Source organism: Polyodon spathula, chromosome 24 (assembly GCF_017654505.1).
Source record: "Polyodon spathula isolate WHYD16114869_AA chromosome 24, ASM1765450v1, whole genome shotgun sequence".
Taxonomy (NCBI): Eukaryota; Metazoa; Chordata; class Actinopteri; order Acipenseriformes; family Polyodontidae; genus Polyodon; species Polyodon spathula.
This window is the reverse complement of record NC_054557.1, coordinates 17,736,953-17,877,451: the sequence shown is the minus strand read 5'-3', so window position 1 is coordinate 17,877,451 and position 140,499 is coordinate 17,736,953. Positions and strand designations below refer to the sequence as shown.

At 43.5% G+C, this 140,499-nt stretch overlaps 10 protein-coding genes across 17 annotated transcripts in view; 5 read left to right on the top strand and 5 right to left on the bottom strand.

The window, feature by feature from the left end:
- Positions 1 to 5,531, bottom strand: part of LOC121298554 (kin of IRRE-like protein 1) — a 16,128-nt gene extending 10,597 nt beyond the window's left edge. Inside the window, exon 1 of the mRNA XM_041225680.1 lies at positions 4,922 to 5,531. Within this exon, the coding sequence (XP_041081614.1) occupies positions 4,922 to 4,967 (46 nt within the window). The 5' untranslated portion in view covers positions 4,968 to 5,531. The remainder of the gene's footprint in view (positions 1 to 4,921) is intronic.
- A 17,095-nt stretch (positions 5,532 to 22,626) lies between these two features.
- nphs1 (NPHS1 adhesion molecule, nephrin) lies at positions 22,627 to 40,503 on the top strand. 2 transcript variants are annotated; one of them, XM_041226887.1, is made up of 31 exons: positions 22,627 to 22,736; positions 24,154 to 24,348; positions 24,623 to 24,745; positions 25,741 to 25,872; positions 26,176 to 26,257; positions 26,912 to 27,015; positions 27,501 to 27,622; positions 28,039 to 28,210; positions 28,678 to 28,835; positions 28,973 to 29,114; positions 29,440 to 29,564; positions 29,703 to 29,874; positions 30,099 to 30,228; positions 30,498 to 30,670; positions 30,922 to 31,062; positions 31,340 to 31,480; positions 31,791 to 31,912; positions 32,329 to 32,494; positions 32,883 to 33,039; positions 33,254 to 33,405; positions 33,985 to 34,096; positions 34,323 to 34,504; positions 35,059 to 35,121; positions 35,549 to 35,674; positions 35,795 to 35,831; positions 36,175 to 36,298; positions 36,497 to 36,611; positions 36,929 to 37,101; positions 37,779 to 39,164; positions 40,040 to 40,091; positions 40,463 to 40,503. In XM_041226887.1, the coding sequence occupies exons 1-29, from the start codon at positions 22,673 to 22,675 to the stop codon at positions 37,911 to 37,913; spliced, it is 3,840 nt and encodes a 1,279-aa protein (XP_041082821.1). In that variant the 5' UTR covers positions 22,627 to 22,672; the 3' UTR covers positions 37,914 to 39,164; positions 40,040 to 40,091; positions 40,463 to 40,503. The 2 variants fall into 2 exon arrangements, with proteins under 2 accessions (XP_041082821.1, XP_041082820.1); XM_041226886.1 differs by having other exon boundaries at positions 35,792 to 35,831.
- On the top strand, positions 39,156 to 43,277 carry fxyd5 (FXYD domain containing ion transport regulator 5). The gene is made up of 9 exons (XM_041225679.1): positions 39,156 to 39,164; positions 40,040 to 40,091; positions 40,463 to 40,588; positions 41,092 to 41,148; positions 41,243 to 41,302; positions 41,822 to 41,878; positions 42,290 to 42,325; positions 42,885 to 42,959; positions 43,228 to 43,277. Exons 1-9 carry the CDS (start codon positions 39,156 to 39,158, stop codon positions 43,275 to 43,277), a joined length of 522 nt encoding a protein of 173 aa, XP_041081613.1.
- Positions 43,278 to 44,347: 1,070 nt separating this feature from the next.
- si:dkey-262k9.2 lies at positions 44,348 to 58,461 on the bottom strand. 4 transcript variants are annotated; one of them, XM_041226647.1, is made up of 9 exons: positions 58,245 to 58,461; positions 52,157 to 52,257; positions 49,311 to 49,362; positions 49,033 to 49,071; positions 48,794 to 48,826; positions 48,300 to 48,332; positions 46,151 to 46,231; positions 45,794 to 45,833; positions 44,348 to 45,528 (listed from the first exon to the last, which is right to left on the bottom strand). In XM_041226647.1, the coding sequence occupies exons 2-9, from the start codon at positions 52,157 to 52,159 to the stop codon at positions 45,483 to 45,485; spliced, it is 327 nt and encodes a 108-aa protein (XP_041082581.1). In that variant the 5' UTR covers positions 52,160 to 52,257; positions 58,245 to 58,461; the 3' UTR covers positions 44,348 to 45,482. The 4 variants fall into 4 exon arrangements, with proteins under 4 accessions (XP_041082581.1, XP_041082580.1, XP_041082578.1 ...); XM_041226646.1 differs by having other exon boundaries at positions 45,794 to 45,836; positions 58,245 to 58,450; XM_041226644.1 differs by lacking the exon at positions 45,794 to 45,833 and having other exon boundaries at positions 58,245 to 58,453.
- A 2,784-nt stretch (positions 58,462 to 61,245) lies between these two features.
- LOC121298863 (IgGFc-binding protein-like) lies at positions 61,246 to 73,633 on the top strand. The gene is made up of 17 exons (XM_041226121.1): positions 61,246 to 61,973; positions 62,429 to 63,036; positions 63,145 to 63,712; positions 64,100 to 64,701; positions 64,897 to 65,461; positions 65,761 to 65,960; positions 66,448 to 66,586; positions 66,838 to 67,148; positions 67,266 to 67,839; positions 68,069 to 68,664; positions 68,799 to 69,366; positions 69,849 to 70,429; positions 70,739 to 71,303; positions 71,469 to 71,668; positions 72,134 to 72,511; positions 72,660 to 72,928; positions 73,528 to 73,633. The coding sequence occupies exons 1-17, from the start codon at positions 61,304 to 61,306 to the stop codon at positions 73,535 to 73,537; spliced, it is 7,404 nt and encodes a 2,467-aa protein (XP_041082055.1). The 5' UTR covers positions 61,246 to 61,303; the 3' UTR covers positions 73,538 to 73,633.
- Positions 73,634 to 78,686: 5,053 nt separating this feature from the next.
- Positions 78,687 to 97,163, top strand: LOC121299020 (IgGFc-binding protein). The gene is made up of 21 exons (XM_041226460.1): positions 78,687 to 78,721; positions 79,493 to 79,543; positions 82,092 to 83,327; positions 83,822 to 84,156; positions 84,407 to 84,986; positions 85,222 to 85,820; positions 86,166 to 86,733; positions 87,068 to 87,669; positions 87,917 to 88,490; positions 88,874 to 89,073; positions 89,585 to 89,726; positions 90,168 to 90,496; positions 90,642 to 91,215; positions 91,575 to 92,173; positions 92,376 to 92,943; positions 93,064 to 93,659; positions 93,947 to 94,517; positions 94,771 to 94,970; positions 95,395 to 95,775; positions 96,276 to 96,562; positions 97,009 to 97,163. The coding sequence occupies exons 2-21, from the start codon at positions 79,495 to 79,497 to the stop codon at positions 97,016 to 97,018; spliced, it is 9,000 nt and encodes a 2,999-aa protein (XP_041082394.1). The 5' UTR covers positions 78,687 to 78,721; positions 79,493 to 79,494; the 3' UTR covers positions 97,019 to 97,163.
- A 2,407-nt stretch (positions 97,164 to 99,570) lies between these two features.
- LOC121298856 (transmembrane immune signaling adaptor TYROBP) lies at positions 99,571 to 104,638 on the bottom strand. The gene is made up of 6 exons (XM_041226108.1): positions 104,552 to 104,638; positions 103,897 to 104,061; positions 102,969 to 102,989; positions 102,328 to 102,468; positions 101,017 to 101,075; positions 99,571 to 100,440 (listed from the first exon to the last, which is right to left on the bottom strand). Exons 2-6 carry the CDS (start codon positions 103,949 to 103,951, stop codon positions 100,387 to 100,389), a joined length of 330 nt encoding a protein of 109 aa, XP_041082042.1. The 5' UTR covers positions 103,952 to 104,061; positions 104,552 to 104,638; the 3' UTR covers positions 99,571 to 100,386.
- Positions 104,639 to 106,518: 1,880 nt separating this feature from the next.
- hcst (hematopoietic cell signal transducer) lies at positions 106,519 to 110,263 on the bottom strand. Of its 2 annotated transcripts, none has more exons than XM_041226122.1 (5): positions 109,652 to 110,263; positions 108,057 to 108,131; positions 107,382 to 107,408; positions 107,081 to 107,212; positions 106,519 to 106,956 (listed from the first exon to the last, which is right to left on the bottom strand). In XM_041226122.1, the coding sequence occupies exons 2-5, from the start codon at positions 108,106 to 108,108 to the stop codon at positions 106,898 to 106,900; spliced, it is 270 nt and encodes an 89-aa protein (XP_041082056.1). In that variant the 5' UTR covers positions 108,109 to 108,131; positions 109,652 to 110,263; the 3' UTR covers positions 106,519 to 106,897. The 2 variants fall into 2 exon arrangements, with proteins under 2 accessions (XP_041082056.1, XP_041082057.1); XM_041226123.1 differs by lacking the exon at positions 109,652 to 110,263 and adding an exon at positions 108,261 to 109,395.
- Positions 110,264 to 113,283: 3,020 nt separating this feature from the next.
- On the top strand, positions 113,284 to 125,277 carry LOC121298886 (NF-kappa-B inhibitor delta-like). Of its 2 annotated transcripts, XM_041226172.1 has the most exons (12): positions 113,284 to 113,505; positions 117,064 to 117,176; positions 117,507 to 117,537; positions 117,718 to 117,932; positions 118,131 to 118,351; positions 118,689 to 118,794; positions 119,178 to 119,324; positions 119,402 to 119,459; positions 119,757 to 119,902; positions 120,319 to 120,435; positions 120,946 to 121,110; positions 122,203 to 125,277. In XM_041226172.1, exons 1-12 carry the CDS (start codon positions 113,490 to 113,492, stop codon positions 122,266 to 122,268), a joined length of 1,401 nt encoding a protein of 466 aa, XP_041082106.1. In that variant the 5' UTR covers positions 113,284 to 113,489; the 3' UTR covers positions 122,269 to 125,277. The 2 variants fall into 2 exon arrangements, with proteins under 2 accessions (XP_041082106.1, XP_041082107.1); XM_041226173.1 differs by lacking the exons at positions 113,284 to 113,505; positions 117,064 to 117,176 and adding an exon at positions 117,190 to 117,410.
- A 14,313-nt stretch (positions 125,278 to 139,590) lies between these two features.
- LOC121299207 (phospholemman-like) overlaps positions 139,591 to 140,499 on the bottom strand; it is a 4,283-nt gene continuing 3,374 nt past the window's right edge. The window contains exons 8-9 of one of the 2 annotated variants that reach the window (XM_041226842.1): positions 140,104 to 140,144; positions 139,591 to 139,831 (exon numbers count right to left, since the gene is read on the bottom strand). In XM_041226842.1, coding sequence (XP_041082776.1) covers positions 140,122 to 140,144 — 23 coding nt within the window. In that variant the 3' untranslated portion in view covers positions 139,591 to 139,831; positions 140,104 to 140,121. Of the gene's footprint in view, positions 139,835 to 140,103; positions 140,145 to 140,499 lie in introns of both variants that reach the window. The other variant, XM_041226840.1, reaches the window with a different exon arrangement.

Genomic DNA, 140,499 nt, shown 5'->3' with positions numbered 1-140,499 from the left:
GATTAAACCATGTGAGGGGAGGGGAGGGGGATCTTAAAGGAAATCAAGATCCGCTGCTTCTGATCGAGACTCGCTGACCCTTGAGTTTTAAACCAGAGAGGATTAACTAGAAAGCAAACTCCAGGCTGCCTGTGTAAACTCTGGGACAAAGGGCAGGAAAGCCTGCCTTATTGGATTTGAATTAAGCACAGGGGTGAGAAGATAGCACCAAGGACACTGAAAGAGACACCGGTCTACATTATCAAAGATTATTATTTTCTTTTATTTAACAAACTGAAATACATCAATCGAAGTTATAAGTTTTCTATTTTTTTTCTGGAAAATCAGTCCTGTTTTTCGACTACTTTTTTTTTTTTTTTTACAGCAATCATTTTGATGTTTAAGCTTGTGATGTACAGTTTGTAGCGGCTCTACTCTGGAAACGCACAAAACGAGATCCTGTGAGACAAAGCTTACGATTCAAAGGCAACTGTTTGAATTTCTCTGCTGGCGTCTGAATCCACCCTTTTAAAAGGCTTCAATTCTCTATCCCTTTAACCTAAAACTGTGATAATAACATGTTAGGGACTGGAGTTAGGCATTGTGGAGCTGTGCAGAGATAGTGACCCCCAACTCTCCTCCCCTCCCCTCCCCTCCCCTCCACATCTCAAATTTACACAGATGTAAAAACAGCCGTGGATAAAGATGACAGGATCGATGATATAGTTCAGCTGCTCGGATTCTGCAAACACAACTCAGGTTCAGATTAATTTTCACTTTCTTCGCCCGGCCTCTTCTTTCATGTCTTATTATTTTTCTGAACTTCTCTTTTGTATCACCCCTGTCCCCTGGCATTCCCTGACCTTCTCAATGTTTAACTGGCTGACAGTTTCCATGTGTGCGTCTGTCTGGCCTAAACGCAGACACAGTAAAACAAATGTTTAACATTTCACAGGGCACTGTTTATCTGGCTGGGTTCTTTTTTTCAACAAACATCTGTCTCGAATGTGTCCTTTTACTTTTCAACGAGAAAGAGGAAGTGTCTAATTGTATTACTGTGTGTATTTATTAATGAATACGGTGCATTTCATTACTGAGCGTGTTATTAGGTACAGATAGAGCCGCGTGAAGTCGCACCATTTCAACATGTTCTTCTTCTTTGGGCGATGTTTTACGGTGAGGTTTCCACACCCCGCTGCCCTGCAGTGAGAGCCTCTTATTTCCTGTAATCTGGGTTTCAGTCTCTTTCTCTCAACCCTTGTAATCTGTTTGCCTCTCTCCTGCTCGGATTGCCCACAGTATCACTGACTCTGCTTGACATGCAGCAGCAGCTTTCAGTCTCTGGATTCCAACTCTGAGTCTCTCTCCCCACCCTCACACAAGGGGTGGACCTGGAAGGGTTAACATAACAGCAAAGTGCATTGAAGCACAGTGAAAGCATGGTAGAGCACAGGTAAGCACTGCAAAGCATATTAAAAAACAAACCATGCTAAACTAACACACACACAAGTGTCCCTAATGTAAAAAGACAGCAAAGTGTAATAAAGCACAGTGAAAGCATGGTAGAGAACTCTAAAGCATTCCACAGCTGCATCTCATAGAACTTTGGGGCAAAATCAAAATCAAAGTCTGTGTGCTTGGAGACAGACTCGTCAGACTGAAATGTTTGCTCTGATGACTGAGCCCAGAGAAGAATGCCCAGGGGTCCCTAACAGGAGATCGCAAACATGCTTAAACACACACAGCTTTACTCTTACCCTCCACCTTTCAGGAACAGCTCTGATAAGGTCTGGGGTCTGTGCCATTGTTTCAACCCTCCAGCACCAGACAGCACACACTGCAAAGGGAGGTCTGGAGATAGGAAGCACAAAGGATCCTTTTTTCATTGTTCCCTGTTTGCTAACTAGACAATGCAGAGGCCGGCCGGCCCTCTTACTCTACAAAGCCTGTCTTTGTCTTGCTGGGTTCATTTTAAACTCGTTCAAGGATAAACAAGAGGAAGCAAGTGAGCCAGGAAGCTGTGCTCCGGAGAAGCAGAGAAGCGACCAGGTTATCGCAATGCATCCGCTGCTTGCTTCGGCTCAGCAAGCCTGCTTACAGCAACACAAAGCGCAATACTGAGAGGCCAGCTCTGTCTGAAGAGCTGCCCGGTTCACACAGGACCGGTTTCTCAAAGGCTTTGCTTAACTAAAATCAAGTTAGAGATTTCAAATTAGTGATAACCGGGGTTGGGATGCCCTGGTCTATTGAGATACCGGTGGTGCCATTCTACCCTACAGCAGCCCCTAAAGCAATACATTGCGGTCCTGCTGTGTGCCACTGACTGGGTGAGGGTCACGCCACCAACAACTGACCAAGATCTCAGTCTAGACAGAGAGAGGGGGCTGATTCAGTTCAGATCAGAGTTGTTTCAGACAGAGAGAGGGGGCTGATTCAGTTCAGATCAGAGTTGTTTCAGACAGAGAGAGGGGGCTGATTCAGTTCAGATCAGAGTTGTTTCAGACAGAGAGAGGGGGCTGATTCAGTCCAGACCAGAGTTGTTTCAGACAGAGAGAGGGGGCTGATTCAGTTCAGATCAGAGTTGTTTCAGACAGAGAGAGGGGGCTGATTCAGTCCAGACCAGAGTTGTTTCAGACAGTCGCTTTGTTTGGATTTAGTCAAAACTCAGACAGAACGCTTGGCTTTCTAATCAGAATAGCTTTATTCGTGCCTGACTGGAAAACCAGTACGAGTCTCCTTGTTGTTTTAAGGTATCTTTGGTAACCATCCCTAATCTCAAAAGTTAAACAAACAAACTGTTTCCACGATCCAGAACTGAAACAAGAACGGAAGCTAAAAAGAAAATAAATGTGCCGTGGATTCTTCAATAGCTTCAATACCACAAACCTAATTGGCTGACCGGTTTGTTTATATGATAGCAACCTGTAAAACAGGGGTGTCAATTATAAAACAGTATGAACGGGTATGTGGGGAGATGGGCTCTGTCTCAATAGGCCTATGCTTGGAAAATTAGATAGCTTGCACAAAATAATTACTGGGTATCACTTTAGTGATATTCCCCAAACCATAATAACGTTTAAATGGTTTGGGAATATCTGTCTTGCCAGGATTACATCAATCAGAACACTGGCTACCATCTGGAAAGTGATCTAGAACCCTCCCATACAGCTGTTGCTGTCAATCAATGAAAGTGGGGCTATTTGAAACGGGCTCCAGGCAGGAGGATGGGCCCCCGCTACGCTGAAACAGGCTCTTGTGACGTCACGCAGGGCGGAAAGCACTTAAACAGGGGCTTAAAGGTGTGGGCTCCCGAGTTAACCCGTTAGGTACCAGATTCTTTTTTTCTTTGAAAAAATTCACAACACAAGCTCTATTTGTGTATTTTGACTAAGCTTGTGCGGTAACACAATTAAAGTAAGTTATCATAACAATATAAAGGAGAATTAAAATAGCAGGGGCCAGTGAACAATGCCCCCAAAATATACAAAGTAGCCTGTCACGTTTAAAAGACACTTACAGCCTGATTTTCAAAAGGGGCAAAATAAGAACTGGGTTGCAAAGCGATTTTTAAAGCCAGATTTCTGTAACAAAACCACTCTATATTTATTAAAGGTTGAACAAGCAGATAAAGAACTCATTTTTATACAAATTCACTGAAAGCCATATAGACACAGACGCAAATCCGGTTTTAAAAATCACATTGCGACCCAGTTCTTCTTGTGCCCGTTTTGAAAATCAGGCTGTTCCTGTGCGCTGACAGACCTGGGCAGTTCATTCCAGAACTAACTGCGATGTTATTGGGTTGCAAAATTTAACAGGAAAAAATAAATTTTGAGGAGAAGGGTAGCAACATTAAAAACAAAATAAATAAAAAATAAATAAAAAAAAAACTCCGGATATTTACTTTCCGCTGAAATCGGAAATGTTTCTAAAGAGGGTGTTGTTTCTGTTTCAAGTGTCTGGTTTATTTCGAGCTCGCACTTCTCCGCCTTTCCGGCTTGGTGTGTAGGGAAGCGTGTGTATGATAAATTAACATTTTAATTTACTCTAATTAATGGTTCACTGGCTATCAAAGGGATGTTTTCACTGTCAGAAAAAGAAAATACCTGCTCAACTCTCAAGCTCTCCCTACTCAAGCACTTTCTCTTATAAATTTTACTAATCACTAATTACTAATCGGATTAGCGGAAACCATATCGACTTCCCATACAGACTCCTCCATGGGATTCTATTGAAGAAAAACTAGCAGTCCTACAATGATCATATTTCATGCAAAATGTCCTATTGTAATAATAATAATAATACACTTTTACTGCGGAAGACCCAAAATGCGTATCGGTATATACACACTGACCGGACCGGACCGGACCGGACCCTGATCCTAATCTTAACCTACCTGCTGTATTAAAATAAAAAAAATAAATAAACCATAGGACTATTCTCGACATTGTGGGTTAGTTTGTGGTACCCCGGCCATTGAAACATTCATGGGAATCCTATCACTGTACTGGTAGATCTCAGACTGACATACACAATGAGGGAAATGGTAACACAGATGTTACCACCGGTAAGGTTTGAAAAACATTTCTTAATATGTCTATAACTACCCGTTTCCTTTCTCTAAACTTACCAGCTAATACAATAGAAACATGTTCTTCACGCCTGATGCACTGTAGAATGGGTACTTGTACTGACGGGACGTGTACTGGTAACAAGAACCCTGCGGGCAGATTTCTAGTCCTAGTGACGTCACTCTGATAAAAACGCGCACCGCTCCACTGGGAAGCCTATATCGTTCTACATTGTGATGAAGTACGTTGCATGACATGCTATTAATTTGTACCGGACCCCCCCCGAATACGCAGTGGTGGTACTGAAATGGAGAGAGATCGCCGTGGATCAAAAAGGAGGGTTAAAGATAGGCAATGACCCTAACCCTTACCTCCTTCCAACAGGCACAGGGAGAGGACGATCCAGGACGCACGCATGATCCTCGGTGTGTCGAACCCGGTTTCCCTGGAGAAGCTGCCGAGCTGATTCTAGCTGATTCACCCGCTCTTCCCGGGCAAGAAAAAAAAAAAAAAACAAATCCGCCTAGCAGTTTGTGTTGGCGAATGAAAAGAAAAACAGTTTTTCTCCTGAAACTTCCCCCCGTTTCTTATCACTGCTTCTTATTAATGATATTTTACTCATTCAGAAGCGAACGCAAGTATTTTTTGTACTTTTTGTTTACGAATCGGGTGGATTAATCTAATTCTGAAAATGGATTAAAATCGTAGTAGCGAACTTTAATCCTATATTGCCCAGTACAGTGAAGTATAGAGGGATGCGTTTCCTACTGTCTCTCCCTTCCCATCTGATCGGTTTCAGGGATAATCCACACTGAATTCTGTCTGCTTTGGGATTTGGGATTTAGCTCTGTCAAACTCGGATGGGAGGAGAGTGTTCGGTATAAATTCACTGACCCCTCCCCTTTGTCATATTTCCTATTCTGAAGCGAACGAGGTCCGGCCCCTGGCTCCTCCCTCTGCTCACCCATTGGCTGCTCGGCGTTCCACACGGAATTCCAAAAAGATAAGTAACTCAGTCAAACGCATGGAGAAGTTTGCGAAACTTTTGTCTGCACGAAACAGAACAGACACGCTGAGCCCAGAAACAGCTGCGTCGGGGGGTCTGTTTCATCCCGACCTTTTATTGGGGTGAAATAAAACCAAAAACCTGTTTAGGTAAACAGCACACAACACCCCCTGTGCGAAATTGGGCCAGCTAGTAATTAACCGGGACCCGCTCGGACAGACAAGCCTCGCTTTGTACAATTTAGGGTTTAGATCAATAATAGGAATTATGATAGGCAGGAGTACACACCGACACTGCGTCAGCGTCGTGTCAGAAACTTCTTGTGACGCATTTTGCAAAGTGGAGCACGGCTTTGTAAATTTGCATTGGCTGTCGAGAACATTCTCCCTTCAGTGATTGATTGACAGGGGACGGGCAGCTGTGTGGAGGTCGACGGCCCCGGGCGGGCGGCTGGTTCTTTTTTTTTTTTTTTTTTTTTTTTTTTTTTGCTAAATGTTGTTGGTATGAAAGGAAAAAAAACAATCCCCACCGGCGCTAACCACAATAAACAACACCCTTCCCGTGTGAAAATCAGCGGTAAACAACACCTTCCGTGCCAAAGTATATCATCTGCTCATTTAGCTTGGAGTTCAGGGGAGCCGAATCAACAAAACAAACAGCCAAGGAAAGGTGGCTTATTGAACTGTGCAGCCTGGCAATTAACGCGTCCTTCATTCAGTATCTCTGCAATACGCAACGCACGATCAAAGCCAATCGCGCACGTTAGCTCTGAAGATTTACAAAACATTTTGATTGAGTTTTTGTTTGTTTGTTGTTGAAAGTTTCCTGCTGCGCATTTCCGTGGCTCTTGTCGTTTTGTATTTTAATTGAGCGATCCCTTAATTCAGTGCGCTAAATGAAGCCAAACAGCTAACGCTTCAAATTAAAAAGAGGTCAGAAAAGCTCAGAGACACATTAATAATAATAATAATAATAATAATAAATAATAATAAATAATAATAATAATAATAATAAATAATAATAATAATAAATAGCGCTCATATTTCAGTAATAGTCCTATTGTTTAAAACGCATTGTGTTTCCATGGAATGCTCAAATCGACGCCAAAAAGTTTTTGGAGAGTCTCGCTCAGTGGATTAGATTGACACGTCTGATTGATTTGAATAGCTCTTCACTAAAAATCAAAACGTCAGCAAACTGTGTTAGACGCGGTCTGCTTCTTGAGCACGCCCCTAGTGATTTAACCCATTCAGTGCCATTGTCCTCATTGGAGTATTTTTTTACAGGCATCTTATCCCTGCTCTTATAATTTTCTCTTCAACTGCGTTGCTGTAACCGCAAGGGTAAAGTCTAATCGAAGTACAGGAATACAGCTTGTGCAGTGGGTTTTCTTTTCAAAGAGAAACGGATGCGGTGTAATGGGTCAGGCTTGCCGGACAGTGACAGCGGACTGTCACCTGCTGAAGGCGGTGTCCACAGGGGGGGATGTTTGTATAGGACCCTGCTGGTGAGAAACAAAACAAACTCCGGCCACGTTAACCCAGTAAAACAACACCCTCTGTGTGAAAGTCTATCATCTGGTCATTTACTTTGTGTTAAATGGACTGAGATCAACAAACACAACACAGCGACAAAAGGTAACCAATAACTAAACTTTGATGTTGATTTTCTCATGCAAAAAATAAATAGACTGCTTCAATAAGGAAAGGTAAACTTTAAACACAATGCTATCTATCTATCTATCTATCTATCTATCTATCTATCTATCTATCTATCTATCTATCTATCTATCTATCTAGTCAATCATTAAAAAGAAGTCATTTATAAAATCAAAACTCGCAATTTCGAAGATTCGCTCGAATGGAACGTCAGTCAGCCCGGCTATTTCCACGCTATCTGAATTAGGCGGAAGCCGACGCCTTGTCTCTAATTTATATTTATTGTAACATGTTATAAACCAACTGCAGTTTCTTTATGTCTGATGTTTATTCTGGGAAGTGTTTTTGCTCGTCTAAAAGCAGAGTTTTTAACAATTAAAACACTACAATCGGTTTCTACTCTGTGCCACAAGGTTTGTATTTTAATTCCTAAAAAAAAAAAAAAAATTACATCTTACAAACAATACACTTCAACGGGAAAGACGCTTCCCGGTGTCCCTCGATATAGACCCATTGGGATCTCTCAGGAAGGTGTTTGAGGTCCGTTCATTAATCGGAAGTGTTCACTGTAGCCCCTTTTTGAAACCCCTCGTTTCAGTTGTAGTCTCAGTTAGTTCTTCATTGTTAATCTCTTGCGGTTGACTTGCTGCGCGCTATTGTATTGCGCACCGGAGAAGGGTTGTGCTTTGATCCTTGTGTTTGGTTTGTTTTTGACAATGCATTGTAAACGAAGACGCTTCTATCACTGTTTCAAAAGCACTTCGCTTTGTAACCCCCTCAATCAGCACACAGTCCAAATTCCCTGGACTATTTTAAGTGATGCTTTTCAAGTTTTAACTGGTAAAAGGTGATTCTAAGTTTGCTTTCTACTGCAAACCTCATGGTAAAACTGCAGAACCGTAAACCGACAATGGAAACATCTTTTGACCGATCAATAAAGCAATGTGTTTATCACCCCTCTCCATTAAACCCAGGCAAAGCGATTGAAGCTCTAAGTGCTGTTCCTGACATTAATTACCCCTTGCGAAGTCCTGGCTATGATGCTGGATTTGTACAGCAGAAGATTTCGTTTGATATTTTCGTGACTAATAACGAGGGGCAGAACTCCACTGTGATGCTGTATCTCCCGACAGTCAGAGGCTGATCCCTGTGTGGATTCTGTGCAGCCACTGACAGCACGGGACACTTCGGCCCCGTCTCGCGAAACCACAGGGACAGCATACCGATGACTTTAAGCTGTGAGAAAGCACACTGGGTATATAACAAGAAACCACACCGACCCTGTAGAAACACAGCAGGGTGACACAGTCCCCACACAACACTGTGCATTCCCGACACGGCTCCCGCAGAGGTGATTCTTACTGCTGAGGAGACTGGATCATCAGCCACACACTGTGACTGAAGAGACTAGCGGATCCTGTATTAATAAAACACTAGACTGATTTCTCTCGCTTCCATGTCAGCCGTCCCCCCGTGGGTTATATACAGTTGATGATACACCGCTCAAAAACTACAGCTATAAATGTTCTGCTTTGTCTAGTTTCAGGCCACTGCGCGGCACACCGGGGGTGGCTTGGGGTTTGATACAGCGACCTCAAACTTTGTCTTCCGGGGGTCTCCTGGAACTGGCTTTCAAGCCGCAGTTCCTCAAAAAGGGGCTTCGTGTTCCCTCGGCTTTAATCTCGTTTTGGTTTAAGGGCATTTCAACATCGAGTTGAACGCTTGTCGTTGTGCTTGTTGAGGGTGTTTTAAATGAGAACTGAACGTTTTGTTTACCCTCAGGATGCATACAAAGGGGATTCGTGTGCTGTTTACAGCCAATAGAGGCCTAAAGCAAACAAGCAAGGACAACAACTGTGTGTTATTTATTTTTTTAAAATTGACTTTCACTGACAGCTGTGGAGATCATTGATGCGCGGTCCTTCAACAGCCTGGTGATTCGGGCAGTCAGCTGGACCCAGGAGCTCCCTTTGAGATACTGTAGACAACACAGATATTGTCAAGGACAGAGCCACAGAAGTTCACGAGAAACTCGGATTGTAAGAAGATCTCAGCAGACCCTCTGTTGGGTTACAGCTGCTGTGTCTTATATAAACAAAAACAACCACCAAAAAATGTCAACGCCAAACCCGCAATATAGATTTTAAAATAACCTGGATTTAAATATTATAGGATCCTACTTGAAATAATTTGGACTGAATAAAAAATAAATAAACATGGCATTTTTGCACTGTATTTACCAACCTTACCCTGAGTTGCCTTGTTTTATAATTTGCTTTACCATACCTCGTTATTCCTTAGAATGCTTATCTGTGCTTTACCAAAATTCCACTGTGCTTTATTGCACTTTGCTGTGCTTTTACTATGGAAACGTTTATAAGAGCCGTATAAATCCACGCTTCAGCTACTTTAAATAAAGGCATTGGCCGAGGACACTTGATTATACAGCTGCGCCTGTCTCTAATGCTTGATCATTTTAAATACGCCAGTATTAAGTTGTAGTAAATGCATTATGACTTGGACACGGCGCCCCGGCGCACCACAGCTGGCTGTATTTAACGTCAGTAGATAAATACCTTTTGTATCCCACGGGCCAAACTGCAATCTGTCCTTATTCTGTGAGAGGTCTAATCCTGCACAGCCTCTTCCACCCACTGTTAGAAACCCGGCTCTGATTATATCTGCTTATTGACCAGAGCTGCAGACACTTCTGCTGGTGGGAGAGGAGGAGAGATTTGAAACGGGTTGCAACGCATCTCCCAGTTCTGTGTGTTTAAAAAGGGCGGCCAGGAGCACAGTTCTCTCTGTCGATATGCCGCATAGCAACCAGGGTCGGGGTCAATTCTAATTCCTTCCAAGGAATCGGCGGTTTTAGAGACAGGATCGCTGTGATTGATCAACTGCTTTCATTTGAAGCCACTTCAGCTAACTGACAAACATTTTAACAGAATTTTAACAGAATGCTGCTGATTGCATTCCTGATCCACGATGTGTTGGAATCGATTAAACGGGAGTGGGGATTTGCCCCCAGTCCTAATAGCAAGGCAGGCAGACAGCTGAATACACACCTTTGAACATCTCCCCGATTGCTTAGACACGTTTGAGAAGGTCAGCACTCTGAAGTTTCAAGTTGATTGCACAGAAGTCAGAGCGACACTGTATTCCAGTAAACTGACACAAAGAAGTGTGTTTTAAGGTGAAACTGAACACGACCGACATTGAAAAATATCCAGGCACCCTAGTTCCATTGTGCAACAGTAAACCGGGATTAGGGGGTATTAATATCTGGTAACTGACAGTGAGAGCCCCAGGCAAGGGCACGGCCATACAGATAGGGTCCACCGTGGTAATCACACGATAACCAGGGTCTTACTCAGATTGGAAAGTGAGAAACAGTGGCTTAATTTCTCTAGTTTCCAGGTTGTATCTCACCTCATTGATTCGAATGCAGTGGCATGGTCTGGACGTGAATCCCAAACCATCCGCTTCAAAGAGGAACGTCTCTCCTGTCAGATGAAGAACTGGATCTGCAGGGAGAGGCAAGCTCGGGGCTTGTGACGATGTCAGCGTTATTAGGGTCCTTCACCTTTTCTGTTTTGCTTGCGATAGTAATTTTTTTTAGGTCTGTTTTTAACATTTATAAACATGGCGCTATTGACTGCGTAAACGGTATGGATGCGATTCCATATTGGCGGATGAAACTTTTTATGTTTCTAATGCTCGCTGATTTTTTAGAAAAAACAAACAAAAAACCCTAAATGCAGCAAATATCGCTTAATACAACGTATCTGAGTTTGATTCGGGACAGTGTGCTCTTTCACAGATGCTGCAGGAACAGCTTCAATCTGTTGCTGAAGAGATATATTTCCACAGGTTTAAATCCACATTAGTGCGACTTAGCAGGGAATACAAACGGATTTGAGAGACCAGCAGCCCTTCTGAACAGCTGGGAAATATATATATATATATATATAAGATAGATAGATAGATAGATAGAAATTAATTAGTGGAAAGGACCATACGAACACGTTATATCTCCTCTCTTTTTTTTTTAATTCCAGTGGTATTACATTGTTTGTTTCAGACTATTTTATTTGTTCTGTTTTTGCAAAGTCTTGCCCGGTGACACTGGCATGCTTTGTGATCTACAGTCTGTGTCGGGTGAGGGACAGACAGCCCTGCAGACTGAAGGGAATGACCCACAGTAATTCTCCAAAGCCATGTTATCCCTCCTGTCCCCTAGGCTGTGATTGCCGGGCTGTGTACAGAGCTGTAATCCTATTTATTTGGTGTAGCTATTCCAAAACAACATGCAGGGAATTAGCGGGTAGAATAATACCTCTTGAACTATATGGGGTAAAATTCAAAAAAGCATTTCTTAAGAGACACTAAGTGAAGTTCCTGTAAATCTGGCCGCCAGGTCACAGCCAGGCTGGGATCTCTGTCGCACTTTTTAATGTTGTGTGACATGAATAGAAATTGGATTTTTACACAAGTTCAGTTCCATGTTAATAAATAGTTGGTAGGAAATAGGGAAATTAAACCTTTTAAAACAATGAGCTGTCAGATGAGAACACATCTGGAATCTGCAGTTATCTGTCCTGTACTGCTAGAGCGCTCTGCAGTTTTGAGCTAAATGATCTTTCCTAGACCTGTGTGTAGATATGCAGGATTTAAAGAGTCTGCAAATCAAATGAAAACCACAGAACCAATGGGGTGTTCTAATACATTAGCACACTACTGCACTCTAGCTGGTACAATAGTTGGAAGTGGTATGACGTCACAGGTGAAGGTAAAAAGCTTCTCGCTTGACAGGTTGACATGTCTGTTAAAGTGATATAAAATGGTACATGCTGGGGAGACCTCACAGGAGCTTGTCAATAACCCTGCAGTTTTCACTCACACCTGTGCGACATTTCATTTCCAGAATCTTATGAAAGTGTTTCGCAATCCCTTCCGAAGCTAAATCACCTCATCCTGATTGCTAAGTCTGCCCAGTGTTCGTGTAAGTCAGGGGATAAAGGGGCAAAGTACAAGTCTGTTCAGATTACACTGCGAGCCCAGGGATGAGAGGAAATGTGTTTAAGAATGATGTTACTCTGATCTCCCGAGCAGGATTTCCATAGTCAGCAGGAGCGACTCCAGTAAGTAATTTCAGATTAGGACGCAATACAAAACAAGCTGGTTTCGTAAGTCGCTCTGCTTGCCGTTGTAACCCCCACCCCTCTGAAGTATATAGAGGGATCGATTCCTGTTCAATTCCAATTCCAATTCCAATTCTAATTGCAATTCCAATTATTTCAAAGGGAAAAAGTGGAAGACAGTTGATGACAGTTGTGGAAGTGTGGCATTCACCAGGCTGTAGTGTGTGTGTGTGTGTGTGTGTGTCTCTGTCTGTCTGTCTATCTGTCTGTCTGTCTGTCTGTCTGTCTGTGTACTCGTGTGTGTGTGTGACTGCATTGCGGTTCTGTACAAATCACTAAAAACAAAACGCCTGCATCAATTCAGAGGCTGGAAGTTGTTCTGGAATGGGATAATGCCTCTAATTAACATGACAGCCGTCCCAAGGACGTTTTGAAAAAATGTGGGAGCCTGTCCTCCTTCCCAACAGGTGTGTTCCTGAACAGGGCGAGAGGGAGAGGAGGAGGTCTCGTTTATCCACCCCCATCTTCCCCTTCACCAGCTCTGGAGGTGTCAGGAAAACCTGCTCTATTCCCAGGCCCCCAGTGGGAGCGCCAGGCCTCGTCTCCATGGTTGCGGCAGGCTCAGGGAAGCAGGCTGTGGAGCCCCATTGAAGCAACAGCGGGGCGAGAGAGAGGCTAACAATCAGGGCCTGCCAGAGAAGAGTCCTTTTCATCCCTGCATTACACGCTGGGGTCTGCTGGCTGCTTTACAACTGGACACATATGGGCTGAATTTCACAGCTCCCAGAGGCACCGCGGGAGAAGAGAGACTGCAAATGAAGATGTGAGGGGACTGGACTGGCAAAAGGGAGACAGGCAGGGAGGGAGAGGGAGAGAGGCCATTTAATAGTGACATTCTGGGACCAGATTGCGACACACACACACACACACACACACACACACACACACACACACATATCACAACCAAAGCTAATCCATTAACAGCTGTAAAAACCTCCCTCTGCCTGGAAGCTGTGTTTGTATCAATAATGAGAATCCCTTGTGGTATATCTGGATGTTCAGTCTTTCTGAAAGACTATATCATTTACCATGGTTTGCCATGTCTTTAATATGCTTTACTGACACCTCTCAGGTCTTTACAATGCTTACCAAAGCTTTACCATTCCTCCACTCTGCTTTATTACACTTTGCTTTTACTATGAGGAAACATTTCTGAAGGTTAATTTACTCTGGTCTGTTTTGTAATATGCTTTACCAGACCTCTCTATGTTTACAGTGCTTCCCTATGCTTTACTAGACCTCTCTGTGCTTTACAATGCCTCCCTATGCTTTACCACACCTATCTGTGCTTTACAATGCTTCCCTATGCTTTACCAGACCTCTCTGTGCTTTACAATGCTTCCCTGTGCTTTACCAGACCTCTCTGTGCTTTACAATGCTTCCCTGTGCTTTACCAGACCTCTCTGTGCTTTACAATGCTTCCCTATGCTTTACCACACCTCTCTGTGCTTTACAATGCTTCCCAGTTTTTATTACACTTTTCTTTGCTTTTACTATGGGGGAACTTTATAGGGTGCAGTGCAGGGTCATTTGGCAAGTCTTGTAGAACTACCTGGGGTCTTCGATGAATGACTAGCCCTAATCGCTATGGTAACTATAGCGGCCTAGTGCTGGGTGTGCAGCCCCATGCTGGAGCACTGTGACAGGAAATGATGTAGAGGGACCGTGGTCCCAGCAGGTCAGGAAAGGAGGAACCATCTGTTTTTAGGCATGGGACCATATTAAAAGCTAGCAGTGCCACATAGGGGAGCCGCCAACAAGTATGACTGCAGCAGCTTCAGTGCACTGGTTATAAAATAATAACAACAAACAAACAAAGGAACCGGAGAGAGGCTGTCAAGTTAAACATGAGCGGGTCAGCTTTCAAAAAAATGGGTCAAATGTATTAACCAACGGAGCAGAAACTGACACACAGAGAGAACCCTGGTCTTCAGAAGCATGCAAGGGGAGGGAGGGAGGGGTCACAATATGCTTGCTGTGAAGAGCATTGAGAGAATGCATTTCTGCCGTTTCTTAGCCATGGATTTGGTTTTTTTTTTGTTTTTCCCTCCATGTGTAGCCATTCAGCGTCTTTAAAAAGCTTGGCAGTTTCGATCTGTTCCCTCTCCGGAAGAATCCGTTTGATCCTGAGGCAACTTTTGTGATGCGACCAGCAGGAGGCTGGAGTGGAAGCCTGGGCCCCGTTGTCTGGGTAACCCAGTGAGGCCTAGCACTGCAGCTAGGAGCCTGTGTTGATTTCAGAGGCAGTGACAGGGAATGATGAAAGAGGGTAAGATAAGCAGGTCAGGTTGGAAGTTACCATCTGGTTTTGAGGTTGGGTTTCTTTGGAACTAAAGGATCTCACCCCATGGATTTTGACAGATTGATAAAGGAACCCTCTTGAGGAATAATTGGTCCAATTTTTCTCAGCCAAATAGTGCATATCGTCCCCAAAGGGTCCTTCCTTCCTCCTCTCTTACAGACCCCCTTCAGTCAATGTTTAAGTACACCGTGTTAAGTTTCCTATCTATGTATCTATTTTTATAATGCATGTATGTTTAGGCTGGACAAATTTGGAATTTATTTTTATCCTCTAAACATTGGCCAGAGTAAAAGCATAGCAAATAAAGCCTGCTGAAAGCGTGGACAAGCACAGGCAAAGAAATGTGTATCCCAGAGGTATGGGACAGCATATTAAAAAGCACAGTATAACCACAGGAAAAAGCACTGGGGAGAAAGTGCAAAATTACCTTTTTTAATGTAGTGTGGTAAACATCTGTAAGGGTCATAATACATGAAGCATCCAAAGAGGATGAGAGTCTGTAAGGGATTTTCTCATGAGGGTGGAAGAAACGAAGGCGGGCCTGTGCCAGGCAGGAGGCTATTCATCCCAGACAGGACATGATGAAGGAGCGGGGAGGGGGAACGGACGGCAGCGACACGGGAAACCATCTGCTTTAGCGGCTGAGGGACTCCAACCCTGCACGACCCTAACAGAGCTCAAAGACGCCCCGAAGCGCCTTCTTATTTCAACAGGAAGACACAGGCCTTGGCTTTCTCTGCCTCCTTTCTCCAGATCTCCGCCTGGTTCCCAAGCCTTGCATTTTTCATTTGTGATGCCAGTTCTAAATTGTTTCTTTCTTTTTTTTAATCGAACGAGGAATTTCCTTTTCCCACTCGGGTCAATAGAAAGCTGCAAAGACTCTCTTTCTCCCCAAGGCACTAAAAGATCTTCGGTGAGTTTCCCTCGCCAGACTTAAACTACAGCGTTTGAAATGCTTCCACCAACAACAGTGGTTCATGAATCTCAGACAGACCGATAGACTGCGGGCTTCGCTCACATTTCACAGGTGCTAAATCTTCACTGCCTATTCCTTCAGGACTGCCAGTCACCCTTCATTCAATAGGGCTTTCTCATCACTTCCAACGTCCTACTGATAGATACAGACATTGAAGAGTAAGTAGCGGGGTTCCGAAAAATCTAGCCTGCCACCTCCCCAAGAGCTTTGAAACAGACTTTAAAGTTACAAGTGTAAAACGTTGTCAGGATGTTAATAATGAGAAGAAAAATGACAGCTCCATTATTTAAACAGTTGTAGCAGCACATGGGGACGGGTAAAGCTATATTATTCAGAACCCCGTTACTCGTAGGTGTAATTTACATGGGGGGGGGCACAGGGGACATGTTCCCCTCACTTTTTCATTATTTCAGATAGAATAGTCTTTATGCATCAGCTACAGAAATCCCCCCCCCCAGCTTTTCAGAGATCTGCCACTGCCGTTAATTAGTTCACAGGGATTCCACATATACTGCGTTGTACTTTCTCTTGTTGTTTTCCAAGCTATTTACGGTGTGCTTCTGTCACATCCTGACAAAGAATACATAAAATAAAAACTGAGTAACCCTAACCCAAGTTTTTCATGTTAGTAAGTGAACACTGGCTTTGTTCAAACTTCCACGAGATGACTTCTCTTATAACAATAAGGCACAACACATTTCACTTCAGTGCCAAATTGGTTCAGACTTGACCTCCTTGTAATTGTTCTGATTTATCCCCAGTACTGGGGCTGCCAGAGGTGGGGCAGCTGTGTTTAAACACACCCCTCCCCTTTACTTCTCCCCAGTGTACATGAATGCACCCTCTCTCAAAATGCTGTCTTCATAATGGGGAGGAGAGATGGTCCATTCACTAATCAAACCTTAATATCCAACCATCTGGTGCACATTTACACTGAATCAATTAGCTCTTCCATCATGAAGGAATGCTGATGAGTGGAAAGCACACAGTCTTCCTTTCTAAGAGCCCGCCTGTCAGATCTGTGCACACTGAGCTCAGCTTCAGATTACCAGTAAAGACAGCTGCAAAAACATATAGATTACTCAATAGGTGCTTATAAATGCATGCACGTGTATATGAGGGATGAGATGTTATGAGTGTTTATTAGGGTTAAAGACAGAGAGTGCTTGTTGAATAGAAGCTGCTGTTATAACAACATACGTTCGTGGTCAGACGGTTTCTTCAAAATCTCAACCCCTCATTGTAGCGTGTTTTGCTTATTTTGCTGGCCAATTGCGTGCAATTAAGGTATGGTGTGGTTTATTTGTTAAATGTTGCTGAAGCCTAAAGTGTGGAAACTTTTATTTTTTTAAATAAAAATTGCAGGAGACTCAAAGAGAATTTGGCTACTGTTATCCCTCTCCGAAATGTGCCTTTGCACTAGTTCTATAAAATTGCGGGCTGTAAAAAAAAAAAAAAGAAAAAAAAAATATATATATATATATATATATATATATATATATATATATATATATATATATATATATATATATATACACACACACTTTATTTAAATAATCAAATCAGACTCTAAGCAACTTTTTAGGAACTCCTTTTTTTATTTCAAACTGTAAAAGAAGACGTTTCTCTCCATATTGTTGATGGCAGTTCTGCTGCCTGAGCTCCCTCCAGATCACTCAATTAACACAACTTTAATTAACGAAGCAGCCGGCTGGCTGCTTAAACCACGCTGGGTGAAAACAAGCAGGCAATTGCTTACGTAAGCTGTTTGTGAGAAAACAACACGCCCTTTACTGTGAATATCTCCTCCTCGTCTCTCTTTGTTTGCTGTCCTGTTGTTTTAGCTGCCTGCTTAGCCCAGGCCCTCCCCTGCCATTGTAACCCAGAGCCGGGCAGACACCGGGGATAACTGCCCACCCTGGTCGCTATGGAGAGGGGCTGGGGGTCGCCGGGTCAAGAGGGAGATGTTATGCTTTGGAGTACGGTTCATTAAATCTTTGGTCGGGTTCATTAAAAGCGTGGCCCAGACATTCCAGGGGACTCCATTAATATGGCAGGCCCATTACCAGCTAACAGAAAACCGCCTTTACATCTCCTGGGTCCCCACTCCCCACACTCTTCTCTCAGGCAGCCCTCAGTGTTCCCCCACAATGGGTCCATCTGTTTGAGGCCTTGCTTTCTCCTGCTGCCTGCTGAGAGGGCAGGAAAGAGACAAGCAGTGGAGGTAAGTTCCCCTCTCCCCCCCCCCCCCCCCACCCGTTGAGCCTTGCTAAATACTGGCCATACTGTGATTCTAATGTGTCAGAACCATCAACAGGCCAAGCACTGAACTCAACAGAGAGCAAGTTTAACAGAGCCCAGCCATGCTCAGGTTACCGTGGTAAGCTTTTCTAGAGGGGAAGTACAGTAGCAGACTATTGGAAGCCCACAATATCACGTGATTTCTCTCGGGAATACACCACAGGACTGCAACTTTTGTTGGTTTACTAAACAAGTAATACTAATTGTCTATCAATCAATGTGCTGCACAGCCTCTTTGCTGGGGAGTCTGCCTTGGTGTTAGTTTTTAATTTAAATTCCTTACGTCTCTCGAGGAATGTTGCTGTCTTTTGATGGATTAGATCAGACACAATCAGAAGCAATTGCTAGAACCAAGAATCAAACTGCAAAAAAAACAGCTTTTGCCCAAATAAAATGAGATAGCAGTGGGGACCAACCAAGACGTAGCTGTTTTGTAATATATGAGCCTGCAGCGCGTTTCCTCAGCCAGGTAATGCAGATTTCCTATTGGCCCGCTGTTGAGAGCTGAAGAACTGCTCTGTCCCCCACAAGCATAGACAAGCATTGTAAAACCTACAGAGGTATGGGAAACTAAAAGTTTCCCATAGCAAATTGTAATAATGCATAGTGGAAACAGTGTAAAAACCTGAGAGAGATGATAAAGAGTGTTAAAAAAAACAAGGCAAACCAGGGCAGGCTGCGGTAAGTGCATAGTAAAGCCATGGAGGGGAGGGGGGAGGGGGTGCCCACACGAGGTCCCTGAACAGCCTGCAGTGGAATCCAGCTGGCACAGGGTGCCAATCTGACCTGGTAAAGGGGGCGGAGCAGCAGCAGCTGTGGCTCTTCACTGGGGAGGTGTAATCTCTGCCAGCTAGACTCCATTTAATTCTCATTCTGATAGAGCACATTATCTCTCCTCTGCACCATCGCACTCTCTCTCTCTATCGTTCTATCTTGGACCCCTTCTGCTGCTCTGCACTCGGCCAGTGGCAGGGTTTTTTTTTGCTGCCATTTTCATTAGGCATTTGACCTGCTCCATATATATATATATATCTGAGAGAGAGAGAGAGAGAGAGAGAGAGAGAGAATTCAAGAACAGCAAGCAGCTCTCTATCCAAGGAGAATCAGGATCCAACAAGATCCTCATCAATCACTACAAATACTTAATGAAAAAGAAAAGTAATTGACTAACTGATAATTTAACAATTCACCTTCTTTAGAGATCACAGTAGAAACAGTCAGCTGTGTCCCGACACCCACCCGACACTGCTGGCCGATGGGTGATTGATATCCATCCTCTGTTTGACGGCACAGTGAAACCCTCACACACCCTGTCTGCTCCCTTTCAGGTCTGTTCAAACAGACGCACTGTTTGTTCTCCGCAGTGCTGCTGGCATGAATTCCACAGCAGTTGAAGGGTATGACCTCACAGACCCGCATGCTGTTTCCTCATTTCCACAGCCCAGCTGGAACATCCAGACCTCGGTCACGTTGCACTGTGTGAGGATACTGCACCCTAGTGGTGAAGCACAAAATGAAAACTGCATTTAACTCCTGACTTATTTAAAGAGAGAATTTTTTAAATGTTGTTTTGGGTAACACTGTACATTAAGTGTCTCTAATATACTGTGTATTTACATAGTAGTTACTTATTAAATGCTTGTGGGCTTAAACATCATTACAGTGGTTACTTAAAGTGTCAATATTTTTTGCATCATATATGTAAGAACACAAATGTGTCAAGAAAGGGTTTCAGAAAAGGATTATATTGTACAAAATTGTTTATGGAAAACTACAATTCAATATGTAATTCAATATGTTAACGTAACATTATTCAGCAGGTTTCATTTGACTTTATGAAGCACAATTAGTTAATTCTATAGCCTGATGCTAAACTTTTGGCTACAGCTGTAGCTTGGGTGTTAGTTTGTGGTAAAACAGCAACAGATGTCCTTCGTAAAGTTAATGCACTGAGTGTGAGGTGACCCTCCAGAGAGGGGAGTCAGCAAGTCTCTCTCCGGGGGAGTTGTCTTCATACCAGCGCTGAGAGCTCCCAGTCTTTCACAAGACCCTGAGAACTTCATACCAGCGCTGAGAGCTCCCAGTCTTTCACAAGACCCTGAGATCTTCATACCAGCGCTGAGAGCTCCCAGTCCTTCACAAGACCCTTAGATCTTTACACCAGCGCTGAGAGCTCTCAGTCTTTCACAAGACCCTGAGATCTTCATACCAGCGCTGAGAGCTCCCAGTCCTTCACAAGACCCTGAGATCTTCATACCAGCGCTGAGAGCTCCCAGTCCTTCACAAGACCCTGAGATCTTCATACCAGCGCTGAAAGCTCCCAGTCCTCCAAAAGACCCTGAGATCTTCATACCAGAACTGAGAGCTCCCAGTCCTTCACAAGACCGTTGGGAACTGTGAGCAGAGGACAGCCAGGACTGCAGCTGCCATCCTCACCCAGACAGCTCAACTGCAGGTAAGCTTTTTGTCATTGAGACCTCATGACATCATTAACTATGGAAACTCACGCTAGTCCTGCTGTTGCACCCAGTCCTGGGGTTCAGAGCTCCGATCAATGAAGTCTAGTATTATTATTATTGAAATGATCAGGAGCCAAGAGTTTGAGCAGGGTTAGAAACTCACACTAGCCCTGCTGCTGCTGCACCCAGTCCTGGGGTTCAGAGCTCCCCTCAATGAAGTCTAGTATTATTATTATTGAAATGATCAGGAACCAAGAGTTTGAGCAGGGTTAGAAACTCACATTAGCCCTGCTGCTGCACCCAGTCCTGGGGTTCAGAGCTCCCCTCAGTGAAGTCTAGTATTATTATTATTGAAATGATCAGGAGCCAAGAGTTTGAGCAGGGTTAGAAACTCACATTAGTCCTGCTGCTGTACCCAGCCCTGGGTTTCATGACTTGTTCAGATATAGTGTTGAAATGACCAGTACTGGCAGCAGCCTGGAGTCTGAACAACTAGGTCCCTGGTAAATCTGAAGTGCTCATCACAGAATTTGAGTAGTCATTCTTTTTGTGGCTGGGAAAATGTGTTTGAAGTCGGGTCATTTCTTTTGTGTTCTGATAATCCATAGAGTACAGAGTACTGCAGGAGAGTGGAGTTTACTTTATACTGTGTGTGTATACCCCATTGCATATATATATACATATACTGCCCATTGCTTCTGCATTTGGATTTGTTGTGCACATGAAATCAAACATGGAAAATGGTTAAAACAGGCCAGTTAGTTATTGTCTAATTTAATTGATGAGTTTAATAGGCCACAAATACAATTTGTTTTAAAATGCCAAATTAAAGCATAAAGTGGTGTAACACTTTCACACGAGTGCCTATTGTTTCTATAACTCCTGTTTACTGATAGAAAAGGGAAATTCACACCCTGAGGTTTTTATGCAGGCAGGATATAAATGTCAGATCTTGAGGTGTTCTAATATATGTGCACAACAGTGTAAATATGATTTTATTTATTCACCATAAATGTGTTTTAATATGAGATTTTAAAACATCAGATATTGAGGCTGTTTACAAGTTTCAAAACTGTTTTTGAACACTGACTGTTTTATAATGAAGCAGAAGTGACATAGACCACACTCAGTGCAAAATCAGAGTTCATTCCCAGAAGCTGTTTTTCTGTTGAATGTGTGCGATCTACGAGGGAGTGTGTGAGCGTGGGAGTGCGTAAGAATGCAGGGTTCAAATTTCACATACGCTGCAAGGAAAAGTAATTAGCTGGGGGCTGCTCGGCGATGTTTTGTTAGTTTTGGAAACTGTTTGGCTTTCATTTCGGATGGGCAGGCAGTTTGCAGGCTGGTCAAAGTTGAATCCTGCTTCAGAATTTAAAGCTGAGTCAAACTCACAGGCAGGGTGGCGCAATGCTTACTGAAGGCATTTCTATAGGAATTCCACTGCTGACTTTGCAATGACTCCCGTTTAAGTGTCGATGTTACTTTTCTGAGCTCCTCGTAGTCATGGATTCAATCTACCATAAAGATTGTGGTTAAACTAGATACTTCTGCTTTAAAAATGTATCTTTGTTCCAATCAAACAAGTCACACAGCACCAGATATATGTGCACTGGCATACCGATTATATTGAGTTAGTGCACTGAGAGCAGCAGATCATGATTCAGTACATAGATCAATTATTAACAAATCGAAAGTTAGATATTTGCATGGGGACCAAGGTTGGGGTCAATTTTTCAATTCCATTTCTAATTCCTTTTTAAAACCAATTTCCAATTCCAGTTCCAATTCCAATTCCAATTCCAGTTCCAGTTCCAGTTCCAGTTCCAGTTCCAATTCCAATTCCAATTCCAGTTCCAATTCCAGTTCCAGTTCCAGTTCCAGTTCCAGTTCCAGTTCCTTCAAAGATATTTTAGAGACATGATAATTGTTGTGATTGTTCAACTGCTTTTTATTTGAAGCCGATTTATTTAAGTAGCAATCAATGACTTTGTTTGTTGCCTCCACTGTGAAAGCTCATTTTAACAGAACACTGAACTGATTGCAGTTTTGATGTGACGGAATTGATAAAAAGGGAATTGGATCTTGGAATTGATTTTTAAAAGGAATTGGACATGGCATTGGAGGCCAGGAATTGCCCTCCACCCTGTCTCTGTGCTTCTGCATGTTCTTGATTCTGTACAGAAGCTGCCCATTCTGTAAAAAGAGAGGACCGCGGGATGAAGATGACATCAGCTCTGCACAGACTCACCAGAGCTCTGCTGCTGCTGTGCTGCATTCAAGGTAACACACCGACACAAATCTGACCGCTCCAAACTGACTGAGAGAGGGGCACAGGCTGAGAGAGTGATTGGCATGGGAGTGGGGTAAGACAGTCGGTGTGATCGGGACAAGGGAGAAGGGTGGGGTGCTGTCTGATTGGGATGGGTGCAGGACAAGGGAGAAGGGTGGGGTGCTGTCTGATTGGGATGGGTGCAGGACAAGGGAGAAGGGTGGGGTGCTGTCTGATTGGGATGGGTGCAGGACAAGGGAGAAGGGTGGGGTGCTGTCTGACTGGGATGGGTGCAGGATAAGGGAGAAGGGTGGGGTGCTGTCTGATTGGGATGGGTGCAGGACAAGGCAGGGGGGCGGGGTGCTGTCTGATTGGGATGGGTGCAGGACAAGGCAGGGGGGCGAGGTGCTGTCTGATTGGGATGGGTGCAGGACAAGGGAGGGGGGTGGGGTGCTGTCTGATTGGGATGGGTGCAGGACAAGGCAGGGGGGCGAGGTGCTGTCTGGTTGGGATGGGTGCAGGACAAGGGAGAAGGGTGGGGTGCTGTCTGATTGGGATGGGTGCAGGACAAGGCAGGGGGGCGAGGTGCTGTCTGGTTGGGATGGGTGCAGGACAAGGGAGAAGGGTGGGGTGCTGTCTGATTGGGATGGGTGCAGGACAAGGCAGGGGGGCGGGGTGCTGTCTGATTGGGATGGGTGCAGGACAAGGCAGGGGGGCGGGGTGCTGTCTCATTGGGATGGGAGCAGGACAAGGCAGGGGGGCGGGGTGCTGTCTGGTTGGGATGGGTGCAGGACAAGGCAGGGGGGCGGGGTGCTGTCTGATTGGGATGGGTGCAGGACAAGGCAGGGGGGCGGGGTGCTGTCTGATTGGGATGGGTGCAGGACAAGGCAGGGGGGCGGGGTGCTGTCTCATTGGGATGGGAGCAGGACAAGGCAGGGGGGCGGGGTGCTGTCTGGTTGGGATGGGTGCAGGACAAGGGAGAAGGGTGGGGTGCTGTCTGATTGGGATGGGTGCAGGACAAGGCAGGGGGGCGGGGTGCTGTCTCATTGGGATGGGAGCAGGACAAGGCAGGGGGGCGGGGTGCTGTCTCATTGGGATGGGAGCTGTGGGAGTAGGGCAGTGTGATATAAATGCTCTAGCTAATGATAATAATTCCACATGTTACCTTCCATCCACTATATAGGTCTCACGTGTATATATCTGTATCTTTTAAAAAAGATACTGAAGGGCTGAAAGGCTGGGGTCAAATTCACTCTTCATGTGGATAACCAAGAGCGTGCAAGACTTAAGAAACAAGGCTAGCGCACAGATCACTCACAATAGTAACCGATGTTATAGACAAACACTCAGAGACTGGAATTAGTTTGTTTAGGGAAACGGCATTGCTATGCTAGAAATCCACACCTCGACTTGTGTTTAACCTTTCAGCCTCCAGGGGGCAGCAGGCATTCCGGATGCAGCCTGACAACGTGACTGTCGTGGAAGGGGGGACGGGGGTGCTGCAGTGCCAGGTGGAGGGGGTCACGGGGGTGGTCCAGTGGGTTAAAGATGGACTTCTTCTAGGTCCCAATCGAAGCATGCCAGGGTTCCCTCGCTACAGCATGGCTGGAGACGAGGATAAAGGTAAAGTATTTTTATAATTATGCATTCAAACTTGTTTAAAGACACTGAGAACCACTTCTAGTCGAAACATTTGTTGCCTCAGTTCAGGAGTTGCTCTTCAGTTTTTGATGCCCAATACTGTAATATGAAAACTACACCAGGTCAGCCAAAGAGTCTTTATAGTGAAGAGCCAGCATCATGGAATGAGCTGCCACTTTGAAAACAAGTTTTCTTTCAAGTTAGAGCCAATGCCAGTCGCTGGGTCCCTGACCTCTAACTTTTCTCACTGTGCCAGGGGAATTCAACCTGCAAATAGAGCGGGTGACCCTGGAGGATGACTCTCCCTACGAATGCCAAGTGGGACAGTCCGAGAGCAGCATTGGAATCATCTCCCATACTGTGTGGGTCAATGTGCTGAGTGAGTGTACCCAACACTGCTGGTGGGGCGGGGGGTCCTGATGAGCATTTAAACAAGAATTTGTTTTACGAAGCCTCTGGAAAATAATAATTTTAAGGCTGCAGGCTGTTTTCGTTTTTATGGGAAAAGTGTTTTCATTAAAAGTTTATTTTGCATCCAAATGCTAAATATTGTTTGTGCCAGGTTCACCAGAGAAGTAATTATTTGTATTTTATTTACAATTCAACTTGAAGTCTGAATTCATCTCTTTCAGTCAACTGTTATAGATGCATTTCACACCGCGTTACTGAACGACGGACTTTGTCTTCAGAGCAGGCTTTGTGTGTGTGTGTCGCTATATGGTCCCAGAATGTCACTATTAAAAGGCCCTTCTCCCTGCCTCCCTGCCTCCCTGCCTGTCTCCCTTTTGCCAGTCCAGTCCCCTCACATCTTCATTTGCAGTCTCTCTTCTCCCGCGGTGCCTCTGGGAGCTGTGAGATTCAGCCCATATGTGTCCAGTTGTAAAGCAGCCAGCAGACCCCAGCGTGTAATGCAGGGATGAAAAGGACTCTTCTCTGGCAGGCCCTGATTGTTAGCCTCTCTCTCGCCCCGCTGCTGTTGCCATGGAGACGAGGCCTGGCACTCACGCTGGGGGCCTGGGAACAGAACACATTTTCCCAATGCCTCCAGAGCTGGTGAAGGGGAGGATGGGGATGAATAAACGACGCCTCCTCCTTTTCCTCCCCTCTCCACTCCTCTACCTCTCACCCTGTTCAGGCACACACCTGTGAGGACCGGCTCCCACATTTTCCTCGGGGCAGCTGTCACATTAATCACAGTCATTATCCCATTCCAGAACAACTTCCAGCCTCTTTACTGAAGCAGGCGTTTTGTTTGAGTGTTCAGTACGGATCCCTTGTTAGATTCGGGGTAAAATCGGGTTAAGATTTGGGTTAAAACTGACAGCTTTCTGGATTTTATTGTCTACAATCTACAGTTGTCTTGTGTTCCCTCAGTCCCTCCAGGGAAGCCTGTGATTGAGGAGCACCGCGGGGGTTCTGAAGTGGAGTGGGTGGCAGGGGTGGAGTACACTGTCTCCTGCAGTGTGACCGACACCAAGCCAGCCTCTGAGGTCAGATTCACCAAGAGTAAGTACAAATAAACAAAAGATACCGTTATAGAATATATGAACTTTGATTGCACAACCTCTGCCATGCACCTAGCCCCACTGGTGACCTGTCATGTCATGTAAGATTATCTTCTATAAAACTTTCACAAATTCTTTTGACAACCATTTTGAAAGTTTTCTTCAACATCTTCGGCGGTAAAATGTTAAAGCCACGTGATCGAGCTGAAGGTAATCGTTTTGATTTCTGGTAGCACCAAGAAGAATGGTTTGATATAGTTAATTCATATATGGGTTTGCACGTTTCAATGCTGTCTATCTACAGGTTCAAATGAGGTGTCTGGAGTCGAGGTAAATGTTCTCCCGGGGTCACAGGAGAAACTTCAGAGCACACGAGCTGTTGTGAGGTAAGAGACGTGTTCAGATCCAACACTCCAGTGGTGAGACACGCTGGTGCATTCTCAACGTGCAGGACCATTGAGGTGAGCATTGGCCCCCTTTAACAGTGAGGGAGTGCAGATAGGGAGCTGTCCAGCCCTGCACTCTGAAACATGGTGCTGAAACTTTCATTCGGTGAATAAGCCAGCGACGTGCCTGCCTTTATAAATCAGTGCGAGGATCTGGGATCAATAGCCGATTCGTATGAAGAGAACAGTGAATACTGACCCTGGCTTATTGAATGTTGTCAAAGAAAAAAGAATGGCAAGGCTGCTGTGTTTTTGTTTTTGGATTGATCTCCCACCTTCCCTAATTTAAAATGTGTAATCCGAGTTGGGGTTTGGGTTAAGGTTTCTATTAGGGTCTGGGTTAAGAGTTTGCATTAGGGTTTTCATTGGTGTCAGGGTTACAGCAGTAGGTTTAGAGTTAGGGTTAGGGTTAGGCTCTCCAATAGACTGCAGAAACATACAATTTTACCAACGTGATTGCTGGGCAGTGCTGTCCAACTCACCCACACTATAAAATTTCCTCTTCTGATTTGGTTGCCCTACAGCGCTGGCTGGAGGTTGGTTTGTTATCCTTTTAAAGCAAATTCAGTACCCTCCACCTCCCTCCCCTCCCAGGGTGACCCCTCAGAGTCAGGACAATGGGAATCAGATGGTGTGCCTGGCTATGAATGAGGCCGTGTCTCAGCCTGTGGAGACTGGCTTTACAATGAGAGTGTTGTGTGAGTACAGTCTGTTGTTATTATTATTATTATTATTATTATTATTATTATTATTATTATTACCAATATTTCTTGCCATGATTACCCTCACATTATATTATCTATTTTTAAAGTGGAAGATATAAATACAAACACAGTGCACAGGCGTTCTTCTGTTAAAAATGTTATTGAACTAAGCAATATATACAGGCGTCCTCTTCTGACTTTGTGTTTTAAACACTTAGCAAAAGGTTTTGGCTACATGAAACTTAAAAAAATGGCAACACAATCATTATTATGAACATTACAGTTATTTTAAATCTTTCAAAGGGCCACTTGTTGCTGCAATCAACAAATTATAATGTGGCTATCATGTAAAAATGAATGGACTGCCCTTCAGCATATTCCAACAAGAGAAGCTACTATCCTAGACACTCCACAGGAAGTTAAATAATAACTACAGAACTCAGACGTAACATGTGCTGTTGCTCTTGCCTCTACCCCAGTCCCCCCCCAGCCCCCCCGGATTGAGGGGTACGATCACACCGAGGTGAAGGCAGGGGAGACCCTAAGTCTAGAGTGCAAGTCCATCGGGGGCAATCCACTCGCCACACTACAGTGGTCAAAGGTGAGAGGCCAGAGATACAGGGTGTAAAATTAGATCTACACATCTGAGGGGGACCTAGCAAACAGAAGGCTGTTGGTCAACCAGCTGCCAGCTAGTTAAGCTATTAAATAGTTAGACACATGTTAATAATGTAAATAAACTGGGGATGGGGTTGGGCTTGGGGTTGGGCTTAGGCTTGGGGTTGGGCTTAGGCTTGGGGTTGGAGTTAGGCTTGGGGTTGGGGTTGGGCTTGGGGTTGGAGTTAGGCTTGGGGTTGTAGTTAATCTTGGGGTTGGGTTGGAGTTGGGCTTGGGGTTGGGGTTGGGGTTGGGGTTGGGGTTGGTGTTGCAGTTGGGGTTGCATTGGTGTTGGGTTGGGATTATTATGTATTCTCACAGTATACTACACATGCTCTTCACATGCTTCTCTTTCTCCAGAATGACGAGGTCATCTCCACTAGCTGGGACACCGTCTCCTTGACCAACACCGCCCGCAGTCCACTGTCTCTGCACATCCAACCTGAAGACAACATGGCCAGACTGACCTGCGAGGCAGTCAACCAAGTCACTCCTGTCCCCCTCCATCACACCATCACTCTACGAGTCGTCTGTGAGTTCCGCTTCCCAAACCGTCTTCAATAGAACGGCATTGCTCAATGCATGGTTCTGCAGCAAATACAACATTCATACAACGTATCTGAGTTTGATTCGGGACAGTGTGCTCTTTCACAGATGCTGCAGGAACAGCTTCAATCTGTTGCTGAAGAGATATATTTCCACAGGTTTAAATCCGCATTAGTGCGACTTAGCAGGGAATACAGATAGATTTGAGAGACCAGCAGCCCTTCTGAACAGCTGGGAAATATATATATATATATATATATATATATATATATATATATATATATATATATATATATATATATATATATATATATATATAATTGCAAGGGACTGACGTAAACCATGCTTTAACCATAAAAGACAGGGTCAGCTGTGGATGTTAACAGATACAATATACTGCTCCTGTTGCTCTCTGTATAAAGAGCGAGGGTTTCTCTCTGCGGTCTCTTTCAGTCCTGCCCTCGGAGGTGAAGATCCTGGGCTCCTCCAGCATTGCTGAGAAGAAGCAGCTCTCCCTCTCCTGCTTCACGGCTGCCAGTAACCCCCCGGTGCAGATCCGCTGGTGGCTGGGCTTCAGAGAACTCACCACCACTGAGGTGACCATCACTGAGGTGAGCACTGCCACCCTCTGCTGCTCCCTTCAGCTGGACAAGCGGCACTCCTTCAGGGTCAAAGTGGGGATCCCCTTCTGAGGGGCACTTTTGTTATTCTATGCTAACGAAGTGTCTCTGTGGTTTACTGTGTCCAGGCATCCAATGGTGGGAGAGTGACCATGTCTAACCTGACCCACACAGTGTCCCGAGAGGAGAACGGGCTGCAGCTGACGTGCGAGGCGTTCAATGAGGCCATCCGCTTCACCAAGAGTGAGAGCGTCCAGCTCCGCGTGCTCTGTGAGTGTGCTGGAGAGGGGCTCCACACTGTGTGAGTGTGCTGGAGAGGGGCTCCTCACTGTGTGAGTGTACTGTAGAGGGGCTCCACACTGTGTGAGTGTGCTGGATAGGGGCTCCACACTGTGTGAGTGTGCTGGAGAAGGGCTTCTTTTAGTATTTTTCAATAGCTATGCGAGTAATAGCTATGTATGTTTTGACAGCGGTTCGCACAGTTTGAGTAGACAGAATCTCTCGTCCAAACTGCACAAGATGACATCTCTTTGTAACAATAAGAGACTTTACATGATATTGATGGCCACTCAATCCTGTTTGTCCTCACTCTCAGACCCCCCTCAGAAGGTTTGGATTGAAAGCCCCCCGGAGGGGAAGCAGTTCAAAGCAGGGACCGAGGTCAAACTCACCTGCTTCTCCAGTGGAGGGAACCCAGTGGGCAGCATCACCTGGTTCAAGGTCAGCCCCTCACCTGCAATTTGTTGCTGTAAATATAGATCTATCGTGGGACATCTGCTCAGTGAGGCTTCTACAGACCCTGCTTTACAGCATTGTGTTTACTACATTCATAATAAAGAGCTCCTCTGTTTTTTTCAGGATAACAAGCCCGTCCGGTACGTCCCGTCTGCGATCGTTTCAGGGATGATGGCATCCCGACAGCTGATTGTCACGACACAGCCCGACGATAACCTGGCGACCTACAGATGCAACGCATCCAATGAGGCGAAAGCTCCGCCCCTCACCGCCACCACAAAACTCCACGTGCAGTGTGAGTAATCATTGACACCAGCACCCCCTCGTTATTTCAGGATCCGCTAATCAAAGAATTCATCTCGTCCGCGGTTCGTCGACAGTAAATTGTACACGTGCAATGCTGTATGGGAAACTGTCAATAATTCTGTGTTTTTAATATTTCATAACTGATGTGAAGGTCAGATGGTACAATAACAAGGAACTCTCCTGAATGACTCTTTCTACTCCCCATATCTTCAGTCCCACCGATGAACGTGAAGATCTCTTCTTCAGCAAAGCAAGTCAAGAGAGGCCAGTCTCTCACACTGACCTGCACTACAGGGAGCAGCAACCCAGTGGCCAATATCTCCTGGTTCAAGAATGGGGAAAGGTGAGCCAATGCCCTTTCACACATCTCTCTATTCTCCTTTCTCTCTACACTGCCTGCACCCCTCTTTAGTTCTACCCCTCTCTTCTCCTGCTATCCCCCTCCATCACCCCCCTCCCTCGCTCTCTCTCTCTGTCCCTTCTCACTCTCCTCTACCCTACCTTCTGTCACTCCCTGATTTAACTCCAACCTTCCCTGCTTTCCATATCCCTCTACCCCAGCACCCTCTACTCTCACAGCCCCTTCTCTCTATCCTCCCTTCTCTCTGGCAGGTTGCGTGGTTTTGATCTGGGGAAGAAGAAAGCGGAACATGGAGGCGAGTCGACGATGGGTCGGGTCTATATCAAAGCCGTCTCCTCTGATAACGGGAAGCGGGTGACATGCCAGGCGTACAGCGCTGTGCTGACACAGGGGGTGAACACCTTCCACAGGCTCGATGTGCTCTGTGAGTCTGTCTCCCTGTCTGTCTGTGTCAATAGAGTACACAAGCTACAGATATTCCAAAGACAACGCTGCAGGTTTTCCAGCATCATCCTATAGAATGAACTAATTTTGCTTCATCAAGTGTAATGAAACCTGCTGAATAATGTTAGGTTAACATATGAAATTATTTACCGCTTTGTAGTGTTCCACAGTACTTAATGAAAAGTGAGAAGCCTGCAGAATTTTCTTTAGTGACGTGTCTTCCTGTTGCAGACCCCCCTGAGTTCTCCCCGGACCAGCAGCAGGTGGTCCAAGCTGTGGAGCACGATGCAGCCCGTCTGCCTCTGAGGGTGTCGGCCAATCCAGACAACATCAGCTACACCTGGACCTATCACGGGGAGACGCTGATAAAAGGTAGACCAATCAAAACTCAGGTCAGCTGGGGATGGGCGGAACTGCTCAACCTCCTTAAGAGAAAGGGGGGACCTCCAGTCTTGTGCATTTTGCAGAATATTTATTTATAAAAAATTTAAATCAGGGTGTTATAAACAAAACACAAAGCACCCCTGGAAGCATGATAGAAACGTGGCCTGCTAATCTGCAGCAGATTGGTTTGTAGGTTGTACCTCTGTTTGGGTGTTTGAAGTTCTAGTGTCTTCGTTCATTCAGACCTTGCTTCTCCTGGCTACAGAGGGTGCGCTGCGCCACCACCTCAAGGACGGAGGGGAGCTGGAGATTTGGAACCTGACCCGCACAGATGCCGGGGATTACAAGATCCGCTGCAAAAACACGGAGGGTGAGAACGAGACCGTCATCAAACTGGACGTGCAGTGTAAGTGCTGGGGGGAGTTTGGAGGGACGCCTGGGAGATCTAAACAAAACCACATCTGGCATAACCCTATCCAGAGGTTTGCTGTTCTATCATAAGCTGAATGTTGCAATATCACAAGCTGTATCAGGCTTAATGTAGCAGCTTCCAAAGTACAGCTGGCTGCCTCCTCTAGATTTCGTTACTGTAAGCAATGTTAATAAAGATACTACAGAACAGTTTCCCTGCTATTTTATCACATTCTAATGGTTTGGCTCACAGCTGCCCGATTTCCATTCACAAATGCTCCCTGACAGCGTCTCTCCCCTGGCAGACTCTCCCTCAATAAAGAGCCTGGAAGATCCCACTGAGGTGGATCTCGGGGACACTGCGGAGATCGTCTGCACCGCTGACGCCAATCCTGTCACCCCGGGCATGTTCCAGTGGGGCTGGCTGGTAAGACGGGGCTCACTGAGCTGGCATGGGTAACCAGCTGAGCATTGGTCTTTTCTGCCTGTCCTTTCTATCTATTTGTATCTGTCTGTCAGTTAGTTTCTTTCTGGATCCCTGTATGCAGTGTTAATGTCTCTCTGGGATGGTAATTCTAAGTGTAAAACTAAAAAAGTGAAGTTCAGCAACTCATGGGCTAATGCAAGCACAGGAGGCACTAGCTGAAACATTTCACACACTTTTGTATATCTGTGTATCCACCTCTCTCTCTCTCTCTCTCTCTTTCTCTCTCTCTCCCTCCCTATCCCTGTCTCTTTCTCACTCTATCTGCCTGCTCACAACTATAATAATATATATGTTACAGCTTACTGGCAATATTGCATCCCATGATACCAGCATCCTTTCTAATGTCTGTCTGGCAGGGCGAGGAGGAGAGGGAGCTGACAGCTGATCAGCAAGTCATGGAGGAGGCGACAGGGAAGCTGATCATCACAGAGGCCAAGCGCTCAGACGCTGGACTCTACGAGTGCACAGTGGACAACGGCATTGCGCCCCCGGCCAAACAGGCAGTGCGGCTCATTGTGCGCTGTGAGCGTTACAAATCTGTCCTTTTCAAAGAGTCTGCTTTCAAACACTTGCTGTAGCAGCTCTTTTACTGTTTAAACTGGCATGCACTCTCCCCTCCAGCTGGGAAAGCTGCTTAAACACAGAACAACTGGGGGTTACGACGCTCGCTATTGTGTCACCTTTTTTAATTTACAGTAGTGGCACCAGGGGGTGAACCCCCCTGATCTTATATCAGCTACATTTTCCTAATAATAGATTTTCTACCTGTTTAATGCCCTGTCATTGCCTGGTCTGTGGGATTCTCTATTAACTAGTCCTAGTTGGTCTTCAGTTATTCATGGGTTCATTGCGTGAAGTCCAATAGAAAGCTGCCCAGGTCTCACTGGGTGTGTGTTTGCTTTGCTGGCAGTTAAACCAGAACTGCAGAAAGGCGTGCATCTGAGTAAAGTGGCCACCTCTGGAGATGGGAGCAGAACTGCCACCTTGAGCTGCAAAGCAGAAGGCATCCCCAAAGTGGACTATAGCTGGGCCAAGAATGGGGTGGGTCTGGACCTCAATCACCCAAGGTGAGTCTTATAAGTGAATCAATTGCGGCTGCTCAAACTGTGCAAAAATTATAAAGTGTTATAATCAGAGACACCCTGAAAACTATTAACTTCATAATAGTAAATCTCAAAAACAAAGATTGTACTCATTGCTTGCATCAGTTGCCCTGTATGTCGACAGCCTTGCTCCCCTTGCAATGGCACAGTAAGGCAGAGTGTGCCCCTCTCCACTCAGGTACTCGGAGAATACTGTGCACGAGGGTGCTTTCCACACCAGCACTCTGACCATCATCAATGCAAGTGCTGCCCTGGACTATGCCATCTTCACCTGCACCGCCCGCAACAAGTTGGGACTGGACGTCTTCCACATCCAGCTCGTCAGCACCAGTACGTCGCGCTCTCATACTACCACTGGGTCGAGCTCGCTTTAAACTGGCCTGGAACTGGAGTTCAACTTATTGTGGCTTTGAAGAAACCAGTCCCAAATATAAAAATCAACAAAGTGGTAGCATTAATTAATTGCACATAGTTATTAGATATTTTTTTGTGTGTTTGTTTTGTTACTTTGTACTCATTTTACATATTGATCTAGACCTTCAATCATACCCAAATATTTAACTTAATCTTCACCTTAAAGTCATTGTAAAGACAAGCAAGATAGTGCATGGAAAAGCATATTAATAAACATGGCAAACCAAGGTGAACGATTGTTAAAGCACAGTATGTAACCATAGGAAAAGCATGGGAGAAAACTGCAAACATACAATAGTAGTTTTATAAGGGGCAGGGTGAAACTTTAAACATTAATCGCTGCATAACCAATGTTCAAAATGTAGATCTGTGTGGGATCATTAACAGCACAGCATTCTGACATGGTAAGCTATGAGAGATCCAGGTTGTTAGACAGGGTCACATTGCGATGGAAGGAAGCAGTGATAGCCGAAGATTTCTCTCATTTGTTTCCAGGTCGGCCGGACCCACCCACGGGGTTACAGGTTGCCAGCGTGACCCACAACTCCGTCACCTTGCAGTGGACCGCAGGCTTCGACGGGGGTCTGGAGCAAAAATTCAGGGTCAGGTAACTACGTCCGGAGTTACTTACTCACTGGGCAGGGTTAGGTAATCAAGAAAGTATGAGAAAATTCAAGACAAAGGAAAAGGGGACCAGTGATAATGCTACCAATGCTACAGTCGTGATCTCTGTTATCACTGCTTTCACAGTAGTGATACACTTTGCTGTTGCACTCTGAAAGCCTAGTGGGTTGGGTGGGTGTGGTTCTCTGGTTAATCTTCGTTTGCTGCAGGTATCACTGGGAAGAAGCAGCCAGCTTCATGTATGTGGACGTGTTCCCCCCCCAAGCCACCACATTCACCATCACCGGCCTCAACGCAGAGACTCCCTACAACTTCTCCGTCAACGCACTCAACCTGCTCGGGGAGAGCGACTATGCCGACAGCAATGCAGTGCTGACAGTCACCACTAGAGGTGAGTGGGCAGGAACTGAAACGACCTGGGCTGGACTGACAGTGATGGGGAAATATCATTCACAGCAGAACCGTTTAGCCAAACATGAATCTGGAAACAGGGATGGGTGTCTAATGTAACAGACGCTAAGGATTTTGAAGTTAAATACAGCTCTCCTGGTTTGTTTTAGTTTTTGGTCATCCTGGTAAATAGGATAGACATTTTATTAATACAGCATTTTGTAGTTTACAGACTTTTCATACTCGTGAACAGCTTCAGGTCCAGACGTGTTTGTAGCTTTAAGGTGCTATGGTATAGCTTGTACTCCAACCCAAACCCTAGCTCTTCCACCTATGCAATGAAGACACTTTGTAGGTTTCCTTTATGAAATGCACACTCATTTTGGTAATTGTGTCTGTAGCATGTCCCCATCTCAAAACAAACACACTATTCATCACAATTCCTCCTTATCGCCAGCCTCTGCTGGAAAGAGTCCCCTGAATATTTTTTGGTGTTTTTGACGCCTTTTTTTTTTAGCTTTTCTTGTTTTGTTTCTGTACCTTCCTTTCCCACAGAGAAACCAGAAAAGGACGACAAGATCCCAAGCCCACCTGAAACAGAGGAGACTCCCCCTACAGGTGAGACATGCGCACTGCAACTGATACCTAGAGCATCTTCTCGTTTTGAATCTCAATATTGCAACTACAGTAGTAGTGAAAGTCTTTCAAATAATTCTAAGGTAAAACTGTTACAAAAAAAGCTGATTTATATATAATTTTGGCTACTACCTTTTACTTCCTATTGAGGTAGAAACTGGAAGAAAACTGAGTCATGCAGTAAACACTTCGGCTAGTGTCTTCATCTGTGCTGTTGAGTAAAAAAGGTTCTTTTAGTCTTACCTCAATAACAGTGATAAAGGGGCTAGCCAAAACGCGTGTCTGCTTGACTGGGCTTCTTCTAGTTTCAACTTAGTAACACTGAAGAAGGTAAAGCTGAAATGTTTGTAGCTTGACTCAGTTTCTTGTAGTTCCTGGTCCCTCATTGCTTGTTCCTCCTGTTTCCCAGAGGGCCCTGTGTTGCCGCTCTATCTCATTGTGGTGTTGGCGGTGGTGGGTGGAGTCCTGCTGATTCTTAACTCCGCCCTCGTGGCCTGCCTGGTCAAGAAGTGGAGGACTCACCACAGTGACGCAGGTAGGGGGCAGTGTGGGGCGAGAAGCAGCCTTATTCTGACAGCAGGATAGAATGCCATTGAAAGCCTTGGTCAGCATCATTCTAACCCCAAGGTAACTGGTCCCATTTCTTTCCCAGCAGGTTCAGAAGGGAAGAAAGGAAAAGGAGAAGGAGAAGGGTGAGTAATGGGCACACAAAAGTATCATGCAGGGACTGGACAAAAAAAGTCAGAACACCTGTCTTCAAAGCGTTTCAATTGCTTTAGTAGTCTCTTAGATTGATGTATAATTGACTTATCGTTGATATTATAATCTCTCTCCTCTTACCGCCCTTCCCTGGTCTTTACCGTACTTTACCATGCTTTCACAATGCCTTATGGCCTTTTATAGGTATGTTTGTTGGGGACATGAGGGCTATTGTTTCTGTTGCTTGAAGAGTGTCTCATTGGCACCACAGTGTGTGCTACACGTCTGCAGGGGTGGTGTTCATGTTGCGTTGAGTCGTCTCACTGACTTCCGCAGGTCCAGTTTGACGAAGCCCAATGAGTACGGAGGAGGGGAACTCCTCAACAAGACAGCCAGGCAGACCCTGCTCATCGACAGCTGCTCTGAGCTCAGCTCCAGTGTGTACGAGAGCTATGAAGGGGTGAGGGTCTGGTAGGCTCCCAATGGGAACTGACTGGGCACTGGGCACTCCTCGGAGGGGCTGCAGTGAAGAAGTGGGGGGTGTCTCTCTCTGTGCATGATAAAAAAAAGATCTTCCCTATCTAATTCTCTCTATTTCCCTCTTTGATTTTTGAAATGTGTCCTCACTCTGTCCCACTCGCTCCTCCCTTCTCTACAGGACAGCGCCTCAGGGCGCAGTCACTATTATTACCCCGCGAGCGACTTCCGCCCTTCCCTCTACCCCCACCAGGAGGCGCCAGAGTGTCTGAGCGAGGGGACGAGCAGCTTTGCAGGCGAGTCAAAAAATCACCCCTCCGACACTCAATAGAGCTCTCAAAAATCACGTCTAAACTCGAAGTACACCAGGTTCAAGATAATAGGCACATCAAAGAGCAAATGTAGTATTTCCTAACTCCACTAGGGGTATGAGTGTTGCAGGGAGAAGTGGAGGGGTAATGTTTAGACATGGTTCTATTATTGAGACCACACTGGTGCCTGAGTTTTATAAAGTCTCTGTAATGCGATAATGAAACAGAAAATGATACAAAAGTGAACAGCAAAGGGCTGAAGGCTGCGTGGTTCATCTGTAAATCCTGTATGTGGTTCACAGGACATTGGGATCAGAGGCGGGATGCTCATGACTATGAGCAGGTAAGAGATGCCAGTCTGTATGAGGAGGCGGGGAGACCGTACCCCCCTCCCCCTTCCTCGGGGCACTACCACAGCGTGCTGGACAGGCAAGGACAAGCGCTGCTGGACCCACGGCAAGGGCCAGACCCCACTGTGAGTGTGAACCCCACATGCATGCTGACTTTATTATCCCTGTACACCTTGTGAGAGGGAGATCGTGAGGGCGCAGGAACTGTGTGTCACATTGCAAGATGCATCCTCTTCACTCACACTGTGCACAACTGCATCCTGTCAAGATTCCTGTCTGTTTTATAGCAAAGCACCTTCTCAAACTCCACAGAGTTCACACATACTGTTTTCAAACCTGTGACTGAAGGGGATATAGTGGCACCTACATGGTTTGAGATTATTTTGCGGATGTTAATATGCCACATTTTTATATATTCAGGAGTATTTTTTGATGGCTTTTTCTTGCATGAATACACTGATGCATAATAAGAAGATTACATTCTGCAGATGCATTCATATAAATATAAATGGGTTTTAGAACAACACAAGACTGATTCATGTACTGTACCGATGAGACGGGATAACTTCAGTGAGCTGCTTTCCCATGCATCCCCCAACATTATCCTTTGAAATGTAACCACACACCTTGGGAAACAGCTGTGTTCTGGTGAAATTATTCCTACATTAAATACTGTGAACAGTGTAAAAAACAACAACAAAAATAAAGTTCCCAGTAGAGCAGCACACTGTACTTCTCATTAATACTAACATGAAAAACCATGCTTCACCCCCCCCCCCCCCTCCCCACTCCGTTATATCAGGGAGCCTATCAGAGAAGAGGGCGGGGCCAATCGGAATACGAGGATCCAATGAGAGTCTACGACAGCGTGGCTGAGTACACGCCCTCCTGGAGAGACTATGAGACGCCCTTTGAGATGAGAGGAGAGCTGGTGTGAGGGCCTTTGAATAGGAGGGCAGGGGCTGGCTAGCCTGTGGACATGTTGCAAGAGTAACAGCTAGCCAGCAGCTTCCCTCCACCGGCTTGAGAACATGTGGATAGAAATGGAAAGTCTGTTTTTATGTGTTTTTTTTTTTATTTTGTGAAAAGGAGTCAGTGTTTCAGCATGCTTAAAACATTAGCTATTAGTGGGGAATAGAAAATGATTGATCATTCCTGTAATAACAAGGTGTGCTTAGTTAAAAATGCCAATCAAAGACCACGTACCATGCATTATTTGTTTTCTGTGTATTTATTTTCGACAAATCCAAAAAAAAGCAAAATTTATTTGGAATAATGCCATGTATACTTGTACATTCTGATCTTAACAGGGTACATTTCCAAATCTAAAAATAAAAGTTTAAAAAAAAAACAAACAAATGACTGGTATTTTATAGAAGAACCCTGCAGCACTGCTATTGAGGATCTCTGGGCAGGACAGCCACACACGCATGCTCACAGTCAGCTGTTCTCTCGGTTTTGGTTGTTGAATTCGCGATTTCCGTAGTAGCTTGCATGCGGTTAACCCAGTTTTATCTTTCCGGTTGTTTTTTTGTTAACTGTGTTTTCAAATGCATCTGTCAGTTTGAATCACATAGAGGTGTGCAGCAGACTCAAGGGGGTTGTTCTTAGAGATAAGCTGTCTGGCACAATTGTAAGAACACCATGTTTCACCCAAGCCTTTATCTAAATCAAGCACACTGACTCACAGTCACATGTATAGCCCTCTATCTAATGTATACGTGACATCACAGACACACACAATCATCTTACAGAAAACCCCACTGGCTATGTGATAATCCCAGCCGGTTACTGGGGGTGCAACATATGCCTTGCATTCTGGCTATCTCGTTTGGAGATGTACAGTATGTACTATTACATTCTTCTACTAAAAGCTATTGCACAAAACAATTCTGAAGTAGGCTGTTTGATGTCTTCACTCCCAAAATAAAGATTGGAAACCTTGTCTGTCTGGGTGCCAAGAAAGTAAATAGCTGTTCCAGTAACTTCCTCCACCTAGCAGTCAGAGAGAGAGATAGAGAGAGAGGGGAGGGGGAGGAGGGGAGGGTGGGTATAGGATGAGTAACTAAGCCCAGTCAGGAAGTTACTCACAAGCTGGCTGATTGTTAGTTCACAGCACTGCAGATTGGAGACAGAGCTACGCAGAGTCAAGGCAGATGCACTAATGGCTTTCTTAAGGATGCACAGGGTAAGGAAGGGTCTTCTTTTCCTACTGGCTGGGTTGCTGTGAAAGCCACATGGCAGGGGCTCCGACTGGGTTAAACAGAGCTGCTTGTATTTTGCTTTGATTAAGGGTGGACCTTCCCGCCCCTGCTAAATCTATGAGCAGAATGTAGCCAAGTCCTAACTGATGCTCCAAACGCCATGGCGTAAAAGAGGAAGTCTGTGCTGTGTTAGTTTAGAGAGAGCGCTGAGAGCAGCAGGCTGTGTGCTCAGTCCGGCCTTCACTGGGCATGGTTTCTGATTGTCATTTTTATTTAGTTTGTTTCAACTTTTTTGTCTTGGAAAATAAAAGGGCACTTTTTTCAAACTCCCATCTGCTGTCTCCTGCCTCTGCCAGCACTTCACCCTCCAGCTCCCAGGCTGCAGAGCTCTTGAAAGCTCGTGTACTTTTAGTTTTCTTTTTGGAACTATTTGGGCATTGAAATTCTTTTCAGATTGTTCTAAATTCTTGGTAAAGGCCAGTGGGAAATGTATCGTTTTTAAAATTTCCTTCACCGTCGTGATCTGCAGCCATTCGCAAAAGCAACAAAAAAGTGATATCAAGCCACAATGCCTCCCACCCTGTCACAGATCATGAAGAGCTTGTAATTCCCATTTGTGTTCCGCTGCAGCTAATGAGGTCATCCCAAGAAAAGGGCGAGAACTTCAGTTACGCAAAATACCAAAGCTGCAGTTGGCCCGGACATCCTGAGTAGATGGTTTCCATGGCGACATGTGCACTTGTGGGAAAGGCTGTGGTTAGATGAGGGTCCTGCTCCAGATTCCTGTTTCAGTGAAACAGCATGTTAATAGCATTTCTCATGTCCTTGTTAACACTGGAATCTGTTTGTCTCTTCACAGTTGCATGTGGTTCTGTTCCTGATCCCAGTTGTGCTGCTGCTCTCATTTGGTGGTAAGCCAACCCTGCTCCCTTTAATGGTTTTTTATCCTTTGATAGGATGGGACAACTGTGCTTTATACACAAAGCCACATTTTCAGGAGCAGCAGCTTGAAACCTGGTTCCAGGACACTTAGTTTGAGGCAACTTTGCTGCATCAAACCCCAAGTCCCCTTGGTGTGCCCTGCAGTGATCAGAAACCTAGCCTCCTGAAATGAAGTTCCAAGACACACAGTGGCTGCGTGTTCCCAGGGCTCAAAATACCTTTAAAGACAGACTGGAGTCAGGCAGGGAACACAATTCGTGGAACAAAATACGTCAGCATCAAGAGGACTTGTGGGGTGAATGTGTGAGGCTGAATCTGATTGGAGTTTGTTTGTTCTCAGGCTGCACCAGTGAGCACTCCACTTTGCTACCGACGCAGCTTTCCACGACAGAATCCATCACCGTCCCAGAATCCACCAGCCAGGCTGCCTTTGCTACTTGGTGGACTGCCAGGAATGAAACCAACGGTAACTCACTTAATTCCCTGTAATGCACAGCAGCCTGCATTCGTTTTTAGGAATTCTGGTAACACTTTACATTAAGTGTCTCTACTGTGTCCTTAAATAGTAGTTGCATAGTAAATACAGGTGCACCTTCATATCATTACACTGTTAGTATGCACAGTTATAATTTACTTAATGTGTAAATCTTTTTGAACAGGTTAGGGGGTTTAGATTAAGGTTATGTCATGCAATTAATTTTCTTTCTTTTTTTTTTTTTTTTTTTACAGATTAGATACATTGTAACTATCATAATAACATTGTAATTATGTGTAAGCACACATGCATTTATTAAGTACCTACCATGTAAATACATAGCAATTAGAGACACTTCATGTAAAGTGTTACTGGAATTCCTTCCAATAAAAACAGTTATCTGACATTTTTGATTAGCTTGGCCTGGCTTCACGATTCCTAACACATTATAAATGTCATCAATTTGATTAAAGCACTTGGTCTGTTTCTATCAGCAAGGAAAGCCCCTGGCGCAGAGGAGACGACACCCAGCACCTATCTTTCAACTGACGGTAAGCATGATAACTGAAGCCGTGCTCAACGAGGCTTTCACATTTCAGAACACGCTCTTCACTGTAATAACGCTGTGGGCGGTTTACCCAACAGGTACCATGGCAACAACGCCCGCAGCTAGCAGCACAAGCGCAGAGTCAACGGAACACCAAGGTATTTCCACTGCACAGTAATACAGGCTGCCTGTCTGGGTGGCTTTGTGACTCAACTTCGTATCTTTGGACTAACTTTTAAAGAGGAAGCCTCATACACAACTACAGTGGTACATTTTTCTAAGTGAATGCTTGAAATATCTTTGTCCGACTGCTGTTGCTAAAGCGGAAAACAAAAACAATACAAATAAAACAGTTTTTCCCTTTGAAGGCACTTCTTCAGAAAGCACTCCTGGGAGAATTGCATCGACCGACTCCACAGCAGGTACTGTGATTCCCGTCTCTCATTCAAGGAAACAGGCAGTGATAATTTGATCATCATAAGACGCTGATTCAGTAAAGCAGTGGATTTTGTACATGGTCACTACAACCTGTGTTTGACTCAGTTCACTAGTGATTTATATGAAGTGATTTTCTGACTGTAAATTTTCTTCTTGCTTGATTACACTAGTGCAGTGTATAATAGTATGTGTGTTTGCTCTGATTTATAACCCTGCCCCCTCCCCTCTGACCCTCACAGCCTCTTCTCTCTCGCCCCGGATTAGCAAGACCACCAAAAGCACCCATCTGGGAAAAGGTAGAGACAGAAGCAATCTTAAAATCAGGACTGGCATGTTTTCTAAGAACCAGGCTATTTGCTTCAAGTCACTTTCAGTCTTGAGAGTCAAGCCAGCTGACCTGACTCTGAGAGAGCAAGGACAGGTGGAGCTCAGTTGGCAGGTGCTTCTGTACTACTACTACAGTGTTTAACCTGGATATTGAATCTCCCTTCCTCTCCCACAGCCTCAACCCCCAACACCAGTCAAGGGAAACAAACCACACAGGCGCTTTATAAATGACCTGTGACTATACCAGAGAAACAATAATAATAATAATAATAATAATAATAATAATCCCCCTCCTGTGCATAGCCTGCTCTAGGAAAAAGCTAGAGTTGTATTCCTTTTATTATTTCTTGTTATCTCTTCTTGTTTGATTTTTATTACAGGTGTGTCCGAGGAGCAGCTTGCTGTGTTTGAATACGGTTAGTGAAACATATGCCCTCCTTTTCTGCATTTTCTGTTTTTTTTCAGCCTGTTTTTTCCTATTTCTTTGTAGTTAAGATTAATGTATACAATTGACTCCTCTGTCTCTTATGGTATCTTGTCAGCACTTCCCTTATAACAGTTTTCCACAGTCAAGCCCAGCAAAGTGTGCACAGTGAAAGCATTGTAAAGCACAGATAGGTCTGGTAAAGCATAGGGAAGCATTGTAAAGCACAGAGAGGTCTAATAGAGCATAGGGAAGCATTGTAAAGCACAGTGAGGTCTAGTAGAGCATAGGGAAGCATTGTAAAGCACAGAGAGGTATGGTAAAGCATAGGGAAGCATTGTAAAGCACAGAGAGGTCTAGTAGAGCATAGGGAAGCATTGTAAAGCACAGAGAGGTCTAGTAGAGCATAGGGAATATCAGTTTGTAGTCTACTGACACTCACAGCAAATGAATACACAGCGAAATGCTCAGCACTGTGCTGCTGGCTGATTTGTAATCGCGTGTGCGAGGTGTGCAGCCTCTTCACTCAAATGTCCCCTCTCTCTGTACAGACGACTACTACCTGAGGAGGCTGGGTCTGATCTTCGCTGCTGTGCTCTTTGTGATGGGAATTCTGGTCCTGATATGTGAGTGCAGAAGGGCTGACACATTAAGCACACATTAAGCACATTGTAACTACGCAGGATAGCATTGTAATGATGTGCAAGCGTGCATGCATTTACCAAATAATTATAATGTGAATACACAGTAACTAGATCTACTTAGTGGAAAGGGTTAGCTTGGACTCTCCTCATTGTGTGATTCTGTAACGCGATTTGAGAACAGACTGGGTTCAGTGCATGGAAACACACAAGTTATTCTGTTGTTCTTTTCTGTCTATATTATTCTCTGTAGGTGACAAAAGATGTCCCATGCCAAAGTGTCACACGAAGAAGGCAAAGTGAGTAAATAATATAGTTAACACAGCAGAAATAAACTGCTCCGACATTCAATGTGGGGGTCTTGCAAGCGGTCCTAATCACTTCTGTATTTATTTTAGAGTTGTATTTGTTTTTTTTTGTTTTTTTACAAAAAGAAAGAAAAAACACCAAACAAACACGTTTTCCTTTCGTCTCTTATGGGAGAAATGAATTTAGCCTTAGAGAACGAGCAGCTCTTTAAATCCATCCCCCCTCCCCTCCCCTCCGGTCCCCGATCCGAGTCCAGGTCCACTATTAGAGTGAATGTGACCTACAGCATGGGAAGTGATGTTGTATTTAAGTGTCATTAACATGAGGTGGGACTGAATCTGTGTTTCTTTACAGTAGCTACGACTTGACTCGATGTTAGCGAGGATGAAGAAAGCAGCGCTTCAGAATACTCTGTGGGTTTCATCATGGAGTCGATACTGAAATCGAGAAGCTAAATATCATTCACTTCGTACGTCGTGTGTGTGTGTGTGCTTGTGTGTGTGTGCGTGTGTCATCGTGCTAGCAGTACAGTATGACTATATGACTCACTGTTCGGTTCACAGCAGGAAATGCAAGCCTCAGATAACTTTTTAAATACTTCAGAACGACAGCAGCCCAGCAAATCAGTGGGTTTGCATTGTGGGATAGCGTAGTCATGAGGCAGATACAGCCACATATACAGGGATTTTAAAGCTACAAAAAAAAAAAATCAATGCTTTGGGAATATATCCCATAGCAACTACACAGAGGGTCTTAAAATCAAGGCAAATATAAATACCTTAAAAGGGGAGTTGTTAAGCAGAGATTTTATGGGGTTTTTTTTTTTGGGGGGGGGGGGGGTTGCATTTTGTCTACGCCAGTACGAAATATTTGTATAAGAAATAAACAAATAAAAGCAGTGTTTTTTTTTTTTGTTTGTTAGCTTTGTTTCTTATGTAAATTATCGTCTATATTATATTATATAGTATAAATTGCAAGGCTTTATGTGAATATATATATATAATGATAGATAGATAGATGATAAAAAATATTGCAAAATTATAAATGACAGGGGAAAAAAAGCGTGGCTTTATTATTTTATTTACCAATTTAAAAAAGATTTCTTGCTGATACAAAACCAATTTCTTGGTAAGTTACAGAACTGAGCAAGTAAGTGCAGCAACAGCATTTCCAGTATATAACATAAAACCACCCCACGTACATTGCAAATCTATTAGCTAAACGAGTGTAGTACAGTAATTAGTCATTATTAACAAACAGACCTTAGTCATTTCAAAAGGCACAGTAATCTGCGACAATCATAAAGTAATCTTAGTGAAGTACACTAAAGTAGCCACCAGGTGGCATAATGCAAAACTCCCATTCAAATAAAAGGCGATTATAAGAGTGCTAATTGTCAAAGGGGAAATGAGGCAAGTTACTTGCATCACATCACTAAATACACACAGCGCATTGGATTGGGTGCTGTACGGTACAAGCGGATCTCCACCGGGTGCGTAAAAATCAGCTTTTTTTTAACAAAATAGAACTGCATAAGAATAATTAAACAGTAAAGATCAATTTTTAATGAGGCATATTTTCCATATACATACATACATGTCGCGTGGCTGTACCACAGCAACACAAGGGCTTAGTGCTTTCTATTATAAATATCTAACTGGACACCTCAAGGACACAGCAAAGCTGATTGCACATCCCCTCCACCGGCTCTTTGAATAGAGCGCCCCCCCACCTCCATACGGCTGAAGCCAAGAAATAAAAGCCCATCTCCAGCAATGCATTACGTTCAAGACGTGAGCCCCACACCGCGTTTTACCAAAAGCAAATGAATACAGTGCTGCAGTTCGAATCTGACACAACACACGCAACACAGAGACTCAATCAAGGGTGCACACACAGCACTTTGTGCCATTCACCCTCAACATGATGTAGCTGTGAAATCAACAGAATTACTTAATCATGAGGCGCACCGTATATAAACAGCATCAAATCTTACAACATACTTATTTTTAAACAGTTTTTCTTGAAATGGAGTAATTGCAATAGCATTGCCCCTGGACTGGTATATTGCCAGTGAGGGCATGCTTGTGTTAAAAGCAGGGAATTTGAAGACAGCTTCCAAGACTGGCACTTTGTCCTGAAACGCACGCAGCGTTTGCACCCACACCAGTAGACTGGGCCTCCTGTCCACTGCTGCAATCAGACTGCCTCTTTTTTGGATTGCTCCACAGGAACTGTATAGACCCTGCGGATGGAAGACAGGTCAGTGCTGTGTAACGAGTGCTTTCAAGTGAGACAGAGAAAGAGAGAGTCAGAGACTCTACTTAGCAACTAGGGCAGGGGCAAGGGCAAATGTATGTGCAAAACCCATCTGAATGTTATTATTATGAACTGATTTCCGCAATACTACCAAAACACATAAAAGCACCAGAAAACAAATATCCAAAACGTCCCAAATAGCACAATTCAGTGACTCGGTCCGTCAGCAACGATCGAGCGCATGTGCTTACCCTTGCGGTCGTGAGCGGCATCGCTTCCCAATCAAAATGCCTGCTGAATTTCAAAAGAAAGAAAAGGGGGAGGCTGTTACTTGGTGTTGAACTTGCTATCAAAGATGCTACTAATTGGTAGTGTTTAAAATACTGCAGAAAGTCTGGTGCAAAAGACTCTCTAACTTTCGAAGCATAAACTCGGATATCAAACAGAACACACACAAAACGACGTTCAAAACCGTACTACATGAAATTGTAGGAAAACATGGATATAATGCATTGGCTGGTGAGCTCTCCCTGTCCATTCACATCTGTGTTAACAAAATCTGCCATGCCTCTTCCACACAGCAAAGTAATAAGGTAAACAGGCTGTACCTATAACAAGGGCAGTGAGGCCCGCCAGCCCTGCAGCGACTGCAACAGGGATGATCCAAGAACTGGGGCTCGACTGAGCATCTGGAAAAACAACCATGTGTCAGATTAGCAGGGACTTGAAAAAACAAGAAACCATTACAGAAAACAGGCTTGGCTACAGATTCCTAACCCCAACCCAATCCAAAATCCTGAACTCCAAATCCTGAACCTGAACCCCAAACCCGAATCCTGAACTCCAACCCCGAATCCTAACCACAACCCAGAATCCTAAACCGCAACCACAACCCTGAATCCTAAACCCCAACCCTGAATCCTGAACCTGAACCCCGAATCCTAACCACAACCCCGAATCCTAAACCCCAACCCCGAATCCTAAACCCCAACCCCAACCCCAAATCCTGAACCTGAACCCCAACCCCAACCCCGAATCCTGAACCCCAACCACGAATCCTGAACCCCAACCCCAACCCCGAATCCTAAACCCCAACCCCGAATCCTGAACCTGAACCCCAACCCCAACCCCGAATCCTAAACCCCAACCCCGAATCCTGAACCCAAATCCTGAACCCCAACCCTGAATCCTGAACCCCAACCCTGAATCCTAAACCCCAACCCCGAATCCTGAACCTAAACCCCAACCTCGAATCCTGAACCCCAACCCTGAATCCTGAACCTGAACCCCGAATCCTAACCACAACCCTGAATCCTAAACCCCAACCCCGAATCCTAAACCACAACCCTGAATCCTGAACACCAACCCCGAATCCTGAACCTGAACCCCAACCCCGAATCCTAAACCCCAACCCTGAATCCTGAACCCTGAATCCTGAACCCCAACCCCGAATCCTACCCCAACCCCAACCCCGAATCCTAAACCCCAAATCCTGAACCTGAACCCCAACCAAAACCCTGAATCCTGAACCCCAACCACGAATCCTGAACCCCAACCCCGAATCCTAAACCCCAACCCCGAATCCTGAATCCTGAACCCCAACCCCGAATCCTAAACCCCAACCCCGAATCCTGAACCTGAACCTCAACCCCAACCCCGAATCCTAACCACAACCCCGAATCCTAAACCCCAACCCCAACCCCGAATCCTAAACCCCAACCCGGAATCCTGAACCCAAATCCTGAATCCTGAACCCCAACCCTGAATCCTGAACCCCAACCCTGAATCCTAAACCCCAACCCCGAATCCTGAACCTGAACCCCAACCCCGAATCCTAAACCCCAACCTCGAATCCTGAACCCCAACCCTGAATCCTGAACCTGAACCCCGAATCCTAACCACAACCCTGAATCCTAAACCCCAACCCCGAATCCTAAACCACAACCCTGAATCCTGAACCCTGAATCCTAACCCCAACCCCGAATCCTGAACCTGAATCCTAAACCCCAACCCCGAATCCTGAACCCTGAATCCTAACCCCAACCCCGAATCCTAAACCCCAACCCTGAATCCTAAACCCCAACCCCAACCCCAACCCCAACCCCAACCCCAACCAAAACCCTGAATCCTGAACCCCAACCATCCGAATCCTGAACCCCAACCCCGAATCCTAAACCCCAACCCCGAATCCTGAACCTGAACCCCAACCCCAACCAAAACCCTGAATCCTGAACCCCAACCCCGAATCCTAAACCCCAACCCCAATCCTGAATCCTAAACCCCAACCCCGAACCCCAACCCCAAACCCTGAACCTGAACCTGAACCTGAACCCCAACCCCGAATCCTGAACCCCAAACCCCTAAATCCTAACCCCAACCCCGAATCCTAAACCCCAACCCGGAATCCTGAACCCCAACCCCGAACCTTGAACATGAACCCCAACCCCAACCCCGAATCCTAACCACAACCCCGAATCCTAAACACCAACCCCAACCCCGAATCCTGAACCCCAACCCCGAATCCTGAACCTGAACCCCAACCCCAACCCCGAATCCTAACCACAACCCCGAATCCTAAACCCCAACCCCAACCCCGAATCCTGAACCCCAACCCCGAATCCTGAACCTGAACCCCAACCCCAACCCAGAATCCTGAACCCCAACCCCGAACCCTGAACCCCTAAACCCAAACCATAAAGCAGTTCACCTCCATCATATAATTTGCCAAAGCTCTTTGTTTTTTGTACAGATGCTCACCTGTGGAAGGCTCCCTTTGGGTTTTCAACACATCTGTAAAAATAGTAAGTATAATAATTTTATTACAGGCCTCCCCCCAGCTTCCATGCACATCACATATATTGTTAAGGGGTCCGTTTGATCAAGCTGTTTGATCGAGCTAATCCCCTCATGGATTCTATTTGAGCATTTTACAGCATTGGGGAATCCTGGATTGCTGTTAAATACTCGAATGCAATCCAGCTTGTGCTAGGGTGCAGGGGCAGCCACTTCAAACAGCCCCTTAGTCTTACTGCTGTAGTCCAGCTGCAATATTGAAACGTCTTAAAGTTTCAAGGAAGTGGAAAGAAAAAGTGAACAACCAAAACTTTGGCCGCACTATAAGAGGGAGCAGTGATAACGTTAACAAAGCTAACATGAGGAAAGAAAACAGATTTTAAACTTTTCAGGTTACTTAGAACTTTTCAGGAATGATTAATAAATATATATATATATATATATATATAATATCTTACCTTTAACATAAACTTCTTGAAGGTCTTCATCATCTTCATTTTAATAGTTTGGATGAAAAAATAAAATCAAATAATATGAATGAATGAACAAACACACACAATAAATCAATACACACAGATGGGAAGATGTAGCACACTTAGTTGAAGATGATGAAGGAATCTGTGGTAAATTCAGATTACCGGATGCCTCTAAAAGAAGCAGATCTGTCATCGTCAGAATGAACAGCCGTGTTATTTACCTGAAAAGTCTCCCGAATAACCCTCAGTTTCCAAAGAGGCTGCAACAAAGAGGGCAGAGAAACGGTTAGAGCTGGACTGGAAATGTCTAACCCTGTTCTGCATTTCAGTACACTGGACGATCAGCCAAGACATCCACACAGTGGTGCGCTATGCTTGAATACTTTTCATGCTAATCGTTGCATTGTAGCTTTCTTTTATTCAGCTACATTAGTTATTCCTTACTGGAAAAAAAAAAAACGGACAGCATGGTAAAACCACAACAGAACCGAACCCCCACCTGCAGCCCTGAGCAGGACACATAAGATCAGGATCCGCAGCATGGTGGAATACTGGAACAAAGAAAGACATGAAGGACTGGGGTTATTTATTCAAAGAAATGCTTCTTATTTAATATGAAATGAAAGAGATAACAAGCAGTTCATAGTAGTAATAAAACCTGTTTGTTTTGTATTTTTTTCTTTATTATTTTGTTTATAGGAGTACCGTAGTGAAACTAGCACTTTGTCTCTCTTACCTTGAGAACTTGGCAACCCGACTTTTACAGCATGGGAAAAACAAACAGCTTAAATGTGAGCCTATAGTATACCAGGAAATGTTGTGTTGTGCTTTATTGAATCCATTCTGAGACACCGCCACTAGAGGGCAATGTGTGTCACAAAATGAAAGGGTGCCCCCTTCAATCAGAAGACTGTAAACTCATAAATATTTGGCGAATCACACCCATAAACCCTATTTTGCTCCAGAAGACCTCTTGCAACATACAAAGCATGCATCGTCAGTGGAGTTTGATATTCGTGCAAAAAGGGTTTCTGTCCTTATTTTTTTTATATAAAAAAACACATCAAAAGTGTAATCCCACCTTATTTCTATACAAAGTGTTCAGAAAGGACATTTTGCCTACAAGCTTGTTTTTGCTGGAGTGGAGAGCTGGTGTGTTGCTAGTCTCATTGCTGGATTCTTTGAGAACCCTTTCCTTTTCTATCCCATGCACTAAGAGATATTTTGCAAACTGTTATATTTAAACAATCAACACTGATATTTACAAAACATTCCCATGAACAGAATTATGAAATAAGACATAATTCAAGTTTATCGTGTCATTTAAACGTCAAAGTTTTACAAAAGGACGTTATTCATATAATATATATATATATATATATATATATCTATATATATATATATATATATCTATACACTGTTCCCACACCCGGTACAGACCTTTCTTATTCTGGTGAACGACTAAAAAATTATCAGTTTCTCTGGTTTTACTATTTATAGGTATGTGTTTGGGTAAAATGAACATTTTTGTTTTATTCTATAAACTACTGACAACATTTCTCCCAAATTCCAAATAAAAATATTGTCATTTAGAGCATTTATTTGCAGAAAATGACAACTGGTCAAAATAACAAAAAAAGATGCAGTGTTGTCAGACCTCAAAGAACATAAGTTCATATTCATTTTTAAACAACACAATACTAATGTTTTAACTTAGGAAGAGTTCAGAAATCAATATTTGGTGGAATAACCCTGATTTTCAATCACAGCTTTCATGCGTCTTGGCATGCTCTCCACCAGTCTTTCACATTGATGTTGGGTGACTTTATGCCACTCCTGGCGCAAAAATTCAAGCAGCTCGGCTTTGTTTGATGGCTTGTGACCATCCATCTTCCTCTTGATCACATTCCAGAGGTTTTCAATGGGGTTCAGGTCTGGAGATTGGGCTGGCCATGAGAGGGTCTTGATCTGGTGGACACCTTGATTGACCTGGCTGTGTGGCATGGAGCATTGTCCTGCTGGAAAAACCAATCCTCAGAGTTGGGTAACCCAAGTTTTCTTCCAGGACAACCTTGTACTTGGCTTGATTCACAAAGCTGCCCGATTCCAGCCTTGCTGAAGCACCCCCAGATCATCACCGATCCTCCACCACATTTCACAGTGGGTGCGAGACACTGTGGCTTGTAGGCCTCTCCAGGTCTCCGTCTAACCATTAGACGACCAGGTGTTGGGCAAAGCTGAAAATTGGACTGATCTGGGGGTGCTTCAGCAAGGCTGGAATCGGGCAGATTTGTCTTTGTGAAGGGCGCACGAATCAAGCCAAGTACAAGGTTGTCCTGGAAGAAAACTTGCTTCCTTCTGCTCTGACAATGTTCCCCAACTCTGAGGATTGGTTTTTCCAGCAGGACAATGCTCCATGCCACACAGCCAGGTCAATCAAGGTGTGGATGGAGGACCACTAGATCAAGACCCTGTCATGGCCAGCAAACTCTCCAGACCTGAACCCCATTGAAAACCTCTGGAATGTGATCAAGAGGAAGATGGATGGTCACAAGCCATCAAACAAAGCCGAGCTGCTTGAATTTTTGCGCCAGGAGTGGCATAAAGTCACCCAACATCAATGTGAAAGACTGGTGGAGAGCATGCCAAGACGCATGAAAGCTGTGCTTGAAAATCAGGGTTATGCCACCAAATATTGATTTCTGAACTCTTCCTAAGTTAAAACATTAGTATCGTGTTGTTTAAAAATGAATCTGAACTTATTTTCTTTGCATTATTCGAGGTCTGACAACACTGTATCGTTTTTGTTATTTTGACCAGTTGTCATTTTCTGCAAATAAATGCTCTAAATGACAATATTTTCATTTGGAATTTGGGAGAGATGTTGTCAGTAATTTATAGAATAAAACAAAAATTTTCATTTTACCCAAACACATACCTATAAATAGTAAAACCAGAGAAACTGATAATTTTGTAGTGGTGTCTTAATTTTTTCCAGAGCTGTGTGTGTATATATATATATATATAATGCATTTACCATAGTTTAGCTTTTTACCAGATTGCTCAATGCTCATTGCCATGCTCTTACTGTGGCTTTGCCACAGTAAACTTTTCTAACGACAAAGGAAACACGTCTATATGATATTTAAGACAAAGCCATTTCCTCATGTTAATTAAAACAGCACCCCTTAATTTCCTCAACTTCTTACTCTGACGTTAAACAAGTCAGCTTCCTATTTATCAATTGTGAGACCCCTTCATCAACTTTTAAAATAGCTTCCACAGCGAACATCTGCAGACTGGACAATAGCCCTTGCCGAGAAGAGTGGAGGGGGAGGAGCCTACCATGTATGGAATGACGTTTCCTTAGTAACCAGCTGCTGCTGACACACAGTACGGTACAGGAGCAATGAACAGCTGTCTGATTACAGGAGGAGAAGGAGGAACTAGAAAATCAGAGAACAAAACATACCAGGATGTTAATCACATGTGCACAACAGGTGTACCAAGACAGGAAGTGAATGTTTTTTTTTTTTGTTGTTATGCAAAATGCAAAACAAATTATGAAATGAAGGAAATACTGCTTAAAAAAATATGCATGAAGTTAGCAGACAGTGTCTGATCACGTTTCACCATCTGTGTGCTGACGTACCGTAGACACTGCACTACACTGCCATCCCAAGGTGGGAACCACTAGACTAGACTAGACACGACACGCCAACGTGTTAAGCCACTTTCACACTGGCATGTTCTAACGGGTCAGGACCCGGTGTCATGCGGCTCGGCTAAGTGATTTCACACTTAATAAAGTAGGGTTGACCTGGGCGACAGATGTTCACAATGCACGTATCAATGCCCAGGAAGCCGCTCGTTACAGATGCTTCCATCCAAGCTTCTCTGGAACCGTCAGCACAGACGTTGATTGGAGCGAATGCTTCTTCATTCCGCTGCAATCTGACTCTCAATCTGTGTCTGTGTCTCAATCAACAACAATATGGCTAAAAAGAATAAACAGAAGCGCTCCCTGCGGAAGTGAAACCTTCACTTCACTCTTTGTTATTTGGTTGGCTTATAAACTCCCTTCATGCCTTTTGTCTTGCTCAACCCGGGTCAAAGCGTGTTGACCCAGGTATGTGGTTTCACACTACACGGGATTCTGACCCGAGTAGCCCAAACTGGGGTCCGGACCCGGGTAGGGGTGCCAGGGTGAAAGGGGCTTTAGCCTGAGTTGCAGGGCCTTCTTCCAATGTGAGACTGTGAGGAACTAAAATCCTTTAGCACACCTTCACCTCTTGTGCAGAATACACTCTGTTATATTTTTAAATCTCTGATAATATAGGAAAAGGAAATGAAGCAGGATTAGATAACCTAATAGTGTACAGTGCAAACAGTAAGGGGTTGTGCGCTAAAGTTTCTGTGGTGTGGCAAGGTGCTACATTGCACAGTTATGCAACTTTGCAATATATACAGCAAGCTTCCTTGTTTATGGCCGCTGTGGTGCACAGTCGCAGATCCTGACATAAACAAATACAGCCAGACTGTTGCTCCTTCCCCTTTCAGCTGAGAACCCGCACAGGGAGCAAGGCATCTAAACTCATCTGAACAGGGTGAGCTGTGCTGAGTGTGCAGGACAACGAGCCATTGAAAACACACTCACAGACGTGACGGCGCAGAACGCGAGATAACCAGTACAGCAAGGCACTGCGAACTGTGCAAAACCACCAACTGCATCATTTAATCAGCACACCATTAAGCCTACTCCTAAGCTAGAGGCAGATTCAAACACACTTGCATTATTCATCTGTGCTCGGGAATTCAGATGCATTTCCCAAAGGCACAGCAAGCACGGGGCAATTAGAGCACAATGCTATAATATCAGCGTTCTCTAAAGTGCTGTACAGTCCAGAGCGAATCAACCCCTTGGAAGTCAGACTAAACCAGACTCTCCAATCTCACCCTATAGAGTCATTCCAGTCCCCATATTTTTTTTCAGCCAGGTTTTCCCCAGCTAATTTAAGACTGGGCTGGAACAAAGTCCTAGACTGGAATGACCGTCAAGAGACACCTCATGGCTAGGTCCAGTAACAAGTGACCGCTGTGACCTAGCACCTGCATGCAAACTGCAAACCCTGAAGAAAATGCTGATGGAACAAAAAGGAAACGTCCTACCTTTCACAGTACCAAGGCACCAACTATTGTTCAATAACAACGTGAACTCCAGAATGCTCCGTGCTGCCAACCTACTATGCAAACAAACAGGTTCAGCAGCTCTTGCAGAGCCTCTGCTCTCCCGCACTGTACAGACTGAAACGTTCCCTCCTCCTTGTATTTTCAAGGATTGCTTCTACGTTGCAGAGAAGCAACAGGGAGAAATGGTACAGGAAGCAGACTCTGAGTCCGACACTTTATTAAACCACAGAACACATCCGCTAAAATACAAGAGACTAGAGTAAGATGTTCTAAGAAAAGGAGAACATCTGATGCAAATCACAAAGACAAGTTTAAGTACTTTGTAACTATGCATGATAACACTGTATTGACTAAGTAACTGCTGTGTAAATACACAGTAAATGTGAGACATTTTAATGTTACCAAAGAGATTGCAGAACACTTTGAGTATCCTGAACCCCTCCAAACCTGCTCTGGACTTTGTTTCCCACACAACTGTTTTTTCTAGGTGAAGAAAAATAGTCAGACAGGAACTGAGTGAAGAGCCTGCATTGTAATGTTTCTCTGAGTTCTCGCTTTGATAGTGATCACGAAAGCAGATTTAAATTGGCCGACCCAGACATTTCTCTGTAAAGCTGCAACCTCAGCGCTTTTTCACATCTCCGCTTCGTGAGAAATTTGACTTTATGATTGGTTTTCTGCGAGTCCAACTCAAAACTACCCGATTTTGTTTGAAACAGCACACGGTTGCTACTGATTTGAAATCTTTGAAGTATGTTTTCATGACTTGCCTCACACTAAAAGGGGTTGCTGGTTTTTCATGTGGCGTATACTATCCTGTGACATAATGCAGCACAGCTGTTCTGCTCTGTGGTTACAATACGGAAATGTGTATCACCTCGATTAGGTTTTCCCCTCCTTGTGTTCAATGCTGCAGCTGCTACATGTAACCAATACAGTTTTAATAGACAGCTCTCTGGTCATGGCAGGCAAACAAAGCATTTGCCCCTGTTTCATTAACCCTGAAAGAAATCAATTTCAAATTGGGGTTGTTTTTTCGGTTGTTTTTTTTTTCCAAGGCTTACACAGTGTCAAAAAAGGCACGGCTAGATCCCTTCCTTATAAAGCTTTACCATGGAATTTTTGCTTTCACAGTGCGTTTCCCATAGCTTACCCTGGCTTGCCGTGTTTATGAATATGCTTTAGCATACCTCACTATTCTTCACAATGCTCACATGTGCTTTACTAAACTTTGCTTTTAGAGGTGAACTTTCATGAGGGTTGGCAGTCAAAGATCAGATATTTCTATTAGAACTACAAAGCGCGTTTGCAGACACTATGCACGCGTTCTTATATTCTCCATCTGTACTGCCTCTGAGGCATGCTTGTGCAGTTTGGCTAATATGGAGAACATTTTATCCCAGTTTGCATTGGTTTAATGCGAGCGCCAAAGCGAAACAGCTTCAGTGTGCTGTTCAGCATTGTGAGATGTGAGAAATCATACAAGACTGCGTTGTATAACGATGGCGAGCACAGCCTGGTCAGCACACTGTGCTGCACACTTCTGCTACTAACGCTGCAGCATCAATCGTGACAGCCTTGAAATTACCCAGACTTGGAGCAGCCTGTGTCAGGGCTACAGACACAAGGCAATTAGACAAACCACCCCATGTGTTGCATGTCCTACATCCACAGTTAACATTGCAATACCTTTCTTTGTTTACTGTGATGATGTTTTGTTTCTTCAGCAAAGCGAAGAACTAGACAAGCAAGTATAACAAGGTCTGCCCACTTTGTAACCGTCTGTCTGCATATTTCAGACAGCACGTTGTTTCAAACGCAGGTAGCTGATGCCACACAATTGCAATCAACGAGTTCCTGCAAATACAGTCGTTTGTGCAAACAGAGTTCTGTGTGATGCCTAAATCCATTGCTTGCCTCTCCTTGGCACTAGAAACTTTTCCACTGCTGGACCTTTTAATAGTGCAAACGAGACTTTAAAATCTATTTTTCTTTCAAACACTAGCAGTTGCTTTCAAGGATGAAAAGAAGACTCTGATATTGCATAACAGTTTCACCCATTCCAGGCCAGTCTGATTTCCATCCCTGTTCTTATTAGTATGAGAATCCTCATCGCGGGTTATTTTGTGTGCGCACGGATTTGATCTATTTGTTAATCTTAAACAGATTCAGATATATATTCTACTTGGGTTCTGTGCTAAACTGAACACAAGACAGTACATTTAAAGCAGGTGGTGGAGGGCCATTCCACTGCAGGTTTAACAGGCAAAATGAGATAATGAACGACTTCAGGGCGTGGATGGATATTTAATTGGTTCAATTAACCCATTTAGAACAGGCGTGGAAGGGATAGCGTTGGCCACCCAGGGTTTAAACGCTTTGCGGATGAAAGAGCCGTACTGAACACAAAAGAAAATATAACAAATGAAAAAAAAGACCGTTAAACATGACTTTCACGACCCTTCTGTGTTAAACGCCTCCGCGTTTAAACACCTAACAGCACTAATTATCTGCTCTCCCATCCTTTGGGAGTCGTGTTTGGAGCGCTCTGTCATATAGATCAGATTAATATGCTATAGGAATAGTTTTTTTTTTTTTTTTGTCTAGATTCCAGACCCTCCTTTCTGACCAATTCTCTATTATCTTATTCAGTCGCTCAATATAATTGGCTGCCCGCCTTGCACGCACGCCTCAGTTAATTCCCGAGTAGTTTTTTTCATTCTTTCATTCAGAAATCCATGTTATATCCTGTGAGTTTCGACTGTGAAGAAAAAAAAAAAGTAATGCATTCATGTCTCCTACGTGCTTCTTTAATTAAAGAACACATTGTAAATAATGCGGCGCATTCACTCGTAGACGAGACTACTTGGAATGGAGATGTACACAGAAACACCTACCGTACTAACAAGGACTCTGATGTGTATATTTATTAATTAGAAGCATTATTGTTATAATTAGCCGTAGTGGTATTATTATGTTCACTAGTTTAGCCTTTTGAACACACGACCAGTTACAGTTAATGCCAAGAAGGTCAACACAAGCCAACAATTGAATCTCGGTCCATTAGCACCTCCAGCCCCGCAGGTGAGCCGAGTTTGCGATGCTAATTAGAAGCAGCCCACCTCAAACTCGATAAATAGGGACCAGTCCCTCCGGGCTAGTTCAGACCGCTTTCTGGTAAGTACTTTTCAAGTGCTAGGGTGAACGATTTGCTGTTAACTAAACGAGCATGCATGTACACATATATAAACAACACGCACGCGTCCATGCGAAACTCTACAAAGTGGTTCCACAGCTTGTGTTGAAAGCTGCGCAGGCCTGGGCACGCACGCTGCGCTTGTTGAAACAGGTCTGGCAGCGCGCAAAGGCAGGCTATACTGCACATTGTAACCGTACCTGTACTGTAAGATCGCTCCACTGCCTTCAATAACAAAACTAGCCTTAAAGAACCCGTTGAAGGTGTCGCGCTACAGTTTTTACTGTAAGCCTTATTACACACGCTGGAGGACCGCTGATCTACATAGATAATATATATTTTCTATATGCACAATACCCCCCACAATACACCCCTTCATACCTATTAAAATAATACCCTTTTTTTTTCAAAGTTATGCCAGGGCAGCTTTTCGACCTCCATGTAGTTCACACAGACTGTTTTAAAGTTTCTACCAAAGTAGATTTTTAATAGGCTCGTGTTCTTTAGCAGACGGCTTTGTTAAATTGAATTTACATACATCGATCAAACGGATACGCATGCAAGCTGCCGTGGAGTGATTTGATCCGAACGCGGTGTTTTTCAGCTTTTGCACTCGCGAAACATGACACAAGTTCTAAAGCCTATATATTTTCTATCTTCTAGCAATGTGGCGAAAACTATTGCTGATTTGCGTGTTCTCTGTGCTGAGCGGAGGTGAGTCTTCAGTTGTTTTAAATCGCTGGGCTTTACACAACGTGGTGATCTGTTTCCCCTTCCCAGCAGTTTTAGTTGTGGAGACCCAAACTTGAACGCGTCCCCCTGTTTTGTCACTGTGTGGTTAGTTGCTGTTTTTATCTGCAGCAACAGGCGGTTTTGCACGACTTGCTCGTGACTATTTTAGGTTACTCGATACAGACATTTTGTATACACCCTTTGCCTACAACTGCTATATAGGAAAACATTTCAAAGCAGAAACATTTTATTAATAAATAAATAAATACATAACCCTCACAGCGGTGAGCAGTAACTGTAAAAAAAACGTATTACCTTTATGGGAGTTATGCAGGTTGGTTGCCCACAGTCAATTCCGTTCGAGTTTTGTAAAAGGCGGCTGGTTCTTGGTCATTCCTTTGTGCGACTGTCTCGGCTTGAACTGACTTCCTGTATTGCTGTTTAATTTGGAAGCCGGGGGAGGAATCTTCTAATATTCAGAGCTGATGAAATTTGAGTCGCAGTGTGAGGTAGCTCTACACCCAATGGACTGGCTTCAGCCTAACACTAACTGACATTGTGAAATACTGCTGAGCATTCAAATTCAAGCAACTTTAGGTTTTTGTAGGGTGAGATCATGCAAATAGGATAATTAACAAATGATGCAGAACATGTGTAACTTTATATAAATCTTGTATATCTGGGTGTGCGTGAATTGGTGGAACATGAGACCTTAAATGTATCTAAATCCAGTATGGTTCTGCAGTACATGTAGTGTCTTAAGGGTTTCTCTCTCTCTCTCTCAGGTTTCTGCTCAGCAAGTCCTGCTGGCAAAGAGTTTGTCAATGTTTTTCTGCAGAACAATGACCCGAGTTCGGACTCGCGCCTGGAGGTGATGATAACCTCGTACTCTGCCTCTACCTTTGTCAAAGTGCAAGTCTACCAGTCCTCTTTCAGGAAGGAGTTCTCTCTCTTCGCTGGCCAGAGGATGTCTGTAGAGTTACCGAGGAAGGTTGAGATGCGGGGTAACACCTATTCCTCAAATGCTTACATCGTGCAAGCTGATAAAGAGGTCTCTGTCTTGGCAGTCAGCTGCAGGTCAAGAGCTTGTGTCACGTCCCTTCTCTACCCAGTCGGGTACTGGGGCAACCATTACTACGCCATCACCCCTCAAGTACCCCAGCAACAGACCTACAGGCAGATTGTTATCACCAACCATGAGTATAAGAATGACATTGAAATCTCCCTGACCAGCCAGGTCACTTTTCAAGGCACCCTCTATTCCAAGGGAGACGTGGTGAAGATTACCCTGTCTGAGTTTCAGAGCGTGCAGCTGCAGGGTGCCAACAGCTTATCCGGCACAGAAATCAGGACGCGGAAATCCGTGGGTGTGATGTGCGGATTCACCTGCTCCCCTCAAAACAAGTCAAAGTGTCACTATGGGTTTCAACAGCTCATCCCTGCCCCCAACTGGGGGCTCAGCTATGTGGTGCCACCCCTGCCTTCCCCTTCAGATTCAGACTTGGTCTATGTAGTCTCTTTTCAGACCACCAGGATCCACGTCCAGTACAACACAGCCCAGCAACTGAAGGACATGCCGGGTGGCACGGTAACCCAGTTTCAGGTCGACCCCTCCAGTCCCATGTACATCACAGCCTCCAAGGGCGTACAGGTGATCTACTTCTGCACAGGAAGCGTTCCTGGGGCTCTGCCTGCCATCGCCCCCTTCATGATGGGCTTAGTAGACACTGACACATACTGCTTCAGTTACGCCTTCACCGCAATGCCATCCTTTCAGAATAACGCTGTGATGGTGGCCAAGGGTGCGAATGGGATCCTGATTGCATTCGATCAGAAACCCTTGCCCCCAGATGTCCGCTGGAGTCCTGTGAAAGAGTCTGACTACTCCTGGGTAGTGATGGGCATTGCAAACTCTGGGGATCACAGCGTCAGGCAACAGGATGGCATCTTTGGGCTGTACATTGTTGGCACTGCCTCAGGAAGTTCCTATGGGTATCCAGCAGTATGCACAGAGCAAAGTAAGATTTTCAATTGAATATTTCAGTCAATGTGAATAGCTGTGCTGGTCCACGCTCAAGGTTCTAACATTTCTCATTTTAATTTGAGTTTGTTTCTGTAAGTATTTGTAATAGGATCAGTTACAATAGTAAAAAAAAAAAAAACGTAGTTTTTTAAAAAAAAAAAAAAAAAAAAAAAAAAGAGGAACTTTGTCAAGTCATGCATAGAGGGTCCTAGAAATCAGGCCTCAGTTTTCTTTGTGTTTCCTGTGTGACATTTTAAGCAAATGTCTTTTTGATTTGGGTGCAGATGAGGAGTGACATTCTGATCATTATAATAGGGTAGCAGCAGGGCTGTTAGGTGACGTAATTACACACAGAGGCATAAGCTCGATATACAAAGGAGCTGGCTTTGAATTGGCTTGTGACAGTTGATGTGAATCTATACTCACTCTAATGATCTATATTTGCAGTTGCGGATCCCTGCCAAATTGTGCGTTGTGGTTACAACAGCAGATGTCAGGTTAGAAACAACAGTGCAGTCTGTGTCTCTGACTCTAGAACCTGCTGGGCATGGGGCGACCCCCACTATCACACTTTCGATATGACCGATTTCAACTTCCAAGGCAACTGCACCTACACCCTCGTCCAATCTCCCTGTGGGGGCTCCAATGCCACCCCCTCTTTCACCATCCAGGCAGCCAATGAAAACCGAGGAAGCTCTCTGGTGTCCTTCATCAGAACAGTCTTCATCATGCTTATGGGAGTCAACATCACGATCGTGAAGGAGGAGCAGGCATTTGTGAGGGTGAGGTGGAGATTGAGAATGGATCTCGTGGTGTGGGTGCCATGGTTTGCTTCCTAACTAAATAAACAAACTTTTTTTTTTTTTTTTTTTTTTTTTTTTTTTTTTTTTAACATGGAATACTCCTGAACAGGGCATAGTAAACTATATCCCCCAATATACTACTGCGGTAATCTGACGGGACCACTTTGGGCTTTATAAAGAAACAAAGCACTGTTAAGGCTGCTGTCAAGTCACGTGGCTTGGGGTATATTCACATTTGTATTAAATGCGGGGCAAGGGAGGGAATGATGACCCAAGCATGGTCCCAGCATCTGTTCATTCAGCAGCAGTGTTTATGTTCCATAATTAAGTGACTGTTGCTTCTGTTCCCCGTGGCTTGTTTATAGTAATCCAAAGCATGTGTGGATTGACCCAGTACAAGTGCTTGCTACCACCAATTAAAGGGGAGATACAGTAAGAGCTCAAAATAGCATGCCAAGCATGTGGTGTGATTTCTGTTAAGTGTGCTAACTAGTTGGAAGCTTGACTAATAACACCAAAAACTTTTTAGGTATTTCTAGATTTTGTGCATGAACAATTTCTTGAGTTGCATTATGCATTTGAAGTTGGCATGCAGCCCACATCCTTCCGTTACTTCCTGCTTCTTTTTTTATTTTGTATTTCAGGTAAATGGTGTTAAGCAGTACCTGCCTTTCACGCTCCAGGACGGTCAAGTAAAGATCTACTATAGCGGGACTTTTGCTGTTGTGGAAGCAGAGTTTGGTCTTGTAGTGAAGTATGACTGGAACCACCACTTGGTGATCAATTTGGCCAGCAAATTCTCGGGCCAAGTTTGCGGGCTCTGCGGCAACTACAATGACAACCCTGCCGATGACTTTGTGACCCCGGATGGCAAAGCAGTATCAAGCGAAACTGAGCTGGGCAGGAGCTGGAAGGTGAAGAGGGACGACGGTCCCTTTTGTGTTGACGACTGTAATGGCCAGTGTCCGCAGTGTAGCGAGGATCTGTCCCAGGCATACAGGACTGTGAGATACTGTGGTCTGCTTGTGAAGCAAGATGGACCTTTCAGAGACTGCCATTCCCGGGTCGACCCTGAAGCTTATGTGCTTAACTGTGCCTTCGACCTGTGTGTCTACCAAGGAGACCAAACCCTCTTTTGCCAGGCTCTGAAGACGTATGCCGACACCTGCCAGGGAGCTGGGATCAAAGTGTACGACTGGAGAGGGATTACACAGTGTTGTAAGTACATGAGATTGATTGTTGTCTTTTCTCTTTGACTAGGTTTAGATATTTGTGAACTCCTTTCTTGTGTGCTTCCTAAGTGCAGGAACATTGCTGGTGACTTTCCTTGGTTAGATCTCGTGCTAAATGTTTCCCGTATATGCAACGTCTTCAGAATGTTTAGTGCTGCACAGGGTTTGGTTTTATGGGATAATGTAACTGGTATTTAAACAAGAGAAATTAACAATTTTTGTAAATTACCATTTTGAAGTGACTAGATTTGTTCAATTGTATTCCAATTTCACTTCACCCTGTCACCTATAGTGTAAATAAATGATATTCTTTTGCATCAGATGTGGGTTATGATTGCGTTTGTTCATATTAATATTGCATACTTTGCTTTATTAGTCAGATTGACTATCCCTTGAAATTAGCCGTGACGTTAACCCTAAAGGTCTTTAATCTCCTCTTAGCCATAAACTGCCTGGAGAACAGTCACTATGAGTCTTGTGGATCTGCATGCCCAGCAACCTGCAGTGACCCTGATGCCTCATCCAGGTGCCAGCTGCCTTGTGTGGAGACATGCCAGTGCAATGCTGGGTATTTGAGGAGCGGCAATCTGTGTGTTCCTGCCCAACGATGCGGCTGCACCTACCAGGGATATTCTTACCCGCCCAGTGAGGATTTCTGGGGTGACGAGAGCTGCACACAGCAGTGTTCCTGTGATCTCTACACAAGCAGAGTGACGTGCAAACAAGCTTCATGCAAACCCTCTGAGGAGTGCAGGCTTGTCAGTGGGGTGCGGGGTTGTTATCCTTCCCTTAAGAGTTCCTTTAAAACCTGTTCAGCTGAGGGAGACCCTCACTACACCACCTTCGATGGACGCTGGTATGACTTCCAGGGCACCTGCATTTACCAGCTGGTGGCGCTCTGTTCCTACAATCCCAGTTTGACTCCATTTGAGGTGCATGTGCAGAACGACAACCGGGGAAGCACAGTGGTGTCTTACTCCAAGATGGTACGGGTGAAGGTGTATGGCATCGCCATTGGGATTGGAAAAGACTACAGCGGCAAGGTTCAGGTGGGTTGGTTTCAACAGTTTGCTTAACCTTTGTGATGAATTTCCGGAATACCAGTACTGATGCATGAGAGAGACTTTTTTTTTTTTTTTTTTTTTTTTTGTGTATAGGTGGATGGCATCTTGACAAACCTACCTTATTCTTTGAGTAATGGCAATGTGAAAATATACAAGATTGGGATGACTGCAGTTGTACGAACCGATTTTGGTCTTGTGTTGACCTTTGACTGGAACAGCCGTGTTGCTGTCACTGTGCCTGATGCATACTCTGGCTCCCTCTGTGGCCTTTGTGGGAACTACAATGGTGATCCTGCTGATGACCTGATTGGAAAGAATGGCCAGCCGGCCCTCAGCCCAGATGCATTTGGAGGGAGTTGGAAGACTGGCGACGTTCCTGGCTGTATTGACGGATGTCAGGGTTCCTGTCCAGTGTGCAGTGATCAAGAGAAATTGAAATATGCAGGGAGTGGCTTCTGTGGAAGGATCACAGACTCCAGCGGGCCTTTCAGAGACTGCCTTGGTGTTGTGGATCCGAAGAGGTTCTTTGAGAATTGCGTCTATGATGTCTGTATCTACAAAGGTCTCCAGTCTGTCCTGTGTCAGTCTATCACTAGCTATGTGGCTACGTGTCAGGAAGTGGGCGCCAGCATCTACTCCTGGAGATCCAAGGGCTTCTGTGGTGAGTGTTCACCCCTGTGGGGATTCTTTTATATATAAATTCCTACAGGAACCTGTTCAAGCATTAGAAATGTAATTTTATAAATACAACGTTCAATAATACACACACTCTTCACCCACTACTGGTTTCAAGGGATATTTAAATGAGGACTTTGCTAAATCTTCTCCTTAACTTATTGCTTTAGTCTGACATACAGGGATAAGTGGGAACTAAAAATTGTATTAAGTAGGGATGTACTGAAGGTTTTCTTTTCACTTTTGTAGTTATTACTTTGGAACCAGCTGATAATTTAATGACACTATATAATGCATGGCTTGTTGCAGATGTGTTGCTTTTATTAATATACGTTGTGCTGGCTCCACCTGACCTGTCTACTTCTCCCTGCAGTCATGCCCTGCCCTGCCAACACCACCTATGAGTTGTGCACAGCTGCCTTCCCCCATACCTGTATTGACTCTCCAGTCCCTCTTGAAGCTCCCTGCATGGAGGACTGCCGGTGTGCGTCTGGTTTTGTACTCAGTGGGGCGAGTTGTGTCTTGCCTTCAGAGTGTGGCTGCCGCTACAACAACGTGTACTACCAGGCTTGGGAGATCTTTTTCCCAGACTCGCTGTGCCAGCAGCAGTGCACGTGTGGGTCAGACGGCCAGGTCGAGTGTCGCCCCTTCTCCTGTGCCAAAGGTGAAGAATGCCGAGTAGAAAATGGAGTGCGCAAGTGTGCCCAGGTGACTGTTTCTGGGAAGTGCTCTGCCTCCGGGGACCCACACTATCGCTCCTTCGACGGGCGTGCCTTTGACTTCCAGGGCACCTGCACCTACACGCTGGCTGTGAGCTGCCCTAAATGGGGAGCCATGAGCAGTGTGGAGCCTTTCTCTGTGCGCGTGCAGAATGAAAAGTGGGGCAGAGGGACCGTGTCTGTTACAAAGCTGGTGGAGCTGGGGATCTATGGGAGCAACTTTACCTTGACGCAGGGCCTGACTGGAAAAATCAAGGTAAAGTTTCGTAGGTGGTCTATACTGTCTTTACTTGCGTTTGCACTGATGAACTGAACTAATGATGACGTTGCTATTTTTCAGGTATTTCTGTTCTATACTATGGTTTATTTAATAGATTTGATGAATGATGCAATAATCATGTAGATAACGAACCATGGAGGAAATCCTGGTTTTAAATGTTTTGCTTTTTAGGTCAATGGAGTGCTGGAGAATCTGCCTTTTGTTCTCGGTGATGTCAGAGTTTACCGCAAAGGGGTCCATGTGGTTATTAAATCAAACGCGGGTATAAAAGTCACCTATGATCTGCATTACCAAATGTCTGTGATGGTGCCTCAAACATACATGGGCCAGATGTGTGGTCTCTGTGGAAACTACAACGGGAACCCGGGGGACGATTTCCAGCTTGCGGACGGCAGCCAGACTACAGATGTCCAGACTCTGGGGTCGTCCTGGAAGGTGTTTGTGCCGGGTGCTGACTGTGAAGATGGCTGTGGGAACGACTGCCCTCACTGTGACGCAACAAGGACAGCAGTCTTCAAATCCAAGATCTACTGCGGGATGATCACTGCTCCAAGTGGCCCCTTCAGTTCCTGCATCTCCAAAGTGAAGCCCCATAGTTTCTTCAATGACTGCGTGTACGACCTGTGTCTGTCTGATGGAGACGTCAAGCAGCTGTGTCACAGCTTGCAGGCTTACACAGCTGCCTGCCAGGAGGCAGGGGTGGAAATCCACCCCTGGAGGAACGAGTCTTTCTGTCGTAAGTGTCAGAGCCTCCCTCGCCGTCTTAAATATTTCTTAACTTTAAAAAAAAAAAAAAAAAAAAAAAAAAAATTACCCAAGCTCTGTTAGGTGAAATCTCTCCAGAGCAATGGCTAATGCAGCGCTCCCTGTTTGCAAGTGATGGCGCCCGTCGCTAGGTGAGCTGCTGTGGTCCCCAGTCTGTGTTTGAAGCTAAACTGTTCGACCTGATATTTCAGTTAATGTCTTCAGTGTATCTGAGGAGCTGAATGCCATTAGGGTCGAATCTGTTTTTATATTAATTTTTTTTTTCTTCAGCCCTACAGTGTCCCCCTTTCAGCCACTATGATCTTTGTGCAGACTCTTGTTTATCTACCTGTAATGAAGTTTCTGATATCTTGGATTGCTCTGGGAAATGCTCGGAGGGCTGCGAGTGCGACTCGGGCTACGTCTTTGACGGCCATGTCTGTGTTGGAGTGGAGGCGTGCAGCTGCTTCGAGAATGGAAGAAGATATAGGGTACTGCATTAGTGCTGTTATCCCCACAGACCACACTGCTGCAGAGTTCAATGTACAGGACTCCCTCGACCTTTTAACAATTTGACAAGTCGCACATTTTGGGTTATTCAGTTAGGCCACGTTGACAGTACAGGGATTGAAAGGAGATTCCTTTTGCATAGCGGTTTTACCTTTTCCAGATGTGAGCTTGATTTAGCCACAGTATACTGTAGGTAACAAGCTCAGGTGTGTCTTAAACATTTTAAAACCAGAATATATCAAACTGCTCTGCAGTGGGAGTTTTTTTTTTTTTTCTCCCCCACCCCTGTAGTGACAAATACAAGTACTATATATCTATCGAGGGTTCTTCACCAATTCACAGCTTTGCAATTTTTTTTTTTTTAGCAAGTCGGATACAGAGGGAGTACTATACTTTAAAATCTGACTAATATGCTTGTGCGGTCTGCAAATTTACTCTGCTAATTGTTTCCTGTATCTTCCCTCATAGCGCGGAGAGGTCATGTTGATGGATAACTGCACAAAGAGCTGTACTTGCTCTCCGCCAGAACCAAACTGCAGGGATTTCCGCTGCTCTCCTGACCAGACGTGCGGTGTCCAGAACGGTGTTATGAGTTGCATTGATCCAGGTGAAGGTGTTCCGCTGATTCACGTATCACACGGCTCTGCCAATATATATGAACATGACACCAAAGACCTTAGGTTCTTAATACTAAAATATATATTGTTGCCTTAAATGTGTTGATTTTGGTTTTAGGATTACAAAAATGCAATTTAGTTTTGTCTGCATTTCTGGTTGTGGTTTTTTTTCCTTCAACTACAAAAAGTGGTTAATCGAAATCTAAATGGGGATTTCCCTCCCTGTCGAACTAACCTATAGATCTGTGCGAAGGAACTTGCGGGCCGATGGAGACCTGTAGAGTGCAGAACGGAGCAGGGGTCTGTGTTCCTCTGGCCACCATTAACTGCTGGTCCTGGGGGGACCCCCATTACCGCACTTTTGATGGGTATAACTACGACTTCCAGGGCACCTGCACGTACGTCCTTGCTATGAGCAACGGGAGCAGCTATGGGCTGGTTCCCTTCTCCATCGAGGAGAAGCGAGGCGATGCAGCGGCGTCCTTTGTGAGAGCGGTGCATGTCTCTGTGCACGGCTTCAGGGTGTGCATTCAGGAGCAGAGCACAGTCCGGGTGAGTTCTAATATACCCTCTGCTGACAGCGTGTCATATATGAAATTCTCTGTATGCACAGAAATTCTGCTCCTGTTGTATGCAATTGGCTCAAACAGTTGTCCCACGTTTTTGCAGGTCAGCAATCAAATAGCCAGTTTGCCTGTGACGCTCGCAAACGGAAAGCTTCAGGTGTACCGGAGAGGCGTTGAGGCGATACTGGAAACTGATTTTGGCCTGCGGGTCTCCTATGACTGGAACTCCAACCTCATCATCAACCTGCCTGGCAGCTACCAAAATAAAACGGACGGCCTCTGCGGCAACTTCAACGGCGTTCCTGATGACGACCGGACGCTCGGGAACAGAGCCCAGGCAGCCACCGTCGAGGAATGGGCCGCGAGGTGGAAGGTGAATGATGGAGACGAGCTGTGCTGTACCTCCTGCCAAGAGCAATACAAACCCTGCTCGCCAGAGGAGACGTCCCTCTACAAGAGCCAGGTGTACTGTGGGATTCTGAACCAGCAGGGTGGGGAACCGTTCGGCCAGTGTAGTCTTCTAGTCGACCCTGACCCTTTCTTCAAGGGCTGCGTCAACGATCTCTGCCAGCATGGCGGCAGCAGGCAGGTTTTCTGCCAGGCTCTGGCGGCTTATGCTGTCCTCTGCGGTAGAGCTGGAGCCACTGTTATGGAATGGAGGGACCTCTATGGTTGTCGTAAGTGTGTATTTTTTATATATATAACATTTTAAATGTTTTGGTAGATTGTTTATTTGTCACAATTGGATTTGCAGTTGGCTGCTTTATAATTGCTCTGAATGGGTTGCATTGTTCTTTATTTTTACTTATTTCTGGTGCAGTTTTGTTAACATTTTCAGATCTTCAGCACCCAGGACATTTGGTAGAGTTAAGTTTTTTTTTTTTTTTTTTTTTTTGCTGCCTCCAGCTCTTTCCTGCCCGGACAACAGCCACTATGAATATTGTGGCAGCGCCTGTCCCCCCTCTTGTGGTATGCCCCGGGGGATTATGATGTGCATCAACATGTGTGTGGAAGGCTGCTTCTGTGATCAGGGCTACATGTGGAGTGCGGAGGGGTGCGTCAAGCCGGAAGATTGTGGCTGCGTCAGTGACGGCCGCTATTACAAGCCAGGGGAGAGCTTCTGGACCTCCAGCCGTTGTCAGCAGCGTTGCACCTGCGACCCCGGGACGAAAACTATCCAGTGCAAAAATGCGGAATGTGCTTCAGACCAGAGATGCATGCTCCTCGAAGGAGTCTTGGACTGCCACCCGGTCAGCAGCTTCAAGTGCACCGCCCTGGGCAGGTCTCATTACAGCACTTTCGACAGCTTCCTCTACGACTTCCAGGGCTCTTGCTCCTACCAGCTTGTTGCAGTTTGCTCGCAGACACAAGCGCTGGAACCTTTTGAAATCCAGGTGTTTGACGGCAACTGTGGGAACAGGTTCTTCTACAGCAAAGATCTTAGCATTAAAGTCTATGGGACTGTTCTCACCATCAAGAAAGCTTTTCCTTACAGAGTTCAGGTAAGGGTTTTTTTTTTTTTTTTTTTTTTTTTTTTTTTTTTGTTTTGAGTTCTAGTTGCTGTATCCTCTTTGAGGATAAATCTACTGTGTGGGGTTCAAGTATGCCGAACCCTTGCATTGCTTTGGTTTTCCAGGTAAATGGCTTGCATGCAGCTCTGCCCTACTATTTCAACACTGACCAAATAATCATCTATCAAAGTGGTTGGTCTGTGGTGGTGGCAACAGACTTTGGGTTAAAGGTGGCGTTTGACTGGAACAGTGTCATCACTGTCTCACTGCCCAGCACTTACCATGGTGCAGTCTGTGGCCTCTGTGGCAATGCCAACAATGACACCAGTGATGACCTTCTGACCCGTTATGGAGAGCTGGCAGCAAACCCTCAGGAGTTTGGGACAAGCTGGCAGAATGAAACTACATCGGTCTGTGAATCAATCTGCAGCCCTGGCCCCAAAAACTGCACCACAGAGCAGGAGCGACAGTTCAAGATGGATCAGTATTGCGGCATCTTGCTCAATGCAATCGGCCCCTTCGCTCATTGCCACGATGTGGTTGACCCAGAGCCCTACCTGCGTAACTGTGTCTCAGACTCCTGTGCTTACGGAGGCCACTTCTCTGCCATCTGCAATTCCCTCGCTGCCTACACTGCTGCCTGCCAAGCATCTGGTGCGACTGTGTACCAGTGGAGGAGTGATACCTTCTGTGGTGAGTGTGGGTCTAAAGCATGTTCCATTGAACGCATTGTGTTATATAAATGTTTTCATTCCAACAATTCTGATATAAACTTTAATATATGCATCAGATTTATGAATCATCTTGTATCCTAGGAATTGTACTGAATGTTGGTTAGACATTTTATTGTATGCCCTCCAAATAAAGGGTCATTCCAGCTGAAATGCACCTGGACCTCTTGATACTGTAAGCCACATATGATGGTGAAAATGGTTCCTGGATAGATGGCATGTGCATGCGTTCTTTTCCATAGTGAGCGATGAGCTAGTCAATGTAAAGGTGTCACCGCTGCCCCCCCCCCACCAATGGCTTTCTTGCAATTGACTGCAAGACGTCCATGTAATAAGTTGAGCTTCTGCCTTGTATCCATGAATTCATGGTTTGATTTGATGCATACTTGTGATTTTGCAGTATAGCATGTGTGCTTACAGGAATCTCCTCTGTTCCTTCCCAAGATGCTGTTTGCCCCATGAACAGCCATTACTACCTGTGTGGCGCCGGCTGTCCTGCCACCTGTTCTGGCCTCTCCACCCCTGTTGGATGCAATGAAGGATGTAAAGAAGGCTGCCAGTGTGATAGCGGATTTGTCATCAGTGGAGACGAGTGCATCCCTCACTCTAATTGCGGGTGCATGTATAAAGACCAATACTACAGCAAGGGAATCTTCTACCCAGATGAGCAGTGCAGGCTGCAGTGCTTTTGTGAAGATGGTTCTGTCCAGTGTAACCAGTTCAGCTGCGGCCCCCAGGAACTGTGTGGTGTGAAGGCCGGTGTCCGGAAGTGCCTCCCCATCGATCACGGCAAATGCTTGGCAGTTGGAGGCACAGGTTTTGTCACCTTCGATGGATACCAGTTCAGCCACCGTGGAGCCTGTACCTTCATACTCGCAAAATCCCAGGGGCAGGGATTCGTGAACTTCACAGTGCTTTTGCAGACCAAGGCGAACAGCAGCAAGGTTGCCCTGACGAGGATGGCGGTCTTGCTTGTGCATGGGTTCAACATCACAGTCGAGCAGGCCATGCAGTGGAATGTGAAGGTGAGTCTTTTAAAACCTGCTACTGTGCCTGTTGGCAACCTGCTACTGGGACCTGCTAGTTTTAGTGTTTCGTTTTGATCTTCAAGATTTAAATTTAACCTCCTTTTAAGTTTGTTTTCTTCCTGTTTGTCATTCCTGCTCGTGTTGGGTTTAGCAGGTGCCTAAAAACCTTGCTTTATTCTTTCACTGCTTTGTAAAGCAAACAGCAGATGGCAGTACAGCACCTGGAATTGGACAGTATTTTTGAATTTGTTTTTCAACTACCCTTGTAGGGTTGTATAAACCTTGCTTTTGAAATTGTTTTTCTAGGTCAATGGAGAAGACTTCAATCTTCCCCTTAAGCTAAACGGAGGTCTGATCTGGGCCTACCAGGAAGGAAGAAGCATCATGCTCTGGACAGATTTTGGACTGCAGCTTGTTTCCAGTTCCTCTCATTACCTTGAACTCGCTGTTCCTGGGAACTACAGAGATCATGTGTCTGGCCTCTGCGGGAACTTTAATGGCAGAGTCGTGGACGACATGCTGCTTCCCAGTGGTGCCCTGGCCACAAACCTCCCGGGCTTTGCAGCCGGCTGGACAGCAGCTAGCGATGGAGAGTTCTGCGAGGACGGCTGTGGCCTGAAATGTCCCTTCTGTGATCCAGCCCAAAAAAGAGTGTACAGCAGCAGCTGTGGACTGATCACCTCGGCTAACGGACCCTTCAGCACCTGCCAGTCCCTAGTGGACCCCAGACCATATTTCCAGCTCTGTGTCAAAGCGCAGTGTGACACAGCCGGCAGCCAGGGGGCGCTTTGCCGATCTATGGAAGCCTATGCGACCGCCTGTCAGGTGGAAGGTGGAAACATTAAGCCGTGGCGACGTGGTGATTTTTGCAGTAAGTGTGCGGAAAAGGAGAGTTAATGGTCTTGTCAGCAGAACAAAGCTGGATAAAGGGGTCTCTAGTGGAAGGGCTACTCTTTGGGCATTTTATATTTATTTTAGACAGTAACAGATCAGATCTGTGCAATTTTAACTTTCTCTCCTGGATTGTATTTTGTAGCGCTTCCTTGCAAGCAGAACAGCCATTTCGATGTGTGCGCGGACAGCTGTGCAAACACTTGTGCCGGGATCACCAGCCCGTTTGCCTGCGAGGGGAAGTGCTTGGAAGGGTGTCGGTGTGACGATGGCTACGTCTTCGATGGTGACAGATGTGTGCCCGCGAGTAGCTGTGGCTGTGTGTATGACGGCAGATACATTAAGGTAATGGACATCCAGAGCCCTTCCTGCATTATTCACTAGTCGTGTTGAACCTGACTTGATGGTAGCAATGAATATTGCAGCTCTTCATTTTCTACAATTTGGTTGTGTTCAACAGTGTATTGCCTCAGTGGAATTGAACTCGCATGAAGATACCTGTTATTTAGAAAGGCTGAATCGCTGTTTTTGAAAGGAAACTTTAAACAGCTTACTGTTGAAGGTGACTTGTACAGGTCCAACTCTAGAGCAGGCATTGCGGGTTGCATCCAATCAAGGATGAAAAGGGATGAATGAGTGTATTTTGTGCAACTGTTTTGAGTGTGGGGTGGTATTGCAATCTAATACACCTGATTACACCTGTAACCTCTATACCAAAGTTTAGCCTGTTTTTATAGAACTGCTTTCTGCAGTATAACCCTATCAACTTTATCACGCATCTTCTCTCGAGGCTTGCTTTTTGTCTTCCAGTTTACCGAGAAGCTGTACAGCAGGGACTGCAGAGAGAGTTGCTGGTGCCACCCGGCAGGAGGTCTGGTCTGTGAGAGCGTGGCTTGCGGGGCAGAGGAATCCTGCCTGGTCAGACGTGGAGTGCGAGGATGCTTTGGGAAGGAAAGCATGTGCCAGCTGATCCAGGGCTCGCGGCTGCTCTCCTTCGATGGGATGTCCGGGGTGCTCAGGACTGGAGCGCCGTATGAGCTTGTCTCCCTTTGTGAACAGGTTTCTGAGAAGTGGATCAGGATAGTGGTCTACAGTGGGCTGTGCAACGGCATCCGAACGCCAAGCTCCACAACTCTGCACATCATCTTGGGCCAGACAATGATTACAGTGCAAAAAGAAAATGTTTGGGTAAGGCATTAATAGTGGAAAAAGGTGGAGAGTTTTTGGGTAGAAGTTAAGATGAAAAAAGTAAATGTTTTGGATAAAGGCAATGTTGGTGGAGGAGGAGTGGTTCCCATTGCCTGTCTGTATTAGAGACTTTGTCACTTTGTTGCAGGTCAATGGGCGCCCCGTTACCCTTCCAGTGGATGTTGCCATTGGGATTTCAGTCAGCCCTGACCCTAGTGATGGCGTGGTGGTAAGACAGGGCTCGGAGGTGGAGATCGGGTTCAGCTCCACTGGGGATGTGACAGTGAAAATAATGTCGTCTTGGTACTCCGGCAAACTCTGTGGTGCTTGCGGCAACCTGAACGGGGATGCTTCGGATGAAGTGAATTCCAACGGGCCACTCAACTCCTCCTGGATCGCAAGAGATTTCTCTCTCTGGTGAGTGGTGCAGATTTCCGGCACACCTGAACGACTCGACTGAAGTGAAGCCTGCAAGGGTTAATGGTTCATTCTGCAAAATGTTCCTTTTAATTTAATAAGACTAGTACATTTTTTATATGTAGGTTGTCAATAATATGGCATTAAGTTGGACAAGCCCGTGGCTCAATACTTCAATAAATATTTCATGTTTTTATTAATGGTGCACTTTGAAGTACACATGGATTAACTATTGAACATGGAAATTATTGGGAATAGATTGTGATTGGAAATCCCCAGCAGGATTCATGTTATTACAGTAGGCTTATTTAGGTCTGCAGCTGCTTGTGTAGTATGTGTTAGTGAAGAGTTTCAAAAGAAGACACAAGTCTCATTCCCACTGGAACCTATTGGCAACTGCCGTCCTAATGTTGCTGAGTGTAGATCTCACACGGTGTCGATCACAAAGCATTCAAAATTATTTAAACCACAATGGGTTCTATAGAAAGTTTAAGTACGTTAATATTGGGGGTTTGTCTTTTCGTTGGCTGTAATGGTTTTGCTTGGTGGCTACCACCTCCTTGTTTTAAGTTGCATGTGATTTTTATTATTTTTTGCAGTAGCCCCTGAGATGTTGGAAGACTGACAAATCCACAGCACTTCTGCTTAAAACAAGTACGGTTCTTCTTGTTCTTTTGGTGTCTGTAAACTCATTTAAAAAGTGGACTCGCTACAATAAAAAAATGAAAGAAACCCTTGTTTGTGTCAATGTTTTAAGAGTGTATTTATAACCATACCAGACTTGCATTTTGAGAGAATGCATAATCAATTATTGAAAGACTTTAGTTTTTTTCGCATAATGGAGCAGTAGAAGGAAGGGAGTTCAAGATTAATCTTAAACTCGCCCATTGGGAATAACCCAGTTAACAGGTTTATGTATGATACTGAATGATCAGCCCTAGGCAAATGCATGTAGATATGAGTCCATGTTAATTTATTGACTTTCCCTTGCATTGCTACCTAGCTTATTGATAACCTCTGGCTCTAATGTGTGCTGAATTGCTTGACTGGGTTTGATTAACAGCTTAGTTTCCTGATTCCCAACTCCCATTCACTCCACAAATATATCTATACACCCTGTTGATCAACAAATCATACTGTCCAGTTAAGCTTTTTTATATTTATACTAGAAATTGTTTAACTTTCCATATAAATTCATTGAAGCAGGAGATGTGTACAGAGGAGGAGGGTTGGTAAATAATCCTTTTTAATTCAGGGTTGACTTGTGGTTTTTATAGTTTGCACAACCAGTAAATTGGCATTCCAAAATCATTCCACTGCGTCAACTATTGATGCTCTGTCTAAAACATTTACTGTCCATGCTATAGTCTATCCAGTTGGCATTTTAATATATGTATTGGTGTATCTGTCTCTTGAATTGACCATGGTGTAGTTGATCTGAATGAGTAAGACTTGTTTTTTCTTAAGTAAATGAATTGGTAGCACAACTTCATCTTCTGCTATCCCTTAAACCAGGGTGCCCAATCTTGGTCCCAGAGGGCCATTCCAGCTCCAGGTTTAACCGGTAAAATGAGATCCCAAACTACTTCAGGGTCTGGATAGAGGGTTAATTGGTTCAATTAAATAAGGGAAAAGGGTTGGAACAAAGACCAGGACTGGAAGGGACAGTTTTGGACATGCATGTCTTTTTAAACCTTTCATTTTTTTGTTTTGTTTTTTACTGATGGTAAAGACCAAACTCTTAGATTGGCTTTGGTACTCTGTGCACAACTGTTTTAATATGATTCCCCCCCCCCCACAAGTTCCATTGGAGATGGGGAATCCTACAAGAACAAAACTGTGTTTCTACTGTAGAGATAGTTTATGTGTACGGTCAATCTGCTTATGTTGGTCAATGATTAATTTGAAAACCACGTTTCTGTAGTATGTATAATGGCCAGAAAGCAAACACTCAGAATAGGTTTACTAGACTCTTTGATTTCAGTAAAGCATTTGTTTGGGCAAGTCTTGATTTACAAATCCTGTATAACATATGACTTGGTGCCAGAAAGCACATTTTGTAGTAAGTTCATGCAACTTTCAATACAGAACCTTTTTTTTTTTTCTCTCACTCAATCTCACACACAGTCCACTTGTCTGCGGTATTGGTTTGGTGTGGGTATCAAAGCTTGTTTTTTTGCAGAATTTGTTGTACTCTTGGTTGACCTTGTCTGGACTCTTGCCTCCCAGCATGGTAATGCCCACTAATCAGGATCATATTGCTTCATTATGAAACAATGGTGGCAATTTTTATTTGTTCTAAGAACAAAAAATGATGCAACAAAGTCTGTCCTTACTCCTGGCCAGTTTTCTTTGTTTTGTCTTTGTGTAATTCAGAATTGTTCCAAACAGTACAGTTGCAGAAACAGGTTGAACTGGGGATTAAGTGATTTGTATGCCTCACTGGCTCCAATGTAATAATCCCTTGGTTTAAAATGGCATGTTCCTCATTACACCCAAAAGATAAACATGAAGTGTCATGCCTTTCAGAAAGAAATTAGTTAATAGTTACCAATCCTGTGGTGGGGTGTGTTTTTTTTTTTTTTTTTTTTATTTGCAAAATTTCTTCAGCTTCAGATTGACATTTTTGCCTCTCAGTCCATCCCAAACAGTAACTGGTTCCTCGGGTGCCTTGCTGAACCCCGAAGTTCAATTAAAGACCAGACCGGAACAAGTTCCCGGATGTGGACAGATTGGCAGAGCCAGCAGTGACTGCTTCTAGTAAAGCCTCCAGTATTTCTTCTCAAATACATTTTTATCTGAAGCAGCAAATATGAGGTCTTGAAAAATTTTACGTTCATCTTCTATGTTGGTCAAATAAAACCATATTTGGACAAATACAGTTGACGATGTGAACAGTAAAGCAGACTTTATTCAATGTATATTTAGATTTTAAAAATGAGTGGAAGTGTTTGGGGGTCAGATGTACACCCCTGTCCTGTGCTGAACCAGTTTCATTGTATTCTTTCCCCCCCCCCCCAAGCCAAGACACGGAGATTACTCTTTGTGGGATTGTTCTATACTTTTTCGATGCTTATTTTGAACAATGAAAAGCCTTTGACAATCAGCTTAAGCTGAACAAGCAGCTTATTCAGGGAACATATTTTATTGCATGTTTATAGATTGCAATTCAAACCAACCAATGGTCTAGTTTTACAAAGTAGACCTGCAAACTGTATTTAATGGTCATAAATCAGGCATGAGCTTGAACAATGTGGACCTGCAAGATTGGAGACCCCTGTCCTATCCAGTAAAAGAGAGGATGTGGAAGACAGTCCATACACCATGCAGATCAAGACCCTCATTGAAACCCCTTAAATATTGCGGAGAAGCACATCATGGATCAGGTCTCTCCACTGGCATAGCAGTGTGCCACCCTGATATCCATTCAATATCGGCCATGGCCACATTAAAGAATGTCACAGGACACCCTTTGCTTTTGACACGCTGGCACTGTGACACACCTGTTAGCCATATTTGATCTCCTATCTTTCATCAGTTCTTTGTTTTCTTTCTTTCTTGGTTTATAGTATTTTTCTTCCCTCCCATGCAATGTGTTGTATGTACATTGTGCTTTTTATGTATTTTAAAACGGTTCATTTCTTCACTTTTTTTTTTAACCATTTTGCTTACCTAAACAGAGTACTGCATGCAGTATAACCTTCACTTCAGAATAAGGTAGCTACCTGTGCATCTGGCAGTTAAATTAAAGGACTGTTTTCTATCCAGGATTTTACCTTTTTTATTAGCACCAGTATATTGTAAAATATAGTATATTTTATTGCTTAGTATTTTATTCTTCAATGTGGAAGATTCAGGTATTTCAAAGGCAATGCCATTGGCTGAGAATCTGCTCCTGCTTCTTGGGATGGAATCTCTTCTAACGCTCTCCAATGTTCTCGCTTCAATCGGACCGTAGGATCTACAGAAACGGTAGCGGGATGCAGCAGATCTAGAAAAAAGTAAATAACCAGAAAGGTCTGCAGCGCAATAAAAGGCATAGCAGCATTAATAATGTCAAAGCTGTAAAGAGCCTAGAGCTGCACTCCCTCAAGGGGCCATGGCTTCTCAGATGAGCTGTGCAGATATGGGCAGAGTGCATTTGCTATTAAAATACACATAGCACAGTACACTAAAGCATACTTATACAGTGTTACAGTGCCTCCCAACCCCAGTCCTGGGGACCCCCCCCTGTGTGTCAGCTGGTTTCCATTAAACTAGGCTCTCAATTACTTAACTACACCCTTAATTGAAGTGATCATTAGCTTAATTAGACCTTTTTAATTGTTTTCTGCTCTTAAACGGATGTAGAGTTCAAGTTACTTATAACATGTTATAGCTAACTTGAAATATGCAACTGATAAGAGCTGAAAACTATTTAAAAGGTCTAATTAAGCAAATTATGAATTCAATGAAGGGTCTAGTTAAGTAATTGAGAGCTCAGTTGGAATGAAAACCAGCAGACAGGAACCACTGCACTATTACAAATAGAAGTACTACCATGAAATGAAAAACTGGGATGGAAATAAGACTCCCATTGCATATCATTATGATCTATTCCTGATTTAATAGGGTTTAATAAGACACACCTGAGCTTGTTACTTATAAACTGTGGCTTATCAAGCTTGTAGTAAAACCTGGAACAGGTGAAACTGCTGACAACATTCCCACCTTGTAGGCCCTTGACTGTTCCTCCAGTGTTAGAGGACCCGTGCCAACCTTCCTGACTCATTAGGTAGCGTAATGTAGAATCCCTGTTGTTAATTCCATTATCAACACTCAGATAAGCTTCTATACTCTCATCGTTCCTTCCCAGCACTGCACCCATCACCTTTCACAGAGTAAGGTCAGCCATTCACACCTGTTTAAAGATAATGAATCTGGACCATTGAAGTTTACCCGTGGAGCGCTTCTTATCTGACCTTTCTCACAGTGTTCTGGGATTATTTGGTTACACCTGATGCTTAAAAAATATAAAACAAATAGAGGGCCCCCCAGTGCAGGGTGAGTCAAACAGTCAGGCAGTGCAGAATTATGTCTTGGCTGGGTGAGGTCAGCACAGATTCCAAAGTATGCATCTCATTGCCTCTGTGCTTCCCCAGGTTAGGGAGGCTTAGTCGAGTCTTGCTATTTTATAAGAAAGCAGACCTTGTTGAACATTCAGTTTTTACATTGCAATAGCATTCAGGCCAGCAGCCCTTACAAAGACGAGGGTTTGAAAATGAAATTCATATTCCATAAAACCACAATGAAGATTGCCTTTGAAATGGACGGCAGTCTCTGGTCATGTCTGTCTCTGGTACCCTTGCTTAATTGTCCAAATATGTAATTTTATGCTATCCTGATCCCACCCTCCCAGCTTTATCTAAGGTTTGAGTTAATGTTTAAAGATCAGATGAATAGCTTTCACAGGATATACATTTTGACTATGACAATATTTAAAACACACACACTGTCTCCGGCTTATATTAAAATTTTTGGTGTAAAGTTTTATTTTTTACTCCTCCTCCATGCAAAGACCTGCCAGGTGATCAATGCAATAGATATTAAGGGTTAAGATGCACACACTAGACATTCTTTGCACATGGCCTTTGAGAATGTGTCAGTGTGTGTGTGTGTGTAGCTGTTTGTTTACATTCAATACACCCACTGCAAATATCCGGGTAGGTGGTTTAATTTTTGTGTGCCAACTTCAAGATGGGGGTATTTAAGGAGGAGGATGAAAGTGGCCATCAAGCCAGGGGTCCTGAGCAGGTGAGTGTGTTTCTTGCTAACAGTGCATGAGATGTAACATATACAGCGTGTTACACCTCTGCCCTTGCGTTTCTTGAGGGTTGAATACCATTTATTAGATTGCTTTTACAATGTGTATCACTGTAAAATATTATTTATGTTATTTATTTATTTTTATTAACAAAAACAGATGTATCTTATATAGAACATGTTTCGTTAAACCACCAGTGAAATGTCCAAAATATTCCAATATATCTTGAAACATATATGTTAAATATATTTTAATTGGTAATATTTATACCAAACTATGCAGAAAGGGTATATTTGCCAATGTGTATATACGACCACTTTGTGCTTTTAGATCACTTACCCCTGGCATTGAATCTGTATTATGCTGCCGTACCAAATAACTGTATGCTACCTGTATGCATTTATTTAATGATAACACTGGAGATAAGCTTTTTTTGGGAGACCAACAGCATATCCAAACCAGAATTGTAAACCCTCAGAATACTCTTATAATGAACAACCTGGGGACTTTGCTTGCAATCCAACTCAGCTTAAATTATGATGAAATAACAGAAACCCTTGGTGCATTTTTATCAGTACATTTCTTACCCATTGCTTTCCATCGTGTGATTTCCACACCCTGCAGTGGTGCCGTTATAAGCTGGCTGGTTTGCAGGACGATGCAAATACAGACTGTGTGTGTGAGTGTTAATGCATATCGTGAAGTACACATGCAATGAACTGCATTTCTGAACGCTCTTATCTGTTCTGTTTCAATTGTAGCCATGGGGACTTTACGTTTACTGCCTTCTTTTGCTGCCATCCTACTCTGTGGTAAGAACTATATTCTATACTTTTATATGTTTGAAAAATCTTTATAGCTGAATCTCTCTCTGATTTACAATGCATTCCCCTATCTCTGTGTTATTTTCTTATGCCACTGCTATTGTTAGTCTCAAGCAATGTAGTGCTAGGATTTAAAAAACACATGTTTCTTTGAACCCAAATGGAAAATGAACAGAACTGATATACAATGCACACTAAAGTGTCATAACTGTACAGAAATGTATTTTATGCTCTCCAATAAGAAATGTACACTAAAACTAGTATGGAATATTATGAGTGTGTGTGTGTGTGTTTATGAAATATAAAAATATTTATTTTTCAATCTGAGCATTTACAAATTATCAAAGAATGAAATGAAAGGGTATTTTGGTATTTGAGCAAATTATTTGCCTCAAATTGCGAAATATAAAATATCAAACAAGCAAAGAAGGAAAGAGAAAAGAACAGAGAGCTTCTTCGGTCTCTGAGTAAAGCCCTATAATCAAATTGCAAAGTATGCTTTGCACAAGAGTTCAGGATCAGTTTTGAAGATGCTGCTCAATCTGCGAATAGCGATTCATTGCGGGATGTTAAAAATGGGCATCGAGGGAAATACAAAGGTTTTGATAAAATATTTTTTTTATCGACTGAAGATACAATTAGTCACTTCTATTTATGAGATACACGTCATTGATTCATTAGGTATGGATTTATTATGTATGGAGGAAGCTAACCCTTTTAGAACGCGGCTTTATTTGCAAGGGGGTGTGATGGGCAGTTTAGGAGGACAGTGACCTCAAACATTAAACCGAGTGAGTTTGAAATAACATTCTCAATGTTCTCGCCTTATTTAGAAAATACAGTTTTAGAGAAGAAAAAAGAACGAACACCATTAAAAATGAGTTGTTTTATTGGTATTATACGACTGTTGTATATGGGGTGCCATGTGTAAAAATAGCATTAATATTTTATTAACATTTTTTCCAGATTTAACTTAAATCTTGCATTTTTTCACCAGATTTATAAATGTTGTGAAAATAAATATTTTTTTAAATGTGTACATTGAGATATAATTTATAAATCTATTACAAGAAATATTACAAATAAATTACAAGATGTATCATTTAGCTAAATATTTATCTAAATATTAAATCTATTAACAAGATTTAACATTTAGCTAAACATTTAACTGGCCAGCTAAATCTGCAGTTTGTATGCAAATGAGCTCCCACCGCGTTGTGCTTTCACGCGGTTTGATTGGCTCTTGTAATACTAATCGGGAAATATGCAAATTTAAGTATTACAAGAGCCAATCAAACCGCGTTAAAAACCAGTTAAATATTTAGCTAAATGTTTACTCTTGTTAATATATTTAATATTTAGATAAATATTTAGCTAAATGTTAAATCTTGTAATTAGATTTTAAAATCCTGTCTCACTGTACGCACTTAAACACATATTTATTTATTTTCACAACATTTATAAATCTGGGGGAAAAATACAAGACTTCAAATAAGTCTTGGAAAAATAAACATGTTCAAATATTAACGTTTTTTTTTTTTTTTTCTACACATGGCACCCATATATACACAGTATTTAAACTGCAAAATCAAATACCAATCCACGTTTGTCCAATCACTGCTTTTTAAGCAAAATAAATAAATAAAGAAAAGTATGCTTATTAAATGTTTAATATTCTCATAAATTATAGGAAGGGGTGAACTACCTCTTTTTAGAAACCAGGTTTGCAGACCCGATCAGCAGCAGACAGCGCCGCGCCTGCCGAATAAACACGGAGGCTGCTTTTGACAACAGGAAAACCTTAAATGTTTTTTTTTTATTTTAGATGATAACAACTTTGGTAAATGAACATTTTAAAAATAAACCATAGTGAGAGCTCTTCTGCGCTACTGAGCCTCGTTTTAAAACGCTGTTTGGATTGCTGAGATATTAAGAGTCAGGCGAAATTAAAGTAGGTCAATCGAATTAGATACTTATAAAGAAACCATAATGAGAGCTCATTAAAAAACATACAATATAGATTCAGAAACACACAAATCACTGGATCTGGTTATGCAAGGCGTGCTTCTGTGATATTTAGAATTGCACTGAACACCCTGACACACTCAGAAGCACTTCTTTGTTTGACAAAACTTGTTGTTCTTGCAAGAAATGAAGCCTTGCGTCTCCCAGATGTGTTCGGGAACTCAAAGCACATTTCGCAATTGAATCATATCGCTTTACTCAAAGACTAATTTGTTTCATTCTTTGATAATTTCTAAATGCTAAAATCACGAAATGGTTATTTTTTTTTAGCAGTGATTGACGGAATCCTGACTCTGAGTGTAATGTATACAGTTTAAAAGACAAACAGTTTTATATTATTTATTTTTTTATGTCTCTAATTCATCTCACTCCCTTGATGGAATGACAGCATCATAATACACTGCTTGTCTAATATAATTCACTGGTACCAGAATCTTTTTCATTATGAACGCTATGAATACTTTTAGCTCGTGTGTTATTTAAATGTTCTTGCTGCTTCTCTCTTTTCCAGGCCTCTGCTCAGCTGGTCCAGCTGGGAAAGAGTTTGCCACAGTTTTTATGCAAAATTATCTTCCCAACTATAGTAACCCTCGCATTCAGATCCAGATCTCAGCCTTTCACCCTGACACCAGGGTCAAGGTTACTGTCTACAAAACCAGTTTCCAGGAGGAGCGTGTGCTCGGGGCAGGCCAGGGCGCCACGATTCAGTTGCCCACGAACATCGAGCTGTGTGACAGTGTGAAGTCCAGCAACACGGTCCTCATCACTGCCACCAAGGAGATCACCGTGGTGTCCCTCAACTACAAGTACCTTACAGCCGACACAGCCGTCATCTACCCTGTGGACGAGTGGGGTACCGAGTACTACATCTTCACTCCCCTGGTCTCCCCGATGGGAACCTTCAAGGAGATGTCCATCACCAATTACAAGGAGCGCAACACCGTGGATGTGTACCTGAAGGGAGCGGTGGAGTTTGAAAACCGGGTGTACCCACCAGGCAGCAAGCTGACCATCAGCCTCGAACCATACGAGAGTGTCCAGCTGCTGAGCATCCACGACCTGTCTGGCAGTCGCGTTGTGTCCAGGCTGCCGGTGGCCGTGTCCAGTGGCCACACCTGCACGTGGAAGAACACCAAGTGCAACCACGTTTATGAGCAGCTGATCCCTGTCACCAAGTGGGGCAACAATTTCATAGTCCCCCCTCTCAGCTTCCAGACCAAATATGACACCGTATATCTCAGCGCCTCCCAGCCCACTGAAATCCAGGTTCAGGCCGGACTAGCCAGTCGATCAGTCAGCCTTGGTGAGGGGCAGGTCTTTGAGTTCCAGGTCAAAAACCCCGATCCTCTTTACATCACCGCCTCCAAAGGTATCCAGGTCCTGTTTCTGGCCAACGGTGGCGTTTTACCTGACGGCACCATGTTTGACCCCTTCCTGATGACCATTTTAGACACTGACCACTTTTGCACCTCCTACAGTCTGGAAGGACAGGCAGAGTTCAAGAACATAGCCATCATAGTGGCACGCAGCGATGCCCTAAGTGGGCTCAAGTTTGACAACAGCAATCTGCCAAGCAATGTGCAGTGGAGGGCAATAACAAAAACAGAGTTCTCCTGGACTGAAGTTGCCTACACTGGTGGTGCTGGTAGACACACTATCGTCCACCCCAAGTCCCCCTTCGCTGTCTATAGTATTGGTACAGCACAGATGAATGGATACGGGGCACCAGCACCGTGCGGTTTAGAAGGTAAGAATGGCATGTTCTACATCTTTCTGTCTGCAAGCCTAGGACAAAACTAACAAACAAACACAAGGGCAGCGATGTGTTGCACACACCACTGTTTTTTTGTTTTTTTAAAATGAAAACCCGCCATGTATTCTGATAGAATCTGCATCTTGCTAGTTGGTAGTTGGCACTGTCTCTCACATTTCCACTTCCACCTGTAGTTGTTGTTGCTTTTTGATTTGTTTCTTCACAGTGTATGAAGTGTAGAGAAGGAGTTAACTAAAGCTCTATTTTAAAACCTGGCACAAAATGTGCAGCTAGAGGAAATAAAGCAAGTTGGTGGCTCTTGAAATGGACCGGCTCACAACAAATGTTCTCTCTCTCTCTCTCTCTCTCTCTCTCTCTCTCTCTCTCTCTCTCTCTCTCTCTCTGTCTGTCTGTCTGTCTCTCTATCTCACTCTCTCTCCCTCCCTTCTTCTTGTGTCTCCTCTTTCTGTACTCCTTCCTCTCTTCAGCTCCTGTAACTTGTCAGAGCGTGACATGCAGCGCAAACGAGCGATGTGAGATGAAGGACGGCTATCCTAGCTGCGTGGTTGACAAGAAGGGGATCTGCTGGGCATGGGGTGACCCCCACTATCACACTTTCGACGGCCGCAACTTTGACTTCCAAGGCACCTGCACTTATACCATCTCTAAGACCTGTGGCAGCAACAAAGGACTCCCGGAATTCGAAATCGAGGCCAAGAACGAGAACCGCGGCAGTTCTCGTGTCTCCTTCGTCTTCATGGTTACTATCAAAGTACACGGCTACACCATCACTGCAGTCCGGTCGGACGTTGGTCGTGTCAGGGTGAGAGAAACTTTACTGAAGATTGTTCAAGGTAGAGTGAAAGCATGGTAATGCTTAACACTGTAAAGCCCAGAGACATATGGTAGAGCATATAAAAAAGAGCTTGGTAAATGTGTGGTATAACCATGGGAAAAGTGCAAAATTACGCTTCAAATTACTGTGTTAAACCTTTTCATAAGGGTGCAGTCATAATTGCCGTTGTTCCACTCCCAAGACTATTCTATCCAACCTCCGGCCCCTCTAATTTCAGGTGAACTACAGGCTCGGGTACCTGCCCATCAGTCTGGATGATGGAAAAGTGCTGATATACCAGAGCGGTCAGTCTTTCATCCTGGTAAGCGACTTTGGTCTGCAGGTTCAATATGACTGGGAGCACTACCTGGTTGTCACCCTTTCCAGCAGCTATGCCGGGAAAGTGTGCGGCATGTGCGGCAACTTCAACGGCAATCCAAGCGACGACTTTGCCACACCCAGCGGCTCCCAGGCGCCCAACTCCCTGGACTTCGGGAGCAGCTGGAAGGTCCCTGGGTTCGCCAACGAGGGATTCTGCAGAGACGACTGCAACGGGAAGTGTCAGGAGTGTGAGAACAGCTTCATCAAGCGATTCGAGAGCGAGCTGTTCTGCGGATTCCTAACTCGCATCATCAATGGACCGTTCAGCATGTGCCATAAAGTCATCGACCCCAAGATCTACTTTGACAACTGCATCTACGACCTGTGCATGGCCGACGGCCACCGGAACTTCCTCTGCCGATCCCTGCAGGTGTACGCAGAGGCTTGTCAGCGCGCCGGCGTTGTGGTATACGACTGGAGGACTGTGGCAAAGTGCCGTAAGTACTGGGAGTAGATAAGGCTGGTACACTCTAGATATAAACAGGTTTATTCAATTTATCTTGTAACAGACGAGTTTTAAAATATCAGTGCGGTTCAGAATAGGGCTGTGGTCTGCGAAGGTTATTAAAAAAAATTCTCAAATCTCTGGCATGTATTTGTGTAATTTAAAAATATGCAAAAACTAATTTGATTCTTCTCTGCTCTCATCCCGTCCCCCATTGTGATTCACAGCTGCCTCCTGCCCAGAGAACAGTCACTATGAGCTGTGCGGCAATGCCTGCCCCGCCACCTGCAGCGACCCTAAAGCCCCCTCTAAGTGCACGTCCCCCTGCATAGAGAGCTGCCAGTGTAACTCCGGCTTCGTGCTAAGCGCAGGGAAGTGCGTCCCAGAGTCACGCTGCGGCTGCAACTATGAGGGCCGCCATATCCCCGCAGGAGAGAAATTCTGGGGAGACGACAGCTGCAAGAAACTGTGCTCCTGCAACCCCAGCACAGGCAAGGCAGAGTGCAAGGACACAGGCTGCCGCTCCGGCGAGCAGTGCAGTGTGGTGGACGGGGTGAGGGATTGCCACCCGGTGACCTACAGCACCTGCTCCGCGGCCGGCGACCCCCACTACCTGACCTTTGACGGCCAACGCTTTGACTTCATGGGTACCTGCGTCTACCAGCTGGTCGGAGTCTGCTCCACAGATCCCAGTCTGATCCCCTTTGATGTGCAAGTGCAGAACGATTTCAGAGGCAACAAGGTGGTCTCCTACACCAAGCTGGTTCAGGTTACTGTATACGGACAGACAATCGTCATGAGCAGAGAGAACTATGGAAAAGTCATGGTGAGTGTCTCCGGCTAGGTTCTCTATAATTTATCCAAAGACTATTACCACACGAGGCAATTTAACTGTATATACTCACTTTATATATATATATATATATATATATATATATATATATATATATATATATATATATATATATATATATATATATATATATATATATATACATAACATAAAAAATATAATGTACTTCAACAAACATCATAACCCCTAGAGCCTGACTGCCATGTATATTGAACATCCATAGCCAGATTGCTTTGTTTATAATGAATTAACAATATGCTCTTTCTCTATCCTTGCCTCTGCTATGGATGCTGCCCCTAACTGTCCTGTCTGATTCAGGTGAACGGGGAGCTGACAAACCTGCCAGTTTACCTGAGTGACGGTCAGGTGGTGGTGTACCGCAAAGGCTGGTACGGCATCGTGCACACCAACTTCGACCTGACGGTGGCCTTCGACTGGAACAGCAGAGTCTCTGTCACCCTGCCCAGCACCTACGCCGGCGCCGTCTGCGGCCTCTGTGGAAACTACAACAGCAAGTCCCAGGATGACCTACAAATGAAAAATGGACAGATGACCAACAACCCTAATGATTTTGGCCAGAGCTGGCGTGTTGCTGAGATCCCCGGCTGCGTCAGCGGGTGCAAGGGCACCTGCCCTGACTGTGACATCACCCAGAAGAATCAATACCAGACCAAAGAATACTGCGGCATCATCAACGACCCCAAGGGGCCCTTCCGCGACTGCCACGCCAAGGTGAACCCAACCGGATACTTCAATGACTGCGTGTACGATGTCTGCCTCTTCAAGGGCCTCCAGTCTTCCCTGTGTCAGGCCATCACTAGCTATACCTCCGCCTGCCAGGATGCAGGGGCCAAGGTCTATCCCTGGAGATCTGACAAGTTCTGCCGTGAGTGCTGCTTTTGAACCCTTTACATCTGCCAGCTGCACTTGCTTCTTATGAGGTCTTCCAATGCTTCTGCTAAACATCTAAGGGAAAATGGTCTGATCTGGAGGTCTAATAAACTAGGTGAAGGAGTCAAAGGTTTTGGCTAATGCACTTATCACTAGCAACACTGATAAATGAATATGCAACTGTTGACTTCGCTGTAGTCTAACATGTATGTGTTTGTGGATGCTGGATGTTCTCATCTTTGTCATTTTATTTTACTTTCCCCGCCCTCTTGAAAACCAAATGACTACTCCAGTTCCCCTTTTTTTAACATCATCATTTCTTCTCCCAGGTCCCAGCTGTGCCAAGAACAGCCACTACGAGGTGTGTGCCAGTGGCTGCCCTGCGACCTGCCACAGCCTCTCAGCCCCTGTTGGCTGCCAAAACTTGTGCACAGAGAGCTGTGTCTGTGATGATGGCTTCATCCTGAGCGGTGAACAATGTGTGCCCATGTCTGAGTGTGGTTGCTTGTACAAGAACAAGTACTACAAAATCGAAGAGGTCTTCTATCCCAGTGGGCTCTGCCAAGAAATCTGCACATGCCAGAAGGACGGCAAGGTAGAGTGCCTCAAGTTCTCATGCGGTGCAAACGAGGAGTGCAAAGTGGCAAACGGCGTGAGGAAGTGCCAGCCGGTTGGAAAGGCTACATGCTCTGCCTCCGGAGACCCGCATTACACCTCTTTTGATGGGCTGAGGTTCGACTTCCAGGGTACCTGCACCTACACACTGGCCAAAGCCTGCGGCATTGAAGGGAACTCCCATCTGACAGCTTTCTCGGTGGAGGTGGAGAACGAGAAGTGGGGCAACGGCAAGGTGGCCGTTACCAAGCTGGTCGCCGTGGAGATTTATGGGAACACGCTGATTCTGAAGGCGGGGAAAAAGGCCTTGATCATGGTGAGTCCCAATGGACCTTTCACAGTATGGGACTCTCTCTGTTTTTTATCCATATATTCATAGAAAAGAGCTTATGAGAAGAGGTCACTTCCTAGTCCACTCTTTGTTGGGAATCTAATTTCAAAGTTCAGAATGTAACTGTTTTTTTTATGTTCCTAGTGCTTTCATTTTTACTACTTCACACGGTGTAATTCATATATAGCTTCATAAAAGTACCTTGAAACCTCTTGTTTGTCTCCTGCTATAGCTGAACGGTGTGTGGAACAACCTCCCAGTCAGTCTGGACAGTGGCACAGTGCGGGCTTACCAGCACGGAGTCAATGTGATCATCGAGACTGACTTTGGCCTCAGAGTCACTTACGATCTTGTCTACCATGCCACAGTCACCGTGCCCGGCAACTACCGCGACAAGATGTGTGGCCTCTGCGGCAACTACAATGGGAACAGCAAAGACGAGTTCCGCCTACCCAACGGCAAGGAAACGTCTAATATCAAGACCTTTGGAGAAGCGTGGAAGGTCAACGTCCCAGATGTGGTCTGTTCCCACGGCTGTGACGGCAGTACCTGCCCCGTGTGTGACAAGAACAAGCAAGCAATCTTTGAAAAGCCCAATTACTGTGGCATCATCAACGACCGCAAGGGCCCGCTCGCCGCATGCTATGACAAGATCAGCCCTGAGAATTACTTCAGCAACTGCATCTACGATCTGTGCATGTCTGAAGGTGATACCAAAGTGCTCTGTCACAGCATCCAGTCCTACGTCACGGCCTGCCAGACACTTGGGGTGGATATTAAGAGCTGGAGAACTCCATCCTTTTGCCGTAAGTGTCTTCTTTCTCTTTGATCAATAAATCACTGTGCCTCCCCCCCCCCCCCCCCCTTTAAACTTGATCAGGGGGAGTATTGATTTGTATTGACCATGCTGTAAAACATTTATACTGTAAAACTTTAAATGGGCTGAGGTTCACCTTCCAGGCTACCTGCACCTAAATGATTGTTACATTATTAGATTTTTTTACACTCCTTGCTGAGTTGTCTGTTATTGCTTGTAGATGTTTTATTCATTGTTTATAATATATCCTTTAAAGGTTTTTGGTTTTCGGGTTCCCGACATTCCGACCCTTCACTGTGTAGATTACTGATGCACAGCCCTGTGTCTTTCTTGTTATCACTGATGCACAGCCCTGTGTCTTTATTCTTCCAGCAATGACATGCCCAGCAAACAGTCACTATGAGGTCTGTCCTGAGGTTTGCTCCACTACATGTGCGGGTGTCACTGACATCAGCAAGTGCCCAGTCCAATGTGCTGAAGGGTGTGCCTGTGACGATGGGTACTTCTTCGACGGAAAGGGATGTGTCACTATGGACAACTGTGGCTGCTTTGAAAACGGGCGTTATTACCAGGTATCTTCTGTTCCTGTTTATTTCCTTTTGCTGTTGTAGCTGAGAATACCAGATGATCACGTTTAACCCTAACCCTAACTCCAACCCTAACCCAACCCCAACCCCAACCCCAACCCCAACCCCAACCCCAACCTAGGCACTCCAGCCAACCCATACCCTAAAAATAATGCTAATTAAAAAACAGAAAACAGACAGACATGCAGTGCAGGTATACAGACATCCAAGCAGTAAACATCAGCCAGGTAATGGAAATCTAGTAGTGACTTGCTTTTACTTCATTTCCGTTCGGGCCCTGTCATCCTACTCTCTGTGTTGAATGGGAAATAGTCAAGTAAATTTTGCTTTGTTGTGTGGGAACTTTGCCAACTCGGTACAAAAAAACAAAACGGTTGATTTAAATGGCAGCTAAAAAGCAATTTGCCTGAACTGAATATGGTAAACAAGTCATGACCTGCCACACGTCATTGTTAACATGTTTTTGATTAGGATTTGTCCTTTTGTATGTCCTTAGCCTGGAGAAGTGGCCATTACTGACAACTGTAAGCAGAAATGTTCTTGCTTGCCAATGGGCGGTCTTGTCTGTGAGGAGATCTCATGTCCCAAAGATACCAAGTGTGAAATCAAAAATGGAATCCGGGCCTGCTACAACGTAGGTAGGTTATCCACAGTACAAGCAGAGTATCATTTTATATTTTTACTCCCGTCTTTTAGCTACCAGGAAAGCATCTTAAACTTTTTGCATTTGTTAATTAACATATTCTCCACTTAACTTCCCAGTATATTTTAGTTTTTTGGGGTTTTTTTTGCGTGTGAGTGGATTGCTACAACCTCTGTGTCTTTTTAACCACTTTAAATAGAATCTGTTCTTGATAGTTTTAGCAGGGTGAATATTGTTTTCTTCATATATTTGATTGAGGCCAGAAACATTAAAACCATAGGAAATATCTGTCCTGTCAGCTCTGTGCTCTCCTGTGAACTAATCTATCCTGAATAAAGTGTTCGGAAAGACTTACTTCTTCTGGTCAGCTGTCCATTCAATCGCTACAGTGATCTCCCCACAGTGGCACTAACCTGTGAATCTTCCTCCCCTGCAGATCCATGCAAAGTAGCAAATTGCCGTGCAAAGGAGACCTGCAAAGTGGAGAAGGGAGAGGCGGTGTGTGTGCCTCAGTACATTGGCACCTGCTGGGCCTGGGGGGACCCCCATTACCACACCTTCGATGGATACAACTACGACTTCCAGGGCACCTGCACCTATACCATCTCCAAGACATCTGGGAACGATACTGGGCTGGTCCCCTTCTCTATCGAGGAGAAGAACGACAACCGTGGCAACACAGCAGTCTCCTACGTCAAGCTGGTGATTATCTCTGTGTACGGCTACACAGTGACAATAGAGAAGTTTCAGTATGGAAAGGTCCAGGTGAGTCACTCTTTTTCATCTGCTTTACATGTCGCCAGCAGTCCCAGTTTTGCAGTAAATTTAATTAAAATGCGAGAGTGTGTGTATGCTGCATGGGGCACCGCTGCTACGTCTGAATCTTGTTGGTTTGGCTGCTTTCTTGCAGGTAAATGGTGAGGTGTTGAATTTGCCAGTGACGCTTGATGATGGCAAGATCAAACTTTTCCAGAGCGGCCTGAGTGCTGTGCTGGAAACGGATTTCGGTATGCGGGTTACCTATGACTGGAACTGGTACCTGCTCATCCAACTGCCCAGCAGCTACTATGACAGTGTAGGTGGCCTCTGTGGCAACTTCAATGGCAACATCAAGGATGAAATGAGAGAGCCTGATGGCAAAGAAGTCTCCAGCGTCATCGACTGGGCCAAGAGCTGGCGGGTGAAGGACAGGGACCTCTTCTGTTGGGACTACTGCAAGGGCAACTGCCCTACATGCGAGGACAGCGCACGCAAGCTGTACGAGAGCGAGACCTACTGTGGGGTCCTTACCAAGGCGGTGGACGGAGTTTTCCGCGAGTGCCACGTCAAAGTCGATCCAAGGGACTTCTTCGACAGCTGTGTCTATGATGTGTGTCTGAACAAAGGCGCCAAGGCACTACTGTGTCAGGCGACGGCTGCCTACGCAGGCACTTGCTTGAAAGAGGGAATCGTCGTGAAGGACTGGAGGAAAATAACTGGCTGTAGTAAGTGAAGCATTTAAAATACCTATCGTTGGGTAGGGTTAAGAGCAAAGGTCTGGGAGCCTGCAGTAACCTGGCTGCAAATGTTGACCTGTGTAAACCAAAAATGTCAAATGATTTGCATGTGAAAACTGTTTAGGGCACAACATCACACAAAAGAAAAAAAAAAAAACATTCAACCAACTATAGGGCATAGGAAGGACAGCAGTCACACCAACAGATTGCTTACACTAATTAGTGTCTCTTCATAACAAATGAAATGTAATCTTTCATTAACAGACAAAGCACAAATTAATTGAGAACCATAAAAAAATCTAAATGCAGTACTGTATGTTAACACACTTTATTGTCTTTTCATACAGCTATGAAATGCCAGGCAAATAGCCACTATGAGGCATGTGCCAGCCCCTGCCCACAGACCTGCCCTTTCCCAGAAAACAGCCCGGTCTGCAAAGGCACCTGTGTGGAGTCCTGCCAGTGCGACCAGGGCTATGTACTGAGCGGTGATAAATGCGTGCCGGCTGCCAGCTGTGGCTGCTCTTACCAGGGCCGCTACTACGAGCCAGGGCAGAAGTTCTGGGCCGATGAAAGCTGCCATGTGATCTGCGAGTGCGACACCTCCCTAAAGATGGTCGTTTGCAAGGAGTCCAGCTGCAAATCCAGCGAGCAGTGCAAGGTGGTGGATGGAGTGAGAGGATGCCATCCACTCAGCTACTCCACATGCACAGCATCTGGAGACCCACACTACCTCACCTTCGATGGCAAGCTGTATAACTTCATGGGCACATGCATCTATGAGTTTGTGAAACTCTGTTCCAAGGATACAGGCCTCACCCCCTTCAGCGTCAAGGTGCAGAATGACAACCGCGGAAGCAAAGCCGTCTCCTTCACCAAAGTAGTGACCGTAGATATATTCGGTATGACGGTTACCATCAGCAAGGACTACCCCTACAAGATACTAGTAAGTTAACGCATGTAGAATGTAATCCAAAACTGTACTATGTTGGACTGGGTCTGGGTTTAACAAGCTAGCACCAGATTTACAAGTCAAGGCAGCATGAACATTGATCACCTTTTGATTTGATTTATTACTTCTCATTTATCTCATGTCCTTGTGCCGTTACACCTGCTTACTCTACTTTATCTGTCTCCCTCCCTTCCAGGTTAACGATCAGTTTGTGTCCTTGCCATTCTATTATGAAGAAAAGATGTCAATTTTCCGCAGCGGCTGGACAGCGGTGCTGGAGACTGACTTTGGACTGCGGGTGACTTTCGACTGGAACAGCGTGATTACCGTCACCTTGCCCAGCACCTACCAAGGCGCTGTCTGTGGCCTCTGTGGCAACTTCAACAAGAATCCCTCTGATGACATGAAGACGCCCGGAGGAAATTTGGAATCCAACGATGTGAAGTTTGGCGACAGCTGGAGAGTAGGTTTGGTGCCAGGCTGCTCGTCAGAATGCACTGGTCCCTGGTGCCAAATCTGCTCCGATTCCCAGAAGAAAGTATACCAGGCGGAGCGCTACTGTGGCTTGATCACAAGCAAGTCCGGCCCATTCCGCGACTGCCTTGCTAAAATAGACCCCAGTGGTTTTATTGAAAACTGCATGTATGATGCCTGCCAATACCAGGGCTACCACAGAGCTGTCTGTGATGCTGTGGCTGTCTATGCCTCTGCCTGTCAGAATGAAGGCATCACCATCTACCCATGGAGGAGCCAGACCTTCTGCCGTAAGTCATCTGGAGTTTTTGTTTTTATTGTAATTTACTCGCTGTTGAATCTCAGCATAACCGGAACTATTTGCAATAGATTTCAACCACTTTAATTTGTGTATCTTTTTTTTCTCCCAGCTGCCACCTGTCCCAGAAACAGTCACTACGAGGTTTGTGCCACAGGCTGCCCTGCCACCTGCCATAGCCTGTCCTCCCCCAAGAAGTGCCACTTGCCCTGCAAGGAGGGCTGCCAGTGCGACAATGGCTTCATCTTGAGCGGGGATGAGTGCGTGCCCATTGCGGAGTGTGGCTGCGTGTATGGTGAGCAGTACTACAAAAAGTGTGAGGTATTCTACCCCAAGGGCAAGTGTGAGGAGCAGTGCAAGTGCAGCGAGGACGGCGCTGTCACCTGCAAGAAGTTCTCCTGTGGGGCCAACGAGGAGTGCAAGGTGGCGAATGGCGTGCAAGCGTGCCACCCCGTAGGGGAAGGCAAGTGCGTGGCCTCAGGAGACCCCCACTACATTTCCTTTGACGGCCTCAGGTTCAACTTCATGGGCACCTGCACATACACTCTGGCCAAGCTGTGCGACCAAGAGGACAAGCTCCGGCCTTTCTCCGTGGACGTTGAGAATGTGGCGTTCGGGAACGGAAAGGTGGCCGTCACGAAGATGGTGAAGGTGGTGGTGTACGGTTATGTTATCACCATAAACCAAGGGATGCGATGGAAAGTCATTGTAAGTATTACAACAGTGTTAGACAACAGTGCTATAATGCCGTCAAGGGTTTTCATAAAAATATTGTTTTTTCATTAAGTTAATCTAGCATACATGCTGTGTGAAGGCGATTGGGAATTTTACTTAACCTTGAACAATTAGCTTCACATTAAACTTGACAACAAAAATACTGAAACTCAATGCAATATAAATTGTACAGATTTTTGTGTGAAACATTTCAACGCAAGTTATAATAAGTTAACCGGCTACCCCTGTCAGCTAAATAGAATTATCTTCATACCTTGCAGGTGGATGATGAGGTGTTTCACCTGCCCCTGTCCCTCAATAAAGGAAGGGTCACGATCAACCAGGAGGGCTGGAACGTCGTTGTCCAGACAAACTTCGGTCTGAGGGTGCTGTACGACGCTGTGTACTATGTAGAAGTAATCGTCCCCGGAAACTACCGCAGCAAGATGTGCGGCCTCTGCGGCAACTTCAATGGAAACCAGAAGGACGAATTCCTTCTGCCCAATGGCAGAGTGGCCGAGAACGCTGACGTCTTTGGGGCAGGATGGCGAGTAGACATCCCAGGGGTCGCGTGCAATGGCGGCTGTGGCAAAGACTGCCCGCTCTGTGACCAGGGCAAGCAAGTAGTCTACGGGAATGACAACTACTGTGGGATGATCAAGTCCATCACAGGTCCCTTCCAAGCCTGCCACGCAAAGGTCAAGCCGGAGCCCTACTTCGAGGACTGTGTCTTTGACGTGTGTGCCGTGGACGGGGATAAGGACATGCTGTGCAAGAGCCTCCAGGCCTATGTTATCGCATGCCAGGCCGTCGGGGTGCAGATCAAAACCTGGAGAACAAAGGAATTCTGTCGTGAGTAGAGTGAAAAACTATACCTGAGTTACAGTGTTAGGAATTAGGGGCTGTATTCTTTTTTAAGTTCTAGTATTTTTCATCTATTTTGTTTTCAGTCTGGTCCAGCTTATAAGAACTAGGAAGTAGTTGGGAAGTAGGAAATATTTCTTAACTGTCCTATTTTTTTATACCACGATGAACAACACTGCCGTTTTAACAGCATGTATCCAAGCTCTGGTAAACAGGAATGTGTGTTCCCTTCTTTCCACAGCTGTTTCCTGCCCAGCTAACAGCCACTACGAGCTGTGTGCCGACACCTGCAGCACCTCCTGCTCCGCGCTCGTCACTGCCTCAACCTGCACCAAGAGCTGCTTTGAGGGCTGCCAGTGTGACAGTGGATTTGTTTACGATGGAGACAAGTGTGTGTCCATGGACACCTGTGGCTGCGTCTATCATGGCAAATACATGAAGGTACGATCTCCTCTCAATGTGGAATACAGCACTACCAGACACAGAGGGAGACATTAGAGACTGGGTTTGTTCAGGAAGCTGGTCATATCAGCCTGCTGTTCCAGTTATTCTCGAGGGGGAGAGTGTTACTGTTATTATGGGCTGTTTTCATAAAGTAGTTGTATGATTTGAGTTAAAAAGGTTAAAAAGGTCAGGTAGAGTAATAATTTGGCTTGTGGCATGCCCTGTTCTGTACAGAGCGCTGAAGAAGGCTCTAAGCCGAAAATGTTTATTTTACTTCCATTAGTTTCTTGTGCTGTAGTTACATTAGAATTCTGACTTGAAAGTTTTGGATGACTGCTTGAGTTGCAGCTTAAGAAGATGTCACATGCATGCCTTTAAATAAGATTCAGACCCGCTGACACTGTCATCTGTGCTCTGTCAGGCTGGCGAGAAGATTGTGGCAAAGGGCTGTACTGAGCAATACACGTGCAACGCCACAGGGGCCGTGGATTCTGAGCCGCTGACGTGCCCCGCCGGGGAGTACTGTGGGGTCAAGAACGGAGTTCGGGGCTGCCAGAAAAAAGTGGGAATTTGCACAGTGAAGCCTGGCACTCTTTTCCATTCCTTCGACGGGAACAAGGGGAAGATAAGCAGCGGAGGAGCCTTTGAGATCGCCTCGCTCTGCAACCAAGGCTCGGAGGAGTGGTTCCGCGTTGTGGTGGACGTGCGGACCTGCACCCAGAACAGCATCGCCGGCGCAGTCACTGTCTATGTGTTCTTTGGGAACACCCACATTGCTGTGAACAATGAGCAACAAACTTGGGTAAGGAGGCTGTCTACATGTGAAAACTGGAGGGAATATACTGGCACTGCTGCAGAGAACTGTGTGAATGTATATGGCAGGGGTGGCCAACGCTAGTCCTGGGTTCTACCTGAGTTCTCAATTACTTAATAGAACCCATTCATTTCTTAATTGGTCAACACAAAAAAAAAATATATATATATATATATATTGATGATTTAAAGATACCCAGAAAACCTGCAGAATTGTGACTCTCCAGGACCAGGGTTGATATATGGGATATTGCAGAGGACTTCAGGTGACTGTATCACATCACTATCACGGTCTACTATATATTATATTATAAGTGCAACCAGATTAATAAATACATTATGATTTAGTGGAAACTCTCGTTGGCAAACATTTATAAACAATGTTGCATTTTTTACATTGCATTATTTGTAAGCATTAGTTGTGTAAGTATTGATACAATACAGGGCTACTAAAGTCAACCTCCCCGTCCTTCCATACCCTCCATACAGGTGAACGGGAAGAAGGTAACCCTGCCCACTAAGCTGGAGAATGAGATATTGGTCCACATTTCGAACAAGCTGATAATCATTGAGCGGAAATCCAGTGTGCAGGTGACCTACAGCATCACGCAGGAGGTGACTGTTACCGTGAGCGCCGATCTCGCCAACAAGGTGTGCGGTGCTTGCGGAAACTTCAACGGCAATGAGAGTGATGACATGACGTTATCCACCGGCAAAATCTCGATCAACTTCCAAGAGGTCATCAACTCCTGGAAGGCCATGGATCACTCAAGCTGGTAAGGGAACCAGCATGATTGCTGCTTGAGTTTCTCATCACTGAGAATTAGAAATCGGCTTTCATACCCTTATCTCTGATGACTTCTCTGAAGAGGGTCAGTAAATTAAATTTGAGCTGTGATTATGCAGCTTGCCACAACAGCCTTTCTGCTGATAATGGGCCTGACAGAGTAGAGTGCAGTAGAGTGGTAGAGTGCAGTTGTGCATTCTGAACCTCAGTGTACAGAAATGTGCTAGCGAGTGCTGTCTTCAGTGTACAGAAATGTGTTAGCTAGTGCTGTCTTCAGTGTACAGAAATGTGTTAGCTAGTGCTGTCTTCAGTGTACAGTGCAGAGGCACTAACCTAACCTTTTATCTACAACTGAGCTTCATATAATTGTGTGCAGTGATTCCATGAAAATACTGAAGAAGCTTGCTAATTGTAATTGTTCTTCTTCTCTTGCAGCGGTCTGTAATCTCCTGACAACTTGTCCCAAGATAGACAGAAAACACACATACAATGATTGCAGTTCTCTAAATGGACTAGGTTTAATCAGACTTTTTTCTGTTTTTTTTTTGTTTGTTTTTGTCTTGGTAACCATTTAATTTCTTTTAAATGTTTTTTTCAGATCTTTTTGTTTTTCAAAATGAATTCTAAAAATCTATAAATAAAATTATATTGCAAAAAAAAAAAAAAGTGGGTTGTTATCTTCTTCTTTAAATAAAGTTTCACAATGGAAGTTCACAATATTCGACTGTGACTGTTTTCTTATTTTGGTAACCTAGCAGCATCTCTCTCGCATTGTACACAGTATTCCATGACTTCTGATTTCACCAATCCAAGTTAAGTTTTCACCTGCCTTTTTAATGACGAGCTTAAAATACACACAGACAGCACAACAACGTCCCACAACCATTGCCATTGTAAAGCTCAGAAGAAAGGGGCACACATCCCTATTGCACCAACACCCTGCAGCACGATGTGACACTGTGAAAAGATTATCATTCAGCAGTGTAGTAAGTTCTACTGATCTCATATCCTTGATTCGACTCCACTACGTCGTCCCAATGAAACCCCTAGGATTTCAAATTACTCAGGAGTCTTAAACATAATAAAATAATTTCCACAAAGAAGTAACGCAAGGCACTTTTGATTATTTAAAAGACATCATTTGTTTTTATTTCTTTCCTTGAAAAAGATACCTTGTGATTGTTACAGTTACATTGGAAAGAAAATAAATGTTACTCTAGAAATGTGAACTCAGTATAGTAAGCACAGAAGTAATCACAGGGCAGTAAATGACTGTAAGACTGTGGACCCAATTCACAAACTTTTACAAGAACTATTCGTATAGACTGTTTTTATTTTTATTTTTACTCTCAATTGTTTTTAAATTTTATTTTAGAGAAAGTTGGAAGTTTATTCTCATTGTTTAACATACAGGTAGTGGACAAAAAAATGGAAACACCAAAGTAAAGTCACTGAATAGAGCGTTGGGCTACCACGTGCTGCCACAATGCCCTGTATGCACCGTGGCATAGAGTCTTCCATGAGAAAGCCAATCTGGTTGATGGAGGTGGAAAATGCTGTCTCAGGAGTCGTTCTGGAATATCCCATAAATACTGCCACGATGTACATTGGTCTCATATTGACGTTTCTGAGTGACATCGCAATTCGGACTTGTTCCTTTGCACTGGTCACTGCAGCCGGGGATGTCTTCTGTCTTCCAGCTCGCTTCAAACTCTGCTGGGATTTGGGTCAGCTGCCTGTTCTTCATAGTCAAGTCATCCGTGCCATCCTGGTTGTAGTTTCCACATAGACCACACATAGCGCCTGCATAACTTTCAGGTACAGTGACTGCCACTCGGCTCTTCCAGTCGAAAGTCACCCCCAATCCAAAACCGGTCTCAATGACAGCTTTCCATCCTTTGCTTTGGATTGATAATCTGTTGTCTTCTATGCTCAAGGGTAGGTTCTCCCACAGGTTATCCACCTAGTTTATTAGTAAAGTAGGAAAATATAATCAACATTAATGTAATCGTACAAAAAATCATCAAATAAAATTATATTATACTTAATACCTGGTTACAGGTAGCAGTTGCTCAAAGAGAACGTTGCACCTAACATTGAGATTGGAACACGCGTGGCCCGCTATTACACCGACCGGTTTAGTGGAAACAATCTTTGTGCCTGAAAGGTTATCCATGCTCATTAGTTGAACACTCTCATACTTGGAAAGAAAGACTGTGAGTTTACTCCCTTTTATGTATGTTATCTGGTTAAAAGTCACTTTCCCTGTGAGGTACACATCAACAGAGTTTGAGTTTTCCAAATTCATGACAGCAAAAAGCTTGGAGAGATCCCCATAGTTTGGAGTAACCACATAATACTCTTTACCCCAGTCTGTAACAGGGTATACAATGGTGGTGTCTGCTGTGCGGGTCTTGTAGTTCATAAGTATGGATGACAAGGGCTTCTGTGATGTGATAATAATCATGTTAGAGGACTTGACACTACCTTGGAACTCCAGGATATTGGGGAAGTGAAATCACTTGGCTTCTGTTTGTTCAAGTTCAAGACACATAGGAAAACCAGGCATGTGTACATTTATAGATACTTGAGTGGCAGCTGCAGAGCGAGCAGAAATAGACAAGTTAAACTGGGGATCATTGCCTGGCAAATAATTTTGTGTGATAAGTGTGGCATATTGGATCCCATCTGTGATCTGTAGACAGTCTGCTGTGGAATAAAAACATTTGAACAATCAAACTGATGTATAGAAGATATTTACAAATGAGAGAGGACCATTTGTCTCCTCTATGCTCATCTGGTTCCCAGCTATTGGTTGATCTCTAAACTTTTTCAAGTTGTCTCCTAAAGGATTCCTATGATTCGGCATTAACGACATGGTTAGGTAACCCATTGCTGCTGCCTCAGGCAGACTGAAGAACCACAAGGTTAGACAACACGTTCTGCGTTCTTGATAGTTGGGGGATAAGGAATATAAACACGACGTGGAAAAGATGATTTGTTTTATTATATGTATATTTATTTTATGACTGGCAAGTTCCTCTTGGATTGAGTACAGGGAATGGAAATTTGTCTTCACAGAAGAAAAAGGGAACAGTGTTGCTTTATAAATAATTTTTGCAACAGGAAGCACAAGCCTCCCTATTCCTTTGTGCTGTGTATGTGCAAAGAGCTAAAAAGATTCTTAAAGGAGCATGCAACATTTACTGACCGATTCTCATTATGAAATAAAACATTCAGATTAAGGTATGCTGACTTGGTGTTAAAATTAATCAAATGCAAAGAGGCTGGTTTCAGGCACTGCATAGCACACATACAGTAAAGTTGCCTCTATAGGTCCTGGTCTCCTGGAACTAGGGCCACTGTTCCTTAAAAAGTGTCTTCATGTCCCCTTAGCTTGTTACAAAATGAGTAAAATGCAACGTGTGAGGTTCATTTATTGAACGTGTATATACATTGTTAATTTAAATGTTTCCCATACAAAAAAACTGAGCAGTTTTACAGGTTTATACAAGCACTAAAGACATAGTATTTACTCATATTGGCATAGAAAAGTACATTGTATGGCTGTGAGAGTTTCACTCTTGGGGCTTCTTTCAAGACAAGCTCTGCACAGTCTAAAGAGAGCAAGTAAAACATTGCAGTAAATCAAAAGTCAAGCTTTGTTTTTTGCCACCTTCTATCACACAAAAAAACCCCACCTGATAGCACCATAAATGAGCATGGGAAGCCCTGTTGCTTGCACAGGGCAAATCTAAAAATTGATTATGCAGCAAAATTGATCTTATTGTATTTATTAACTTTTTCTCCTTTTTAGCTGCATTGCCTCAGGTCACTGTAGATGTCTTGTTTGTGTCTTTGAAGCTCCTACAGAGAAAAAAAAACACATTAGATTAACAGATCAGCTCCGTGTGAAACGAGTGTGCGAAGAACCCAGATCAAGTGTGAGGTCATAGCAGTCAATGTCGTGAAGCAAGCACTCTAGTGATGCGCTGCGATTATTTTATTTATATGATCATTTTAAGCATGTATCTGAGGTTTGTATTGTGATAACAAAAGCTTTGCATTGATACTTGCTTTCCACTAAATGGTTCTTTAATGACGAATAAGGTGTGGTTTATTTTGGCTTGAATATATGCTCCACCTATCTCTCATTAAGGCTAGTCTTCTCACTAATTAGTCAATGGTTGATTTTTTTCTTTCTAAATGCACTGTTAAAGGGTTTAGCAAATATAAAAAAGAACAGCATGTTAAATAATATTGTAAAGACATGTAACAAATGTAAAGGTTTCATGTCATTCTTAGGTTTGTTATAAAAGCTTTTGTAACCTAGTATAGCTATAGCCTGTTAATGTTGTTACCCAACTGAATGCTGCCCAACCTCTTCACTACCCAACTCCACTGCCCAACCCCTCCCAATACCCAAGTCAGTGCTGCCCTCACCTGGTATGTAGACTCTGTGTTTGCGGACACCTTTCCTTTCATCTTGATGTCACTTGTCCCTGCAAAGGAAAAGGTTTAGTGTTAGTGTCTGGATACAGTCAAAGAGAGACAGAACAGGGGATTCAGAATGAATTAGGAGCTTGAGTTGTGCGAGTTCTTCGTTCCCCTTGGTCCTGGCTGTCCGACCGACTTCATCTGCTCAGCTTTCCAGTGGGAAAGATAGCGTCAGGATAAACAGAGTGGCCATAGAAAAACACCCTTTCATTATTACTCAGAGACGATGCTTTTAGGTCTGTCAGAAAACTGCATGATGAAAACATCTGTCTGTCTAGCGACAGCATCTGCACTGTTTTTTCTGGCTAAAGCTTTCATCTGAGTAAACCACATCATTCTGGGTTTAAAATGTAATCCTGTGCTTTATTATATGGATGTTTTCTGTAATATAATGATGTAGTAGTTAGCAAAAGCTAAGTTAGTTGCTTAGTATTGATTTTTTATATTGTAGAAATACTATGCATTAAATATTTATTTTTTTCTGCTTGCCTGTGTGTTGTGTAACAGGAAGTGGGTGCATTGCAAAATGTATTCAGAGAACACAGAGTTGACCAATGGTCATGAAGTGGAAGAAAAAGTTGATCGTTCTTTCAGGAGGAAGTGGCTCACTGCTGGAGCCGAGTTGTATTTCCCCCACTATGCCAGTCCTCATAACAATGTGTGTGTTTGTATAGGAGACTAACCATACCCAATGATCTTCAATGGAAATGGTTCTCTACTAATGGGCAATGCTAGCACAGAGGTAGCTACAATTGTATGAGGCTGTCGTTGGCAGAAAGGCATCACGGTGGGGAACAAACCCAAAAACTGATCTGGTGATTCCTTCCAGTACCCATTTGCCACACCAATATCAGACAACCTGCAAACTGTCTCTGTGCATGGTAGTGATAGAGGGACTTGGGCACTAAACAACAATGACAGGGAAAGACATAAGCCACTGAGCCACTATCTGCTATCATTCAATTGTTTCAATCCATATGGAATTCAATCCCAGCAGAAGTCTTGATTCCCAGACGGTATTTCTTAGGCACAATAAAGGCGCGCAAAGCTTATTGGCTGTTGCCACGGTCAACATGCTGTCTGTGCTGGATAGCCACTAAGTGCTGGCTTTATTACAGCCCAAAGGGTAGATCATGTGTAAACTATGTAAAGAGCCCCACTAAGGGAACCTGCATAACCCTTTCTCTGCATCAGTCCTTCCCTCTCAGTGCCCTTCTATTTCAAGACAGTTCTGAAACCCCTCCCTGCAACTCTCACCTTTCAGTGCCTCCAGGCGGCTCTCATTGATGCGGGTGGCGAAGCAAAAGACGGAGAGAGCGATGAGGACGGTGAGGATGATGTCTCCAGTGACGATCCCAATAATGGCGCCCATGCCCATCTGGTAACAGGATTTGCAGTCTGGAGATCGGGGGAGAGTTTTGACAGGAGTCTCAGAGTTGTTGCTTATAAAACAGTTCCCTACATGTTACCGGTTGAGGAATTCCATTCACTATAAAGGTCTCAAATGTGAAAGAAACTCATGTTCTAGTAACCCTTTATTTTAATTTTATAATGTGATGTATGGTACTACACTGGGTGAAAGAAAACTCTCTTTTGAAACCATGCTTTCAGATGAATATGTCAGAAAGGGTAGGTTTACAAGGCTGGAAGTAAAATCCATTGTAATACGTCTAGTGAGGTTTATTAACATTATTACCGGACCCCTTTAATTGAGGATTTCATTGTTCAGTATTTGTTACTGTCATAGTGGATGTGAAAAGAGGATGCCATGCTATTGATAAACCGTTGGTTCCTGATTAGTTTCAACTGCAGATACACTGTATGAAGTGGGTTGGTGGCAGGAATCAAACTCTTCTCATAACAATCATGTTAACAATCACGATAAAAAACACACTTACTTTGCTGCCCACACACAGAACCTAGAAAGACAGAAAGTAATACCATTGTTAATAATATAAATAATACCCCAAAAACCATCATGCTTTCTCAGAGGACTACCATTGTACAAACTGCGCAAATAGTCATTTTTCCACCTGGGTGGATAGAATATCTGCTGTTCGTTTTGATTAATAGAAGCATCGTCCTTTATTGTTGTTCCTTTTTTAAATGAAATGTCATGTAGCATGCTGCTCCACTGTGCTGCTGGTTACTCAGAGATCTGATGCTGGATCTTAGGATGTTAAAGTAGAGCAAGACTGTTTCACGCAATGAAAATACAAAAGAACTGTGAACAGACGCATGATAAGAACACGGGAGAGAGGGCCGGATTTCAAAATTTAATAGAAAGGTCACACTTTTGTTTAATAATTTCTAAAATATTTCTAAATGTGTTTAAAATTATTATTAAGCAATAACTGTTTAATACAATTGTATTTTATTTTACGTGTGCTCTTATAACACATGTCATCAGGTTTCATTATACAATTATTATTATTATTATTATTATTATTAGAATAAACTGTCAACCCTTGTAATTTATAACACATAGATCATGTCATTAATGATTTATAACAGAAACTTAGTTTCACTTTTTAAAATCTCCTTCCAAGTATTTACAAATGAGTTTGCAAATGTTATTTTAATGCTTTAGTATTTTAAATTCCAGCTGCGCCACTCTGTCAGAGTAGAGACCTATAGACCCCATATTTATTGCATAGTACTCTTTGCACAGCGTCATCCCAAGAACAGCATCAGCGTTGTGACCCAAGAACTTCACCAAGATATTTTTTAGCAATAGATTTGAAAATGCCATTTTGTTGCTTTGTTTCTTCTTCTGGAAAACAGATTGCATAACCAGCTCAATACTCGTGGAACTGCGCTACTCACCACACAGCCCCGCTAGAATGAGCAGCACTGCTGAAGAGGAACCTCGCCTTTCCATTCCCCGAACGTCTGCTGTTATGCTTTAATAACGACAGCAGAGCTTGTTACTCTTCTGATACCAAGATGGACAACTTGGCTTCTCTCTTTGTCTGATGGAACGGCTTGTGACTGCGGGAAAGAGAAAATAAGGAAGTATCAGTTTCTAATCTGACTGTCTGAGACAGAGTTTGTCCACTGACCACAAGTAGCCTCATTCTCACAAAACAGCACACACACACACACACACACACAGTGCCGTGTGAGAGGGGTGTTACTGATAACACTATCTTTAAATAACTTTGCATGATATCTCAGTACAGAACATACTCACAAGGCTTTACCATGGAGGCTTTACCTTGTCAAAAGAGTAAATTAATCAATAAATAACCGTGCCTGTCTGTTTTTCTTTTTTTTAAGTTTCCCACCAATCAGGTCCCACTAACCAGTCCAGCCATTGTATCGCATGTCTTGTCTGCATGTTGGAGGGGAATCAGACGCTATGACGGGATTTACTATACAACCTGCTTTTATACATATAGACTGGCTTTTAAAAGTACAAAACTGCAACAACAACACTGGGTAAACAATAGTACAGGAATGTTGCTGTCAGACCACTGACCTGTCCAGCCGCTACCTGTAATCTATTTCTGACTCTGTCCACCAGCTCTTTTAGGTCACCACGCCAGCACCTCGCTATCAGTGGAAATGCTTCTTTGCAGCCTGCCTGCTTTTAAAGTTTAGAAATACTTCTGCCAACGCCCAAAGAGTTACAACTGGCTGGGTTGTGATGGGTTGATACTTGTTGCCCAATGGCTTCCTTATAACTTCATTTATGACCAAGAGAAAGAACTTCTGTAAAAGTGTAATTAGCACCACTGGAAGGCTGAAGATCTTCATGAAAGCTTTTTAACACAGGGACGACCGATGCTTTAAAATCTTCAGTGGGTGCTAAATGAATGATTCAGTAGCACAGCCTTGTTGCTTATCATAACACCAAAGACGCTTGCACTTCTAGTTGAAACATCTGAGTATTTGTCTGCCTCTAAAAGTGTATGTTTTATAAAACCTCAATTACAACACGCGATCTCAGTGGTACCCACGAATTTAGATTATGAAGCAGTCCTGGGAGCAATTAATAAACGTAATCTCTTAATCTATACCGATTCCATTTCATTTCAATCCATTGGATTTTGTATCAAATACATTAACATTAAATCAGCATTTAACAGAGACATTGCATGTGTCGTATATGGGATACACCAGTCTTCTATGGTGACTGCTTGGCTGTAATGACCTGGATCATTGTATAATCTCAGTACACCAGTTCTTAGGTTGATCTGCTGGATCTCCCAGGCTCTAGTGAATCACTCCCGCTCCTCCTCAGTTCATAGTAGGAGTAGGAGATCCACACTTGAGTAATGTGAATGTGATATCTGAGAGAAACCCAACATTTACACACGATCACAGACAGACACTGATGACACAGCTAAATTGCTTATATCAGTCCACTGCAATGGCACTGCAGTTTTAATGTCCTCTATGTATTTATTTTTATATTGTTAACACAAAATGTCTGTTTTTTTTTTCCTACGACCAGAGTTGAACTTCCTCATTCTAAATTCATATTTCCACAGCTCTCATATGTGTGTGTGAGAACACAGAAGCATCCGACAAGAATCTTGCTTTTCAAAGCTTGCGCACTGTCAAGAATAGCACCTCTTTTAATATCTGTACAGTTTAGCCAGTGTCTGCTTTTCTAAAGTAATGAAGAAGCTAGACCTGAATTGTGTAGAACGCTCACAGGAGGTGAACATGAAAATGACCAAACTCTCACTTCTCAGGTGACCACATGAAAATAAAGTCAAAGTATCCAAAGAGGAACAAGAGACTCACGAGACAGTAGCAAGGAGAGAGGTAAGAACATGTGACTTGCTCATCCTCCCTTTCAATTCAGCATGAAACAAAACAGAGTGCAATCATAGAGACATCCGCAAGAGGGCAGTGTTACAAAAGGAGTCACCCAGCTGGAAACTGCTCAATTCACATGTGTCAACGGCGCTCCTTGTATTCAAGTGATTGAGAGATAACGATTTCCATGTACTAATTAGCATTGTGAAAAAGAAGGTGTATCTGTAGCAGCATGCAAACACAACCACCCCACCCTGGAGTCTAGAGGCTGTTTGATCTGTTGATTAGCAGTTGGGTAAATAACATCCAAGAAAAAAACAAGAGTTGCTTTATTTATTCTTTCAGTAGTATATAGATATACACACACACACACACACACACACACACACAACATAACAATAATAATAATTATACAGAGTACTGTGTATGGTATGCCGCTGTTCATTTTTTTGACTTTCATTTTGAGGATGTCTGCACACTCTCTGATTGTGGTTTGCTCCATTATTGATGGTTAATAGTTGTTTCCTGCTCTGCTTGTATCTGCAGCTATTGGCTGTGGGCTTGCCAAGGGACTGCTGACGCAACGCTATTCTACTCCATGACAACCTGCAGGCTTCTATGCTTTATCACTCAAGCTGCTTAGAAGCTGGCAGCTGGCAGTTCACTGGATGATAAGCAGTTTTTATATTTCAGCATGGGAAGAACTAAGTGATTGGCAACACCACTGGAAATGATGTCACAAACAGCATAAAAAATAGATGATTATCCAAACAAATTAGATTTTAAAAAGTGCAAGCGTGTTGAATATTCAAAACTTAGAATTGAACAGCCTCTTCAAGGGGTCTAGGCAAGCCCATAGCGCCCCTTTACAAGTTTTGCTGTTTGCACCTTGCTTTCCCTATGCTATGCTAAATCCTTATACAAAACAACATCAGTCAAGAAATGCAATATAGTGCTTAAGAAGCAGAGATGATTTGTACAGTAGGATGCCCTCCACATGGCAGGCACTTCTTTGATTTCAGGATAAATGATGCTGGGACTTGAAGCTGTCTTGTCTTCATGGCTTCAGGTAGGGTCTCCGCTCCACGTTAGGCATGTTTATGTAGACCTTGTCTGCTGTTGGAGGAACAGACAAGAATAAAGCAATAGCGCCGCTGTTTGAGGGCATTGATACCAATGGTACAATAAAGCACAATGCCAGAATACAGCGCTTGCATAATATTTACGATCATCTTGATACCTTTTTCCTTCTTCTCTCTCCGTCGGCTGGCCAAGTAATAGACAAAGACCACGATGAGGACAGTGAGAACCACGTCCGTGGCAATGATCCCCGCCATGACCCTGGGTTCGATCTTATAGCAGTGACTGCAGTCTAGAGAACACACAAGGGTCCATTTCAGTGATCTCAATACCACTGCACTAAAACTGATTTTTCTTTTCACAAACCTCAATTCACTAAGACCGCTACTGAAACTGTGGGCAACTTTCTGAATACCTGTGGATGCCATCGCATGCTGATACCTCATTAAAGACAATAATACCTGGCTGTTGTTGTCCAAGCACCGCACCTGAGAAAGACATGTGAAATCATTAACATTCAGGTACTGCACTGGAACTGCACAAGAGAAATATCTTAAGCATGGTGTTCCTATAAGTAAGTGTAGCCAGCAGTATGGGCTACACTCTCAAAGCTATTTACTCCAATCAGCAGGTTTCAATAAGGGTTTGTAATGGACTTTTGTTGTAACAAAAGTCTTAGCCAAGCAGATGAAATTCTTCTCTGTATATTACGTATTTATGTGTTTGTTTGTTTGTTCATTCAGCAAGAAAAGATTGCAGATACACCCTTGCATTGGAGCAAAAGCCTTGTGTGTGTGTGTGTGTGTGTGTGTGTGTGTGTGTGTGTGTATATATAATATATAATAAATATATATATTATATATAGGTATATATATAGATATATATATATATATGTATTTTTTTTTATTCTATCCTCCATAAAAGTACAAATTTAACATTTAACTAAATCAGACATATGCTATGTAGTTAACTAATGAACTGAAAATCAGACAATGGGGCATGTGCAAGCTGCCTGTTTATTAGTAATTGGAAGACACTAGGCAGTGTGTGGAGAGAAGCCCACAGGAGGGAGCGGAGTGGTTCTAGTCGCTTGCCAGACGGAGAAGCTGCAGTGGCTTCTACAACTGAACCCTTACCAGACAAGCAGAGCAGCACAGCGAGGACCGAGAATATCACCCTGTCAGCCATTTCCTGTTCAACACTCTCTCCACCTGTCCAAATACAGGTTATTAGATACATTCAGCGGAGAGACAGGTAGAGCTACATAGGTAGACATATAGAACCTGTGGATATATCGACAGAAAGGTAGATAGATACATAGATACATTGAAGGGTGTTACCGTTTGTAGTCTGAGTTCAGAGCTGAATACATTTCCTGTAATATCAAGCTGGAACAAATCCCCTTTTTCTAGTTTCTATCGCTCTTCCTGAGCCATGTCATTTATAGCCTCCTACACCACGACAGCAAGCAGCACCAGATTCATGTGACGAGTTGCCAGTGATGTTCCGGTATTACAGCGAGTATATTTCAAAGGGGAGGGGCGGGCTTGTGTTCCTACAGCTTTGGGGAACAAACTGAACCAGAGAGGGATCATGTGCGTCCCCCTCAGCCTATTCAGCCTGACCCATAACCCCTTTCTCCCAATGTAAGTGGCTACAGCAGGCGTGGCCAAAATTGGACCCGTGAATCATCCATCCACGTGAATGGACCCGTCAATCATTCATAACAGTTTCGAGAATATCAGACTTGATTTTATTCATAAAAACAGACTTAAAAACAAACCAAAAAACAACAAAACATTTATGTTGCATGTAAAATAATACCATTCATTATAACTGGGCCTAGTGATTTCAAACTTGTATGATTTTCTGGACAACTGTACGTCTTGGTCGTTGTGAGAAGCAGACAAAACAAACCACGCTTGCACTTTAGCAGGCCGTGATGTCATGACAGCTGAAGGCACTTCTCAGAAAAGCAGTTTCTGTAAAGGAACACGGCCTATCTGCTCCTGGATCATTGCAATGACATCAGCATTCGGGTGGAAGAGAAGCTTTACAGTTAAATCGCGAAAATTGTTATCGAAATGGTACCAGCAGTGTAGCATTAATATTTTACAGTTAATGGCTCTCAGTTTGCAAACAGTTTAATGCTGTGAAATATACAGATATCTAAAAAAAACAGCATACATTAATATTACAAGTCCTATCTGTACTGAGAGTATTGATCTCACACTGAGAATGTAAGAGGCAAAGCATCGGAAACTTTTAAACAACACATCGAGAAAGTTTACAAACACTAAACTTGCCAGCAGCAGTCTATTAGCATCATTGATAAGCATGTAATTACATAGTAACTACGAACAGTAGTACATTACATTGTATCTGTTCTGTATGAAATAAACCTTGTTTCATGATACAGTCCACACCTATTCTTGATTGTCTCTGTTTGGGTATTGCTGTTGTTTAATAACTATGTGCAGAATGAATAATGTATTTTTTGTTGTATTTAAATCCAGATAAACTGCACGTTTACAGTGCAGACATTTATAAGAGAAACCCCCACAGACAAAGAAAGAAAGAAAGAAAGAAAGAAAGAAAGAAAGAAAGAAAGAAAGAAAGAAAGAAAGAAAGAACAGGACACATTGTTTTCCTATCCAACATGCTTTCGTTAAAGTAAATGCTCAAGAATGTATTTATAATAAAAGAAAGCAATCAGACTGACGAGTCTTACCTTCTGTAGAGTCTCTGTTGGACACTGCAGCCTGGTCTTCAAAGGGAAGCTGTAAAAGCAGCACCAGATCAGGACTCAGAATCTTGACTTCTGACGTCTGTCCTGTCCCCCCTCATCTCGAGTGAGTCTCAGCAGTGGAAATCCCACCTTAACCTCAATGGCCCGCCTGCACCATGCACCATTCTTCACATTACCAGACTGGCATTGTGCTATGTCTGTTTATTTCATGAGCTGAATACTTCCTGAAACACTTTGTTAATTAATATTCAGAACATCAACAGCCCCCCAATGAATAGCAGCTTAAACCACTGAGCTGAACCCTCTTGTAACTAACTATAAAACTCTTTTTTTACCGAGGATGCAAGACCGACTGTGTCAGGTTCATTTGGGGCTTTACTTTTTTCAGTGCATGTTCCATCAAGAACATGGGGTTTTACCAGCAATTCAAGCCGACATTCCACATTACAAACTAAAAACAAACAGGCACGCTCTGATGAATTTTCTTATTACAATTCTTAATAAAACCAAAAAAAAATTCAGAAGTGAGTAATACATTCCATCAAAACATCATTTTAATGTTGCATTTTGTGCCTCTCTCTCTCTCCCTCTCTCCCTCTCTCTCTCCCTCTCTCTCTCCTCTCTCTCTCTCTCCTCTCTCTCTCTCCTCTCTCTCTCTCTCTCCTCTCTCTCTCTCTCTCTCTCTCTCTCTCTCCCTCTCTCCCCTCTCTCTCTCTCCTCCCCTCCCCTCCTCCCCCCTCCCCCTCTCTCTCTCCTCTCTCTCTCTCTCTCTCTCTCTACTAAAACTGCACTAAACTGCACTAAAACTTTCCAGAGAGATCTTTCTGCTCTCTTCGTTGGATTTTAATGTAATGTTTAGCCCACAGTAATTTCCGCTCACCAAAGATTTGAGCAGCAGAGAGGTGGAGCTGTGTGACCACAACAACACCTGCTAGATAGAGAAGGGAGATGACATCAACACGAAGCAAAAAGCAAAAAATAAAAATAAAAAACAATACTGTGCAAAATGAGGTTTTGTTCTAAGAGACACATACATATCATACATATATATATATATATATATATATATATATATATATATAGAGAGAGAGAGAGAGAGAGAGAGAGAGAGAGAGAGAGAGAGAGAGAGAGAGAGAGAACAGAATCAACAGTCAATTGGATTATACTTATATAAATTTATCAGTGACACGCTGGGATTACTCTCTTGTTGCAGCACGTTGCACAGTTTGAGCAGTCAGAACCTGCCACCTTGACCAAACTGCAGCGGGTGATATACAATAAGAGACTCCCTACACACAACGCATGGAATTGGATTATACCACAGGCGCAGCATACAGAATACAGCAATACTAAAACCAGTACAATTGTTCATAGTCTGGTTTTGGTTTTTGTGCTCTATTTCTGTAGGTACCGGAGGTACACAAAAAGCCAGTCTGGGTAATGAAGTAGCCATTGTTATATTCACACATAGATCACTACTGTATATTTGGACATTGGGGAATCCCATCGATATGTCTTGTGTATGAACTTGTCATACAGCAACACAAGCTGAATGCAAACATCCTGGCAAGTCTCTGCACTGGTTCTCCTCCTCCTTTTCTGCGGTAAGATTGAACGATACCTGCCTGTAGAAACCAAGCCATGTGGAACAGGACCTGTCTGTCTACACCTACACTACTTTCAGAGGCACGCCGCCTACATGCGGCTGGGTCATGATCAGTGGACGGAAAAGATTTCAATATCAATGCTTGGTGGTTGAAGACAGCAAAGAAATTCCTTGAATCTCACCTGTCACGCACCTCCGCTTGCAAAATACTGTCGGACTCGAATGTGTTTAGAAAGAAGCACACGTTGTGGCATCTGTTTTCATTGGAATGCATCATCATGTTGGGTACAATATCAGGTTAACGTGTTATAACTAGATATAATGCGACTCCACATCTTAATGTGTATGTATTTATAAAGTGTGTGTTAATATTGTTACATGTATAACATGTTTTAATGCATCAGTAATACTAGTTAATAAAGTATTTCTGAGTTGTGTGAGTCCAAACAGCGTTTCAGAAATATAATTTTTCATACAGTTTCTCTGTGTTCCATTCTTAGAAACAACAGCCCACTTACTGTTCTAAGAAATAATGCAATGTCACATCTGTCCAGCAGGTGGCTCCAAACCCACTGATAAACTTAAACCCTCAGAAAACATGTGAGAAAGCGTTGCTTCACCTCACGGTGGCAGTAGTGTAACATGAATGTTTTTCTTACTTATCGATGCGGTTTATTACATGTAGTCAGCGGCGTGTTGGTCTGATTTAAGCCACTATAGCACACTTGATCCGTCATGACCCACTATCCCACCCCTTGCGTAGTCACTGAGAACCTTCTGCTTTCTCGCGACGGTTGCTGAATAGTTGCACACAGCTCAAGCACAGCTCTAGGTGTAGTGGGTCACACTGTAAGGAAACTAATTTGAGGTTCTGTAAATGAGAGACTTTACAGCATGACACGTGACTTGTCTGAATACATCTGAACACATTTCAGTCCCGTGCTCTAGCTTCACTGACAGTGATGGGTGCTTTTACCACTTAGTTTGAAGTTTTGATAATGTACCTAAGCAGGTACAGAGCATTATCCACTTCACATCAGCTTACTGAAGGAAAAACATGCTTTTGAAGCCCCCACAAGAAAAAAGATCACGGAGGACTGGAAGGAATACGCAGTAAGAGCTTATCTTTCTTTGCTGTAAAGTCTTGCCACTGAGGTAAAGATGTGTATCTTTTTTTTTTCTTAGCTCTGCCGGCATATACGTAGATAGAGGGGAGGGACAGGCAGTGATAACTGGTCTCTGATTGGGTGATGACACAGACTTCTTATTTGCCCGCCAATGAGAAAACCGAAAGCCTGGGAGCAGGCCTCACAGCAAGCCAGTACTGTGGTTTCCTTTCTGTCGGCATGGCAATGGACACGTATTAAAGTCTCTTTTGACAGCTAGTTAACCTGTCTGTGCATTCGGCTGTGCAATGGATTTGGGGAAAAACGTCCTTGTCTATTGAGAACAAACTGCCAAAGAATGGAAGATTCCTATCCATTTAATTACAGAACATGGACTGGGCTGTATTGTCAAACCGTGTGATCTAACGGGGTGAGCTGAGGACTGGAAGCCAACAGTTTATGGCTCTGTGGGAATTAATTTTCATGGGTTTTTTTCTTCATACAGACCAAATACACCCAGAGATTACCACTCGCACAAGCCCCGCAGCACCCAATACGGGTTTCAGAACTGCCCTGGTATACTGTTGAAACCAGCCGGTGCCAGGAGTTTGAACAGTCAGGCCCCGGGTACGTGTGCGCTGATCTCATCGCACTTCTCAGCACAGCATCAATCATTCTTATCTATGGGAAGCCGTTTCAATAAACATATTCCTTCTTAATAATCATCAAATGAATGTGCACATGTCCCCGAATCTTCTCGTTCCCTCAGATCTTGAGTGATTAGATGAGTTGGGGGCGTGGCTGAGAACTTGAGTGGAGGGCGGAGAGTTGTGGAGGAAAGTCAAGTCAGTTCAGTGCACGTGTGTTTCAGACGACACAATAAACAAGAGGAGGTACGAGCAGCAGCAACGGGGCAAGCGACAGTGTGTCTCCTCTCTATAAGAGCAGGAAGGGGAAAGAGTGAAGCAAAGCGTCAGAGCTGTCCAGCGCGGCGCCCACAGGGCAAGGCTCCAGGCGTACCATACAGAAGAACGAAAAAATAAAGGACAGATTCAAATTTATCAAGTGACAGTGTTCCAGGGATACTGAGATTGCTGCGGAGTCTGACATGCACTGGCAGAAACGTGAGTGTATAAGAAATATCTGTATTCTTATTAAAATAATCAGTAATAATATTTCCTTTTGTACAGGTATTTAAACTTATCTGAACTTATGTGATAACAGTCAGTCAGACCACTTAGATCTATATTAATAATTACTCTGAGAACGACGCTCCATTATGTAATAACTCGTCATGAGCAATACTAGTTCTGACAGACGTAACTGTCTGTAGATGAAACGGCATCATATTATATATATATATATATATATATATATATATATATATGTATATGTGTGTGTGTGTGTGTGTGTGTGTGTGTGTGTGTGTGTGTGTGTGTGTGTTTAAACAAAGTACATCTAAATGTCAGTTTAAGGTAGTTAGGTGTGTGTGAAGAAACAGGTAGGCGTACGAGACTCGTTTTCTTGTATTTGTTTTATAAATGTATAAAGAGACAGCATCCATAGCTACTAAACGTGCAAAGGTGCTCTATTTCTAAATACTGAATGAAACCTAACGACATGTTCAATGGCAAACTTTTCCACCAGGAGTATTTTCTCAGTGCTGTTGTTCTCCAGCTAGTCCAGGGTTTACACACACCTTTGTTATTGAACTTGCTACGTTTTTTTGTTTGTTTTTGTTTGTTTGTTTTTTTCTTTCTGTATCCTTAATTAAAAGGCTGTACGGCCAAACAAAAACACTGAGACATGTGTGGAAACCCTGGCAGACCTGCAGCTGTCGCCAGTTTCTGATCCTCTTTTTTGGAGGGAGGGTGGGGTCTGTGTGTAGGCGGGTCCCAAAGGGGGGGTAAAAGTAACCATAGGGAAACGGGGAGCCCCTTTATGAGGCCCACCCCACCCCCCTTTTTGGAGAAGTTCTGTTTCAAGTTTTCTGCTTTGAACTGGAAAGGTCGCTGCTGGAATCCCCACCGCCCACGAGCAAACGAGTCACCGAGCGCCAGGGTTTTCCGTCCCACTCTCGTTATTTGGGTGACCGCTGGGTCGCTGCAACATTGCTAGCGATCTCCTTTGCTTTATACAGTTTATCGCACCGTTCAAACCCACAGATTCTTGACAGATACATACTGTACGCTTTTTTTAAACCATGAATGTCAAAGCCAAGCTTCTGCGTGTCCAGACGTCATAATGTACAGATAAACTAAGAATAAAATGTCACTTGTGTGTGTGTGTGTGTGTGTGTGTGTGTGTGTGTGTGTGTGTGTGTGTCTGTGTCGGCTCAGGTGTGTGTATATATATAGCTCAAAGAGCCAGCTGCCCATATAATATATATTATATATATATATATATATATATATATATATAATATATATATATAGTGTGTCAACAGTTTATCTATCTAGGATAGGAATTCCAGGTATGAGTGGATTAGATAACCTTTCACTGTGAAATCACCTATTCGTCTATATTTTAATTTTCCAATATACAGTCATCGCCAAAACTCCGTCTTGTGCCTTAAAAGTGAGATGGACTTTTTTTTTTTACTTTGAAGGACTGTTGTGGTTTTTATTAACCCTCAGCTTCTATACCAGTTACATGACCCTAGGAATGCATTTTGATAACTGTGCAAAGTTTATTTATTTATTTATTTATTTAGGTCTGTTTGTGTTTCTAAAGTGAATTTAAAGTAGAAATAAATGGCTCGTTATTGCTTTTTGTCATGTTGTTTGACCACACAACACTTGAGACCCACAATATACCTCTGTGGTGTATGGTAACACTGTAGAAGACATGCACTGAAGCAGAAACTTCTTAAATCAATGTGATCCTTTGTCATGACAGAGATGGCTTCTGTGTCAACGGAGTGACTAAGTCTGCCTGCCTGTGCCTGTCTGCCTGTCTGTGTGTCTGTGTGTGTGTCTGCCTGTCTACCTCTGTCTGCCTGCCTGTTTGCCTGTCTGTGTATTTGTCTGTCGGTCTGCCTGTTTATCTGTCTGTGTTTTTGTCTGCCTGTCTGTCCCTATGTCTGTGTGTGTGTCTGTCTGCCTTACACTTGCACTGTTGGTCATGGTGCTTTGCTTTTTATGATACCAATAGCTCTCATTTTGTTACAGTCATGATAGTGAATATATATGACCCTGAAATAGCTAGGAGGAGTTCTTTAAAGTGCTCCCCATGTCCAGACTTTGGTTTCTGTTAACAGGTGTCGGCAGAATTTTGAAGACATCTGGGTTTCCTTCAGTGTTGTAGACGGGGGTGGGGGGCTCTAGCGGGATGACAGGCAGAGAAGTTGTAAAATAATAAATGTATTTCTTATGTGAATCCCCTGCTGTAGAAAGACCTGCAGCTTCAGCTTCCCTTTCTGGCAATTTGAATGGAGGGCGAAAGTCACATATTGATAATAATATGAAAGCAATACCACTGAGTTAAACTGGGCTTTTAAAAAAAGCTTCTAACGCATGATGTATCACACATGACGTATCGAGACAAACTGTACTGCCAGTTTGTGATCAGGCAAGCTGTTTAATGGGTACCTTATGAACACTTACCACAGTAAGTCTGCACAGTAGTTTTGAATCTTCCAATGCTTTCTCATGGTTATACTTTGCATTTGTCATAGTTTACCATGGTTTGCCATGTTCTTTTTACCATACCTCCCTGTGCTGTACAGAGCTTACCTGTGTTTTATCACACTTTGCCTTGTTACTATGGAGAACTCTTGTTAGGGTCTGAATTGGGTAAAATGGAAACGTAGTTCTGAGTGCATTCTTCTGTCCTAACTTCAAATAACTCTAGGCATCATACTGAACATCTGTATTTCTTTCACTATGGGAAAGACTTGCCTAGCAATGAAAGAGAAGCCTGTTGTCTGTTTTCTGGTTTCTGTGTAGTAGTGCGGTGAGTCGTTGAAAGGAAGCGTGTTTCTCACAGGAAGTTGATAACGCAGCCAGCGAGCTGCAACAGCAGCAGGAAGGAAGATTGAGAGCGTCACAGAAAAACATTATCACTCCACACAGACGGCTTTCTAGATAATCACAGGTACTGCTACCTGTTTCCATATGGAATGCGTTTCGCACACTTTTTTTGAAGCCTCTTTCAAGTTCTTTTTGTATTATTTTTCTCGGGCGGAAATTTTAAGTCTTTATTCTGAGAAACCTCCCCCCTTCCCCGCTACCACCTCTTTGGTTGGCTCTAGGAAATCTCTGCTGTCTCTATTTTGTCTGGAACGGAAAGAGCGAGATAGAGAGCATGGAGAGAGTGACTGGGAGGAAAATGCACTCCAGGTGAAGGGTTGTTTTATTACCTTGATATTCGTTCCACTTTGCTAAGAGTCAGACCTGCATACAGTCACAGGGCTGTTCCTCTGAATACCCCAGAGCCAGACTAGATGAATTCCCTGTCACAAGGAAACTCTGTCACAGGTGAGGGGCTGAGCGAGTGAGTCTGAAAACAGCACAGAGCACAGGATTTTTCAAAATGTACAACACTTTATCATTTATTCAACAGTCACACTTTAGTTTATCAACATTTAACATTTTCTGAGGCTTTACAGACTGCTTACATCTGTGAAAGTGTTCTCTGTGTGAAAGAGGAAAAGGCTGACTATCTGTCTCTGTCTCTCTCAGCGCCAAAGGAGAAGCTGTGTTACCCTCCGCCCACTGTAAAGAAACTGCTGGAGCAGAAGCGCAAGCGAGAGACCACCTCTGCAAGCACTGGGACCCCCGCTGCCGGCCCCTCAGTGAGTCCAAGTGTGGCTGGGAGGGATTGTTTAAACAACATGGAATGTATAGCATTTTGAAAAGCACCATTTTCATTTTAATAGCCTGTAAATCGTTCCATTAAAACAATTTTAAGAGCTGCCTTTATTGATTGAGTGGCATGGAATACACAGGCATGGACTCATGAAGTGTACTGATCCCTAGCCCGGACTATGTCTAGCTGAAGAGGCATAACAAAAGAATCTCCCATACTGGTATGACAAGCTGTCAAGGAGTCGTGATCGTTTTAAGATACACTTAATGTGGTTTCAGTACTACTTATTCTTTTTTTTTTCATTGTCTGTCTACAGGTGCCAACACCAGTTCAAGCTATCGAACCAGGTGAGAATAAATTACTTTTTTGAAGCCTGTGTTGATGAACTAAATCCATCTTGTAGATGAGCAGTTTAAAGCATCTCCTCAGTTTGCAATGCCCTGCTTATATTATTATTAATAGCCAGTTGCTGCAGCAGTCCTCAGTGTTGTGTGCTTGTACTGACTATATTTCCTTGCACATTTCAGGTCAGAGTAGCTTCCCGGAGAGCATGGGTGCCGCTGGTCCTGTCCCCCAGACTGGGTTTAATGAATGGCAGCAGTCCCAGCCATCCCCTCCCACCCAGCACAACTACTACCCCCAGGAAGAATATTTCCATTACAGCCCCCCCATCCCCGGAGTGTACCCGCCCATGAGCAACAGCTACGGCCCCTTGCAGACACCCCCTGAATTGCATAATTTTGTAAGGAGATTCAATGCATATAATGGCTTATTAGAAATTTTAATTTATTTATATGGAGACAAACATGGTATGGGAGAGAGTCCTGTTTGAGTAATCTAAATGGTATTTTGATCCTCTACTATTAAGATGATAACAGACACATGTTATTGTAGGTCACCAGTTGACCAGTGTGCTGCTTCTTGCTTTTCTCGGTTCCAGGATGAACATGTGTCATCTTCATTGGTGGCTATGGCTTTGCCTCAAGCCTCCAGTTTCCACTGGCCGCAGCAGACAGGAGGACAGTGCCAGGGGACCTCGGGGATCCACCTCTTCGGGGCATCCGCGATGCAGATGGACAGCGGGCAGCTGGAGGCAGCCAGGATGTTCATCCAGAGATTGGACATCAGCAAGAAGGTGTGGCAGGACGAGGACGGAGACACGTGAGTGGATACCTTTACAATTGGCTTGAAGATATTTAAAGTACAACCAAGAAAATGCGACAGCCGTATTTAGAAATGGACGGTGAACGTTAGTTTGGTGCCCTCTAGTGTCAGTCATTTTGAGTATTGGTCAGTAGCTGACTTTGTGTGACATTGCTAAAGACGTGCATTTTCAAAAGCTGGTCAAGTATGTTTGGTCAGGGACGCTGCTTTTCCTGATTTGCAGCTTGATTGCCAGCCCAGTTTTTCAGTAACATTGCCCCCGTCATGTTTCTAATGATGCACGCTGTGTTCTGTGTCAGGTAAAGCTCAATGTATTTTTATCTTTGACCTGCAGGATCCTGCACATCTACACAGCAAAGGGCTTGAGAGAGTTTGCGTATGCAGCTGCGGAGCACCTCCGTGAGCTGGGAAAGCTGGACTCTAAAGAGCACAAGGGGAAGGTGAGAATGGGCTGAATACAGGAGTCTGCAAAATAGCACTGGAAGAGAATGGAGATTTGAAAGGGTTTGCAGTCGTCTCAGTCAGCATGGAAAGAAACATGAATGATGTATGATGTGTAATGAATACTCTCAGCTGCTTTGCTGCTCAGCTTGAATTTGCATGTTATCAGGTTTCTTATACTCTCAGTGATCAAAGTTCATACGGCTTATTCTTTAATATCAGTGCAATTTATATCATCTGTTAAACACTGACAAAGTGTCAACAAAGTAACTGATTATTTTTTTTGTAGTCAAGAAGCAACAATGTAAGCTTTGATTTATCCTGTGGGCACATACACACATACATTTCCGTTCAGCATTGTCGTTGTCCTCTTCTATCCCAGACTCCTCTGCTGGTAGCGGTCACAGCCAATCAGCCTGCGATCGTCCAGGACCTGATTTCTCTGGGCGCTGATGTCAATGCCTGTGATATTAAGGGGCAGACGGCTCTCCACCTCGCGGCGACGTATGGCTTCCCTTCCGTCATGCGGGTGAGATATCCCAACTCTGCTGCCGATGCCGTGTGTCACCAGGTTTTTACCAAATACTGACCAGCATTTCTTTTCAGGCTGTTCTGTATGGAGGACTAAGCATTCCCGTTGATCTGGAGATTCGCAACTTTGAAGGTAGGTTTGGAACTAATTAAAATGCTCCAGTCTCAAATCTCCATCACTGCCATTTCTCTGTGTGTTAATAATGAGCATTAGTCTAAAAACTCAATTCTCAGTTTTTGAGTACAGTCATTACCCTGCACCTCAATATGGGCACTAGATGAGACACTCCATTCTCAGCTTTCCAGCGCTCTCACTCTGCACCTTAATAATGATCTCAGAAACAGTCCCGCGTACACTCTGCATGTCAGTGAGTAGTAAGTGTAAGTTCTGGGATAACCCCTTTGTGTGTCTCTCTGTGTCCCTGGCCAGGCCTGACCCCGCTGCACTGTGCTGTCATCTCCCACAGCTCCACCCTGAAGAGCCTGGCTTCCCAGCCAGATATGCAGAGCCAGGCCCAGGACAAGCTGAGCTGCATTCACCTGCTCCTGCAGCACGGAGCTTCACCCATCAGCCAGGTGAGGAGAGCGATGCAATCTGGATTTCACTCACTGTTACATTCTGTACTGCTATATTAGATCCCCTTAGTAAGGGCAATTAGGGCCAGACAGCCTCTTCTTATTCAAAAACCTTTCTTATGTTCTTCTTTTCTTTTTAATTTTCCTAAGTTTCTTCTTCTTCTGTCTGACACAATTTCTGTCTTTCAAACCACAGAGCGAACTTGCAGCATCTCAACCTAAATTTGTGTCATAATTCAAGAATAACTGTTGACTAGGGGTTGCAAAAAATGGAAATTCCAAATTCCTAAAGTTGACATCATATTTATTTAAAGACTGTTGCATGTTCCTTACCATATCTAACTGTGCTTCTTACTGCTTTCTCTCTCTCTCTCTCTCTCTCTCCTCTCTCTCTCTCTCTCTCTCTCTCATGTCAGGATATAAAGAGCAACAAGACTGTGCTTCACTTGGCTGTGAAGGAGGGGAACCTGCCTCTGGTTCAATTCCTCTTGGAGCTCAACTACCCTGAAATGTACAACTTTGTCAACATGAAGGTATGCAGAGGGCCCCTCCGCTCCCTACAGACTTCTCTCAATCCTGGGGGATACAATCAGGCATGAAGATCCTTCCAGGGCAGAACATGCGCTGTTCTAGCTGCTGCTGAGTTGTAATTTATATGCACCATGGTGCATTTGGTTTGTGATGTTACAGCTCAGTGCAGGTTCAGGTTTGTGGGGTTACAGCTCAGTGCAGGTTCAGGTTTGTGGGGTTACAGCTCAGTGCAGGTTCAGGTTTGTGGGGTTACAGCTCAGGGCAGGTTCAGGTTTGTGGGGTTACAGCTCAGTGCAGGTTCAGGTTTGTGGGGTTACAGCTCAGTGCAGGTTCAGGTTTGTGGGGTTACAGCTCAGTGCAGGCTCAGGTTTGTGGGGTTACAGCTCAGTGCAGGTTCAGGTTTGTGGGGTTACAGCTCAGTGCAGGCTCAGGTTTGTGGGGTTACAGCTCACTGCAGGCTCAGGTGCATTCTCTTCACTGGCTCAGATCTGACTCGTTGTCTCCCTCTTCAGGCCCATGGCAACACTGCACTGCACATGGCAGCCGGGCTCCATGGTCACTGTTACCAGGAGGACATTGTGCGCCTGCTGCTGAGCCGAGGGGCCGATCCCAGCATCCGCAACCTGGAGAATGACCAGGCAGCCCACCTGCTGCAGCCTGGAGAGAGGGGGGAGCAGGTGAGTCTGAAAACACACACAAACTCAATGCAGAAACAGAGTGAGAACAGAAAACACACACATACACAGTACTGTACGCATGCAGCCACACAGTGACCATCTATGCTTGCTTGCTCAAGGGGTCCACCTAATAATAAGTGGCTGAATTTACTGGTCCTGGAAATCCTTATTAAGCCCAGCTGTGGCTCATCCCGAAGTGGTCAAACATGTGCCTTCATCATCTGACACTAACCGAAACTTCTTTTGAGTTGTTGAAGGGATGGTTGATATTGAAGAGGTGGGTGATATTGAAGGGATGTGATATTGAAGGGGTGGTTGATATTGAAGGGGTGTGATATTGAAGGGGTGGGTGATATTGAATGGGTGTGATATTGAAGGGGTGGTTGATATTGAAGGGGTGGTTGATATTGAAGGGGTGTGATATTGAAGGGGTGGTTGATATTGAAGGGGTGTGATATTGAAGGGGTGGGTGATATTGAAGGGGTGTGATATTGAAGGGGTGGTTGATATTGAATGGGTGTGATATTGAAGGGGTGGGTGATATTGAATGGGTGTGATATTGAAGGGGTGGTTGATATTGAAGGGGTGGGTGATATTGAATGGGGTGGTTGATATTGAAGGGGTGGGTGATATTGAAGGGGTGTGATATTGAAGGGGTGGGTGATATTGAAGGGGTGGTTGATATTGAAAGGGTGGTTGATATTGAATGGGGGGTGAGATTGAAGGGGTGGGTGATATTGAAGGGGTGGGTGATATTGAAGGGGTGTGATATTGAAGTGGTGGTTGATATTGAAGGGGTGGTTGATATTGAAAGGGTGTGATATTGAAGGGGTGTGATATTGAAGGGGTGGTTGATATTGAAGGGGTGTGATATTGAAGTGGTGGTTGATATTGAAGGGGTGGTTGATATTGAAGGGGTGGTTGATATTGAAGGGGTGGTTGATATTGAAAGGGTGGTTGATATTGAAGGGGTGTGATATTGAAGGGGTGGTTATTATTGAAGTGGTGGTTGATATTGAATGGGTTTGATATTGAAGGGATGGTTGATATTGAAGGGATGGGTGAGATTGATTGTGCTTCCCTCTCTTCTAGCTCAAGCACATCCTGAAAAAGGGCAGAGTGATGTCATCCTCTCGTCGCAGAATCGTCTCCTTATAGGACAGACATTGACCCGGACTATTTTCAGTCCCTGACGTATCTTTCCGGCATCTCCTGGAAGAATGTACCGTATCTCCCAACGAGAGCTTCAGAATCCAAGTAGTAATATCTTCTTATTTATTAAACTGCTCATGTACACGTTACTAAGTTATGATATTTAATATTTGTGGGGTTTTTTTATCGTCAGGTTTATTCCATTTGCTTTTATTAGAAAACTGGTTTTCAATGTCAACAGCATCTGTTGGAAAGGAATCTTCTTGTATTGTACCGCGTCCAAAACAGTTGCTTTTACACAAACCCGGCGAAGCATTAGAGAAGGATTTGCATTTTCTAATACAAGCTGGCTTGCAGAGAGACGATGGGTGATTACAGTACTGCTGAGTTTGATGTTTTTTACAAGACCTCTTCCATGGTGGAGTTGTTCTGCAAACAGGCTGATAGTTAGAACACACTGAAAGTACAAGAATGATACTGTCTCCTAATATTTCCTATCTGTTTACTATCCTATTGTGAGCATTCAGTACGATTCTCTTCTGTACAATTCTGCTCAGATCATCATTTGCCAAACTTGCCAACTATACTATCTCATTATGAGAAAGTGACATGGGGAAGCATGGGCTTCACATACTGGCTTCTATGCCCAACAGAACGCTAATATGCTTCTCCTGCGCCTCACTTGTGGAGTCTTTTCAGAAGCATGTTTTTTTTTTTCTGGAATAGTTAATAAGCCTGGCAAATAATGATCTAAGTGGGATATTAGGGACGTGTGGAGGTTATCCCTGTATTCCCTGTATCGCTCTCCTTATTGACTTCACTAAATACAATACACACCAGCTATCTCACTTCTTTAAAAACTGGCCTTCAGTGTGCTCATTATCTCTGCATTGTAGTACAACAGCTTCACCATTAGGAAACAGAGGAGGGGGAGATACTACTGGATTGGATGAAGAGAGATCCACTAAAAAAAATAGTTGCTAGTATTAATATTTATGTGTAAGTAATGCCTGGAGAGCTCTCGCTGTTAGAAGGCTCTCTCCACAGTGCCCCTACTGGAGAAATCTGATATTCCCAGGCAGTTTAAAGCCCCTACGAATCAGTATGTGACCCCCAAGGTTTGCATGCCAGACTACACAGGTATATATTCCTACCCATGGGGACTCCCCCCCCACCCCCAGAACAGATCTGATTTCTGTGAAATCGTTTCATTACAGCAACTTGGTGTGACATCAAGACAGTGACTTATTTGTGAAAAAGAATCAAGTAAATAAATAACTATCTTAATCAAAACACAAAATTCCCCTCCCTGCTAGGACCATGTTGGTCATGATGGGAGTGATTCATGTAACTGTATCAGTGCGGTGATAGGGGTTAAGCTTCAAATAGGACTTTGTGTTTTCTTATTTTAATCTTATTTATTGTATTAGTTGTTTTTGTTGGTTTGTAATCTGGTGTCACTTCATCTGTTTATCCCTAATGAATCCCACAGGAATAACACCTGAATATCTTCTGCACGTCCTCTGAGTTCTGCAGTCATTCATTTTGAATTCAGCCCCCTGTTAATTCATGTGGATTTAATTACCCGCATTCATTCCATGTTTTTTTGTAACACATGTTGATCACATGTGTCAGACGTGCATTCATGCATGAACAGAGGGTTGCCACAAGTGTTCATTCATGCAAAATGTTAACATCGTGATGAGCAATTCATATGCCACTTTTTAATTTTAGTACAGTCTTCTAAAAAATAACCAACTGATAACTCGGTCACCATCCAAAACTAGGCTGTAACCCTAAGCTTTATACAGTGTGTTACGTCCCGATGTATTTGAAAAGACCCCTCATTTTTAGTAGTCTAAAGGCTTTGTAGAGGACCTCTAATACTTAGGGAGCCATCTCCTATATCGCAGGCGATTTAGGGAATCAGTCAGAAATTGCATCTGTAATTTAAAGAAGCAGTTCTGGATTCTAAAATGTTTAATTTATTTTATAACATTTAATCGATGATCCCTAATGCTTAGGGGGTCATCTTTATGTTTTCAGATCTCCTCTATTTTTTAAAAGGGGCAGATACAGATTTACCTGATTTGCTATGAGCGTTTCCTCCACTAATTTGGCAGAACTTGTTACAGAATTTTTCATAGATGATCCCTAATATTTAGGGAGCTGTCTTATGTTTCTTCTGTACAGCCTCCTTGTTTCCAAAGAGACGTTACAGATTAAGTCTCAGTTGCTGTTTAATTACATAGTAACTACATTTCTATTGCTAAAGCATCATCGTCACTAATATAGAACAAATGCAAACTTCAAAAGGGATTCAAAAATTGAGCAGCATATCATATGTTAGTTTAATGTTACTTACAATAAAGTGTAAGTCTATTTGAAGAATGTTAACATATTTCAATCCAGTTCCTTTACTTCATCCTGCACTCAAGTTAAGTCAACAAAAATCACATTCAACAGGGTTAAAGGTTAAATGGTAAAGGGCTAGGACTAGGAATGTCTAAGAGTTGTGTCACACATTTATTACATGTAACAGATGTACTCAATATCCAAAAAGCTGAACTACATCATAACTGTACAAGTTGTACTGCGAGTGTATGTCATTATATCTACGATTGTGCAAGGTCCTACAGGAGTACAGTTATCAATAAAGGTGACGGTCAAAACTGCTGTACTCATCGACCTGAATGTAAACTTTCTGTGCAAATATTAATGGATTGCTTATTCTCCACTGTAAGCATTAAAATCTAACGTTTAAGTCAATTTGCTGTATAGAGGTATTTTTGGGGGTGTGAGGGGAACTGCTGTAGACTTACTTTACCTCTACATTGTGGATCAGAAGAGCAGAGTTAAAGCAAAAGGAACACCAAGCCCTCTTTTTCAGGAGCAGTGGCTTCTTGGGAGACTGACACAATGTCAGTTTAAGCAAAGTGACTGTAATATCATAAAAGGGTGCTGCTTTGAGACAAGTTCACTTTTCTGTTACTTATCATTTGAGTTGTTAGTGGTATAGGTGTTTACAGGAAACCTTAAGGGGGGGGGGGGGTGATGGTGTTTTCAATGTGGCCGACGCCTCTGTGACTCACGCTACACATTGTTAGGTAATTCGATTAGGAAAATCAGTTGTGTTTTTTACAATAAAGATCCCTTTCCTGCTGTTAAAAGCTGTCTGTAGGAGTAAACTTTAAAACAAACATCACTGATGAGTAACTTGTTTTTTTTGAGGGTGCTACAAACTGACTCATGTCTGGCACATGTTGTTATTTAATCAAATTGGGGATTATCATTTGATAAATGTGACCAGTTCTGAGAAGAGTAAAGATAGAGGGGCTCTGCTGGTCCTCACTGTCCTGATTGAAATGCATGACTCTGGTAAACTATGCGATTTAGACACACAAAAAGAAGATTCACCTCAATGCCAAGCATGCTGTGCTTTGGGGGGCTTACCTGAACGCCTGCATGATTCACGTTAGTGGTGAGTAAGATGTTTTCTTTGAGTGTTTGAATGTGGCCGACTCCTAGCTGAGTCATTGGTAACGTTGCATTGACTGAGAAGTGTGGCATTCCTTGTCACTTACAAAATCTACACAGAGAAAACAGGGGCGCAGTCATTGAAGATTTTATTTCTGTTCGGTACAAAGATATTTCTTTTTTTTAATTTGTAGATGTAGTTGCCAAGAGGGACAGACAACGTCTTAGTCTTAAATACATCTCAAACAACAGGCTCTACATTTTCTCACATCTTTACAACCCCACACAGTCCCAAGGTGTTTAACACATTAAAAACACATATAGGAAACATACATATTCTAAAGTACTGTACGCAAGCATATATCTAACACATAACTATATGTACACATTACTGGACCCAGCACCCAAAGGAGAGATGGTCACTCAGGTTTATATATTGATGCCACGGTTATATCAGTACTATAGTTTAGGAGAAACAAGACCACTGTGCTCTTATGAAAGAAGAGAGCGTGAACATGTTTTCCTGTCAAGTTTGGTCCTGTAATTAAGTCATTTCTCATAATGAGTTCGCTAATGCTTTAGCTTCTTAGCTGTTTGAATGAACGATAGATTGAATAAAGTTTGATATCCGTTCTCTTCTAGACTGTTGTTGCGTTCATTTCATATAAACACAATTTATTCCATCAAAACAGACCTGAAACAAACAAACACAAACATCTTTAAAAACCTCACGAGGTAACGACTGAGAATAGAGCTCTTTGTTTCCTGAGTAATGTCTGACATCTAGTGGCGGACAGTTGAAATAATTTAGATGCAATACAAGTGTCTTAACATAACACTTTTGTACTTTAAGACGTGGGCTGTGTATTTCCTTATGAAAATGATCTGAAACATTATTTTATTGTCAAATTGATATTATTATTATTCTTTCAAATAAACTAATAGTACAATTCCCTATTCAGTTCCAATGCAGTGATAATAAGTCTGATTGAGTGTGATAGAGGTTCAGGGGAGAGTGACACCTTCCTCTGGACAGCCAGGCTTGTGTAAGGAAAAGGGTGCTGTCATTATAATAGGAACGAATCACATAACAACAATACCTACTCTAGCTACATTAGAAGACTTTAGAAACTTTTTTTCACTGTGTTCAACATCTTCTTAAAGACACTGAAAAAGACTCCTCGTGGAAATGCGTGTCATTGAATATATGAGCAGCTTTTAGAATTTCTAAATTCAGCGCGAGTGAGTGTTTAATAGTGATGGATGATACATTGTAAGGATGTCATTCCATCAAAGGGTGGTGGCGACATAATAAACTACAAGAGCTCAGCAGAAATCCACAGAATGCAGCTTTCCCTGCTGGCCCTGCATTGAACGCTCCTCAGTGATCCAGATCCAACCTGTGCATTGACAGCAGCTGAGTACGCGGGGTCGGGTTCCACTCCTGGACTCTGTGCAATGCAAACACAGAGATTATTATTTCATTGTGAAATCTGAGCTACTTTTATAGGTTTAGTTTTACATAGTAATACTCTTAATACTCACATAAACGTTTTACTGTGACAGCTACATTTCGGTTTGTGGGCTAAAATGTGATAAAGAAATTATTATTATTATTATTATTATTATTATTATTATTATTATTAACACTAGCAGTAGTAGCAGTGATGTCACTTACCTATAAGAATCAAGATCCCTAAGAATGCCAGCACTGCCGCAGCCACCAGACCCCAGAGATGCAGCGTGACATAATCTGTAACAGCAGGGGGAGACAGTGAGTGGAAATATACCCCCTATTTAAAGGGATGAAGTAGTTTGCAATAGTTGTTTGGTATGCTTTAGGATGCTTATAAGCAACTGCTAGGGTTTAGGGTTTAGTTGAGTAGGGTGGGATTGGGTTAGGGTTGGGTGAGTAGGGTGGGGTTTGGGTTAGGGTTAGGGTGGGGGTGGAGTTAAGGTGGAGTTGGGGTATTATAAATAAAAAAGTCTGTATATATTATAGTATTTTGGACCCTTAAGTTCTGTACCGTTACTGTAGTTGTATTACTGAAGTAATTGTATGTAAGAAATGAAAATAAAAATGTGCATTTACCGTATTCAAATGCCATGCTCTGTTCAGATTGTCTTCCTAAAACGAAAGCATAATTAAATGCATTCATCTTCTCTTTCTGACTGTCTTTCCTATGCAGAAAGTGTACTGGAAGCACGGGAAAGCATTCTCTACAAGCAAAGCTAATGACAAAACCATCTTAGCCGCTTACCTTGGACTGTGTCTGCCTCTGCCACTGCTGTCCATTTCACAGTGGAGTGGCAGGGTCTGTTTTTGACCAGGAGGGTACAATAAGTACATTTGGTGAAGCATAAAGAAACTGAAAGCTTGGTATAACACAATAAAACCCCATTAAAAGCAAAAGCATGCTTACCTAGCATGACAAAAGCATGTAGTGCATTCGAAATACACTGAACAAACAAACACAAGTCCATTTGCATTCTGCATATCAGGGAACAGTATCTACCTGTTGTGGCATTACTCTTTTGTGTGCTGTTGGGGGCGCTGTCTTCCCTTCCTGGACTCTTGATGAGGAGTGTCAGTGTGGACTGTGTGCTGCTGGATGTGAAGTTACAGGTGGAGGTTTGCAGCATGATGGTAATCACTGTGGACAGAGAAAGAATATTGCCCTTAAATAAAAATACATCAATGAATTACTACTAGAAGATTTAATATTTAAACGCAATAAGTTTTTTTGCTCATCGTGATAGATGATGCAGTAGCTCCGAATTAAACCTTCTGAGATATTATCTGAACATTTTCAAAATCCACATTTTTGTTGTCTTTTTAGGTGCTTACTTTAACCCTAACTGTAACCTTAACATTAGCCTAACTGTAATTCTAAATGCTTTAAGAATGTAACTCTGCTCAGTACCTGATTGCAGAGACTCTGAAGTCTGAGTGTTGTTTGCTGTGGATCCAGTAACTTCCTACATGAGCCACAGGGCCAGCCATGAATAATATATCACAAGAGCTGCCTGACTTTCCATGCTTCCATTACTATTTCTCTCCCTTGGGTTTGAGTTTAGCTGTAATACAACAGCACTGAGCATTGAGTAGGGAACATTCACTGCACTTGTCTGTATATTACAGAAGGACCTACTGTACAATACCACCTGGTTTCCTGCTTTCAGCCCTATAATGAAGTCTGCCTTTCCTGACTCACCCTTATAAAAGTTTCCCCATAGTAACCATGGTAAAGCATAGGCAAGCATTGTAAAGACCAAAAAATCTATGATAAAGCATATTCATAAACATCTGTAAACTATGGCATCGCATAACAGAGACATGCATCATTTATATATAACAAATGTATGTCAGGAATGTCATAATTACGCCACATGGGAAATGCTCCTTTACACAAAAGTGTTCAATAGATAGATAAATAGATAGATCGATCGATTGATCAATCTCTTACATACCGAGCAATGGAGTGCAGAACTTCATGTTCGTGTTGATGTCAGGTAGCAGCACACTTCTCTCTGAGCCCTGACCAACACTCCATGTCCTTTTGTACCAGTGATTAATTAATCATGCATTTTTAAAACACAGCAGCTCTAACAGGTGTTCCATTGTCATTTTGCCTGCAACCTCCTGGCATGGAAATAAAAAGGGAGCGCCCTTTCTCTTGGGGGGGGGGCAGGAGGGAGAACAGGAGGGAGCAGTTCAATCTCCATGCCTCAAGCCTGCCCTGGACTGGGTTGGAGGGAACACTTTTCTCTTAAAGGGGGGTGGGGGGGAACAGTTCAGTCACAAAAAAACCACAAAAGAAATGAATAACACATTTGCCACCTCTTCTTGTACTGACCTTTATTCAATAAGTGTTGAACATGTTTCCATGACACATCTAATGGGAATACCTAGTGTTTCGTACAGCATCTGGTCCAGGTTATTAAGCTTTCACTTCAGTACAAGTTCAGAACCCTCTAAAGGGCACTTCTGCTTTAGCTAGTGCCCTAATTGTTAAGCTTTACATCTTGCACTGGAGAAAAAGCTTAGTAAATCAGACCATTAATATCATTGAAACAGAAAGATTACAACAAAAACAAAGAAGTTATTTCATCTAATGAGTGCTGTGCATCTCTGTCTGGAAACCTTGTCATTCAATTGTGAGACTCAAACCATTGCTTTAAACTACAGTTTAGTTACATTAAAAAAGACAATATACAATATAGAGGCAGCATTGCCCAGGCATCGCTGCTGCTGTTGTTTTCATGTTATGTCCCCCCCAAAAAAAGAGTTAAGAAGTGCATTCACATCATACATTAACAAGTGCTACATATTGTTTTCATGCATACATTACACAATACACATATGCATATCTCAAGCAAAAATACCTTTACTACCCTTAACAGAAAGTACTGTTTTAATAACTACTCGGTTACTATAATGTCTGTACTACCAAACAGCCAAGAACATAACTAGTAACATGAAACACTTCCCATGATTAGTGCTTGTTCACTAGAGGATTGCCAAACAATGTTTTAAAAGTCATTTCCTCCATTGTATAAGCATTATAAACATCAACACATTTTCCTGTTTTTTACTTTGCTTTATTTTTGAGATTTCTGACCGCATCAAGTTGATTTTTTCCCATCACAATGCAATGGGCCAATGAAAAGGTTACTTTCGCTCATAACAATGACAGTAATGGATTATAAAATCTTGATAATCCCTCCCTTGAGTGTCACTGCTTAAATATTACTGGTGTATAACTTAATAACTAGCAGCAGCGCTATTTAGCACTACTAAGTATCTGGCGTTATTATTGGCTGTAGCGCTGTGGTACAGTAATGGAAGTAACCCATCAACACTAAGCAGTACCTTCAGACAGTGCTTCTCTCATGCACGGGAGCCGGCTTGTTTCAGAGATCCAGACGGTTCTTCTGGTCTGAAAAGCTATGCTTTGTTTTGACAAATCGCAAAGAGGATGATGCTGGCAAGTGCACGAGGCAGTTCGACCCATCAATATTCTGTGTTAAAAGTTAACAAACGACAGACAATCTATTGACTGGGTGGCCGATGCTGGTGTATAAAAACGATGTGTTATAAAGTAACCAGGTTCAAATCTTCTTTACAATCGCTGAAACAAGTCAGCCCTAATACGAAACACAGAAGACGTCTTGTAGAAACGATGCCTAATTTATAATAATTAATTAATTGTGTGTGTGTGTATGTGAATGTGTGTTTTTATGGCTGATCATTTAATAAATCCTGATTTAAAACCCTCCTCCGAAAAGTGGGATTCAATAGCAGCACAGAAGAGGCAAAATGCACGTGCCAGTTGTGATGCCGAATTAGTATGTTGATTTTATTCTCTCACAAAGAAAGTATTTTCTGTGGAAGTCAACACTTTGAAGTTGCTCCTGTGAGCAGGTCCAATTGAGATCCTATAGAACATTGCGCTGATTCGGTTTTTCATAGCCGTCCATCGCCTCTCTCCCTCTGTCTCTTGTGCACCAGCGGGCCGGCTAGCTCTCCTCCTCTCCTCCCCTTGCCTATACAGTCTGAGGCGGAACTGAAAACAAACAACGGGAAAGCATAGAAACAGGTTACACAGTGGATACAAATATTGACTGTACAATAGCTAGCTTACACTTGTTATGCAATGTTTTCTGTTAATATAATACAAATATTGACTGTACAATAGCTAGCTTACACTTGGTGGACAATGTTTGCTGTGAATATGTTATTGCTCCTGTGTGAGATCCCTTTACATGATACATCTGCACATATTCACATGTGTCAGCTCAACAACTCACCTTCTGTCTTTGCAGCCTGCCTATCCTCCACTGGACTGCAGCTGCAAAAGAAAATACATTTTATAGCAGAGAAACAAGTGAAACCCCCCTCAGGAATGGAGCTTCGTCTTCTGACTTTTTTTGCACAATGCAAAAAAAATAAATAAAAATAAAAAAATGACGTAATCAGACAGGCCCCCACAAGGTTGCAGCTCGTGCACACGCTTTTTATATATGTCATTTTTCTGTTAATAATTACAGTATGTAACTGCTCTCTATGTACCCTTCTCTCAAGTCCTTCTTTTTTACATGCAACAAATTCAGGGGATGCACACTATCTACCGACAGCTGTCGATTTGCTTGCTGATGTCTTTCACGGGGGTAAAACGACACGATGCAATTGGAATGTGTGCGCAGCTCTCCTAAAAGCAGCTAAAAAGAATAAAATACCAATCGTGAAAAAATACCTTTTGGATGAGTTACATGGTTTAGAATTGAGTGTTAAAAGGATAATGTCGTTGACAAACAGCATGCCATTGACTCAATGTACCGGTTGGCCTTTATGTTCCATGAAGGGCAACTTGCAGGCAAAAGGCCCAGATAGCAGATGTATGACGTGAGCAATCTGCCCACAGTGTAAAAGCTGACCAATTATTCCTCAGCTGGTGCTCCCTTCCCAGCTCCACCACCAGGGGTCGCTGTTTTGTTAGTCTGGAGGGCTAAGGGTAGTGCTGTAGTGTGCAGGGGGGACAGTGCAACACTGCTCGCGCACGGTTATCATTCTCTGGGACCATGCATTCGGCATGCGCAGGCGCAGAAAGGAAAGGAGGCGCTCTTACTTTGAAGATTTCCTACATTTCATTTTTTTACCTGTTAGAAAAAAAAAAAAAAATTAAATTAAATAATCGCAAAAATGAAAAGCCAAATAAAACCGGAGTACTTTGTGTAAGAAAGAAAGAAAGAAAGAAAGAAGTGGCATTCCATCTTTTTACTCACATTTTATTGGTCTCACAGTTGCCCTTTTTTTGTTAAATGTTAAAACTTGACAAAGCAGATACTCTTTCCTGCATTTACTCAGTGTGAATCATTACTGCTCGACTGAAGCAGAGAGAGCCGGACCCTGCCTCGTACTTACTTAGAGCAATGAGGATCCCTCCTACAAACATGACGACGGCTAGAATCACGCCGGTGGTCCTGAGCGTGTCGTAGTCTGAGAAAAGACGAGGCATAAGATTACTGTCATTTAATCATTTAAACGGGTATTCTCTCTAAATTGTTTTGTATAGTATTATTATTTCTTAATCGGTAAAGTGCTTTGAGGTGATTTAACTAAAGATTTATTGACTGGTTGACATGATAGACGTCCCTGTCTCTGTGGAACAGTGTATAGACAGTGATCTCACAGTCCGTCCTTGTGGGGAGTCAGCAAAGCTAAACAAACCATATTTCAGGACAAATTGACAATGTTGAATTTAGCTTGTTTATTTTTCACTTTTTTTTGGACAAACATAAAAAGTGTTTTTTTTTTCTTTTCGGAGAAAAAAACATGCATGCATTACCACTTTCCGCTTTTGTTTTTTTTTTTTTTTTCAGTAAATAAATAAATAAAATACGTAAAAAAAAACCCCAAACAAACGGAATTCAACATTAAAACGCATAGGCAGCAGAGCTGACCTGTTCAAGAAACAGTAAGAAGCAATAATAAACTAAAGGAAAACTACTGAACTTCCCTTAGGGTTAGGGTCTTATCGTTGATCAAACTCACCATATTCAAACTGGCTTTGGTCGTGAGTTATCACTTCTGTAAGAGAGACAAGAAGATACTTGAGGGTGTGAGAGACACTGACCCATTCAGGTAGACCGGATCACACAGACACGTCATCTCAGAGGCGGGGTTACCATACAGACCTATCATTACCCACCACAAGGGGGCACTCCTTGTCTGTCACCCATACCAGAGCACCGAGAGCTGGTTTTACGCAGACTGTTCTACATGTTGCAGACAGAAATTTAAAAATGAACTCCCGTAATTAAGCAAGCAGATCTGGTCGATGATGACGACGAGTATTTGCTGAAACCAAAGGCTATGTATTATTCATAGGTATCATACATCAAAGCGATTTCTTTTCACAGCACGCAGGCACTAATCATTCAAGGGTTCTTCATCTCTCTCCTCCCGGAGGCAGGATATGGTTCTGTTAACAGCACCGGCATGGCGTCTCGCTTAGCACATCTGTACAGGCAACCTCATTCTGACAACCCAATTCAGCACCAATCTGTCGCTAGCCAGCATCGTTAACTGCGTGTAAGGACTTCACAATGAAGAAAATTCTGTTTATTACAATTGCAACTGTTCTCATAGAGTACCATATCAGAGAATCTTACTGCAAAAGGAGAGCTAATTGTATCGACACTTCTTTTTGTCATGCATGCCCATTATTGACAAATCAATACACCTACCTACATATATAGATTTACACAAATACACACACACAGGAACAGAATTATTCAGCAGTGTCGTATTGCAGGGAAATCTTTTGAGGTCCCTTGTTCTTGAAACGCGAGCGGGTGGAATGTCACAGCATGCGAGACTTCTACAGTATGAGTAGAAAGACTAAAGAGACACTACAGTGAAAAGTACAGGGACGTGTTTAAACTCTGTCGCATAACATTTCTGTATATTTATTAAACGTTTGGTTTACAGTGTAGCAGTTTTCAGGTTTTAGAAACCCCGATTAGGACTATCTTGCCTAAAATAACATTGGCTAATGCAAGATTAGTGCTGATCGGGTTGTGTGAAACTAGATCCGAAATCAAATCACTTTCATTAATTACAAAGGAAGGATTTTCCGTATTTATTATCTGTATTGAATCATGTACAGTATTTGCAATGCGTTATGTATTGAGATTATTATGTATTTATGTATGTATGTATCTCTCTAATGACTGCCTCTCTGTTAAACGGGTCCCGTCACTGTCTTGATGATGATAACTTGATAAAACAATGATAATTAAAACAAGTCAGTTCAGTGCAAATGGGCCGATGCAATATGCGCAGTTTTATAATAGCCGGCCAAAAATCCAGAACAGAATGTAAAAAGTGCGAAGCGGGTAGCTGTCCGCATGGTGGTGTCCGGTACAATGCAAGCTCATCCACCCAGAGATGCAATAAACTGAGCAAGGCGTGCGGTGATTGACAGGTCTGAACACTCGGATTAATCGAACAGAGCTGATCTCAGCAAGATTCCTCGCGCTGCACTCAGTCTGCTCTGTAGAGCTCTAGGGTTTTTTCTTCCCTGATTGCAATTAGTCAGCCATTCATGGAATGGGAATGCGGTCCCCTGCAGATACTCAATATATTAAAGCGTTGGTGGGGTTGCGGGGGCGGGGTAAGGGGAGGAGGAGGAGGGGGTAGTTCTGGCAACCGCATTCCCAGCATAAAAACTACTGTCAATAGCATCAACTTTAACCGCTGCGGCAAAGAAAAAATAGTACATTTCTCTACTGGTATTGAGAAACTCACCTCAAATAGAAAACACAATTTAAAAAAGTGAAATACATATACAGTATATAGATATAAATGAGACCTAGCCCAGTTTTGTCACACCGATGATGTTAAGCTATTAGCCGGCTGGTCCTTGTAGCTTGAAGCTGGGGTGAGGTTGCTCCATTTCTGTACCTGGCGATTTCTCTCGTTAATTACAACGGATTTAAGAAAGAAGAAGAGTTTTCTTTGGTGAAATAGAAAGTGGAAAGAAAGGTGCGGCACTGATAGAGGTGTCACAAAACTTAAAGCAGAAAAACGGAGGTAACTAGTGAGGGGAGGAAGAAGAGAAATATATATGAAAACAAATAAAACAAGGATTATTAATAACAAGAAAAAAACTAATCATATAAGAAATGGTTCATTAAAGAAATAATGAATGCACAAATAGACACATAAATTAATTTTGGGTGAAACACATCTATTAAGAAATAAATAATTTTTTCAGCTGCTTACCTTCAGTTGTCGCCATAGCTGCGGTACGAAGGGAATTTCTAGTTTTCGTTCCTCAGTCTTCTCTAGCGCTCTGCACGGATAGAGAAATCTTGTGAGCTAGATTTCTCTCTGATAAAAAAAAAAAAAAAAAAAAGGAGAATCTGCAGTTTACGAAGCATGGGCCGTGGGGAGCCCCTACTGGCCAATCACCACCTCGGCAGCCCCTCCCCTTCAAATCATTATTTAAATCCTGTCAAAATGATTTTTGGAGATGCGACGGGATACATCACACCCTGCAGAATCGATGCGAAAGCAACCAGCTTTCTGCCAGCAAGTGGAATCCTCGCTTTGCTACAAAGCCTAGACAATACTTTGCAGTGCTGCTGTCTTGCGGCACGAGGCGGGGTTGAAGACAAAGCGGCGCGGCGCAGCACTGCGTGCACTGCAGCTAAAGCCTTATAAAAATGGAAAAAAACCCGATTTATTTTGCAGTAAACGAGATACAGCACGGTAGCTGTATAGACTGGCTAGATTTTGACCAGGGGGCACACATTGTATCTCTAGCTCTGGAGGGTTAACAATGGTGTGATTAAATGCTTACATAGCCTGATCAGGAGTTTAATTAGTTCAGTTTAATAATTTAGGGCATGGTTTGAACAAAGCCACCTGCATTGGAAGCGTGGAGGATGGCTCTCGCGTTTCTTCACTACAGCACAGTACACTGTGTATAGGACTGGTCGTAAAAAGCTACAGCACCAACAGGTCACTATGATGTGATAGGTGTTACAGAAACGTGGTTGTCTGAGAGTGATGGGGACGAATATAATATTTGTGGGTATACACTGTATAGGAAAGACAGGCAGGACAGAAGAGGAGGAGGGGTAGTGCTATACATAAGAAACAGTCTTGAAGCCCAGGTGTTAAACCTGGACAAAGAAAATAAAACCGAATCAATATGGGTCAGAATAACGGACAAAAATTCAAAGGGCATAATAATAGGAGCATGCTATAGACCGCCAGATTCAGACGGTGAGCACAATAATCTGTTAAACAATGACATTAGAAATGTGTGTAGCAAAGGAGAAGCCATACTAATGGGGGATTTCAACTTCCCCCAAATAAAATGGGAAAACCCGGTGGGTAGCGCGAAGGATGAAATAGAAATGGTGGAAATGACAAATGACTGCTTCCTAACACAATTTGTGAAGGCACCCACTAGAGGGGAGGCATGCCTTGATTTAGTCTTTTCAAATAACGAAGATAGAATAACTAAAACAGAGGTCAGAGAACCACTGGCAAACTCAGACCACAACATGGTCTCATTTGAAGTGTTTTTTAAATCCCCAAAAGTAAAGACTAAAGCTAAGGTTTACAATTTTAGAAAAGCAAACTATGAAACAGAAACTAACAGAAGTAGATTGGAGTAAAATAGAGAAAACACCCACAGAAGAAGGATGGTTGTTCTTCAAAAATGTAGTACTAGAGGCGCAAAACAATTACATCCCTAAAGTAGACAAATCTAAATGTAAAACTAAATTGCCAAAATGGTTTAATAGATCAATTAAAAAAAATATTCAGCGAAAAAAGGCACTTTACAGAGCATTAAAAAAGGACCAAAAAGAAAGTACGCAGAAAGAGTACACAGAACTGCAAACGCAAGTCAAAAAGGAAGTTAGAAAGGCCAAGAGAGAAATAGAAATGAACATTGCTAAGGGAGCTAAAACCAATTCCAAAATGTTTTTCCAATATTACAACAGCAAGCAAACATTCAAAGAGGAGATTAAATGTTTAAGAGATACAAATGGCAAAATCGTAGATGAAGAAAAAAAAATAGCAAATATATTAAATGATTACTTTTCACAAGTTTTTACAAAGGAAGATACGGACAACATGCCCCACATGTCATCCAGTTCCTATCCAGTTTTAAATAACTTTAGCATAACCAAGGCAGAAGTGTTAAAGGGACTAGGAGCTCTTAAAATAAACAAATCCCCTGGGCCGGATGAGATCCTCCCAGTAGTACTCAAAGAAATGAAAGAAGTAATTTACAAACCGCTAACCAAGATCATGCAGCAGTCTCTTGACACAGGGGTGGTACCGACAGACTGGAAAATTGCAAACGTAATACCGATCCACAAAAAGGGAAACAAAACTGAACCAGGTAACTACAGACCAGTAAGCCTGACTTCTATTATATGCAAACTTATGGAAACTATAATAAGATCCAAAATGGAAAATTACCTATATGGTAACAGGGTCCTGGGAGACAGTCAACATGGTTTTAGAAAAGGGAGATCGTGTCTAACTAACTTGCTTGATTTTTTTGAGGATGCAACATCGATAATGGATAATTGCAAAGCATATGACATGGTTTATTTAGATTTCCAGAAAGCTTTTGACAAAGTCCCGCACAAAAGATTAATTCTCAAACTGAACGCAGTTGGGATTCAAGGAAACACATGTACATGGATTAGGGAGTGGTTAACATGTAGAAAACAGAAAGTACTGATTAGAGGAAAAACCTCAGAATGGAGTGTGGTAACCAGCGGTGTACCACAGGGATCAGTATTAGGTCCTCTGCTATTCCTAATCTACATTAATGATTTAGATTCTGGTATAGTAAGCAAACTTGTTAAATTTGCAGATGACACAAAAGTAGGAGGAGTGGCAAACACTATTGCAGCAGCAAAGGTCATTCAAAATGATCTAGACAAGATTCAGAACTGGGCAGACACATGGCAAATGACATTTAATAGAGAAAAGTGTAAGGTACTGCACGCAGGAAATAAAAATGTACATTATAAATAACATATGGGAGATACTGAAATTGGAGAAGGAATCTATGAAAAAGACCTAGGAGTTTTTGTTGACTCAGAAATGTCTTCATCTAGACAATGTGGGGAAGCTATAAAAAAGGCTAACAAGATGCTCGGATACATTGTGAAAAGTGTTGAATTTAAATCAAGGGAAGTAATGTTAAAACTGTACAATGCACTAGTAAGACCTCATCTTGAATATTGTGTGCAGTTCTGGTCACCTCGCTATAAAAAAGATATTGCTGCTCTAGAAAGAGTGCAAAGAAGAGCGACCAGAATTATTCCGGGCTTAAAAGGCATGTCATATGCAGACAGGCTAAAAGAATTGAATCTGTTCAGTCTTGAACAAAGAAGACTACGTGGTGACCTAATTCAAGCATTCAAAATTCTAAAAGGTATTGACAGTGTCGACCCAAGGGACTTTTTCAGCCTGAAAAAAGAAACAAGGACCAGGGGTCACAAATGGAGATTAGACAAGGGGCATTCAGAACAGAAAATAGGAGACACTTTTTTTTACACAGAGAATTGTGAGGGTCTGGAATCAACTCCCCAGTAATGTTGTTGAAGCTGACACCCTGGGATCCTTCAAGAAGCTGCTTGATGAGATTTTGGGATCAATAAGCTACTAACAACCAAACGAGCAAGATGGGCCGAATGGCCTCCTCTCGTTTGTAAACTTTCTTATGTAATTAATTCATATTTTATGTTAGTGTGATTTTGCAAAGAAATTATGTAATGCATGAAAAGTGACGGGTAGCTCTGGAGAAGACGCTGTCTGCCTGTCTGTCAGTCTGTGTGTCATTCTATCTACTGGTTAGTCGTGACTACAGTACTTGGATAAAAGATTACAACATCACAATCCTCCCATTCTAACACACAACGTACTTTACATGGAACAATGTACGACACCAGCTTACTTTAAAAGCGTGTTGGCATGAGGCCAGTCACTCAGTTAAGCCCGGTCCGAGTGACAGACAGTACTGATTTACAGCAGATAGTTGCAGCTTCTGAATATTACAGAATGAGTGCCAGGGGTGGATTTGCAGAGCAAACGAAACTGTAACGTTGTAAAAGCTTTGGCAGCGCTATAACTCCAGTAATACCAAGTTGATATGCCTTGTTAACCAGTATTGAAGGACAATCAAACCATTCCGATTTGGTTTGGGAATCCTGCGTTGAAGATCAATAAGCATCACGACCCCCTTACTCTGTATGACATAATTGATACATATAAATCAATAAATCAACAAATGAATAAATAACAAGTTTAGAGATAACGGAAAACTTTATTGCCTGTCACTGCACAAACGCTATATTAAAACAAAAACAAACAAAAAGATTTCCTTTTTTACATTATAAGGCTCCACACAAAAACTTTTGAAGCTGGTTAGGTCGATATTCAGGCTGCTGAGCACAATTATCTACTATCTGCTTGAGTGCAGTCTTCTGTCCCTGGCACCCTGTATAGGTAGTGTACTGTCTGGGACATCTTAAATCTCAGGGACTCCTTCTGAAACAGAAAAGAGAGACGGGAGGTCAGGCTAAAACATAACTAGAAACAGCATGCTAGGAACAAAGCAGGTGAACTGTATGACTACTCTTATCGTTCAGATTGTCAAATTGTGAAGCACCACTGCTCCCTGCTGGATGATACAGGTAGCACGACAAAGCCCAAAGTCAGTCAAGTAATTCTGAGTAGAATCATTGCATTGGATTTAGGAGGGCGACGACACACAGGATAGGACTCGCAGCAATGACCATGCAGCCTCTCTGACTCACCTGAGACCTGTCCAGTGTTTACTGCCTCCTAGAAGACATTCCTATCAATGACAAGAGAGGCACAGTTGGAAGAACAAGCATTTAAAATAGTCCATAGTAAAGTCTGTTAACATCCTGCAAAGTCAGTCTTAACACAAGCTACCACCATCTGTTTTCACAGACCTCAAATAGCACTAATGTTAGTGTTACTCTGGGTAAAGTATATACAGTTCAATGTTAGTGCTAGACAGGGTCTAAGTATGATACTAATAGACAAGCTCCGGCGACTACTTCCAGCAGTAGGAGGTTATAGTTTATATGTGTAAGCTCTCTTAGCTCACAGGAAGCAAAACAAATGCAAATCCATGTGTCTTGTTTGAGAGGACAGGGGACAAGCCTGTAGTAATAAAGCATCTC

Coding starts and splice junctions, on each gene's coding strand:
- fxyd5 (XM_041225679.1), top strand. Junction 41,303..41,821: donor AGAGTCAACGGAACACCAAG/GTATTTCCACTG, acceptor TGACCCTCACAG/CCTCTTCTCTCTCGCCCCGG. Junction 41,879..42,289: donor AAGCACCCATCTGGGAAAAG/GTAGAGACAGAA, acceptor TTTTTATTACAG/GTGTGTCCGAGGAGCAGCTT.
- LOC121299020 (XM_041226460.1), top strand. CDS start 79,495: ATGGGGACTTTACGTTTACTGCCTTCTTTTGCTGCCATCCTACTCTGT. Junction 84,157..84,406: donor CGGACGTTGGTCGTGTCAGG/GTGAGAGAAACT, acceptor CTCTAATTTCAG/GTGAACTACAGGCTCGGGTA. Junction 87,670..87,916: donor GGAAAAAGGCCTTGATCATG/GTGAGTCCCAAT, acceptor CTCCTGCTATAG/CTGAACGGTGTGTGGAACAA.
- LOC121298886 (XM_041226172.1), top strand. Junction 117,177..117,506: donor CCCCCGCTGCCGGCCCCTCA/GTGAGTCCAAGT, acceptor GTCTGTCTACAG/GTGCCAACACCAGTTCAAGC. Junction 120,436..120,945: donor ACAACTTTGTCAACATGAAG/GTATGCAGAGGG, acceptor CTCCCTCTTCAG/GCCCATGGCAACACTGCACT.
- si:dkey-262k9.2 (XM_041226644.1), bottom strand. Junction 48,333..48,793: donor TCAAGAAGTTTATGTTAAAG/GTAAGATATTAT, acceptor CTATTTTTACAG/ATGTGTTGAAAACCCAAAGG. Junction 45,529..46,150: donor CCTCACTGCCCTTGTTATAG/GTACAGCCTGTT, acceptor TTCCATCCGCAG/GGTCTATACAGTTCCTGTGG.
- nphs1 (XM_041226886.1), top strand. CDS start 22,673: ATGAAGATGACATCAGCTCTGCACAGACTCACCAGAGCTCTGCTGCTG. Junction 33,040..33,253: donor CTGGACCTCAATCACCCAAG/GTGAGTCTTATA, acceptor CTCTCCACTCAG/GTACTCGGAGAATACTGTGC. Junction 35,832..36,174: donor GGAAAAGGAGAAGGAGAAGG/GTGAGTAATGGG, acceptor TGACTTCCGCAG/GTCCAGTTTGACGAAGCCCA.
- LOC121298856 (XM_041226108.1), bottom strand. CDS start 103,951: ATGGAAAGGCGAGGTTCCTCTTCAGCAGTGCTGCTCATTCTAGCGGGG. Junction 101,076..102,327: donor CCGCCTGGAGGCACTGAAAG/GTGAGAGTTGCA, acceptor TTTCCTTTGCAG/GGACAAGTGACATCAAGATG. Junction 100,441..101,016: donor ACACAGAGTCTACATACCAG/GTGAGGGCAGCA, acceptor TTTTCTCTGTAG/GAGCTTCAAAGACACAAACA.
- hcst (XM_041226122.1), bottom strand. CDS start 108,108: ATGGCTGACAGGGTGATATTCTCGGTCCTCGCTGTGCTGCTCTGCTTG. Junction 107,213..107,381: donor GCTTGGACAACAACAGCCAG/GTATTATTGTCT, acceptor TGTGTTCTCTAG/ACTGCAGTCACTGCTATAAG. Junction 106,957..107,080: donor GAGAGAGAAGAAGGAAAAAG/GTATCAAGATGA, acceptor TTCCTCCAACAG/CAGACAAGGTCTACATAAAC.
- LOC121298863 (XM_041226121.1), top strand. CDS start 61,304: ATGAACAATTTCTTGAGTTGCATTATGCATTTGAAGTTGGCATGCAGC. Junction 69,367..69,848: donor GAGGAGTGATACCTTCTGTG/GTGAGTGTGGGT, acceptor TTCCTTCCCAAG/ATGCTGTTTGCCCCATGAAC. Junction 71,304..71,468: donor GCGACGTGGTGATTTTTGCA/GTAAGTGTGCGG, acceptor TGTATTTTGTAG/CGCTTCCTTGCAAGCAGAAC.